Source organism: Neomonachus schauinslandi, chromosome 10 (genome assembly GCF_002201575.2).
Source record: "Neomonachus schauinslandi chromosome 10, ASM220157v2, whole genome shotgun sequence".
NCBI classification, from domain to species: domain Eukaryota; kingdom Metazoa; phylum Chordata; class Mammalia; order Carnivora; family Phocidae; genus Neomonachus; species Neomonachus schauinslandi.
The window spans coordinates 100,488,116-100,632,294 of record NC_058412.1 but is presented as its reverse complement, the minus strand read 5'-3'; the positions used below and the strand labels follow the sequence as shown (position 1 = coordinate 100,632,294).

Below are 144,179 nucleotides of genomic sequence, written 5' to 3'. Positions count from 1 at the left end.
ATGAATAGATCTAGAGGGTATAATGCTAAGTGAAATAAGTCAGAGAAAGAGAAATGCATGATTTCACTCATATGTGGAATTTAAGAAATGATTGAGCAAAGAGAAAAAGAGACAAACAAAAAACAGACTCTTAAATATAGAGAACAAACTGGTGTTTGCCAGAGGGGAGGTGGGTGGGGGGATGGGTGCCGTAGGTGAAGGGGAATTAGAGTACACTTATCATGATCAGCGCTGAGTAACTTACAGAATTGGTGAATCACTGACACCTGGAACTTATATAAGACTATGTTAATTATACTAGAATTAAAAAGAAAAAAGACTGTGGCTTCTGTCTTGGGTGCTTACTCTCTCTTTCATTATTTGCCCTGGGAGGAAGCCAGGTGCCATGTTATAAGGAGGTCCTGTGGAGACGCACAGGTGGTGGAGGCGTCCTCTTAGATTAGATGCAGCCCCAACTGATGGTATGACTGCACCGTCACAAGAGACTTTGAACTGCAGTCACTTAGCTAAGATACACCCAGATTCCTGACCCACAGAAAAGGTGAGATAATATTCGTTGTTTTAAGCTGCTAGGTTTTGAGCTAATTGCTACTCTGTATTAGATAATTAATATGCACCAGTAATTAGTGGGCTGAAATAGAGGTACCTTACAAAAATGTTTTCCTAGGATAAAGGGTAAGGGAATGGGGATAGAGAGAGGACAATTTCTCCAATGTTATTTAGAAACGTAGTGCTTTTTCCTGAATGACTCACCACCTCTTTCATGGTGAAGGACATTTCTGTAGTTAGAGGGCATTGGTCCTCACTGACATTGTGAAGGACAAGTATGCTGTGGTCATATTTTGTGCCCCATCTAGGTAAAACCCCTATAACTGACTGACTGTAAAAATCTCAGAAGTCCTGAGGCTTCTTGTCCAGTCAAGGCATATCAGCAGGCTCTGCTGCTGGTGGGGACTGCTTCCAGCCTGGTGGGGACTGCTTCCAGCCTGGTGGGGACCACTTCCAGCCTGGTGGGCCTCCTAGCCAGAGTGTTGTTTCCAGATAACCATTTTCCCAACTCATTCGTGACTGTAAAGTAGAGCTCTTTTGGAAATTACACATTGGGATTAAGAGGGAAGGTGCATTTAAAGTCAGTTTATGACTCACCTCTTGTAGGAATGGTCTTCAGTGGGGCTGAAACCCACAAGTGTGTGGACTTTTACTCTCTGGGATTCTCAAAATCTATAAAGTGTGCATTGCATAAACCATATAAACATGCAGGAAATTGTAGGGAAGGCAAAGTTTTACCTTTAATCTCTTCAGTCTGTTTCCAGCTGGGCCTGGATATTAAACTGAACTAGATAGATTAATAGGAGAAAAGCATACACTTTAATTTAATATGAGTTTTACATAACAGGAAGGCTTTTCTAAGGAATGGAGAACCAAAGAAATGGAGAGAACTTTAGGCTTTTGTCTTAAGCTCATCAGAGACAGAATAATGGAAAATTAACTCAACTATGTGGGGAAACTAAAGGAAGATAAGAATGATTTTAACAAGGTCTGTTTGAACTTGATCTCAACTTCTCATTCTTGATAAGAATGTACTTTCCTTTTGGTATGGGGAAGGTATCTTTCACATGGGAATGTCAACTTCCACCCTTAAGAAAAAGAAGGAAGGGCAAGAGGATTTTTCTAGTGTAAGCTGTTCTTCAAGTGCCTTTAATTCAAGATAGTCAATATGGCAGAGTGGCATATTTTGGGTGGCATGTTCTGAACTCCTTTGAAATGTTGCATATAGAGAGGCACCTGGGTGGCTCAGTCAGTTAAGTATCTGCCTGGCCCAGGTCATGATCCCAGTGTTCTAGGATCAAGCCCCATGTCAGGCTCCTTGCTCAGGGGGGAGTCTGCTTCTCCCTCTCCTTCTCCCTCTCCCCTGTTCTTGTTCTCCTATTCTCTCTCTATCTCTTTCTCCCTCTCAAATAAATAAATAAAATCTTTTTTTTTTAAAGATTTTATTTATTTATTTAAGACAGAGAATGAGAGAGAGCACATGAGAGGGGTTAGGGTCAGAGGGAGAAGCAGACTCCCTGCCGAGCAGGGAGCCTGATGCGGGACTCCAGGATCATGACCTGAGCCGAAGGCAGTCGCTTAACCAACTGAGCCACCCAGGCGCCCTAAATAAATAAAATCTTAAAAAAATGTTGCATATATTGATAAATAATACATGTGTTGTAGGGTTTGATTTACTACTGTCCTGGCCTGGGGTACATATCTATACTGACAGTCATACAAAAGCCATAACCCTCTCCCATCTCCACACCTGGGCTTACCTTTCATTTAGGGTCTTGTAGGTGTCTTGGAATTCTGAAAAGGGCATTTCCCACAACAAGTAAGTTGAATATTGACTTAGCAAAGTTTCAGGAGACCATTTGCAAATCTAGCTGCTATTGAGGACAGGTCTTCAGTGGATGATAGCTAGAAGAACAACAAACATATTTTCCCATCAGAGGAAACACACAGTACTTACTGCAATGTATTGGGCTGTTTGGGGAATTTGACTTGTATCCCACACAGACCCCAGGGAGGCCACTCAAGAGAGGCTGGGCCATCACTGGATTCTATCTCGATCCTTGACCATGTGGGTTCACCATGCTCTGTCTGAACTTCACTCTCCCTAACTTTCCTTAAGCTCGGAGAAATCCCTACTATTTATGGAAGAGGAAAGACTTTCTCCTAAAGCTCTGACCTCTGCTCTAGGTTTATGAAAATAAATTGGATCTTTAAAATTTTTTTTACCATTTTTTAATTCAAGTATAATTAACATTATATAGTGTTATATAGTGTTATATTAGTGTACAAGTGTACAATATAATGATTCAGCAATTCTATACATTACTCAGTGCTCATCATAAGTGTACTCTTAATCCCCTTCACCTGTTTCACCCCTCCCCCACCCACCTCTACTCTGACAACCACCAGTTTGTTCTCCATATTTAAGAGTTTGTTTTTTGTTTGTCTCTTTTTTTCTTTGTTCATTTGTTTTGTTTCTTAAATTCCACATATGGGTGAAATCATATGGTATCTGTCTTTCTCTGAATGACTTATTTAAATCTTTTTTTTTTTTTTAACTTCTACATTTCTGTTGTATCATCCCTTCCCTGGGGCCACAAATGCACCGTGATTAGCTGACAGGGCCGAGGAGACAACAAGCCATAGAAAGAATCAGAAGAAAAAAAAGCAACAACATGGCTTAATTCTTCAAATGTATTATCTCCCCCCATGTGCATAAATAAGTTTATGGAATCCAGAAGCTGTTTATGATGTAACCATTTCTATAAACAGTAATTTATAAATAATTCATGTAGTTTTGGGTCCTTCAACTGATAAAGTCCTGCAGCTTAGCAGTCCCTGGATAGTCATAGAAGTCACAATATCACCATTTCTGCACCCCTAATTTCCAGGGTGCCCCTCGGTTTTGCTCAGGCTATAATAATAATTGCTGCTATTTGTTGAACATAGATGCTGTGATAGACCCTGTGCTAAGAACTGCATGTTTTATTTTTTTATCCATAATCAATATACCCAGCTGTGCAAGGTATTATTTTTCCTGTCTTACAAATCAAGAAATTAAAGCTCACAGAAGTTAAGCGACTTGTTCAAGCTCTCCCAGCCAGAAAGTGGAGGAGATGATATATAGACTCAAGTCTGTTTGGTTCCAGAGACCTTGGTCTTTCTACTCTCTACCACTGGATTACCTTGTAGAACCTGAGGCAAGAACTTGTGTACAGGTAGTTTGTGAGGTGATCTCAGAGACAAGGACAGAGGGACAAGGGGGAGTTAAAAAAAAAGGAGGAAAAAGCCAGGGGAAGTGATTTTGTTGAGGTCACTGCTATGGGCCCCTTGGATTTGTTCCTTTTCAGGGCTTTCTCAACTACTTTTAGATGTCTCTCAGAATTTTCCACCAAAGAACAAACCTCAGAACATACTTATCCATCAGCCCTCATGCCCCTGTGTTTGAGGGTCATCCCTGGGGCACTATGAGCCCTGTACTTCTCAGAATGCATTCATGCCTGAGGAGTAGACTGTTACTTGATTTTGGAACATCAGAGAAACCTCAGAATAGAAAGGGAAAGACTCAGAAGGCAACTGAGATGAGACTCGGTGGGTATGAGGTAAGTCAAAGCTTGTAAGAATCTGCCTGCTGCAGCCACAGCTGAGATCAGAGGTGAGGCTGAGAGGGTGTGAGCTGGGTCACTTAGCACGTCTCATAGAACCATACTCTTAGATTTAACCATACATCTCCAGATTTAGCCCTTCCAGACCACATGGACATGTGATCCTTCTGACATACTGGCTTTGGAAAGGTGGCAAAACTTGAACATGCCCAGTCACACCCAAGTGACAAATCATTCCACCAAATTACGTTTAAGGAGGAGGGGGAAGCATTGTGAAGTGCACGGACAAAAAGGGTTTTCTTCCTCATTGAAACAGCAGATGGATCAGGGATACCTGAGTTCGTTGTTGTTGCGGTAGTTGTCATTTTCCAACTGACAATAGGAGGCTGGAAGAATTTGGCTAAAACATTCTCCTTTTCAAGATATATAATATAAAAAGCAACTGTTGATGACCAGTAGGGCACTGTTATGAGACAGGATGAAAAAGGGCACAGCTTTGAGGTAAGAACTGTGAAGGGGCTGAGATTTTAGCCACTTGCAAGCTAATGAGCCTGCTGCACTTTTATGGATGCTGGCAGAATACAGAATACAGGACTTTATTACTGAGGACATAGCAAGCAGCATGAGCACTAGCACATTTTTTTCAGTTCTCTTGACCCTCAAGTCCAACAGGGGCTACACAGATGCCGAAATAGATGTCTGTACACGCAGTAGGTTTGCATTACAAGAGAAAAACCTTAAGCGTAAAGAACCTGAATTGCATATTGGACAAATATGCCCTCCCTGTGCTCACTGGAGGCATTATCTTATTTACCCTTGATAGTAAGGATGCCTGCCCTTTCCTCCAGAAGGAGATACTACTGCTATCTTCCAAGGGTGTAAGCAAACTGGTCCTCCACTTCAGAGGAAGACACTATCTTTGTCTTCCAAGGCTGCTCAGTGTACAAACATCTTGGAAAATATTATCTGAAACAAAGAGCATTTGGTGCCTCACTCATGTGGAAATGCAAGAGACCCATGCATAATTTTCTTTCAGTACTTTGTCTTTCATCAAGTAGCAACAGGGATGACCTTTGGTTGAGCCATACATAAATGTTTTACTGTCTTAGCGAGGCATATAACTTTGACACATGGGACGTATTTCTTGACCTTAGACAGGACAGAGGAAAAGATCATGCCTAAAGTACCTGGATAAGGAGCAACTTTGAATGGAGAGAAAGAGGTGGGAGAATAGAGAGAAAGAGGAAGAGAGAGAGACAAGAGACAGGGAGAGAAACTTAGAAAAATAGAAAGTATATAACAGATTCAGAAAAGCATATGGAGATATGGAAAGCATTGAGTGGGTAGATGGATGAATGGAGAAATAAAGACAAATACAGGGATGGATGTATAAATGGGTGATAGGTAAATAATTATATGAATAGAGAGATTGAAAGAGTGAAGGAAAGAAAAGAAATGAAATACAGAGAAACAAGGAGTAAGTGAAGGGCAGATAGAAACTCATGGGACTGAGACCAAGTCAGAGAAAGACACAGAGCTAGAAAGAAAACAGAGAGACTAAGACAGAGGGGTACATGAACATACAGAGAATGACAGAGAAAAAACATGGTTGGATGGACAGAATGAGAGAGGGAAGAGGAGTGAGAGAAATGGGTAGATGGATGGATAGATACATGAATGGAAGATAAATAAAAAGAAGAGGTAATATGACTTTGGGCTCTGTATTCAGATCTACTGTTTTGGTTCTGCCATTATTTAACTGCATGGCTTTGGGCAAGTTACTTCTTCACCTGTCAAGTGGGAATAATATTAATAATAGTACTGACCTCATAGGGTTGTTTTTAGGTCTGAATTGAAATAATCCTCATAAATGCTTAGTAAGCTGGCAGTCCCGTGGTAACGCTGTTACACAGAAAGATGATGTGTTACATCAGTTGAGATGCCCATCCCTATGAATCTAATAGGGTTCAACATTTTCAGCACTCATCTTACATTTTTTTTTTTCCCATTGGAGCCATAACTGAGTCTGGCAGATGTGTCAAACCCTGATAAAGCCAGCACTGGCATCCAACATTAAAATAGCAATTTTATGCAAACGGGATCTTCTCATTATGTTATCCTTCTGCAATCCATAATTATTGCTTCTGAATGAATCTGAGGTTGTCTTCATCTCCATGAAATGAGGTCACACTACTTATACAGTAAATTAAAGGCAAATTGAGCAGATGATATGTATAAAATAAGAAACATGCAGTTTTTAGAGCCATTGACACAGTGCTAACTGAGTTGATTTTCCATACAAACCAAGTATTTATATAATTTGGTTCAGCATCCCAACATTCAGATGGAAGCCCACACTCTTTACAGACTTGTTACTCTTTTACTCTTTACAGAGTTAGCATTTATGGTGAGGAATTACTTCTTGAGTCCTTTGATTTCAGTTTTATATCCAAGCACATAATGTTTTACAGTACATTCTTGCTAAAGAGAAAAAAAGAAATATTCTTGCCTAAGTTATTTTGGTATGTCACATTATGGTGAAGCATTTCCAAATAAAGTGGCATAAAAAGCACAACTTAAAATGTTTGGCTACATCAGAATGCATTACAGACTCTTTATCTGGCCTGTTTCTTTAATTGTTCTTCATGTGCCCAGGCATTTACATTTCAAAGGGTAGTTATTATAATTTCTAGCACACACTTAATTCAGTTAGTTCCTTACTTTTAATGAGGGTAGGATGAATAAAAATTATCCAGATGTAGGAAAAACTGTGTATTTTTTTCCAAATGCTTTTTTGCCTCTTTATTCTCTTACTCTTGGTCAATCTTATGAGTAAACAATTACACAGATTGTGTAATTTGAAGAACAGCATGATAATACATGTGAAAAATGCTTCAAAATACTTTCTTGTTGCTTTTCTCTTAAATATCCCTCTAGTCAGAAATTCCACCATTAGATAGTCTTTCATTTGGCTTAAATATCCTTCCCTTAAAGGTTCTCTTTTCTTTCTTTCAAGTTTTATTGAGAAGTAATTGACATACATCATTGTAAAGTTTAAGGCACATGAAATGATGGTTTGATTTACATATATTGTGAAATGATTATCACAGTAGGTTCAGCTAACATTCATCATCTCGTATACATACAATATAAAGAAAAGAAAAAAAATTCTCCCTGTGATAACTCTTAGGATTTATTCTCCTACATAGCAGTGCTTACTATAGTTATCATGTTGTACATTACATTTCTAGTACTTATTTATCTTAAACTTGAAATTGGTATGTGGGATCTCTTTTAAAATGTAAAAGTTTCTGAATAGGAAAGTTTAGGTTATATTTTAGGTAAGTTCATTTTATTTGGATATTTTCCCTTTTAAGCATTCAGATTCATCAAACACTTTTGAACTTAACTTTAGTGGTGATTTGGATGGAGTGACACGATAGAGATGGGAGACCTGACACTCATTTATGCATTCATTCACCAATTGTTTATTGGGCTTTTACTATATATCAGACACTGTACACTGTACTATGCACTGGGTATATCAAATAGACTTTGTCTTCATGAAACATACAACTTATTGAGTGAGGTGATTGGTGTTTAAATGATCACAAAATTTATAACTGAAGATTGCAATGGCCTCAGTGAAGGAGAGAGAGTTGCAAGGAATTCCAATGGCCTGAAATGATTCCATAGGAAGTGAAGTTTACCAGAAATCAACTTTTCTAGGGCCATGATGTTATCCAGGACAGCAAACTCATGTTTAAAATATTAGATACTGGGGCGCCTGAGTGGCTCAGTCAGTTAAGTGTCTGCCTTTGGCTCAGATCATGATCCCAGGGTCCTGGGATCGAGCCCTGCATCGGGCTCCCTGTCAGTGAGGAGTCTGCTTCTCTCTCTCCCTGACCCCTCCCCCCACTCATGCTCTGTCTCTCAAATAAATAAAATCTTTTTTTTTTAAGATTTTATTTATTTATTTGAGAGAGAGAGAATGAGAGACAGAGAGCATGAGAGGGAGGAGGGTCAGAGGGAGAAGCAGACTCCCCGCCGAGCAGGGAGCCTGATGCGGGACTGGATCCCGGGACTCCAGGATCATGACTTGAGCTGAAGGCAGTCGCTTAACCAACTGAGCCACCCAGGCGCCCCATAAATAAAATCTTTTAAAAAATAGAAAAATAAAATGTTAGGTACTCTTGAATGAGAAGCAGGCACTTTTGCAAAGAAGTGATAGAGAGCAGCTTAATGGGCCAGAGAGGTAAACATGGAGAATGATGTTTGTTTAGAAACTAGGCTTCAAGTTATGCTTTTCTCTGGCCCAGATAATTGCTTCTGAGTCATGCATGGTGTCTTCCTGCTTCCCCTGCCAGATGTCATACCCATGCAGTGCTTGCTAATATAGCGATATGGGCCTATGGCTTGCCCCTTCCTGGACATTAAGCTCTTTGAGCTCAAAATCTGAGCTCAATACATCCTCAATAAATGCCAGGTATATGAATGAATGACAACAATAACCTCTGAGAGGGGTATTATTAGTCCTACTTGTCAAAAAAGAAACACGGTCAGAGAGCTTAAATGATTTATCTAATGTCACACATCCAATATGTGGCTATTTCCAGATCTCAACCCAAGTTCCTTTAGAGCAAAAACTTAATGTTAGAAAACTTACTACCTCATAAAACCAGGATATAAGGATAGTACCCCCATGCCACTTGAAATTATTTGAAATGACTCTCATTTGTATACAGTCTTGCAGAGATAAGGCATAAGTTAGGTTATGCTATAGGATATAGCTGCTAAGGAGAAGAAAGTCAAGCAAGGAAAGGGGTTCAGAAGAATAGTGGTGGTGATAGTGGTTGACATTTCTAGAAAAAAGGCCAGGAAGGAAGACCTTACAAAGCAAGATGGCAACTGAGTACATTTCCTAAAGGAAGTAAGAGAGACATCTATGAAGATAGCTGAAGAAAACCAGAGGAAGAAAGCAACTACAAAAGCTAATGGTACCTGGGAATGGACTGGTGTGTGTATGTGTGAGGGGACACAAGATAAGAAGCCATCACAATATTATAGGTGATAGACAATAGTGGCTAGCCAAGGGTCTTGTAGTGGATGTAATGATAAGTCACTGAATTGGTTAGATTTTTAAAATATTTTGATGCCTAGTCAATTAAGTTTGCTGGTAGTTCAGATGTGCAGTATGACAGAGTGGTGGTAAGGATGATGGCAAGGATTTTTGCCCATCGGCTGGAGAAAAGGAATTTCCATTTTCTGAGATGGGAAGGGCAGTGAAGGTCCTGTAAGAAAAGAAGACTGAGGTTTAGTCTGGGCCTGTTATGTTTAAGGTATCTGTTAGTCATTCAGGTAAAGAGGCCATCAGATAGTGAGATGATTAGAGGAGAGGTCCAGGCTGTAGAGATGAATTTTGGAGCCTCTTTTACGTGCTTGTGTGTATATCTGAAGCTATTCAAGGCCATGAAACAGGTTGAGATCACCAAAGGAATGAGTTATGATAAAATAGTGACAAAAGCCAAGGCCTGAACCCTGGGGCACTTGCAATTTTCAGTGCCATGAAGATGGTGAGGAACCATCAATAGAGTCTTAGAATAAGTTGTTAGAGTACAGGAGAAAAACAATGGGAGTGTGATATCATGGACATTAAGAGAAGAAATGTTTTCAAGGAGGAGGGAGTTTTCAACTTTGTCCAAAACTACTGACATAACTAAGGTAAGGACAGATAACTGTTAGGTTGAGCAGCATGCAGACCACCGAAGATCTTGTGAGAACAGATTAATTGGAATGAGGGGGGCAAAAGCTTGGTTGACATGGGTTTAACAGAGAATAGGACAGGAGAAATTGGTGATGGTGAGTATAGATCATTCTTTTAAGGAGTTCTGTGAGCGGAGAAAGTAAAAGGTTTTGTTTGTTTGCTGGAAGCAGAAATGATTAAGGGAAAATCATTTTCTTTATAAATGGGAGAAATATCATCATGAGACTTATAAGAACAAGAAAAAATAACAATACAGAAAAGAGGGAAACACTGATGAATTGATTGCCTTGAGTATTGAAAAAGAAAGGGTTAGTGCAGAAAGGGGGAGTGTGCTTTGTCTAGGAGCATGGACCTTTTACACACCATCTAGAGGAAAGGCAGAGTAACTGGGGAAAGAGGGAGGTAGGAAGGAGATGTGCTTGTAGGAGCCGGGTGCTTTTATTCTCTCAGTGAGGAGGGAAGCATTTGTTCATTGTCCATAGTCAGTTCTGTATCTTCCAACCCAGGTAGCCCAAATCAAACACTGTCTTAAAGCCATACTGGTGCTGTAATGCCAAATACAAAACGTATTGGAAATACTCAACCCAGGGAACAGAGGATGGGCCCCCATAAATGTAACCAAAGACATTCATGATGTTTTTGCAACTTGGAACAGCTGGTATTGGGAAAATTAAATTCCTGGTCTTTCTGCAGAAGCTCTTTCACATCCGAGTTGCCTAGTGCATCTCATTCCTCTGCTGCTAGAATCTGTAGCTCTAAGAAGATTTATTTGCTTAAGGAAACTTGGCTGGACCTCTAAGAGATGAATATGGGTTGTTTTCTGAAACAAGATTGTTGACAGTCCCCTTCCTGACAGTTGCTAGAACCTAATCCGCTGTTGAAAGTCTTCTGAAGATGTCCATCAGCTGCTTTCTTTGCAGCTGTGTATGGCCTTCATATGTTCTAAATATGAACCTCGTGCCCCATCTCTGCAAGTAGTTCAGATGTTACCTTTTTGAGAAGGCCTTTTCCTTATGTCAATTAACTAAGACTCAATAATTATGTGATATTTTGGAGCACTTATCTTCCCTTCCATATGATCATATTACTGAGAGCAGAGACTGTCTTATTCTTTGAGGCATCCCATTGAAGGCCCACCTTATACAGAACAGGCACTTAATAAATTAATGAATAGATAACTTTTTTTTTTACTTCCCCTCAGGCATAATTAAAATTCAGTTAAGAAAGGACTGCATGAGCAACGTGTTAAAGGTTAACAGCAAGTCTGTTTAGAACAATAGCAAATGTTAACTAATTATTAAAAGACATCTTTTAATTTAAAAGTCTAGTTTTTAATTATTTTCATGACAGTTTATGTTTAATTTTACCTGCTTTACCCCTGGCTGTAGATGACAGATTTCTATTTTAATTATGCAGCCAGTGATTACTACAAATGTGTTGAGACCCATTATTATTTTTTTTCTTCTCTTAGCTCTCTTGGAATTGGAAGTGAGCAGCCGTTGGGTATTATCAAGTTCTCCTGGAAATGGCAGTGATACATGGTCAAATAATTAATGCCTGCCAAATGACTGAGACTCACATGCCTCTCCACAGTCTTGGTGTATAGGGAATACTAAATATAAGATAAAGTCTCAGGGCAGATAGACGTGAGTGTGATCACCCAGGCTTTGAATATCTTTATACGCTGCCTGTGCCCATCTGGCAAAAGCTAATTCACACTCTGTAGTAGCTGGTTTTTGTGGCTCAACAAAGTACCCCTTTGCTTAGTGGCTTAAACAACCATTTTGTTAGCGCATGATTCTGCAGGTTGGCAATTTGGGCTGGGCTCTGCTCAGTGGTTCTTCTGGCCTTGGCTAGGATTACTTATTTGTCTGTGATCAGCATCCAGGTTGGTTAGGGTTGGGTATTTCAAAATGACCTCCACTGGGATAGCCCATTTTTACTCCACATGTATCTTATCCTAACCAGGGCAGGGCTCCAGGAAAGAGTGGAAGCATACATACCCTTTCAAGGCCAAGACTCAAAACTGACATGCTGTCACTTCTGTCATTCTGTTGACCAAAATAAGTCTCAAAACCGCTGATATTCAGAGAGTGGGGAAATGGATTCCACATCTGGATGGGGAGAGATGGAAAATCATATCTGGGCAAAGGGCCCGGATACAGGGAGGTCATTTTTGAAATCTACCATACCAGCTAAAATATAATTTATTTTAAAATATATGTGAGCAAAATAAGCCCATTAGTTGAGTCTCCTGGTGTTGAGAACCCAAAAGTGGTGGGGATTCTGTACTGGAGTCAGAAGTGGGGCCCAGTTGTGCTATGTAGTCAATGTACTGCTTCTTGAAGATGGGTGATGGGCTCTGGTTTTGGAAATGAGAGCTCTTTCTGCTGAAGTTTGTTACCAGTTTGAAAACAAAAGCAAGGCTCTAGCAGGGAAAACCAACGTGGTCAATGAATGCCTCAAAAAACTCTGAGTGGATCTAGGTATGTCTTCATACACCAGCACTTCTTTTTCCACCTGAACATGTGATACCCCAAATCATTATTGCCTTGTCTTTAGCTAACTTGAACCTGGTCCTAACTATAGTGCTGGCTGATAGCTAAGGTGTTAAGAAAAATGTTAGAGGTATTTTCATTTTTGGAGGGATCTCTTGATGTTCCAAAGACTTAAAAGGCCAAATGCATAAAGCTCTGATGGTGGAAGGACAGGCAGAAGTGCTCATGCTTTTCAACAGAGTACTCCAGCAAGTTCCTGGATGGCTCTTCTGCTCCTTTTAACCTGAGCATTAAGCTTGTCAACCGTAAATTTGTATGCAAAGAGCACTGTCTAAGGCACTCCCCAGTTATATTAAATAGAGGGTAAAATAGGAGATGATGGCAGTGTGGTGTCCAGCACTGATGGTGCCTCAGTAGCATCCTGTTTAGATGTGGTGAACTTGGCTATGTTTCTTTCTGCCTGACCTTCCTTGATTCCTGCCATTTTTACAAGCTACATTCTCCCTACTTCCCACCAATTTCTGGAGCTACTTGCTAATAAAAATCCCTCCTGGTAATAATCCCCTTTGCTAATAAATCCCTCTTCTGCTAAATAAACCAGAGTCATTTTTAAAATTGTCATATAGTTAACACACACTGTCACATTATTTCAGGTGTGCAACATAGTGATTTGTTGACTCTATATGTTATGCTGTGCTCACCACAAGTGTACCTACTGTAGAACACTATTACAATACCATTGACTATATTCCCTATGCTGGACCTTTTAGCTCCATGACTTATTCATTCCATAACTGGAAGCCTGTATCTCCCACTCCCCTTCACCCATTTTTGCCTATGTCCTGCCCCCCCCAACCAGAATCATTTTGAATACATTTTTAATGGCTTGCAACTATGGATTGATTTTAAAATGTTTTCCTTTAATTCTCCTTAGGTTTTCTTAATTCCCAGTCAAAATATTTATTTTAGGGGGGGCCAAATTGGTAATTAAAGCCACACTGACATGGGTTCATAATGTTTTTTTTAATTCAGGTAAATGCCAAGCAGTGGTGCCCTACCCAGATCACCTTTAGGAGGCTGATGCACCTATCCCCAGATGCTGTGTGTATGGATTGCTACAAACTCACAGCTTCCTTCTTCAACCCTTATGCTCCAACTGAAAAATCACCCTCAGCACTCAGGGCCACTAATGCCTTTCTCTTCTCCCAACCCCCAGGGGACACCTTAAAGCCAATGATGAACTGATATGGAGGTAGAAAGACCAACTCCCATGTCTCCAGGAGGCACAGCTCAATAGTGTTTCAGAAGCCCCCGTGGATCAGGCCATATCCTTGCTCAGCAACATCCCCTGCCCTCTTAGAATTCCCTGATTCCTGTCCTCCCAGGAGCCCTTCCTCCATGAACCACATGCATCTGAATCCCTGGCTCAGGCTCTGCATCTAGGAAGGCCAGGGCAAGGCTGCAGATTGGGGTCTGGGAGACAAGTATATTAGTCAAGGAGTCTAATTGCGGTAGCAATTAACTTCAAATGTTAGTGGTTTAAAATGTTAGCAAATTATTTCTCTCTCACTTTAGTCTGATGTGGTTTGTTTGGTTTGCTTTGTTCATCAGGCGTTCAGAGAGCCGGGCTCCTTCCTTCTTGTGACTTCTCCCTTCTCTAAGTCCTTACCATCTGCTGTACTGGAGGTTGTTGGGGGCAGACAGTGAGGCTTGCACCAAGGCCAGTTTCTGGAAGTGGTAACCTCACTTCCACCCATATTCCATAAGCAAACATGTGTGTAAGGGAGACTGACAAATATGGTGTAGCTCTGTGCCCAGGCAAGAGAGGAGAACATGGAGAAGGCCTCCGGACCTAAAAATAGGAGAGATGGTGTGGGAAAGCTGAGCTAGGAAGCTATAATACTTGAAAACACCGCTTGGCTATAGCTCAGGTAACCATATTGACCAAACAAGGCCCCTCTGTGGGGGTAGGGGGGTGGTAAAAGGATGTAGTTTTAATAATTACACCAGGATCCCAGGGGTAAAATGGGGCTACTTCAAGCAGACACGGATGTAGAGACATCTCAGCTGTAGATGACTCACAAGCAATCAAGAAATGGTTGATTCACACCATGTGGGTAATAAAAATGTTTTAAATTTTTCCTTCCTGGGCCCCAAGCCACAAAGCTGGGGAAAAGGGAAAGAGAATCATTTGTAACCTTCACAGGTAGTAACTGAGCTGCATCCCTCCCCAGCACCTCAGAATATTCAGGCTCTCAAGTGTCCAAGTTCTCACCCCCATCCAAGGCTCTTTCCTGCTTTCTCTTCTCTAGTCATTCCCCCACAGTAATGGGAAGCCGACATTAATTCTTCTATGTGGCCTTTACCAGTTCCCTCTAGCTGAAAGAACTAGTAGCTGAAAGAACTAGGAATGTACAGTAGGTCTCAGGCTCTCTGGTATAAACATTCTCTGATGCTGAAAGACTAAGATGCTCAGTTAGAACAAGAGAGAATCCGGTCATGCCTTTAGGAATTGGTGTGGTATTTTGATTTATAATAAAAAAATGCATATTTGGGCTTTGTCCCCTTTTCGGACACAGAGCTCCTAAAACCCTTGTTTTTCCTGTAAGAAGAGCAAGATGTCTCTTATTATGCTAAGGAAGTGATTTTTAGACCCCACCTAAGGATGGCCGCTGGTTGCCAGTGGAACCAACATTGTGATTAGAAGGTTGGAACTTTCAGTCCTAGCCCCTCAACCTCCAGGGAGGGAAGAGGTGCTGGAGGTTGGATCAATTGCCAATGGTTAATGATTTACTCAAACATGCCTATATAATAAAGCCTCCATAAAAACTCAAAAGGACTGAGTTCAGAGAGCTTCTGAGGTTGATGAACAGATGGAAATTTGGGAAGAGTGTCTGCTTGGAGAGGGTAGGGAAGCTCTGTGCCCTTGCCCTAAAACTTGCCCTATGCATCTCTTCCATCTGGCTGTTCCTGGGTTGTATCCTTTTATAATAAACCAATAATAATCTATAGTAATCTATAATAATCTAGTAGGTAAAACATTTCTCTGAGTTGAGTTTTGTTAACCACTCTAACAAATTAATCAAACCGAAAGAGGGATTTGGAACCTTCCATCTGTAGCTGGTTGGTCAAAATCTCAGGTAACGATCTGGACTTGCCACTGTCATCTGAAATGGGGTGTGTGGGGGGGAAGTCTTATAGGACTGAGCCTGTGGAATTCGATGCTATCTGTAAGTAGATAGTATCACAATTTAGTTGAATTGTAGGACACCCATCTGGTGTCCAAGAATTGCTTGTTGGTGGGAAAATCCCTCCCCACACATTGGAGATTGGTGATCACAACCCATTTAGCTGGGGATATGGGAGTGGGAAGGAGCTCAGGGTCAACCAGGCACTGACTGCTTCTAGCCTGGCTCTCATGAGGACCCTGCCTAACAATATGAGGAGGAGGAAGGTGGGGAGAAGGGCCTTGAGGCCTCCATAATTTCCATTAGCATGCTCCTATTTATTGATCTGTATGGTGGATATTATGATGTGCCACCCAGGTCCCCTCTTGAGGGCAATACCCCGACCCCCAGCTGTCAGAAATTTCATCTGTTGGCTGCTCACAACGGGGGCACTCCCTAGAAATTGCCTGTGGTCTCAGGGGCCTGCCATGCTTAAGGATAGGCAGCAGAGGCAGTGACTGACTAATGACACAAAGGCCTGGCTCCTTTGCCTCTATAAGGACGACCGAGGTCATCCCAGCTCCAGAGCTTCCCATAGGGTCATCAAGGCTTCCGTTGTAATGGCATTGAGGGCCAGATTTTCTCCCTGTCGTCTCACCTTTCCCACATCCATAGAGGTATCTCCTGAGAAAGCATGCCCTGGAAAACCCTTTGAATACAGCTCTGAGTCAGAGGCTGTTTCCAGAGGATGCTGGTGAAGACAGTCTAAGACATAAAACCTAAATAAACTGTTTGTGCTGGGAAAATGGTTTTTCAAGGCAAATGCTAAAGCCCCCATCGCTGGCTCCCAACTGCTGCTCCCCAGTCTCTTCCTATATAGACCTCCCCCCACATAAAAATGAAGAGAGATCTAGAAGGAGAACCAGCAGGGGCTGTGAGCAGCCCCCCATGGCTCTTATCTGCTGCTACTCTGCTCTTATATTCCCTCCCCCTCTGCCTTCTGTTAATGCTAACTCAAGGTCTTAAAATAGATTTTTTTTTCTTCTTTGCTAAGGCCTATAACACACTTCATCATTTTCTTCTCTTACAAGTTTTGATTTTCTCTGCCTAATGGGTTTTCTTATGTTTAAAGAAAAAGTCAGAATTGTGTGTGTGTGTGTGTGTGTGTGTGTGTGTGTGTGTGTTATATCTCATGTCTTTTTGGCATTTGGAACTCAGAGTACCAGGTAGACAGAATCTGTAATATGGTCAGGTCAGGTCATAAGGCTCTCCACCTTATGAATTATCTAGGTACTTGTGAGGCCCAGGTATCCCTGGTTATGACCTTGAATCTCTGAATCCATAAGCATCTTCTCTCAAATACTGCATTATTCTTTAAGGTTCTAGAGACCTGGGGCCCTGGCCATAGACGGATGGCCTATATTCTACCCACAGATTGCTAGGTGCACAAAATCCACAGGCACTTTTTCCTTGGGGATATTCTTCCAACCACACCATTTCATTGGGGTAGAACTTGAGAGAGTGATTCCCGTTACTAGAAAAGAAAGTGCTGACTCGCAGCACATGATAAGCCAAAGCCCGACAGTGTGGAGGTACAAGACCCACACTCACACACCATTTTAAGTCCTTCACAGTCTGTTGCACAGCTGCCAATTTTATGGTTTCAATCCTTTTGTTAAGAGTCTATTTCTGGAATCATACACTTAACATCTTCATTCAAGGTGCAGTTCATGTTACACCTGAGTGGTGTTCCTGAACAAATGCACATGCATTGACTTCTCATGTGACCCTGGATCCCTGAAGCTTGGTTGCCCACCCCCCCCCCCCAGAACACCCAGGAAATTAGGTTCCGAACCTCCATGCCCATGGATTCTGTGCATTTGTCACACTGGCATGACCCCTGTATCTCTCATCTTGTGGCTGGTTATAAGTAGGTTGGTTTGGCCCTTCCTTGTTTGGGTGGAGCATACTATTCTTTCTCCAGCTCTGAGGAGAAATCCAGTCACAATAAGTGCATTGAAGGTGTAGACTCACAGTTCCATGGGGAAAGAAGGCTGACTCACTATCTTCTTGGTTTCATTCTTGTTCCACTCTTTCTCTTAGAGTTCCTTATGGTTCTGTGTCCCTTCCAAAACCTCTGCCCCCAAAGATGACCCTAGGGGCATGGTCTCAGCTCTTTGCTATCACTGCTGCCTTAAGAAAATAACCTTGCTTTCTTCCTACTCTCTCAGAATCCTACGAGGCTTTATCTTTATGTCTGGTCACTGTCTTCAATTAACCATGGCTTCTAAAGCTCTGTCTTCAAGTTCTCCTGCCCCCTGAACACAGTGTCTCTATCAAGCATAAAGAGTTTTAAAACAATAATGAGCACAGGTGAACTTCAATTTCAAGGAATTTCCACCAAAGAGTGAGCCCCAATAGGACAAGTTATCTTTCTTATTTATGCTTATACCTTCACCACCTAGCAGAGTTCCTAGCACAAGGTGGCCATTCACTAAGTTGATTGAATTAAAAATACTATAGGGAATTATTTCATAAAGCAAAGTATCCTCCTTAATGGGAATAATAAGCTCTACTCCAAATGTGATTATAAATATGTTTTTGTATTTGGGGATTTTCTTAACTATGAGCAAATGAAATGGACCTCATTCTTTTTTATATGGAGGTTGGTTGTGAATATCTCTCTCAAAAAAAGGGGATTTTCTTGGGAAGCAACAGTAGGTCAGGGGCAAAAAAATCTTCTCTCGTGTCATAGACAAAATTGTAGGAGGTACACTCTGAGCTCTAGGCAGCAAGCCAACATTCTCGCGCCTCCTGATGCTTGAAAACTATGGTCTGATTTTTATTTTTATTTTGTTTCCAGTGCCAATGCTCCTGGGTCAGTATGTTAATTTTAAAACTAGTTGCATATATTTGCATGTTGTACATATTCTTGACTCCATAGAGGCAGAATTAAAATTAAATAGGGTTTTCTACCCTTCTACTAGTCTAGTATGGATTTAAAATTCTACAAAAAAAATCCATTTTCCTTCATTTTTCTCACTCTTTGAAACTGCAGAAAAGATAATGGGGTTTAGCAATTATCAGCTTAATCTAGTAAAAGAAGCTTTGACTTTCTTGACATGAATTATTTAATCTACAGTGACAAGGTAATTTTCACTGGTTCTTGACCTGTAGTCTACAGACTCAAATTGGGTAGTTAGGAGGAGGGTTCATGAACTTGTAAAGAAAAAAAAAAAGTAAAACATTTTTATTTCACCGAAATGTAGCATTCTCTTCAATTATGTATATAGGCAGCCAATTGCAATAGTATCAACAGTATCTGGTTCTTTGCTTCAATAAAAATCACAATTAGGGGACATTGGTTATTTGCTGAACATTCCCTTTCTCCAATATACTTGTCAGCACACTATTTCTGAAGAGGAGAGAGCTCGTTCAGGCATGTCTTGATGCTCTGAAAAAAGTCATTATGTTTTGGGATGAGGGTGATATTTTAAAAATATATATAACCTAACTCTGATCACTCTGTTGTCTTTTTAAAAAGGCAGCTCTCCAATTAGGCCCCTATCAATCCCAAATCTTTAGGACAGATTCTAAATATAGAATCACCTTTTCACTTCCATTAGAAAGATGGAAGCCACTTCAAATAATATGTCATCTACTGATAGAACATAAATTGGAATCATTCTGAATTTACTGTGTTTACTCCATGCTGGGGCCAAGCTGAGGCCAGGGCACACTGCAGTTTGTAGGGAGCCTTGTCTTGCTTGGAGTGGGTATCTAACAAATAGGAGGATTCCATACGCTGGCTTGGCTCCTTAGTGGAGGTTAATGGGATTGTACTCTTAATTTTTCAGTCTGAAGTCCATTGCATTACTGCAGCGATGACAGTCAGATTTTAGTTTGCATAGGATTTGTTGAGAGGGAAAACACGGAAACACTTCTCAGACATGCCCAGTTTGGTGTGATGGGTGGTTTCCCTTGCCGTGAAAATAGAGATGCTGTCACCTGGCTCAAGCACACCAGCTGTCAGCTCGATTTCTGGTTCTCCTGCAGCTTTGCCTGTGTCATCTGAAACTGACTGCCTGGGTGGCTGAGTCATCACAGTGCGGAAGAGCCAAATCCAGTAAAAATCAGCCTCTGGCCCTCCAGTATTTGCCCAGCATATTTTGGGAGGCAGTCCAGAGCCAAATGTGGGCCTTAGGCACAACCATTAAGTAAGCAACATCTGGGACTATAAACCCAACTTCTACTTTTTAAAGTTTCCCGAACCCTTTAGCTTCCCCCTTCTTCAAGGGTTCTGTGCCTCCAGGCTGCGGTTGCCCTCCCTAGTAGGCGATATACTTGTTCATGGGATAATGGTAGCAATGGGCCCTTCTTCAGGGGATGGCTGTCAACTGGAAGAAGCAAGTATTTAAAGGGATGCAATTCTTAAAGCGGACTGCCAATGGAAAATGGCTGAAACCTGGAAGCCCTCCTTGCTTGTCTTTCCTTCAGTTGACTTTGAGTTAATCAGAAGGAAGATTATTTTTGGTGGGCCTGGCCTAATCAGTTGAGTTCTCAAAAGAGGGTTTAAGAAATAGAAGAGGTACCTAGAAGGAAGCAAACTTCTATGTTGTGGAGAGAACCACACATGGTGGGGGTGGGGGGTGGGCAGTGTGCAGCCTCGAGGAACTGAAAGTTCCAGACTTATAAGTGGCAAGGAGCTAAATTGTGCCAATAATCTGAATGAGTTTAGAAGAGAGGCTGAACTCCAGATCAGAAACCCAGCTCAGCCAACAGTTTGATTTCAGTCTTGTGAGACCCTGAGAAGGGGATCTAGCTAAACTGTGCCTTGACTCCTGACCCACAGAAACGGGGCAACAATAAATTGTAGTGTTTGAGGCTCTAAGTTGGCAGTAATTTTTTTTTTTTGCACAGAAATAGAAAACTAATACATCAGGACTCCAGAGATTCCTAACTTTTGTGTGTCACTGATCCCATGGGAGGTCTGGTGAAGCCTATAGACTTCTGCTTGAAATTAATTTTTAAGTGCTTACAATAAAATACATAGACTTATAAAAGAAACCGCTTTTATTGAAATAGGGTAATAAAAATGTTAAAAACATATCTAGGTTAGAATAACATATGCATTTATTTGTTAACACATTACATAATAAGACCTAGTGGTAGATCTAAGAACTACTGTAATATTAAAGAACAATTAGTGCAAGCCATATTTTAAGATATGTGCAGAAACAGTAATTATCTGCCATTTCTATGGGTGTCAGGGGGTCAATGCTAGTTGGTTGGTTACTTTCATTCACAGTTTAAGAAAATACTAAATTTCAGATAGAGGTTAGTTAAGGATTTTTTTCCTCCAATCCCAGTGTATGGACCACTGCATTCTATCTGGGTTAAGATCCCTAGATGAGGGGGCACCTGGGTGGCTCAGTTGGTTGAGCGGCTGCCTTCCGCTTGGGTCATGATCCCAGGGTCCTGGGATCGAGCCCCGCATCGGGGTCCCTGCTCGGCGGGGAGCCTCCTTCTCCCTGTCCCTCTGCCTGCCTCTCTGCCTACTTGTGCTCTCTCTCTATCTCTCTGTCAAATAAATAAATAAAATCTTTAAAAAAAAAAAAATCCCTAGATGAGAAAGTTCTTGGGCGTCTTCCGACTTCCATATTCTCTGAGCTGGCTTCACTTTCCTGCACGTTCCTCAGAACTCCCCAGAGGGTTCTATCACCCACTTTGGACCCTTTGATCACTCCCTCAGAAGTGCTACTCTCTTGTTTATTCCTAGCTCATGTTTTTTTTTTTTTTCTTTAATTACATGGATCACTTGATTTGTGTGATTCTTGTCTTCTTGATGATGCAGAATTAACTTTAACAGAACACAGACGCAGCAAGATAAACTCTGGGTGTGTCTGTCTGGGTTTCTGAAGGTTGGTGTTACAAATGCCCTCCTGGGTCAGGGTGCAGGGGAGGCAAACTCATAAGTCAAATGGCAAAGCCAGGGTTCCAGGCTGGGCCCCTCCTTTAGTTTACAGCTGCCCATCCCAGCTCCATTCTCTGTTCTGTAGACCTGGCGTGGGCCAGAATGTCTCCTTATGAAAACTCGCTTTCCACCCACTGTTCTCTGCACTGTCAGAGTTATAAATGGATGTTCTCTCCTCTTGGCTGTGCTGTAAATCAATGTAATGTGTCCTTCCCAATTATTTCTTTACTTCTTTCTTTACTCTTTACTTTTCCAAAAAACTACAAGCGTATATGGCTTTTAAAATTTAAAGATACTTAAGAGATTATGATACATTCCTTCCCTCCCTTGTCCCAACTCCTGTTTTTGTTTTCTTTTCTTCTGTTGGTTACTTCCTTAGCTTTACATAACATATCTATTATTTCTTGATTTATTAACTTTACATGAAGTCTGTTGACTCACTGTCATGAAAGATGAGGGTTTAATTCACTTTCCTCCCCATTTCCCATGGATGGTAGTTTTATTGTTTGAGCTCTATTGCTTGCCTTTATCATACCTCTGTTTATATCAACTTTAGCACCACATTTGCCTACTCTTCCTTCTTTTCTATGTTTTATTTTCTTTCATATATATATTTGCCTTCAGATTGTCAAGCTTAGCATTATTTACTTTCTCTTAAGCCAAAGTTGTCTTCTATAACTTTCTCTATAGGTTAATTTTAAAAGCAGGAAATTAGCTAAGAGCTATAATCTAATTTGACTATCAAAATATTGTTGTTTGCAAGGCCAAGTGGTGGCTAGGACCATGGGTCTAATAAAATGATCTCTTAGACCACTTGAAGAAGGAAGTGTCAATTGTGAAGGTCAAACAATTCATATTGTTTATACCATCAAGTGATTAAACTCATGTCTAATTTTTCTTGATTTTTGATTTTTTGATTTTTTATTTTATTATGTTATGTTAATCACCATACATCATTAGTTTTTGATGTAACGTTCCATGATTCATTGTTTACATATATGCAAACAAACTCATGTCTAATTTTTTTTTTTAAAGATTTTATTTATTTATTTGAGAGAGTGAGAATGAGAGAGAGTACATGAGAGAGGGGAGGGTCAGAGGGAGAAGCAGGCTCCCTGCCGAGCAGGGAGAAACTCATGTCTAATTTTTAACACTTTGATGAACATGATATGCAGAGGATTTTTTGTTTGTTTTATGTCTCTTTTTCAGTTACTTCTATTTTTGTTTTTTTGTTTTATTTATTTATTTATTTGACAGAGAGAGAGAGAAAGAGCACAAGCAGGCAGAATAGTAGGTAGAGGCAGAGGGAGAAGCAGTCTCTCCGCTGAGCAGGGAGCCTGACCCAGGGCTCTATCCCAGGACCCTGGGGTCATGACCTGAGCCGAAGGCAGCCGCTTAACCAACTGAGCCACCCAGGCACCCTGATGTTTTTTTGATCTTCCTGACAAAAGAATAACATGACTTCAGTCCCTAATTTAGTGGACCCTCTCTGTGGATGGAACTCTAGCATAAGCTTATTTCAAATCAGTGTACTCTAAATAAAGACAGAATTGAACCAGATTGATTTGAGAGAGGAAGGACAACATTGCAGGTATAAATCCTACCTAAGATATATTATTTACAAGCTCTAGAAATAAGGAGTCTGATGGGCTGATTCCTTCAGAAGCACATCTAAGCTTTTCCATCCAGGTATTTTGGGTGGAGATCTATCTCTAGTAATAGAGGTAGAGCACGGGACTCTGACCTAGCCTATCAGCATAATGCCACTTTCCTGCAGGAAGCAGGTATAGGTGGTGGTTCTTGGCCCCACTGCAAATGTTTCATAATATTTTAAAATAAATTATTTAGTCATCAAATATCAATAATGTTTAGTCTATAGAATCTAATAACTCAGGGTCCTCCATTTAACTCAGTGCTACAGTGCTTCATGCTTCAGATGATTCCCAAGTTTCTTCAGAATTCCTTTTGGTAAGAAAACTTCTAGAAACTGAATCCACATCCTCAGTTCATAAGTAAGTTAATGGGTTTATTTCCTAAACCCAATTCGTTTCTGTTGCTGAGGTAAAGACTTGCTCTTTAGATCTGAACACCACTGTCTATTTTGTAAATGGTCCCCACGCTGAAGTGAAACAGAACTGTTAATGTATTTTTGATGAATATTAAAAATTCATGAAAAAAATAAAAAGTATGATAAATATTCAAAGGAGCCTGGTTTTGGTTTCCTTGCCTTAAAGTTATTCTCTATCTCATATCCTCTCCCCCTTACTCTACAAAGAGTATAACTTCTGCATCTTTCTACATTATGGAAAGTCAGTTTGATAAGAATGTTGTGATGTCTGTAACCTGTCAGGGGTAAATTGAGTAGAAAATTATGCAGTACCCTGGTAAAACCAAATGTTAATATGGAAATTCTCATTAAAAGCCCTAAGAAGCTACAGATGTTTGAGTAAATTCTACTGATTGTTTTGACCTGACCTTTTTAAACTGCTCCCTTACCCAGTGTGCTGAAACCCTTCAATTGATCTCACCCCCATATTATCAGTTTCAGACCAGGAGGCTTTTTCAGAATCAATGGCTATGGCATTAACTCATTTTCTCCCCACCTCCCCTGCTCCGTCCCCCACCTGCCAACAACACTTCTCTGTAGGGGCTGTGAGCAGGAAAATGCAGCAAGTTTCTCCTTCAATAAATAGGACATCCCATTCAGGTCACTCATGCAGCTCATTTTAAATAAATTGAATCAACTTATGCCTATTAGCTGTTTGTCCTTGAACTAAGATAACCTGGGATGTCCAGGTATCACTCAAAGAAGGAATCATGAAGGTGACAAAATTTGCTGAGAGCTCCAAGGCCAATTTTTGTGGAACTTTACTTGAATAGGGCTGGGGAAGGGACCTGCTATTGCTCTGAATGAAATAGCATGTTAGCTAATCATATAGTATGCTCTGCCCTTGGAGAAAAGCCTCAGAAAATTAGAAAATTTGAGAATGTTTTTCAACCAAGTTTTATTTTTCTGAAATGAATGAGGCACCAAGAATGAGGTTAAGAGATGGTGCTCATCCCAGGAGACTGGGAATGCCCAGTCCCTTCCCAGGGAAGCTCTTGTCATAGGAGTTTGTCCTCAGCAGCATCAGCAAATCAATGAATCGGCAAGCCTAATTCATATACAGGAGTTACACAAGGAGTAGCATAAAGATTGTTTTTCTAAAGAAGGGCTTAAATTTGATTGAAGTAAATTATCTCTGAACTTCCCTTCTTCGATGATGAATTAGTTCTTATAATTTCCCACACTGTGGCTTTAAATGTGGTCAGAGTCTCCATTTATTTAATTCAGATTTTGCCTTTGTCGTTATTGTGGTTCAGCAATATATTAAGTTCCTCTCCCTCTCTGGGCACATGAGATGATCTCATTTTCTTTTCTTTTCTTTTTTCTTTTTTTTAAGATTTTACTTATTTATTTGACAAAGAGTGAAAGAGCACAAGCAGGGGGAGTGACAGGCAGAGGGAGAGGGAGAGCTGGGAACCTGACACGGGGCTTGATCCCAGGACCCTGGGATCATGACCTGAGCCGAAGACAGACGCTTAACAAACTGAGCACCCAGGCATCCCGAGATGAACTCATTTTCCTGCCCCTTCAAGTGAGGCATGACCATGAGACTTGTTTGGCTAATGAAATGTGAGTGAAATGCTGTGTGTGATTTCTAGGCTGTCAGACCTAATTGTTGATGCTTGATTCTTTTGTTCTTTCTTTCCCCCACACCTGTGATCATGGAGGGAGAGGTTGGCATGGAGGGGCCACAGGATTGATGATACCTTAAAGGACAGTGGTCCTGACTCATGGCTGAGTTAGAATGAGTGGGAAATAACTTTGTATTGGGCTAAGCCAGTAAAAGTTGGGGTACTTTTACTGCAGCATAATGTAGCCTATCTTTTTGAAACAGGATCCATGTTCAAACTCTCCTGAATGGAGGCCCTTTAGAGCCACTATTCCTTTATTTCTGGGGCATTTGTCTTGATTATTCTTGATGGAAACTCTTAGCTGTTTTGTGCAATAGACTGCCATTTGGGAAGTTGTGAGCTGGGGGCGGGGGATGGGATTGTTGACCAGCAGACAAGTGTATGCTTCATGACATCCTCTAATTAATGGAGAGGAACCTTATGGTATAATCAAAATCAGGCTTAGTAAAAGGCTCTCTTGGGATCTCTGCCTGTGATTATAGAAAGAAAAGAATCCCTGGTTTAACTGACATTTATTAATTGCTCTTGACTACTCATATTAACTCACCTCCACACTGATAATGGCTTAAAGAGATAACCTTGATAGGACTAGTTGATTCAAAAAGGCCTGGGTGTGATATCAGTTTCAGAAATACAGATCTCCTCTTAGAAATATTGAGGTTCCAAAGGGCAAATGCCAAGTCCAGTTTTCTCTAAGTCCAAATGGACACCATCCACCTGAATGGAGTTACATAACTCACTTCTGTTATGGCTTAGGCTTGATTCTTAACTAAGTTCACCAAAGAGGAAAATTATTTTCATAATTCCTACACTTTTTTAAAATTTAAATTTTAAATTTCAATTCAATTTAATTAACATATAGTGTATTTTTAGTTTCAGAGGTAGAATTTAATGATTCATCAGTTGCATATAATATCCAGTGCTCATTCTGTCAAGTGCCCTTTCCATCAAGTGCCCTTCTTAACCACCCAATTACCCCATCCTCCCACCCACCTCCCCTCCAGCAACCCTCAGTTTGTTTCCTATAGTTAGGAGTCTCTTATGGTTTGTCTCCCTGTTTTCATCTTATTTTTCCTTCCCTTCCCCTGTGTTCATCTGTTTTGTCTCTTAAATTCCACATATGAGTGAAATCATATATTTGTCTTTCTCTGACTGATTTATTTTGCTTAGCATAATACCCTCTAGTTTGAATTTCTTGAAAAGTGGCAATACATTGAATAAAGCATCCTTGTTTTAGGAGCTTCAACATTTAATATTTAAAAGGCCATATTTTCAGGGCGCCTGGGTGGCTCAGTTGGTTAAGCGACTGCCTTCAGCTCAGGTCATGATCCTGGAGTCCCTGGATCGAGTCCCGCATCGGGCTCCCTGCTCCGCAGGGAGTCTGCTTCTCCCTCTGACCCTCCCCCCTCTCATGTGCTCTCTCTCATTCTCTCTCTCAAATAAATAAATAAAATCTTAAAAAAAAAAAAAAAGGCCATATTTTCAGAAACCCTTTCCAAATTGGCAGGTTTGGGGAGGGAGTTGTGTTTTCTGTGGTGTTTCATAAATTACTTGGTAGAATAAAGAACTTTTAAAATGTAGTTACCGTATTTCATGTGATCCTCCACTATGGAAGATCCATTAATAATAAACATAATACCGAGTTTATGTTTTTCTCTGATAGCAAGGAACTCTTTCCTTTCCTTTGAAGTGGGTTCACTCCCCTGAAACATGATGTTTCTGAATTAAGTTGCTATTGGGTTGAGGAGTGGGAAGGAGAACAAAATTGAAATATTTTTCTAATTTATCATGGAGGTTGGGCAAGTGATGAAGCTTCCATCAGCACTCTTTATTGTTGATAAACAGGAAAATGTCTGAGCTGGACAGGGGCTCTAGTCTCACTAATTTTATGAAGTCCTTACAGAGGGAGTGTGCACACTTTCATTCACTCCTTCTTTATTTATCTTCTCCTTCTTGGCTTCAACTCCTTTGGAAAAAATGACAGACTCAAAAAAGGTGCAATCCCCTTAATATGTACCTCGTTTAAAACAACTATTTAACTGACTCAGCCTACTCTGTTAGCACTATTTTGTACGTGTTACTTCTAACATGCAGGTCTTTCAAAACTTCTCTTGTTCCTTGTATTCTACGAAAGTATTTTCCTGGAGATCATTTGATTTGTACTTTTCCTAATGAGCATGGGAAACTTTCTTAAGGTTGCTGATCTCTCCTTAACCTATTAAAGCTGCTTACACCCAAAGATTATTAGGTTAAAAAATGGTTGACTATCAAAAATGTCACATGGTTCAAGCTTTATTTGCTGTGGCTAGAGATTGATGAAGAATTTTATTTTATTTTATTTGTAGAAAGCATCTTTATTTTTTTTCTGTCAAGATTTTATTTAAATTCAAGGGAGTTAACATATAGTGTAGTATTAGTTTCAGGGCTAGAATTTAGTGATTCATCACTTGCATATAACACCCAGTGCTCATTACAACAAGTGCCCTCCTTAATGCCCATCACCCATGTAGCTCATCCCCCACCCACTTCCCCTCCAGCAACCTTCAGTTTGTTCCCCTAGGTAAGAGTCTCCCGTGGTTTGCTTCCCTTGCTGTTTTTATCTTATTTTATTTTTCCTTTCCCTCACCTATGTTCATCTGTTTTGTTTCTTAAATTCCACATATGAGTAGAATCATATTGTATTTGTCTTTCTCTGACTATTTCACTTAGCATTATACACTCTAGTTCCATGTCATTGCAAATGGCAAGATTTCATTCTTTTTTTTAAAGATTTATTTATTAATTTTAGATAGAGAGAGAAAGTTTGAGGTGTGAGTGGGGGGGGGGAGGGCCAGAGGGACAAAATCTTTCAAGCAGACTCCCCACTGAGCGTGGAGCCTAACACAGAGCTCAGTCCCATGACCCATGAGATCATGACCTGTGCCAAAACCAGGAGTCAGTTGCTCAACCAATTGAGCCACCCAGGAACCCCAAGATTTAATTCTTTTTGATGGCTGAGTAATATTCCAATACCACATCTTCTTTATCCATTCATCAGTCGATAGACATTTGGGCTCTTTTCACATTTTGGTTATGGGGGTAGTGCTGTTATAAATATTGGGGTGCAATGTGCCTTTTCAAATCACCATTTTTGTATCTTTTAGGAAATACTTAGTACTTCAATTGCTGGGTCATAGGGTAGCTCTATTTTTAACTTTTGAGCAACCTTCATACAATTTTCTAGAGTGGCTGCACCAGTTTGCATTCCCACCAACAGCATAAGAGAATTCCCCTTTCTCTGTATTGTCACCAACATCTGTTGTTTCCTAAGTTGTTAATTTTAGCCATTGTGACCAGAGTGAGGTGGTATCTCATTGTGGCTTTGATTTGTATTTCCCTGATGATGAGTGATGTTGAACATTTTTCCACCTGTCTGTTGGCCCTTTGTATGTCTCCTTTTGAGAAATGTCTCTTCATGTCTCCTGCCCATTTCTTAAGTGAATTTTTTATTTTTTGGATGTTGAGTTTGATATGTTATTTGTAGATTTTGGTTACAAGCACTTCATCTGATATGTCATTTGCAAATATCTTCTCACATTCCATTGGTTGCCTTTTAGGTTTGTTGACTGTTTCCTTTGCTGTGAAGAAGCTTTTTATCTCCATGAAGTCCCAGTAGTTCATTTTTGCTTTTGTTTCCCTTGTCTCTGGAGATGTGTCTAGTAAGAAGTTGCTGTAGGGTGCTTGAGTGACTCAGTTGGTTGAGCACCGAACTCTTGGTTTTGACTTAGGTTATGATGTCAGGGTTGTGAGTTGGAGCCCTGCATTGGGCTCCATGCTCAGCAGGGAGTCTGCTTGAGATTCTCTCTCTCCTTCTCCTTCTTCCCCTTCCCCTACTCATACACACACACTCTCTCTCTAAAATAAATAAATAAATCTTAAAAAAATAGCAAATAAATAAAAATTAATAGATAAGTTACTGCAGCTGAAGTCAAAGAGGTTGCTACCTGTGTTCTGCTCTAGGATTTTGATGGATTCCTGTCTCACATTTAGGTCTTCTATCCATTTTGAATTTATTTTTGTGTATGGTGTAAGAAAGTGGTTCAGTTTCATTCTTCTGCATGTTCCTGTCTGATTTTCCCTGCACCATTTTTTGAAGAGACTGTCTTTTTTTCCCATTGGATATTCTTTCCTGCTTTGTTGAAGATCAGTTGACCATATAGTTCTGGGTCTATTTCTGGGTTCTCTATTCTGTTCCATTGATCTATGTGTCTGTTTTTGTGCCAGTACCATACTGTCTTAATGATTACAATTTTGTAAAATAGCTTGAGGTCTGGAGTTGTGATGCCTCCAGCTTTTTTCTTCTTTTTTTCTTTTTCAACATTACTTTGGCTTTTCAGGGTCTTTTCTGGTTCCATACAAATTTTAGAATTGTTTGTTCTAGCTTTGTGAAAAATGCTAGTGTTATATTTGTAGGGATTGCACTTAATGCGTGGATTGCTTTGGGTGGTATAGACATTTTAACAATATTTCTTCTTTCAATCCATGAGCATGGAATGTTTTTCCATTTCTTCATGTCCTCTTCAATTTCTTTCATAAGTTTTTTAGTTTTTAGAGTACAGATCTTTTACTTCATTGGTTAGGTTTATTCCTAGGTATCTTACCATTTTTAGTGCAATTGTAAATGGGATCGATTCCTTCATTTCTCTTTCTGCTGTTTCATTATTGGTGAATAGAAATGCAACAGACTTCTGTGCATTGATTTTATATCCTGTGACTGCTGAATTCCTGTATCAGTCCTGGTAATTTTTTGGTGGAGTCTTTGGGTCTCCTACACAGAGTATCATGTCATCTGCAAATAGTGAAAATTTGACTTCTTCTTTGCTGATTTGAATACCTTTTCTTTTTTTGTTGTCTGATTGCTGAGGCTAGGACTTCCCATACTATGTTGAACAACAGTGGTGAGAGAGGACATTCCTGTCATGTTCCTGACCTTAGAGGAAAAGCTCTCAGTTTTTCCCCATTAAAGATAATATTAACTGTGGGTCTTTTGTATATGGCCTTGTGATGTTGAGGTATGTTTCTTCTACCCCTACTTTCTTGAGGGTTTTTATCAAGAAAGGATGCTGTATTTTGTCAAATGCTTTTTCTGTGCCTATTGAGAGTATATATGGTTCTTATCCTTTCTTTTATTAATGTAGTGTATCATGTTGATTGATTTGTAGATATTGAACCATCCCTGCAGCCAAGGAATAAATCCCACTGGGTCATGGTAAATAATCCTTTTGATGTACTTTTGGATTCAATTAGCTAGTATCTTGTTGAGAATTTTTGCATCCCTATTCATCAGGGATATTAGTCTGTAATTCTCCTTTTTAGTTGGGTCTTTGTCTGGTTTTGGAATCAAGGTAACTCACAGAATGAGTTTGAAAGTTTTCCCTCCATTTCTAGTTTTTGGGATAGTTTCAGAAGAGTAGGTATTAATTCTTCTTTAAGTGTTTGGTAGAATTCCCTTGGGAAGCCATCTGGCCCTGGACACTTGTATGTTGGGAGATTTTTGATTACTGATTCAATTTCTTATTTTTTAAAAAATTTTATTTATTTATTTGACAGAGAGCGAGAGCACAAGCAAGGGGAGCAGCATGCTGAGGGAGAGGGAGAAGCAGACTCCCAAGATCCTCGGATCATGACCTGAGCCAAAGACAGACACTTAACCGACTGAGACACCCAGGCACCCCTGATTCAATTTCTTTCTTTTTTTAAAAATTAAATTAAATTAAATTTTATTATGTTATATTTGTCACCGTACAATACAGCATTAGTTTTTGATGTAGTGATCCATGATTCACTGTTTTCATATATCACTCAGGATTCAATGAAGTATGTGCCCTCCTTAATACTCATCACCAGGCTAACCCATCCCCTCACCCCCCTACCCTCTAAAACCCTCAGTTTGTTTCTCAGAGTCCATAGTCTCTCATGGTTTGTCTCCCCCTCTGGTTTCCCCCTCTTCATGTTTCCCTTCCTTCTCCTAATGTCCTCCATGCTATTCCTTATGTTCCACAGATAAGTGAAACCATATGATAATTGACTTTCTCTGCTTGACTTATTTCACTTAGCATAATCTCCTCCAGTCCCATCCATGTTGATGTAAAAGTTTGGGTATTCATCCTTTCTGATGGCTGAGTAGTATTCCATTGTATACATGGACTACATCTTCTTTATCCATTCATCTGTTGAAGGGCATCTTGGCTCTTTCCAGAGTTTGGCTATTGCGGACATTGCTGCTATGAACACTGGGGTGCATATGGCCCTTCTTTTCACTACATCTGTGTCTATGGGGGTAAATACCCAGTAGTGCAATTGCTGGGTCATAGGGTAGCTCTATTTTTAAATTTTTGAGGAACCTCCACACTGTTTTCCAAAGCGGCTGTATCAACTTACATTCCCACCAACAGTGTAAGAGGGATCCCCTTTCTCCACAACCTCTCCAACATTTGTTGTTTCTTGGCTTGTCAATTTTTGCCATTCTAACTGGTGTAAGGTGGTATCTCAATGTGGTTTTGATTTGAATTTCCTTGATGGTAATGATGATGAACATTTTTTCATGTCTCTGTTAGCCATTTGTATGTCTTCTTTGGAGAAGTGTCCGTTCATGTCTTCTGCCCATTTTTTGACTTGATTATTTGTTTTTTGGGGGTTGAGTTTGAGAAGTTCTTTATAGATCTTAGAAATTAGTGCTTTGTCTGTAGTGTCATTTGTAAGTATCTTCTCCTATTCTGTGGGTTGCCTCTTTGTTTTGTTGACTGTTTCCTTTGCTGTGCAGAAGCTTTTTATCTTGATAAAGTCCCAAAAGTTCATTTTCACTCTTGCTTCACTAGCTTTTGGAGACTTATCTTGAAAGAAGTTGCTGTGGCCAATGTCGAAGAGGTTACTGCCTATGTTCTCCTCTAGGATTTTGATGGATTCCTGTCTCACATTGAGGTCTTTCATCCATTTTGAGTTTATTGTTGTGTATGGTGTTAGAGAATGGTCAAGTTTCATTCTTCTGTATATAGCTGTGCAATTTTCCCATCACCATTAATTGAAGAGACTGTCTTTTTTTCCATTGCATATTTTTTCCTGCTTTATCAAAGATTAATTGACCATAGAGTTGAGGGTCCATATCTGGGCTCTCTATTCTGTTCCATTGGTCTATATGTCTGTTTTCGTGCCAGTACCATGCTGTCCTGGTGATCACTGCTTTGTAATATAGCTTGAAATCAGGCAACGTGATGCCCCCAGCTTTGTTTTTCTTTTTCAACATTCAGGGTCTTTTCTGATTCCATACAAATTTTAGGATTGTTTGTTCCAGCACTTTGAAAAATGTCATTGGAATTTTGATCAGGATGGCATTGAAGGTATAGATTGCTCTGGGTAGCATAGACATTTTAAAAATGTTTATTCTTCTGATTCATGAGCATGGAATGTTTTTCCATCTTTTGTGTCTTCTTCAATTTCTTTCATGAGTGTTCTGTAGTTCCTAGAGTATAGATCCTTTACCTCTATGGGTAGGTATATTCCGAGGTATCTTATGGTTTTTGGTGCTGTTGTAAATGGAATCATTTCTCTAATTTTTCTACAGTTGCATTGTTAGTGTATAAGAAAGCAACTGATTTCTGTGTATTGATTTTATATCCTGCCACATTACTGAATTGCTGTATGAGTTCTAGTAATTTGAGGTTGGAGTCTTTTGGGTTTTCCACATAAAGTATCATGTCATCTGCGAAAAGAGAGAGTTTGACTTCTTCTTTGCCAATTTGAATACCTTTTATTTCTTTTTGTTGTCTGATTGCTGTTGCTAGGACTTCTAGTACTATGTTGAACAACAGTGGTGAGAGTGGACATCCTTGATTCGTTCCTGATCTTAAGGGAAAGGCTCTCATCTTTTCCCCATGGAGGACGATATTCTCTGTGGGTTTTTCATAGATGGATTTTATGAACTTGAGAAATGTTCCCTTTATCCCTATACTCTGAAGAGTTTTAATCAGAAAAGGATGTTGTATTTTGTCAAATGCTTTTTCTGCATCAATTGAGAGGACCATATGGTTCTTCTCCCTCCTCTTATTAATGTGTTCTATCACATTGATTGATTTGCGAATGTTGAACCACCCTTGCATCCCGGGGATAAATCCCACTTGATTATGGTGGATGATCCTTTTAATGTATTATTGGATCCTATCAGCTAGGATTTTTTGAGGATTTTGGAATCCATATTCATCAGGGATATTGGTCCGAAATTCTCTTTTTGAGGGGGTCTTTGCCTGGTTTGGGGATTAAGGTAATGCTGGCCTCATAGAATGAGTCTGGAAGCTTTCCTTCTGTTTCTGTTTTTTGAAACAGCTTCAGAAGAATAGGTATTATTTCTTCTTTGAATGTTTGGTAGAGTTCCCCGGGGAATCCATCAGGTCCTGGACTCTTGTTTTTTGGGAGGTTTTTGATCACTGCTTCAATCTCGTTACTGGTTATTGGCCTATTCAGGTTGTCAATTTCTTCTTGTTTCATTCTTGGGAGTTTATAGGTTTCCAGGAAGGCCTCCATTTCATCCAGGTTGCTCAGCTTATTGGCATATAATTGTTGATAATAATTTCTAATAATTGTTTCTATTTCCTGGGTGCTAGTTGTAGTCTCTCCCCTTTTCCTGGGTGCTAGTTGTAGTCTCTCCCCTTTCATTCATAATTTTATTAATTTGGATCCTTTCTCTTTTCTTTTGGATAAGTCTGGCCAGCGGTTTATTGATCTTATTCTTTCAAAGAACCAGCTTCTAGTTTTGTTTGATCTGATCTACTGTGTTTCTGGTTTCTAATTCATTGATCTCTAATCTTAATTATTTCTCTTCTAATGTGTGGCTTAGGCATTGTTTGTTGCGTTTTCTCTAGTTCTTTAAGGTGTAAAGTTAGTTGGTGAATTCGGGATTTTTCTGTTTTCTTGAGTGAGGCTTGGATGGCTATGTATTTCCCCCTTAGGACCGCCTTTGCAGTATCCCATAGGTTTTGGACTGATGTGTTTTCATTCTCATTGGTTTCCATGAAATGTTAAAGTTCTTCTGTAATTTCCGTGTTGACCCAAACATTCTTGAGCAGGGTGGTCTTTAGCTTCCAAGTGTTTGAATTTCTTCCAAATTTTTTCTTGTGATTGAGTTCCAGTTTTAAAGCATTATGGTCTGAGAATATGCAAGGAAAAATCTCAATCTTTTGGTATCAGTTGAGACCGGATTTGTAACACAGTATGTGGTCTATTCCGGAGAAAGTTCTATATGCACTCGAGAAGAATGTGTATTCTGTTGTTTTAGGGTGGAGTATTCTATATATATCTATGAGGTCCATCTGGTCCAGTGTTTCGTTCAAAGCTCTTGTTTCTTTGTTGATTTTCTGCTTAGATGATCTATCTATTGCTGAGAGTGGAGTATTGAGGTCTTCTACAATTAATGTATTATTATCAATATGACTTTATTTTGGTTAGATGGCTGCTCTCATGTTGGGGGTGTAGATATTTACAATTATTAGATATTCTTGTTGGATAGACCATTTAAGAATGATATAGTGTCCTTCTTTGTCTCTAACTACAGTCTTTAGCTTAAAATCTAGTTTGTCTGTTATAAGAATTGCTACCCCAGCTTTCTTTTGAGTTCTGTTGGCATGAAAGATGGATCTCCATCCCTTCACTTTCAGTCTGGATGTATCTTTAGGTTCAAAATGAGTCTCTTGTAGACAGCATATGGATGGGTCCTGTCTTTTTATCCAATCTGCCACCCTGTGCCATTTTATGGGAGCATTTAGGCCATTCACGTTGAGAGTGATTATTGAAAGATATGAATTTAGTGTCATCAATTTGCCTGTGAAGTCCTTGTTTCTATAGATTGTCTCTGTAAATTTCTGTTCTATATCACTCTTGGGGTCTTTCTCCTTTTATAGAACCCCCCTTAATATTTCTTGCTGGGCTGGCTTACTGGTCACATATTCTATCAGTTTCTGCTGGTCTTGGAAGCTCTGCATCTCTCCATCCATTCTAAATGATAGCCTTGCCGGATAAAGTATTCTTGGCTGCATGTTCTTCTCATTTAGTACCCTGAATATGTCTTGCCAGCTCTTTCTGGCTTGCCAGGTCTCTGTGGATAGGTCTGACGTTATTCTGATGTTCTTCCCTCTGTATGTAAGGAATCTCTTCCCCTATCTGCCCTTAAGATGGTTTCCTTGTTTCTAAGATTTTTGAGTTTTACTATTACATGCCAGGGCATTGGCCTGTTTTCCTTGATCTTGGGAGGAGTCTCCTCTGCCTCTAAGACACAGATGTTTGTTTCATTCCCCAGATTAGGGAAGTTCTCAGTTACAGTTTGCTCAAATTTATCTTCTCTTCCTCTCTCTCTCTCCACCCCCTCTGCAATTCCAATAATTCTGACACTGGAACGTTTCATGGTGTCACTTATTTCTCTGATTCTGTTTTCATGGATTTTGAGTTGTTTCTCCCTGGCTTCCTCTTTATCCTTCTTTTCTATCACTTGTTCTTTTAGATCACTAATTCATTCTTCTGCCTTGCTTACCCTAGCTGTTAGATTGTCTAGATTAGATTGGATCTCACTGATAGCATTTTTAATTTCTGCCAGTTCAGCTTTCATTTCTGCCCTTAGAGACTCTATGTTGCCATTAATCTATTTCTCCATTCTAGCTATTTTCTTCACAACTGCTACCCTGAATTCCATTTCCGACATCTTGGTTATATCTGTATCCATTTATAAATCTGTGGCAGAAGTCACAGGCTCTGAGTCTTTCCTATTTTGGGGGTTCCTCTTCCTAGTCATTCTGTTGAGTGGTGGTTGAGTGAATGTACAGAGTCCAAATTATTGACCACAACCCAAGCAAGATGCACCTGTTTCCTAGGGACCTTAGGGTTGTCGGCCTCTTGTTCTCCCAGCCTGTCTTCTGGGGGAGGGGCCTGCCGCATTGTTATGCAGGCAACCCTGTTTGGGCAGAGCTGCCCTGTCCCCTGTGGGGGAGGGATGGGCTCAGTGAACACTGTTTTTTGGGGGGTTTTTGTTCTCTGACAGCTTTTCCTGGTGGCTTTCCTCGACTCTTCTGGGAGTCAGATCTGAAGAGATCATTTCCAACCCTCTGCGTCAGAACAGAGAGATTGCAGTCTGTTCTTCAGTGAGCTCTCTAAGCCACACTATCTCCATTTCTGTCTATGCTGCTAAAAACTGCAGCATCCTGGGTTGTGCATTCCTGAGCAGTACTCCCAGTCCTCGCCTCCAGGTCAGGGCACATCTTTGCCCTTTATGCTTCTAAAACCACCAGATACCCCGAGTTCACACGGGCAGCCCTGCCACTCCAGGTTTCAGTCTGGGGGGCCTGCCTTAAAGTCTTTTCCCCACCGCTACCAGTCTGCGAGTCTGTGCCCCTCCCCAGCAAGGGAGGCTATCGCTCACCAGCCGTGCAGGATCCTGAGGGCTCGACTCCCTCCCCCTTCCTTTTATCTTCAGATATGTGTCCCCAGAATCTCGGCTCCCCGCTTCATACCTCGCAACCAACTGACTGCAATATTCTGTTTGTAGAGATCCAGATATATCTTCTTACATCTCAGGCTGGTTTCGTGGGTGTTCAGAGTGGTCTGGTAGATATCCGTCTCAATTCTAGGGACTGGTTGGAATAGGGTCCCCTGCTCCTCTGCCATCTTTTCCTCCCCTGATTCAATTTCTTTACTGGTTATGGGTCTGTTCAGATTTCCTATTTCTTCCTGATTCAGTTTTGGTAGTTTATATGTTGCTAGGAATTTATCCATTTCTTCTAGATTGCCTAATTTGTTGGCATATAACTGCTCATAATAATCTCTTATATTTATTTGTATTTCTGTGGAGTTGGTTGTACTCTCTCCTCTTTCATTCATGATTTTATTTAGGTCCTTTTTTTATTTTTGATAAGTCTGGCTAGGAGTTTATCAATTTTATTTATTCTTTCAAAGAATAAGTTCCTGGTTTTGTTGATCTGTTCTACTGTTTTTTTTTTTTTATTTCTGTATCATTTATTTCTGCTTTAATCTTTATTATTTCCCTTCTTCTGCTGGCTTTAGGCTTTATTTGCTATTCTTTTTCCAGCTCCTTTAGGTATAAGTTTAGGTTGTTTGTTTGAGACTTTTGCTTCTTGAGGGAGGTCTGTATTATTATATATTTAGACATCCCAAAGGTTTTGGACTGTCATGTTTTCATTTTCATTTGCTTCCACATATTTTTTTAAATTCTTTAATTTACTGGTTTGCCCATTCATTCTTTAGTAGAATGTTCTTTAACCTCCATGTATGTGTGGTCTTTCCATTTTTTATCTTGTGGTTGACTTCAAGTTTCATAGCATTGTGGTCTAAAAATATGCATGATATGATCTCAGTCTTTTTGTAGTGGTGGAGGCCTGATTTGTGACCCAGTACTTGATCTATTCTGGAGAATGTTCCATGTGCACTCGAAAAGAATGTGTATTGTGCTGCTTTAGAATGAAATGCTCTGTATGTATCTCTTAAGCCCATCTGGTCCATTGTGTCATTCAAAACCATTGTTTCCTTGCTGATCTTCTGCTTAGATGATTTGTCCATTGCTGGGAATGGGGTGTTAAAGTCCCCTACTATTTCTCTACTATTACCAATGAGTTTCTTTAAATTTGTTATTAATTGATTTGTATATTTGGCTTCTCCCAAGTTAGGTGCATAAATATTTACAATTGTTAGATTTTCTTGTTGGCTAGACCCTTTTATTATGATATAGTTCCAGTCTTCATCAGTCTTTGGTTTAAAATTTAGTTTCTCTGATATAAATATGGCTATTCCAGCTTTCTTTTGAGGTCTATTAGCATGGTAAGTAGTTCTTCACCCCCTCACTTTCAATCTGGAGGTGTGTTTGGGTCTAAAATGAGTCTCTTATAAGCAGCATATCAATGGGTCTCATTTTTTTTTTATCCATTCCATGCCTTTTGATTGGAGCAATGAGTCCATTTATATTCAGAGTAATTATTGATAGATACGAATTTAGTGCCATTGTATTACCTGTAAAGTCACTTTCCTATAGATTGTCTCTATTCCTTTCTATTCTTTGTTGCTTTTGGTCTCTCTTTCCTGCTCAAAGCGTCCTCTTTAATATTTCTTGCAGAGCTGGTTTAGTGTTCACAAGCTCCTTTAGTTTTTGCTTGTCTTGGAAACATTTTATCTCTCCTATTCTGAATGACAGCCTTGCTGAATATAGTATTTCATTCTTGGCTGTGTATTTTTTTCATTTAGGATGTTCAATATTTCCTGCCACTTGCTTTTGGCTCCCAAGTTTCAGTGGACAGGTCTGCTGCTAACCTTTCATGTTTACCCTTGTAGGTTAAGGACCTTTTGTTCCTAGCTGTTTTCAGAATTCTCTTTATTTTTGTGTTTTGCAAGTTTCTCTATGATATGTTGTGGTATTGACCTGTTTTTGTTGATTTTGAGGAGAGTTCTCTATGACTCTTGGACTTGAATGCCTCTTTCCTTCCCCAGATTAAGGAAGTCTTAACTATAATTTGTTCAACTAAACCTTCTGCCCCTATTTTCCGCCCTTCTTCTTCTGGGACTCCTATGATATGGATATTATTTTGCTTTATGGAATTGCTGAGTTCCCTAAGTCTACCTTCATCATCGAATAATTTTGTTTCCCTCTTCTTTTCAGCTTCATTATTTTCCATAATTTTATCTTCTATCTCAATATTCTCTCCTTTGCTTCTGTAATCTTTGTTGTGATTATATCTAGTCAGTTTTGCATCTCAGTTATAGCATTTTTTTTTAATTGAAACCTGATGAGTTTTTAGGTCTTTTATATCTGTAGCAATGGCTTCTCTGGTGTCTTCTATCTTTTTTTTATGCTGAGGTAGTAGTCTTATGATCGTTGTTCTAAATTGTTGTTCTGATATATTGCTTATATCTGTTTTGAGCAAGTCCCTGGCTGTGATTTCTTCCTGACCTTTCTTTTGGGGAGAATTCCTCCATCTTGAAATTTTGGTTAGGTTTCTGTCTTTTTTTGTGTGTGTGTTTTGAAATATTGTTATGCTTCCTACATCTGAGAGTAATGCTATATTAAAAAGGGGTCATATACTGTTCAGAGCCTGGTGCTTCAGGAAGTGTTTCTGTTGTATGCTGTATGCACTCTGCTGTTGGGTTTTGGCTGCTCTTTCTCACTGGTCAGTCCTCTGCACAATTCCTCCTTGCATGCAGTGGGGAGTCTTTGGACCTTTAAGTAGGTGTGCTTTGATTTGTTAAAATTTTCTGGAAAAAAAAGAAAAGAGAAAAAAAAGCCTGATCCCAAAAAAGAAAAGGAATGAAAAAAAAAACCAAACAGACAGTCAAAAAACTATAAGCCTGATTCCAAAAAAAAAGAAAGAAAAAGAGAAGATAAAAAGAAACTTGATTCCTCCCTCCCCCCCCAAAAAAAAGAGAGAAAAGGAAATGAAAAGACAAAGAAACAAAAAATTCTATAAGCCTGATTCCAAAGAATAAGAACAAGAAAAAGAAAAAGAAAATAAGGTAAAGTCTTGTCCTATTTCCACCAGAACTGCAGGTGATGCTTTGAAGCGCTCTATGATTAGTAGACTTCGTGCATGTGGGGTGCTGCCTGTGCTGGTCTTCTGGGGGAGAGGCCCACTGTACCAGTTCAGAGTCAGACCTGCCCCAGTAAATATGCACCTACTAGGCACAGGGTGAGGGGGTGGTTAGTGTAAGTGGCTCCAGCCTCCACGGGGAGCTGCTGTGTTGCTCTCTGAAATCCTACCGTGTTGGTGGAGAGGGGAAAATGGTGCCACTTCACCTTCTCATCCCTCGCATGGGGATCTCATACCCTGCACTGTACAAGAAGCCCTTACAGAATAGGGAGGGATTCAGTGGGCCTGGCACCACAGCTCTTCTGGGTTTTATCTTTGGTGTGTTGCTGGGATTCAAAATTCCAAATCTTAAAGGACCCTGCCTCATGTGGACCTGCTCCCTTCCTCTGGAGTAGAGCCTCACAGTGCTGTGTCTGGTGTCCTTTGTTCCAGAAAAATAGTCCTTTGCCTACACAGTGCACAGAATCTATAGTATGTCACAGCGAAAAGCATGACTAAGATATCCACTCTCTGTACCTGCCTCTGTCCCCATAAAAGGCCACTTGTTGGCACCTGTAGGGTCTTTTGTCCTTAGAGAGGCAATATGCCCTCTTCTAAATGTACTCCAGGAAGGGGAGTGCAACCCAGGTGATCCATATACCACGTGCTCCTGGGCCAACGTCCTTCTTCTCCCCAGGAATGCATGCCACAACTCCGCTCCTTTGAAAGTTGTGCACTTCTAAAACCTCAGAGTTTGAGCTCCACACACTGTTTGCACAAAACCTGTGACACTCAGTACCCCTCACTCCCCTAGTCTGTGGTCCAGAGATGTTTTCTTCTTGTGTGAACCCGACACTCACTCTCTTATCCCCTCACTCTTTTTCTCCATTTTCTCTCTGTGGAAAGGGCTACCTCCCCTCCAAGGCACCACCAGTTTTCTCTCCCCCAATTCACTTCCATGTACCTCGCACCTGCCACACTGTCTCCCTCCAAATCTGGGGATCCTTCTCCCAGTCCTCAGATCGATTTCCTGGGTATTCCAAGTGATCTGACCTCAATACAGCTGTGTTTTAGGGATGAGGAAAGCCCAGGATCCTCCTACTTCTCTGCCATCTTAACTCCTCCCCCACATTCATGAAGAATTTAAAGAGCTACCTAACAGGTGTAAACAACCTGCTCTTTGTCATCTTATTTTCTGTTCTCCTACAAAGGAAACAGATGAGAGATAGAAAGAAATAGCATCAGAACAGTCTATAGAAGGGGCATGAGGCTTCTGTACATTGTGCATCATTCACCCCACCCTGGTCTTGCTCCAGGCTGAGGGGCAAGAGAATGAAGAACAAAGGAAAAGAAGAGATGCTAGTTTACACTTGATGTCCAGCAGCCTCAGGCATTATCTTTATTCTGGTGGGCCTCTGCCTCCCAATAATGAAATGAGGATAAGTTCTTCCTACTTTAAAGAGTTGTCTTGAAGAAAATAGAATAACATAGAAGTATTTTATACTTTGCACATCAAAGAAGCAGAGCACATCTTAGACATCTGTAAAGACATTTATGAAGTAACTGTAAACTTCCCCCACAACTCTCCCTCCAGAATCTAAATAGAAAATTCAAAATACAGGGTTCTCTAGGTCTCCTTTGACCATATATCCACAGAGAAGAGAGAAGAGCATTTAGGAGGGAACAAATCTAGGGGAAGGAGAAGTGAGGATGCCTACCTGTCCTCCTTGCCTACTCTACTGCAAGCACTTTAATTGTGTTAGTTTATTAAATTATCCCACCCCTTGTATCATGTGGATATCATCACCCCATTTTACAGAGAAAGGAGACTAAGGCCAACAGAGGAAATATAGCTTGCCCTAAATGGAAGAACTTGTTAAGTGGCAGAGGAATAATTTTAAAGGCAAGGTGATTGATTCTGAAGTTGTACTCCTTCCAAAATGATACACAACTGCCCACATGGATCCAGGCAGGCAGTGGATTTTCTGGGAACCAGGAAAGCAAAGGGTTTGGGGGGTTGTGTGGGGCAGGAACTCACCTGTCCACAGCTTCTGTGACAATACATCCTGCTCCTTTCTGTGAGCCTTTCTCTAGCACATTAGTGAAGCCATCTCCCTGATGTCCTCCAGAAAAGATTGAGTAGCAATGGGAGCATATGAGGTGGGAATATTATCTGTCCATGCCCTATCATTATCCTGTCCCATTTGAATAAGCAGGTTCTGGGGGGGGAGAGAACCTAAATGGCATATATACCTTTTTGAGAGAAACACCATTTGTAAATGCCCCCAAAATGAAGACACAGAAGAGAGCAAAGCTTGGGGGCGGGGGTGGTCAACTAGCTCTGCCACTTAACATTTGTGAGATATTGGACATCTGAAAATGGGGATGATCATAGGATTTTTCTGAATCAGCAAGTTTTTTGTTTGTTTTTGTCTCATGGCCTCTTTACACTTAAAAATTTGTTGGGAACCCAAAAAAGCTTTTTCTTTGTGATAGATGGGTGCTACCTATTGATATTAATCGTACTGGAAATTAAAACCAAAACATCCAAAAATACTTACTAATTTATTTTAAAATTATAATATGCCTGTTCTGTATTAACATAAATAACATATATTTCTTAAGAACAATAACTGTAATTACAAAAAAAAAACCCTTAGAGGACTAGCATTGTTTTGTAATTTTATAGGTCTCTTTAATGTCTGGATTAATATAAAACAACCAGATTCTCTTATCTGTTTTGGCATTCCATCTGCTGTGATACATTGTTTTGGTTGAAATGTTTAAAGAAAACCCAGCCTCGAACAGATTTGTAATTGGAAAAGGGTGGACCTTGTGGATTCCCTGAAAGGTGAACTCCACAGGTTCTGGCACTATGTTTTGAGAAGAACTGCTTTAAAGATTTAAATAGTGAATAAATACAAAGGATTTACTACAGTGCCAGGACACAGAGCAGATAGATACTCACTAAATTGTATGAGAAAATGTTATCCTTGAACTTCAATGTGCCTACATATTTATGTCTAAGATAAATGTCCCAAAATAATATGTTTACCACAGTGAATTTCTCCCTATCTATCTAGCTAGCTAGATATAGATATGATGAATAGGGAGGGAGGGAGAGAGAGAAAGAGAGATCACAACTAAGCATGTTGGATAGATGGATGGATGGATGAATAGATAGGTGATAGATAGATAGATAGATATCACAGCCACACAAGTTGATGGGGGCATGCATACATGACAAAGTACATACACACAAATGAAGCTTGGAATTCTCTTAACCTCCCTTAAATAAAAATATTGATATAATTTTACAAATTATTTTAACAACATTCTTTTCCCTCCTTCACCTCTTACCTTCCACCTTTTTTTTTTAATTAGGAAAAATGCATTTTATTGGTGTGACCAATGTGGTGCCAGTGATGGGCAATGCCCAGCACTTATCTCTGTGATCAATTCCCTTCCTCTCTTTTCTGGGAGTTCATGACAAGCAGAATTTCAAACATGTTCACCAGGGCCACATAGAAGTTATTACCCTAAGGCCCTTTATCAGGAATGGGGAGTCTATAAGAAGGGCTTCCCCTAGAGAGGGTTTTTAATCTCAACCCCAAAACACAGAATTATTTTAGTGGTAACTTTTTCAATTGCCAGAATATGGTCCATATAAAATACCACTCTAGATTTATAAGAGGGAAGTTAATAGATATATGCTATACTAACATTAAGCACTAAATCTTAACTCTCTCTCAGAACGATATGGAAAATGGCTGCAGGACCTTTACTGGGCACCTGTGCCATCAACATCTCCCTGGCATTATCCATAAGGTCCTCAGAGTTTGAAGTTTGAAAGTGTGTCCCATGAGATATTTTATAAAAGATGTGATTCCTGATTCACTGTTATTTGATTTTGAGTTCTTTCTTGACTTGGGCATCATTTTTAAGAAATAACGAATATTTCGTTGAAACTCCTTGTTTCCATTAAAAAAAAAATCTAGGTACACTTTACATACAGGAAAAGCCACTATTTTCATTGTAGAGTTCTGTGTTTTGTATGACCACTGCCATAATCAAGATACAGAACAGCCCCAACATCCCCCAAAGGTTCCTTATGCTTTTTTTTTTTTTTTAAAGATTTTATTCATTCATTTGACAGAGAGAGACACAGCGAGAGAGGGAACACAAGCAGGGGGAGTGGGAGAGGGAGAAGCAGGCTTCCCGAGGAGCAGGGAGCCTGATGTGGGGCTTGATCCCAGGACCCCGGGATCATGACCCGAGCTGAAGGCAGACGCTTAACGACTGAGCCACCCAGGCGCCCCTCCTCATGTTTTTATGGTTAATTCTTACCCTCATCCACAGCCCCTAGAAAACACTGACTTTTTTTTTATCTGTTTCTATAGATTTGTCTTTTTTTTTTTTTTTAATTTTAGCTTTGTCTTTTTTAAGATGTAATGTTCATGGAATTATGGTCTTTTGAGTTGGCTTCCTTCATGTAGCATAACGGACTTTAGATTCATCCTCATTTTGGAGTATATCAGTGGTTGGCTCCTTTTTCTTTTGGGGCATTATGCCACTGAATGGATGTCCACATTGTCTTTAATCATTCCCCAATGCAGGGACATTTCTGGTGGTTTCCAGTTTGGGGCAATTACCAATAAAGGTCCTATAAACATTTGCATACATTTTGTGTGCTTGCATGTAAACTTAGATGTTCATTTCACTTTGATTGCTGGGTCACATGGCAAATGTATATTTAACATTATAAAAAACTGCCAAACTGTTGTCTAAAGTGGGTCTACTATTTTGATTCCAACTATCAACAGATGAAAATTTTAGTTGCTGTAATCCCTCACCAGCACTTTGGCAGCGTTATGCCCAACCTATCTTGATAGGTAAGTGCATACTCATGCATTCACATTTTTTAGGCCTCCATTTCTCCACTTTTAAAAAACATCACAAAAGAAGGAATATTAAAATAACTTAGATGGACAACTTAGATTGATAGGATAACTGGGCTAATGAAAAAATAACAAAGATCTAAAACTCTCAATGTGTAAGCATAGGACATTAAATGAAGTGTATATACTTTGAATCTAGGGATAACATTTAGCTAAATATTATCTTTTGAAATCCTCTAATCCTCACAAAAAATTTTTAAATGATCAAAATTGTAGGGTTTATAACTCAAACACTAGAGGTCATATTAAAATTAACAAGCAACTATAAAGTTGATCCCCTCTCTAAGTGTCCTTCTGATGCTACATAGACTTCTATTAAGTTACTATTAGTTTTTAAAAAATGTTGAATGACCAGTAATTCAAAACAACTGAATTTTTAATAATGACTGTATGTCCTGTAGTTGTTTAATGACATTATCAAGTTTTAAATTGGGATTTCTATTTCCTCTTTTTAAAAACAGCTTTATTGATATATAATTTATATACCATAAAATTCACCTATTTAAAGTGTACAAGTCACTGGTTTTAGTAGAGTTGCAGAATCGTGATTATAACACAATCTAATTTTTCCATTTGCTTTTCAAAACAGCAAAGACATTATATTGGTGTGTATGATTCTTGATCTTTATTTTTGAGTATGTGTATCATTACACACATTTTAAGAATGTCTAATGATGAAAAATTCAGAGCAGCAAGGGTTTAATTTTCTCCAGAAGTAAACCTTTCAATGATTAATGCTAAGATTCTTTTGCAGCTATAAATTGATGGATGATATCAAGCTAAATATATTGATAATATTTTATTTAGGGCTTGAAAGCTATGAAGCTTATTTTTAATAACACAGTAATTGAGTTGAAATTAAGTTAATTAAAAACTCTTCCTTGAAGTAAGCAAATTTAAAAACAATGAGTGGAGAAGCAAAACTTCATTAGGTTTAAGAAAAGCTTCATTTATTTTTCTCCTCACTATTTTTCATCCTGTATGTCATGTTTTTTCAAATAACATTGTTACCTTAAAATTTTTAGGTCACGTTTTCTTTGTTTGTATGTTTGTATCCAGGTCAGTTTCCATCAAGCATACTGACATATGTTTCTGTGTGCAAAGTGGGAGGGGAAGTATTTTAAAATGTTAATTAAATGGATTTAATAAGTAATCTGAAGATCACCTAACATTGGGTACCTAGCGGGTCATATTAATATAAACAGCCACATTTTGTGAGCTGGTGTTTCTCTGCTTAAATTATGGCAGAATGTTATCCCCCTTTCTATAAGTATTGGGTTCATAGAAGTGAGTCTTAGCTCCCGATCTTTATATACCTGAGCTGTTCCTCACATTCCCCATTCCCCTTAGTGCTCTGAAATGAAGTGCTGACTTCTGATCAATATCCTCCAATAACATGACTCCACCCCAACCTGCGTATAGCCCCATTTCTTCTGTGAACTGGTTCAGTAAATCATCCTCTCCTCTTGGGTTCAGTTTTCCTCTTTGGGCTTCAATATTTCACAAAGTTTATTATCTATACTTCTATCCCCAGCCTCTTCCTCCCCTGGGTTCTCACACAAACCATGGTCACTCCGTGGGCCCTTCAGTACCTCTGTTGGGTCCAGCTAGCCGCTTTCTCACCATCCTTAGCAAGAGTTCCCTTAGGGCCTTGACAACTCTGTCTTCAAGATTCTGCTGTGCATCTTTCCATTCCTCTACCCGACCTTCCAGACCACTGCCCCACCTCAACACAATAGCCCACTGGTCACAGACATTGCTGTAAGTGGCTAAAAGGACAGAGCTTCCCACTTGTCCAGACACTTTGACAGGAGCTAGAAAAGAGTTTGGGTAACAGATACACAAACACCAGCTGGGTGTAACCAAGATTTGGTGGAATGTCAGCTGCAGAGACCGAGATCTGTATATCTTTGCCCTGCTCTAACACTTTAATATTGAATGGTATTTGGCATAATCCCTGAGTTGGCAAATGAGTTATCTGCTTGCACTAGGGAGACCTGGCTATGCAGAGGCACTTGGGCTTTTGCCATCCCATTAGATATTTTTGAGATACCTAAAAGTATTTCAATATGGAATGTGTCATAGGATATGGGATCCTGCCAATTTGATAATTGAATGGGGGGAGCTGATGTTTATTTTAACAAAACCAAATCCTTTCTTGACAAGTCTATTTTTTTGCATTATGAGAGAAGAATTGCATTATGAGACACCCTTCAGAAGCAGGCTATCACCCACTCATTTCACAATCATGCCTCCAGCTGGTGTTCCACCCTCTCATACATCCCTGGCACTGTCACTACCTAGTGGGGAAAGATAGAACTGCCACCACAACTTCCCATCTGAGTTCTCTCTGCTGGTTCTTTACAACTGGTAGGTTTGCACAACACTTTTATTATTTGGTATTGGTATTCAAAAGTAGTAGCAACAATAAGAAGAAAGATCCATGGTGAAAGTAGTAGAAGGAAGACATTTTTCTACATCTCTTCCTCTCTTTTATGTAGAGGATATTTGTAGGCTAAGAGAATTCCAAAGAGGATATATATTCAAACTATTTTTTAAAGTAACATTTACAAATTCATTTCAACTTAATTTATTCCTCTTACTTTGGGTTCTAAGCAATGGCATCAGTAGAATATCAGTAGACAGCCTCATAGATTACTGCCCTAGACACTTGGGATCATCATTCACTTATCAAATGCATATTTGAGTGTCAAACTCTGTCCTGGGTGCTGGGAAATTCACTTGTGAACAATACAGGTGAGGTTCCCTCTTCATGTGATCAAACAAATGATAAATGCATAATCTAATAAATCCAACAAAAAAATATCAGATAGGTCCAAATGCTATGAAGAGTCCAGACTTTAAAAGCAGCTTCCCAGAGAGTGTCCCAAGTTGAATCCAAGTGTTCAGTGGGCAGTATATGCAGAATATAACTTTATAATCCGTTAGCAAAGGCCTGGAAGAAACATCGGGGGCTATAACACGAGGCATGGTCTGATTCCCTAAGGAAAAGAGTTTCCATCACTTTCTTGGCATCTCATCCTCTCTTTCCACATCTTCCCCCTCACCTGGCAACTGAGCAGATACTACAGGAATGGTACTCAATTGCAGGCAGAGGGGTGGGTGGGGGTAACCATAGAAGCTGAGAGACCAAATACATAAAGGCTCACCACATTTTACAACTATGTTTTAACTAGCTTAAAAATGATTCAAAAAAACTTTCCTTCAGAAAGTGTGAAAATTGTAAGAGGGTTGTCTGTAATCATCAAAGGCTTTCAACTCCAGGGTGAAGAAAAGTCCTTTTTGATGCATTTATAAATGGAATGATCCAATCTTGAAACAGCTACTCTTTTATCTCCCCCCTCTGCTAATATTTCTCTGCTGTAATAGACTCTTCCCCTCCCATGGACAACTGAGGGGAAGTAATTACCTAAGATTTCCCTTACTCTTCGTATTTTATATTTTTCTTGCCTATAAAATGTTCTGCAGGTGTGTCCTCAAGCCAGTTCATCCCTGGACTTAGCACCTTGTGTGTGACCTCCATTATTGAGGGTCATTCCAACTTTGATATGCTCTTCCATTCTCACGCAAAGCAATTAGCAGAAAAGTTGTTAATCAGGGGAAACCTGCAGTCACATTTCACTTGATCTTGTTGGCATTAGTCACTATGTCATTGTGGTGAGCTGAATACTGTCTCCAGAAGACATATCCAGGTCCTAATCCTCAGAACTGTGACTGTGATCTTATCGCTAAAAAAAGTCTTTGCAGAGAAATTAAGCTCAGTATCTCAAGATGTAATCTTGAGCCCTAAACCCAATGAAAAATATCCTTATGAGACATACAGAGAAGAAGAAGAGGCTATAGATGTTATGTGGCAACAGAAGCAGAGGCTGGAGTGATGTGGCCACAAGCCCAGGAATGCCAACAACTTCCAGAAGCTGGAAGAGGCAAGGAATGGAATCTCCCCCAGAGCCTTTGCGGACATCTTGATTTTGAACTTCTCCAGAACTGTGAGAGAATACATTTCTGTTGTTTTAAGCCACCAGGTTTGTGGTAATTTGTTACGGCAGCCCTAGGAAACTAATATAGTCAATCTAGGTTGTAAATTCCATAAAAGCAGAGCCTAAGCGAAATCCTGGATTGTGTGCCCATACACAGAGAAGGGCAAATTGATGTGATTTGATCAGGTGAGTTTGAGAATGGGGCTAAATTATAAAAGCGTCTATTGTAAAAATATCCCTATTTCTAGCATTCATGTGGCATCTCAAGCAAAGCAGGGACAACCATATTTCTCTGTTAGAAGAAAAGAACTGAAGTTTTTTGGGGTGCCGTTTAGTTAGATGACAACAATCATACTTGTGAGGGCCTGACAGCAAGCCAAGAAATTAAATAAGGCAGTTTACACCTACGTTTTTCCTACAGATGTTCCTTCTCTCATAGAGATGTCCTTATATATACAAAACTCAATTTCTCACCCCAGTGCTTAGTTCACCTCGGACTGTTTAACCAGCACAGGGATGCTGTGTGGATTCACTATTCCTTTCATGCTGAAAAGAAAGTGACCTTGGAACTTTCTGGCACTTGAGCCACCATAAATTTCTTGCATTGCCAGAGAACAGCACAGGGCAACTGCAGGGAGCAGTTGTTTTATTTCTTCAAATACTGATGAAAGGCTGTTGTCTTGTGGTAATTCAGCTTCAGATTTGCCAGAAAAAAAAAGATTCCCTCTCACTTCTCAGTAATAAAACCAGGTGGCTGGGAAAATTCAGACACCAAAGGAACATTCATCAAGGTGTAGATGTTATTTCATGAAAACAAAATATGCCAAACCAGTGACACTGAGTCATAAGGAGCTGTTTGATCTTGCTCTCTTGTTTTGAGCACCGTGTCCAGAATGGGCAATGTTCTTACTGTAAGGCTGCATCCTGCTAACTGCTATAAACAGTCATATGCCATAAAATGAGAGTTTCTACTTCCTCTGCCATTCTCTCAAGAGCACAGTTCAGTCCCACGTCAGGCTCTTACAGAACCCCAAGGCTTCTCTGGTATTTAGAAAGGCAGCACCCATGAGATCAGGCAGATGACATAACTTGAGAATTACCTTTGGAGTCACAGAACCCAACCTTGTCCAGTAAGCCAGCCAGGCTCTAGCTTCCAGGTGGAAGGCAGCTGTAAAGTAGGTTTCAAATAAGCTCCAGGAAAGCCTCCATTAGTATGAGTTATTTCAAATGCTTATTATAATCCATACCCTTAGAATACATTGATGAGGAAAATAGCACAGATGAATAATTCTACCACATTCTGATACTTAGATCTTATTGGAAAGAAATCCTCCTTAAAGCTAGTGGAACTAGACTATAGTCAGCGAATAACTCGGAGATAGTTCAGGATTGAATGCAAATTTTATACTTTCTGAGCGAAACCAGCCATGGAAGTCTAGCAATTTTGGAGAGGAAGTCTCACACTCAATAACATTTTTAAAAATTCATTCATTCTATAACTGAATAGTGCACCCACCATTTGACCAGAAGTACATGTGTGCTATGAAAGATAAAAGTATAATACAAATTTCATCTTCCACACTGTATATCTACTAGAGAATAACAGGTATGCTTTCCTGAAAAGTTAAAAAAATATATATAAGAGTAATCACAAAGCAGCACCTAGTTAATTGACTAATGAATCAAACATACAATAAGTTATGTGTTTATAGATGAGAAAGATATAACCAGATAATCTGGTAGAGCAGAAAGAACCTGGGTCTTTCTTCAGGCAACCTGGGTTCAAACTCCCTTTTTTTTTTTTTTTTCCTCTCCCTAGCTATGGGTTTTGGGCCAGTAAGTTAATACTCAGTGAGCCTCAACTTCATCAGGATGTCTTTGTTGGATTGTTAAGGTGTTTGGAAAATGAGACCTAGTGTATATGCAGCACCTCTCATATAATGGGTGTTCAAATGCATTGTTGCTTCCTTATTACTGCTTCTCTCCTCTAGCCCACACTCTCCTAAGAAGGGATTCTGGATCAGATTTTCATGAAGTGTTTCACAGTCCCTGGGATAGAATTTGTGACACTATGAGATGTTGTGGGTAGGGGGTGCTGATTAAAAAACAAAAAGTGCTGAACAGAGGGTTCCCATCATCCAGGTGATCCAAAAAGTTGGTCAAGTTTTTGCCTTATCATAGAGTTAGTGGTATTCATAACCAGACCACAAATTGAGGCCTCAGAAAGGGTCTTATGTGGAAAATTCCCTTCCCTAAATTCAGATCTCATCTCCTTAGTTATGTTAATTATGTTTGAGCATTAGGTTAGCTCTAAACTTCCCAGTCCCCAGGGGAACAATGGAAACACAGCAGATTATATAATTTTCATTGACTGATAAAAAAGGACATGTAGAGTCTTTTTGGAGATTAAATTCTAAGACTTAAAAGTCATTAAAAAAATGAGAATGCATTTACAAGTTGCATTCAAAAATGTGCTTTATCTCTTTGATTCCCACATGTGGCTTCCAGCACTTCTAACAATGTTTGGGGGTGAAGTAGAAAAATACACACCTGGTGGATATGACCTTTAGGGTATTATGACTCAGGAGGAAACCTGGTAAGATCCAGATGTGTGTATCTAAGAATGGAAATAAATGTGAACAACATTAGCATTTGTGAGATAAATGGAGAATGGAGTGAAAACAGGGTAAAGGAATTTGTTTAGAGTAGCTTTCATTAAGAGAATCTTCATAAACTCATAAGATATGAGCTGCAGTGGAAATTTAGAGATTGGGATAAAGCCAAAGACATTAACCCAGACCAGATGCCTAAATTTTGGTTGGTTTTTGTGACAGAATAGATTGAGGTGAGCCACTGGTTGAATTCCAGGTGAATGTAAGGAAATTTTGACCCATTATTACAGCCAGCCAATGGTATAGCTGAATTCATCCACAAAGGAATTTTCTTCAATAACCAAAGAAAGTGAGCATAATCATTCTTGTGTTAGATAGGAAATAGAGAGGGTCCAAGAGGGGACTGGCTGATGCTAGAATCACTTTCTATCATATAAATTATTTTGCAGTTTAAGGAGTAGAAGTAGTGTTTTAGAGAAGTCACAAGGTGGTCAGATTTACAAGAAACAAAAATATATGAAAAAGGCCTCAAAGGTAAAATCATTGAGTGATAATGCTTCCTCATTGTTCCATTGAGTAGAAATGATGAAAAATCACCGAGTGTAGAAAAGTGGTAAAGCCTTCCACTCTGGCAGGTTTTTTTTTGTCAATTTTCCCATGGATACATTCACTGCCAGTTAACTGTGAGGAAAAATAAAACAAAACCAATAAGTTGTCTATTTTTTCTTTGGTTCTGATTTGTGAGAGGCTGAAATATTCAAAATGAGCTGGTCCTCCTTTAAGGCAGTTCTTTACCTTGACTGTCTTTCAGAATGACCTAGACAGCTTTTAAAAATCCACATGCCTGGGTCAATCTCATTCTCTGGTATCAGTGTTTGAAAACCTGCCCAGGTGATTACAGTAGGTAAACAAGGCTGGAAATAGTATGACTATTCATATTCCATATGACTGGAAATTGTAACATCAGGAATGAAGAATGTGGCTGACTGAAAAATCATGGTCATTTTAAGAAGTGGAGTCTATTTCCCTATTCTTGAATCTGGGCTGCTTCTGTTATTTATTTTAGTCAATAGGATGTTGTAGAAGTGACATGATGTGAGTCTCAGAGCTTCAGTACAGTTTCTTCCTTCATCCTTTTGGAATATTCTCTTTGCCCTGTAAGGAACCTTGAGCTAGACTATTAGATCATGAGTGATTACATAGAGAGATGCCCAATTACTAGGCAACACCAACCTCCAGGCATGAGTGGAGTTATTTTGGTTCATCCAACACTAGTAGCCCATTCCACTGAGCCTGATCAAATTGTTTATCAGCTTTGCCCTCTTGCTCCCTTTTGCATAAGGAAACTAGTTACCATGTCATGAGAATGCTCAAGCAGTCAATGGGAAGTCCTATATGGTAAGAATCTGAGTTATCTTGCCAATAGCCATGTATGTGTGCCATGTTAGGAGCAGATCCTCCAGCTTCAGTCAAGCTTTCAGATGAATGTAGCCCCTACCAAGATTCTGATGGCAACTTCATGAGAGATCCAAGCAAAAACCACCCAGTTAAGCTGCTCCCAAATTCTTGACCCACAGAAACTATACGATAGTCAGTGGTTTTCATTTTAAGTCATTGTCTTTTTTTTAAATTTTATTTTATTATGTTCTGTTAGTCACCATACAGTACATCATTAGTTTTTGATATAGTGATCCATGATTCATTGTTTTCATATAACACCCAGTGCTCCATGCAGATAAAGCCATTTGTTATGCAGCAATAAATAACTAATGCAAGGACTTTTATTTCTGGATGGATTGCACCTGAGAAAATAGGCCTAATGTGTCAAGTTAAAGCACATAAGGGGAAGGAGAATAATTCAGCATCTAGAATTAAAGGTCATGGTCTAAGGTCAATGGCATGATGGTGAACTAGATTAACAGTGCTTTGTAGCCTGGGGAAATGGAAAATGGTATACCTATTAGGAGTGCCAGGTGGTTATCCTAGCAAATGTTAATCCTGTCTAGGAACAGAATTTAGTCCTGCCAGAGGTGAAAATCTGCCACTAGATAGGGATTTAGGAACTTCAGTTATATAGATCGGAAAACTGCAGGTTGATAGACTGACCATTATACATATCTCCAGGGAACTAAGAAACCACTTAGTTTAAAGGAAATAACATAGAAACTCATGTTAAGAGGTGATAAAAAGAAATATATCATTTTGGGGCCAAATACAAGCTAAGTCCCAAACTAAGAAAAGAAAGGGAGTTGAGAGAATGAGGAGAAAAGCTATGCAACAGACTCAGGATGGAGAAAAAGAAAAAAGTCATAAATGAGGAGAACAACATTTGAAAATAACTAGTACATTTTTTAAAGCAAATAAGTTAGGAGGTTTTGTCCTTCTCTCTCTTAATGGCTGTTAACTATAACCAAGCATGTCATAATCTACAATAACACCAGAAAAAAATAGGGATAAAATGTGCAGGTACAAAGAAAGTAATAATTTCAAGAAAGGATGCTAATTTTATGTAAATTTTAAACAGAATGTCAAGTTCTCTGAAAACTGTGAGGAGAACCCACATACAAGTTAGAGTGGAAAACTACAAACAGCTCAGCAGCTAAGTAGAGGCAGAAGAACAAAAATTTATAAATATTAAGAAATAGAGGCCTATGGGCTATGGAATTTTATTTTGACATAGGAGTATTTGTGATTTTCTTAGCCAGAAGGAGTAATTAGTTATTTAATGCTGAGGGACAGCAGAGACAAGGGGAGATTGCTGGATTCTCCACCTCAGGTTCCAGACACTCAAAATTGCATTGGTCAGGGGTACAAAGTTTCGGTTATGTAAGAGAGTAAGTTCTGGAGATCCAATGTACAGCAATGTGACTATAGTTAACAGCACCATATTCTGTACTTGAAATTTACTGAGAGGATAGATTTTGTGTTCTTCCCACCCACACACAAAAGAAAAGGAAAACAAAAGAAGGTGGTATCTATGCAAGGTGATGGTTGTTAATTAGCCTGATGTTGTGATTATTTCACAAAACATATGCATATAAAAACATCAAGTTGTACACCTTACATATGTACAATTTTTATTTGTCAACTCTATCTCAAGAAAGCTGGAAAAAAAATTGTAACAAACGGCATCCCCATGAAGCAGTCTTCAGTAGAAATATTCCAAGAGGGCATCTTTAAATAAATGGAAACACAATTAAAATAAATGAAAAAATAAATTGGAAATGAAGGGAAGAAAAATAAAAACAAAAAGCTGTTACAGGAATATGCATCAAAGGAGGAATTAATCTGGTTAGCAGAAGAATATTTATTTATATTTATACTTTTAAGAAAGCAACAAGATTACTAGTGGAAAAATCAATATGAGACTCCAGGACGTCTGACTTCAAATTCTATGCTTTTAACCATCATGTGATGCTACCAAATAAAACTGAAAAATAAGGAAGAAACAAATACAGAACTTAATGGCTTAAGAAATAAAAATTTTCTGTATTTGCTGTATATGTCTGTCTATCTATTCAAGAATTATTTCTTTGAATAAATCAGGTAGATATATAAAGCTAACTAACTCACACGTATCAGGGGGAAAAAAGGAAAATGTAAGCATACTGGACATTAGAAGAACAAGGAATTAGCCAAAAATCAGAAGACAATATTAGAAAATCGTAGAGGAAGAGCTTGTTCAACTATACAAATAAATCTGAAAGCCTGGCAGAAATTGAAAATATGAATTATTAGAAACGGACTCAAGGTAGATAAAACAACCTTAAATAAACCAGTGGCCATAGGCTAAAGTGAAACAGTTGTGAAAGCATTGTATAACAGCCCCTGGAAACAAATGCCAGGCCCAGATGGTTTCATGGGCTCAATTCTATGAATATTTCAAAGACTATAAATCCAACCTTATTAAAACTGTTTCATAGAATATAGAAAGAAAAAAAAAAGCCTTCCAAATATTTTTCCTTTAGTCAGGATAACTTTTATGTCATCCTTTCCCAAAAGGTAAAATAACACATAGAATCAAGAATGACAGAGGAAAATCCAGCCTACTGTCAGTATAAAGCCAAGGAGATCCCTTCAAAATGTAGATGGTTCTTGGGAACTACTATATTTATATATTGAATCTCCTGGATTGATCCTCTAATTTTTTTTGTCTTTTAAAAAACATTTTTGATCTTTTTCTTTGGGTTCTACTTTCTGGAATTATTCTTGAACGTGCTCCTCTAGCCTTTGAATGAGCTCGTTAATTTCTGCTATTTATTTATTTTTAATTTTCAAGGACTCTATATAACTTTCTGATTTTTCTTTTTTATATAGCATTCTATTCCTATCTCCTGGTTGTCATGTCTACTCTTATCTATGTGAATATATTAAGTGTAGGATTTTTTGAGCTCCCCCCACCCATTTTATAATTATAGAAACAGGAAACTGATAGTGTTGAAATCCTACTGGAAATAAGAGCTAGGGAGAAGAAAGTCTTTAATTTTTTATTTTATATCCTTTGGTACTATTTGAATCTCTTACAGTATGTATGTATTACTTTTATAATGATAATAATAATAATAATAATGGGGAGGAAGAGGAGAAGGAGGAAAAGAAGTCATTAGATAAGCATCTTGACCTTTGACTGATACATTGATAATGCTTATGCAACAGCAAGAAAAGGAATATCCTTAATACCAGCAGAGGCCTGGACAGAGAATTCAGGTTTCATCAGGCAACTTAATGTCCATCTGCATTCTATAGTAGGTCTTCTATGCATAATTTAGAGTCCTCATAATGAGTTCTACTAACCTTATGTTATCTACTGCAGAGTGGGACTTTGATGAAGGTTTTTAATGTGATCTGGACTTCCATTCATCTGTAGTTATGTTTACTTGTGCCTTACATTGCAATCTTGAGTCCTTTTAGCCTCCCAGACAGGAATCTAAGGTATAAACTTCCAATTATCCTCATTTGGTAGTTTCCACTTTGACTACTGTGCCTCAGAAATGACCTGTTTCCTTGCATAAAATTAAGAGTTTTCTTGGCAAACACAAGGTGAGAGTCTGAGCCATCACTCCCAAAGGAGTGTATGGCAAAGCAAGGGTACTTGAGCTTATGTATCCAAGTTGGACAGTTTTGGCCAAGCTCACATGTATCATGGTTGAGGCAATTTGGGGCAGACCACTCCTGGTCTTGGCCAATCTTCCATAGGTCAGTTTGCTTAGGCAGATACTATCAAAAGCACAGATCATGTACTGAAGATAGTGGGTAGTCAGGCCCTGAAATTCTGAATCCAGCTGAGAGAACACCAAAGAGGAGGGTCATGGGTGCTGCCAAGATCTCATTTTTTCACCAAGGTTCTGCCAGGAATTTCAGACTCATTACTGTCTACACACCCTTGGCTTCTACCTGCCCTGCCAGTTCCCATAGCCCAGGGCTCTATAGGTCCTGATGCTAATTCTAAAGTGTCCTTCCATCCTGCTGCTTTCTGTTTTGTTCTGTTTTCTGCTGTAAAATCTTTAGGAAGTTTCACCTCCTCATTACTGTAGGGCTTACTTATATTTACCATTGGCAACATTGAGAAGTAGAAAGCAATTTGCTATGGTACCCTTTCCCATCACTACACTCAACCAAAGTTGATGCTAGCCTTTGAGATCTTCATCTCTGTTCACTGTTCGTGCATTCAACAAACACTAGTTATCTAATTACTATACACCAGGTACCCTTCTAAGCACCAGGGATATTATGGTGAACAAAAGAGACAAAATCTCTGCTATCATGGAGGATCTATTTTACTAAATGTGCCCTCAGAATTGAAGCTTTTATTTTTTTTAAAGATTTATTTATTTATTAGAGGGAGAGAGAAGGGGAGCACAAGCAGGAGGGGCAGAGAGAGGGAGAGAGAATCTCAAGCAGACTCCATGTTGAGCCCAGAGCCCGATGTGGGTCTCGATCAGGACCCTGAGATCATGAGGTGAGGCAAAACCAAGGGTCAGAAGCTCAACCAATTGTGCCACCCAGGTACTCCCAGAATCAAAGCTTTTAATAACATATAGTATTTCTTGTTCCCAAAGGAATGACCCCAAAATAGGATCATTTTGATCCCAAAATGATCTTTACACAGGTGATCTTTAAACAGGTGCTCAAAGGGTATCCAAGATCTTAAGGAATTAAGTAAAATGATAACAGATTGGGGCAGCCTAACTATAATCTATTATAGGAAATATGGCAGTGATGGAACATGTCTTTAAAAATAATAAATGTTTCTTGTTAGGCTATTTTATTGTCCTAAAGCAACCTGTTACAGCAAAAAGAGCCCTGGATTTGGCATCTATGGTGTGGTTTGGCAAGTTATTTCACTACTTTCAGCATTGGTTCCCCCTAGCCAATACCCCGTAAAAAGGGAATTCTAATATCCATTGAGAAGAAGTAGTGAGATAATGTATGTTTAGAAGCCTGGGCTGGCCTGGTGCAAAATAAGGGCTCAGTATATGGGTGTCCTCTCTGTGGAGAGGGCAAGGGGTGGGCAGAGCCCTTGATTCCAGCAGGGAGGGGCACTGTCATCCAGATCTTGCAGGTCTTGGTGGGCTGTGCCTATGCCTTGTGGGAAGAGCAGCTTGGGGCAGGCAGGGGAGCCCACCCAGATGCATGGCCTCAGGCTGGGGGCTGGCCACTTCACAGCTAGTTCTCCTGATTCATGAAGCCCTTCACTGGAGCCATTTTCTTATGAAGCTGCCTTTATTTGCCCATTGCACTGTGTTTAGAATGCAAGTCTGTGCTAACTTAATGCAGGTCCTTTTAATGACACACTCCAGTGTCCTCAGGATAAAGATGGAGAAAAGCCACTTTTCCTCACTTTGGAGGAACAAGAGGAGAGGCTCATGCTGAATGATGCCGAGGTTGACTGAGGACACACACATGCGTTTTATAGCAGCTTAATTTATTTTCCGCTATTGTAAAAGTGAATTATATCCTCTTATTTCTCTGATTCAGTGGAAGAAGTTCTGTTAGACATAAAGCAAAAGGTCCATTAAAATGACTGTGCTGGGGGAACTCCCTGCAACAGCCCTAATGGAGGTTTATGTGGGATGATGTAAGAAGGAAAAGACCTGAGGCATAAATTTGGAGCCTCCTGAAAGGGACTTGAAACTGGGTTCACAGAGGCCAGGATGAGGTTCAATTCCCACAAGCTTCAGTGGGAAATTCATGCTGGTCAATAATAATAATAATAATACAAGTTAGTAGATAGCAAAACGTACCTTTCATGAAAAAGAGATGAGTGATCTATGGGACTCAGTATCTCAAGGCAGGGTAACCATATGATTCAGGTTGGTCATTTCTACTCTGTCAGGAAAGAAGGGAAAGAAAGGAAAAAGAAAGCAAAGTTCTAATATGATATTCATTTTGTACTAAGATTTGGGGAAATATATTTAAAGTTATCTATTCATCTCAATGATGGATAAATTTTTGTATTTAGACATGTTGACAACAAAAATGTATGTGTATGTTGGAACATCAGGGCTTTGTGATGACACAGTAGGTCTTAAAAACACTAGAAGTTACTTTTTAATTTTATATGTTATCAGAATGATACCTAATTTCTTGAGAGGGAAGAACATATTCCCTGGAAAAAAAAATCTTAATTTTCATATAACATTAGGAAACCTCAACATTTCTTAATAAAAGACAGTAAAATTACTGGGTCCTGTTTGGATTGGCTTATGGAGACCTCAGTGGCTGTTCTTGCTTGAAAGGCATCCTCATAATGGATTTAAGTAGAATTTCTTGGTTGCAGAGTTCACTAGTTAGCTCTTTTCAACTGGGAAAAGACTTTAGATCAAACCATCGGCATTTAGGATAAAGACAAAGAAACAAAGCTTCTCACTGCTAGACATGATACAAACATGTTTTGAAATATTTGAGTAGTTATGAAAAGCAAATTTGTAGTGTTGCTTGTCTGTAATTTATTAAAGCAATGGTAGCAATTGAAAATTAAGACCTCACTTTGATATTTTATGCATATATATGTATATGCATAAAATATGTATAAAAATATACATAAAATATGTATATTTTATGCATATATGTATATGCATAAAATGTACATATATTTATATATAGGTATATCATATATATATCCATATCTCCGTATGCATCCATATATATATATATATATATACCTCCATATATATATATATATGTGTGTGTTTCCTTGCTTCTATCCTGTGGTGTGAGGGGGTAGGGGTGTTTAATGATTCCTACTGATGTGAAATTTAATTGCTGTCCTGCTTTCTTCCACTTACTGGGATTTGTGGGAGAAAGGAAGGAAACCTCGAAATCTCCAGTGTTTAGATTGTTCTCAGCTACTAAAGGATAAGTACCTGAGTTGGGTGAATGTTTTCCAGACCAGTACCTAAGTAAGGTTGGGCTGTGTGAGTTGAGGCTTCTTTGATATAGGTTGTCTCAAGGCTCTGGTCATAGGATGCCAGGTGGGACCCAGGGATCTATCATATTGTCAATAGGAAGTTTGGCAAGTTCATAAGAATAAGTAATATGATTATTTGGTTCATACACAGTTCACAAGTTTGAAATGTTAGATTAGTTTAAATTTTCACAGAAATACTTTAGGCACTAAATATTTTTCTCAAAAGTTTTGCATGTGCTTAAAGAATTGGGTTGTTCAGTTCATCTTGACTAATATTATATTCACAGAAGTGATTGGTTTTGGCAATGGTATTTTCAGTAGTCTAACATTAAAATCAGTCGCTTGTGTTTTGTTTCTTGTTAAATTGTCTTTTATTCTTAGTGGTATATACTGTTATATCCCAATTGATGAAAATGGATGAATGACTTAGAAATACATCATTAAAGATAAAAATTCTATTAAAAACATGAGATTATATTCAGATAAAATTATGACATAAATAGTAAACAGGTCTTCAGTATGAATACAGAATGTGAATTTATGTGGACTGGAAATTTCACATGTGTAGCTAAAAATGAACAGTGTAAATGGGGAATACAATTGTTAATATCAAAAATCAAACTTTATTGGACTAGTGAGGTTTCCATCTCCAAAAATGAAACGTTTGAAAATATGTTATGAAGCCATCTATGTTTTCATGTCATTTTAAAATAAAGAAACTTGAACTTATTTTTCAAATCAAATGCAAACTAATGGATCAGGACAAAGTGGAAAATTTTATCCCTTAAGTCAAAGAAGAGCTAAGAATGAGAGATGCATAATTCAGTTTTTCTCTTTATAGCAAAAACTAATATCAATCTTATTATTGCCCAAATCCTTGTAAAACCAGCCATAAAATTAACGATAAGTATAATGCACAGAAAGGAGGCTGCACAAGCCATTACCAAAACAAACCATGACCAAAATTCCTTTATCCATTGATATTGTCGAATATTTCTAACAGTACTAGGCTGTTATGATTAATGCAATACTAATTTGACTCAAAAGCATCTTGTCAAAGGAGTCCCTTTAGCCCCACCTTCCGGATGATCTGTTTCTCTCCCCTGAATATTTTCAGATACCTGGCATACTTCCATGTGCACATATTGCTTGATGATATACCTCTGAGTATCACAAAATCATCATATTACAGGGACCATTTGGGTATCCTAGGCAAATTTGAATCAGCTCAGTTCTTCCTGAGAGGTAACCATTATGCTAGTTGGTTTTCTTCCAAGTGAGTACAAATCATATTATACCTTTGTGATCAGAACTATGTAAAAAATCACATGCTTCTCTTTTTTTTTTTTGGAGTAAATGCTTTTTTATTTTAAAAGAGGATAGATGGTGTGTCTAGAATTCTTTTTTTAATTTAATTTTATTATGTTATGTTAATCACCATACATTACATCATTAGCTTTTGATGTAGTGTTCCATGATTCATTGTTTGCGTATAACACCCAGGGCTCCATTCAATACGTGCCCTCTTTAATACCCATCACCAGGCTAACCCCTCCCCAACCCCCTCCCCCCTAGAACCCTCAGTTTGTTTCTCAGCGTCCATAGTCTCTCATGGTTTGTCTCCCCCTCCGATTTCCCACCCCCCTTGATTTTTCCCTTCATACTATCTTCTTTTTTTTAAACATATAATGTATTATTTGTTTCAGAGGTACAGGTCTGTGAATCAGGTTGATTTTATAGACACCAGTTAGGATTAAGTTGATCTGTGTTTTCCCCGTCCTTGTATATTTGATTCAAGGCAAAAGCCAATTTTCTTCATTTAACTATGTCTATTTATTTTAGGATATTATTTGAACTTGAACATTCTGGTGTATTTTATTGTTCCTTGTGCTCTGCATCACTGTATTTTCTAACTATTGTGACTGTGATAGCCAATGACCCAATTTACAATTGGATGAAACCAGAAATGTATAGCACTTTTACAACACCTGGCTCCTTAATCCCTGCCCTTCTTTCTCCTTACTCCTTTCTCTCCTGTACAGCAGATGGGTTTGGTGTGTTTTCTTTTTTCTACTTGTTCTCAAAGGATCTCATTTGTCCTAAGTTTTGGTGCCAAGCTATTGTCCTATGATCTCTGTTTGCAATCTGTCTTCACCTTGTACCCAACTCACAAGCCCTTGGCACCTCCTCACTTTCTTCAAAAAGGAAAAAAAAAATCCCAGCCATGCCAAATATATTAGAGAGAAACAGAATATTTCCTGAATCTTCCAAAAAGAAAATGCAGAAGGGTTCGCATTTTCTTCTCCCCACCCACCAGCAATTTGCTCCAGACTTCTGCCCCCCAGGGGATCTTAAGTCCCCTCTGGTATAGCCAACAGTTCTCCTCCCTGTGCCCCCACAGAGTCTACAGCTGGCCTTTATTATGCTCCTTTTTGTGGGGTTTTTGCTAACACTCGAAACACTTATTAAAGTGAGTCTTTCCAACAAATGCAATTCTCTAGTGAGAGGAGGTCTAATTAGGAAAAAAAAAATATGTTATTATATCTGGAAAGCAGGCAAGTAGATGGTGTATTTAATACAAAACAGCTTCCTTGTGCTTAGTAGGAAAAGTATTTCTACCAGTAATATGTGGATCTGGAGCTCTTCTAGCTTTTAGGGTCTAACTAATTGTGTAAATTTCATTTGTTTCATTTGAAACCTGGCTGTCATTTCTTGTCAGGAGAAAAACAAGAGATCCTCTGACTACACATTCATCCCCTGATCACCTGTCATCCTCACAGGAACAAGCATCTTGCAATTTGTCCCTGCCCAGGCACTTCATCTTCAAACAGAAACTGTATCTTAATTATAGCCTTTAATGGGCTGTTTCACTCCAGGATCAATATGTCTGACAAAAACCAAGCTCTGCTAAAAGCTCATTAATTCACATCTGACTAATTCAGGATTTGTGATGATTTTGGCAGGGACCAACCTAAAGTTTACCTCTTGTACTGCTGCTTGCAAAGGTCTAGCTTGGCCAATTAATTGGGAAGAACAGAGTTGCCAGGGAAGTATTTACAGCGTATCTATGTGCATGGAGATAACAGGCTGATTGTAGCTTCTCCACTGCTCAGTTACTACTAGGCAACCCCAGTTAACCACTGTTTTGTATTAGCATCATGGACTTGCAAACTGCAAAGTGCACCGCCTTAAAAAGTGTCTCCAGATCCACTAATTTTATTGCTTTGGTGTTGAGGCCTTTGATATATCACATCACGTCACTCACCCCACCTCTGATTTCAGCCACAACTCCAGTGGACATTTCCACATGAGGTCAAATTCAGCTCTGCAGGCAGAGTCTGGTCTCCGGCATGGGGTGTGCAGGTCTCCTTGCCATTCTGCTCAGGGCTTCCTCTGAATCTACAGGAAGAACAGGCTAGAAGCGTAGGTGGCTAATGCCTGCAGAGACTAATGCTCCACCAGTGGGAAGTGGTGGATACACTGATGGACACTTTAGGAGGCATTCCCTCGGCTTCTCAGAAGTCCTGGCAGAAGTGAGCCCCTGTGGCTCGCAGCTGTGACCTTGATCATGTACACTTGTATTGGCTTTTCCTGCTTTCCTGTCTTACTCTCCCTGCTCTATGGCTCATTTTTCCAGATAAACTACCTGCCCCCCAGTCTGCTTTTGGGGAAACCCAAACTAAGACACCCACTCCTACAAAATTATGTATGAAAGTATGCATGTATTTGAAATGTTTGCTCATTCCTTAATCCACTCATTCCTTGGTAAGTATATTTCTTCCTTGTGCTTCCTGGGTTTGGGATAGTCCTTTGGCAATAACGTTGAGCAGGCAATGAGTATCTTCTTTTTTCTTATTTGCACTTACAAAACTCTTTTTCTTCTCCCTGATGTCCTTTTCTTGGGTTATCATAGTCCCTTCTGCAGCCATCTATCCAGTTCTGATCTATCCCTGGTGCCATTCCTCTGCCTCATCTTTTTCCTCAAAATCAGTGTAACTTATCCCCCTCCTACTTTGTCTTCTGCTCAGTGTTCTGTTTCTTAGTAACATAACCCCTACTAATTACTATGGTAGATAAATCTGGTCAGAAGAGCTCATGTGTTTTTATATTACTCTGAGAAGGTAATAAGTATGTGGTTTACCAGGACCTTCTAAGCAATTGGGGCCTTTCCATTATCACTCAAGCCATGCAGATGTGCCAAATGCTGTTGTCTTCTTGAACTTCAGTTGTTGTCCTCTGAATTCTGTGGATCTTCCTTCTTCATCTTTTTGGTCTTCATCTCTTCTTCTTCCCATTATCTAACTCCTTGTTACTCACTGTGATCCAGTGACCAGTAACATCTGTTATACCTGGAAGTCTTCTATTAATGTAGAATTGCAGGGGCCACACCACATCTACTGAATCACACAATCTGCATTTTTAAAAGACCCCCCCCAGGGGATTCAGAGGCACATTAAAGTTTGATAAATATGGTGACTGATGGTGGTTTCCTAGGCTTCTAGACCTGTTCTTTTCCTCATCTTCCATACTCTCCCAGGCAATGTCTCTGCCTTCCTGGCACCAATAACAGTCAAGAAACTGATAACTACAACAACTGATTTCCAACTCAGATCTCCATTCCAAGCTCCTGCTCGAACAGTTGTTCAGTTGACCACTGGATGTCTGCATCTGGGTATCTCACAGGGGACCCCATCTCAAGATATGGAAGGGTGGTTGCTCCAGTGAAGCTGCTGTTGATGGGCTAGCCTGGATATCTATATCAATTGGGACCAATTTAAAATTAGTCCAGGTGGTTAATTGTTGCTGTAGTAAAAGCAAGCAAGCAAGCAAACAAATAAAAAACAAAACAAAACCAATCAGTTTTGTCCTCTCTTGAATTTGTCCTTTGTCCTTTCTTGAAGGAGTCTAGGAACATTTTATTCTCAAAAATTAATGACTTTTCAAACTCTTAGTTCCATCCCCCCCCCCACAAAAAAATAAACAGCCTTGTGGGGGATACTGTTGGTACTCCTCCAGATTCGCTCTTCAGAGTCAGTATGGCTGTCCTTCTGCTACTGGAGATATCTGTGGATGTATCCATTCCAGACAATTGTCTTAAGTGGTAGGAAACTCATTTTCTCAAAGGTATACCCTTCTGGGAGGGCGGTCTGTGGCCAATGATGGGTCAGTATAGGGATATGGAGGTCTAGTCCCCTTATCTCAATTTGGAAAAACTCAGAAGGGCTTATTCTAGCTTCAGAGCTCTTGTAGGATCAGTTGAGGCCTCAGCTGTAACCACATCATGGGTTGGACTCTACTTTTACCTAGTACTCCTGTCCTCACTTTCCCACAGGTACTGCTAGAGAGGACTTCCCGATACAGCTTCGGCATGGAATACTCCATCCCAGAGCCTATTTGCAGGGAAAACAACCTAAGATACTACTGCTCCTTCATTATTTCCTATCTTACTAATGCACCAATATTTATCCTGCTGCCTGAACCAGACAATTAGGGATGTTTTTTACTTCTCTCCCGCACAAAGAGGTCAATGTTGCATTGATCTCTCCTTTCTATCCTTCTGACCATTGCCCCCGTTGATCTGTCTCTTTCTTGGAAAATTACAACAGCCTCATAACTTGCTTCCTCACAGCAACCATCATAATATTTCTAGAATTAAACAAATAATATCATTTATAATCCTTCCTCTTATATAAAAACCTCTCAGCGTAAAATCCAGATTTCTTAAGACACCATATAACACCTATTTGGTTCATTCAGCACCAGGCTTACCTCTCTCAGAGGAGTTATTTCATTGTGTTGCCACAGGCTGGCAGGTTTTCTCCATATGAAAAGTGGCCTCTTTGACGCTGAGAATGTGTTTTTGTATCTCAGCATTCCTAGAGCCTTGTCCAAAGGGTAGCATCTAGTAGGAATGTGAATGGAAGTTTCCTGCAGACATCTACTCTGTCCCTCTGTGTGGGCTCTTCCTCCCATCCAACCCATTCTAAATTCAGGAAATGAAGTGTTTTCACTGTTTGCTTATGTGTTTAACCTGTCATTTACCTTTACTTCTTAAGAACAACCATTTAAACTTGAGGGCGTGATGATCCATTAGGAATTTGCTGGGGTGACTGGGCAGCCAGGATTTACAGCACTCTGTCGATGTGATTCTTTTTATGCATCCTGTAAATTTTAGTTATAGCTACACTTGTCTGTGGCCAGTGTGGACAAGGCTGGCTCCTTTTTGTAATTTCATAATCACAATAAGATCATAAATCTCAAGCTGCCTTTTCTGTCTCTCCTTTTTTTTTTTTTTTTTTGGTAGCCTATTGCCTGAAGCAAGACAATGGACTTTCAAAGGAAAATGTCATCATTAACAGATAGCCACTCTCAATGAGTCAGGCAGTGCTGTTTCAAGGATATGTGAAGTTCATCCCCATCTCTTGACTAAAGGCTCAGTATTAAAAACTTGTGAGGATTTTCTCTGTGACCAAGTGATCACATCTTTGCAGAGCTGAAGGACAGGTGTGCAGATATGAGTATCCAGATGTTGGTGTCATCCTTATGCCTCACCCAGATGGTCACTAGTCTTTAGGAGAACAATACAAGTAGTTTGACAATGTGGAAATTTGTTCAGCCTTCCTGGATGTAGTAACTACCTTTTATGTCACTATTATGTTAAGTCTGTCCAAATGGCTCCGTCTGTGTTGTCCAAAAAAAATTATTCTTGAAGATTGGGATTTTGTAAACACAGTATCTTAGAACAGATATGTTTACTGAAAAACAGTGGAACAAAAATGCAGAGTTTCCATATCCTCTATACTCAGTTTTCCTCATTAACACGTTAGTATGATATATTTGTTACAAATAAATAACCAATATCGATACATAATTACTAACATCCAATAATTTATTTATCTTTTCTTAGTTCTTTTTAACCTAATATCATTTTGTGTTCTAGGATCCCATTTGGGATACCAATTTATATTTGATCGTCATGTCTCCTGAGGCTCCTCTTGGTGGTGACAGTGTCCTAGACTTTCCTTGATTTTGATGACCTGGACAGTTTTGAGGAGTACTGGTAAGTTATTTTGTGGAATTTCCTCATTTGGGATTTGTCTGATGTTTTTCTCATGATGTGACTGGGATTATGGATGTTTGGGAACAAGACCATGCGGGTAAAGTGACATTATCATCACATAATATCAAAAGTATGCGTACTTAACATGGTGTCGCTATTGATGTCAACATTCATCACCAGGCCAAGACAGTGTTTATAGGATTTTTTCATAGTAAAGTTATCCTTTTCTCTTTCTTTTCATGCTATACATTTTGCAAGAGAGTCACTATGCACAGTCCACACATAAGGAAAGGAAAATTAATCTCTACCTCCTTGAGGGACAAGTATCTACATAAATTATTTGGAACTCTTCTGCAGAGAGATTTGTCTTTTGTCCTCCATTTATTTATTTAGTCAACCCTTTACTTATATCAATATGGACTAGTAGATACTATATTTGGGGTTATAATATAATATTACTTTATTTTGTTGCTTAAATTGTCTCAGACCTGGCCACTGGGAGCTTTTTCAGTTGACTACTTTGTCTCTTTAACATACCCCCACCATTGTGGGGCGTTTTGTTTGTTTGTTGGAGTATTTCCTTACTTGCTAGTCTTCAAGATATATATGTATATGTGTATATTATATATATATATATATATATATAATTACAAGATATATAGAGTATAATATATGTAGTATAATGAAATATATAATAGAATAGAACATATATAATATATTCTTACATATATAATCTTATATATTATATATAAAATATATAATATAGCATGCATATGTGTGTGTGTGTGTATATATATATACATATATATATATAGCATTTAACATGCCTTTTAAGTTTTTGCTGAAAGCATTATACATCAGGTAATGGGAACTGAAGTAAATAGGCCTTTTGTGTAAGGTTTTATGTTAATCTGGCTAGGAATTGTATTGTGTTTAATATTTGCTGTAGCTATATCGTTTTGATCTCCCCTGTTGACTTTGGGCTTTCATAAGTGCTCCTCCTCAGAGTCCACATCTTGCAGCTCTTTCTGCTGAAACCCACTGTTATTACACTGGAGTGCTGTTGGTGTTGTGGTAAGATGTGGTGGAATGGAAGTGTCCTATAACCTTATGATTAAATCTCAATCTTTCAGTGAATTCAGTCTTCCTGTGTCCCTGGACTATGACCTTCATAATGTTTCTTAGCTTTTCTTTTTCCCTTTAGATGGTACCGGAAGGCTTGTAGGGACTGGAGTGGGAGGAACATTCCTCGCCTAGCTGGGATGAGGCTCTGGCAGTCTTTTTTTCTGCAGAGGCTGTCTTCTTATGGAGAATGGTCTAGGCATATTTCACAGATTACCCTACTTCCACCTCCTGCACCAGAACCTTGAGGGGATCTTTCTTGAATCTTTACCCTGAGAGCTTTGTGCAGTTCTTGAGGTAAAACACACCAAAGTGTAGGGTCTACCCTAAGATTGCAGCCCTAGAAACTTTTCATTCCCAAATCCAGCACATACTCAGTTTCCAGCAGTTTTTCCAAATGCCCATTTAAGTGTTTCCACCAGTCTAAGGCTCCAGCAACTTCTGCTCCAAGTAAATAGATCTTGGCTGAGGTTCTCTGGATGTGTCCTGTCTCTCCTGATTTTGGTGTGGTAGAGTGCCCTATGAATGACCTGAATTCTCAATGGCTCTGAGAAAAGTCTTTGCTTTAGTTTATTCACCTTTTCCTTATAAGGACTGGATTGATGACTTCTAAGCTCTTTACATCAGAGGTGAAACTAGAAGTCAAAATTGGGATTTTAAGCAGAATATAAGGAGAGTCAGCATGACCCTAAACAACATGATGTCACCTCCATGATTCTTAATTATACAGTCAGCCTCATATTAAGCACCTGTGCATTGTCGTTCGCACATCCCCCCCCTACACACACACACACACACACACACACACACACAACATCACTCAACTCTATGAAAGACATTTGTTAAGTGAGTACTAGAGACTTTAGAATCTTTCAGTGGGTATATTTTCCTTTATTCATCTTGGACACAAATTTACTCTTGGTTATTTTTTAACGGTTAAACAGATGTAAAATGTGCTTTCAAAATGTGTTTATTAAATGAACAAAAGTCTTTAGTAATTACATAATGATAAAATGAACTACAATGTGAGGGAAAAAACTTTGATTTTATATATAAATTGTAACCAATAGGGGATTTTGAAAGTCAAAATTAAGATTGATCATTATTACCACTTCCCTGAAAATGTTGCCATACCAAAGAAAAATACAGAATTGCAGGGTTGGAAATAACTGAAATCACCATAATTTCCTGTCTCTGTGTTAAACAATATTGAGACTGGGATATTTTTCTCTCTATATATTAAATAGTACTGAAAACAAGCAAAAAAGCTTAGCTACTTGCTCCAGAAAAATACTTCTTCCAGGAGAATAAGACTGTAAGCAACCAAAGTTACCTAAATGTCATGACTAATAGCATGCTTATCAACTCTCTCAAGACCCTCACAGGCTTTGCTCAGGAATTCACAGCTATGCCATAAATTCTGCCCAGTCTCAATCATCCCCCTACCTTCCAAAAACCACCTTAAAATTGACCCACCCAGCCTAGAATCTTATATGTATCTTTTCTTTATTTCTCCCTACTTAGATGGTATTAAGACCTGTGAGGGTACGTGTTCTACTTTCCTCAAATAAGTCCAGTAATCTTACCTTTGCTCTATCAACAGATTTTTCTAATCATCTTTTAGGGAACTAATAGGTGATAAAAGGAGCTGGAAAGGATAATTGAATGCACTACTTTGGGAAGCCTTTAATATGGTTTATATTGTAGAGTCTAATATAGCTCTTGCATTTCAAAAAATTATTCCTACACCCTCTCCAGTAATGAGAAACTTATTAAAATTATTTTTCTTTATTTTTTCCTTAGATCTATCAGAAAGTTCCCCCTTATTTTGGTGAAATTCCATCTCCTTTTTACATTTACTACTGGAAAGCTCATGACAGGCTTGTGAATGCACTGTGATTTGTGATTTTTGTATGCACCTTCCAGAAACACAATTGCAATAACTCTTCACTTGAGAAACTTAAAGAGGAAGGGAACTTATGACTGTTGTAATATACTTTTAAATAGATTATAGCTCCTTAAAGACCTCAATTTGACAACAAAATTCTTTTAACAAAATCTAAGGAAATACTTAGTGATGGGATTTATTGTTAAAGATCTAAATTCTAGTGACAGCCATTCTAAAAAATCATTTGAGATCATTGTAAATTAAATAAGCAAACCATAGTCAAGGACTGGTAAAAGCTGCCCCAATTCTCCACTTACTTTTTCCTTTGTCACTTCTTCCCAAATACACATGATACAGAGAGCTTGGGAAATGATTTTCATGTCAGTGAATAATTGTATAGTCTTATGGGATGGTGAATAAATCATTTTCTTAAGCTGGCTAAATTGTGCTATGCTGTTGATCAATAGTGTCTGCATGTCTTCCTTCCTTCCTTCCTTCCTTTCTCTTTCTTTCTTTCTTTCTTTCTTTCTTTCTTTCTTTCTTTCTTTCTCTTTCTTTCTTCTTTCTTCTTTCTTTCTTATTGCATTACTGCAGGGGAGCAAAACTTGCCACCTTAAAATGTGTCTCTTTGACATGTGGATTACTTAAGGCTGATTGTTGTTAAGAAACAGAAGGCTCAGGAAGAGCTTCTGACCTCCCTAACTACCTTACAGAATTTAGATGAAGGACCTGCTCCAGGAAGGGAGCTCTCACCATAGATAACTATAGCATAATATGAACATCATATGAGTAGACAGGGAGAAACTTACCAAAGACTGTTTAAATTCCCCTCTATGTCCCATTGGTTCTGTATGGCCCAGCAAATATTACCAGATATTTACTCCTTTTCATCTTCTTATGAATTGTCTTTCTTCTCTTTTGAGTCCAGGACACCCACCCCCTTTTCCTTAGCTCTGATGGTTTATAAGCCTTAATTGCCTGCCTGCCTGTGGGCCTCATAGTCTTATGGATTCCGTGTACATACATAATTAAAATTGATTTTCTCCTGTTTATCTGTCTTATATCAATTTAATTCTTAAGAGCAGCCAAAAGAATTTTAAGGGGTAGAGGAAAAATTCCCCCCAACAATAAAATATACAGAGTTTTGTGTATGCATTTCTAAATTTTTAAAAAGGGCTTATTAGTTCAAGATATTTTGAGGTATTCTGGACTTGGCCAATGTCTAGCTGCTTGGGACATTGTCAAGTAGCTGGCCAAAGTGAGCATGATCAGAGGAAATTCTGGGAAGAATCGCTGTTTACTTCTCCACACACACCAGGTAGTATACCAGTTTGCATGGTGTGCCCACCTCTTTAATGTGCATTGCCCCATCTGCCATAGTCAAAATCTCATGGTATTTCTACTTACAGGCTTGTGGGGTAGGGCAACATTCATTCCAGAGGAATGAGAGAAGTACTGATCAAACTGTGCCCTGGGCTTTCAGTGAAGAAAGAACTGGGCTTTCAAGAGCAGACCAGGAGTGGGAACCTCAGAGACCATGACACTTCCTTCAGCCAAAGAAATTCAGCACTTTTTATTTTATTTATTTATTTATTTATTTATTTATTTATTTATTTATAATAACAGTTATGCAGAAAATTTCATTTGAAAAAAAAGGAGGGCGCCTGGGTGGCTCAGTTGGTTAAGTGACTGCCTTCGGCTCAGGTCATGATCCTGGAGTCCCGGGATCGAGTCCCACATCGGGTTCCCTGCTCGGCGGGGGGTCTGCTTCTCCCTCTGACCCTCTTCCCTCTCGTGCTCTCTGTCTCTCAATCTCTCTCTCAAATAAATAAATAAATAAATAAATGAAAAAAAGGAAAAATGCTTCTGAAGAAATGTTTAGAAACTACTGGTCTATTTCCATACTATAGTAAATTATATCCAATTCAATTTAAGTCTTTCCCCATCCAAATTCATGGAACCTCTGGGATCTACCTGCAGGCTCAGGTGCTGCACAGATCCCAGGCTGAGTACCTTGTCTTAGGACCACAGCTTCTTCTCTTATCTACCAAGAATTTTCCTCAATACACATCACTTGCCTCTATCTCCGTATGTTGCCATGTTGCATGCTTTTGGGCTTCTGCTGGGCTTCATCTACCTGTTGAGTCACTCTCACAGCCTGGCTCCCATAGTCCTCTCTTTGCTTCTCTACCGCTTTATTTGTCTTTGCAACTGCATAGAATTATCTAAAATGTATGTTAAATAATGCATTTGTTTGTTGAAGCTCCCTTGCACAGAATATAAACTCCATGAATACAAGGAATTTACCTGTTTAGGTTTCTGCAGTATCACCAGTGCCAAGGAACTCTATTAGTTGTATATAAAAAGACCTGTGATTCTACTCTATAACTTCCTAGGTACCTATGCATTTCTTCTCTCATTAGCTGCAGTTAGAGCTGTTCAGATTCCGTGTTATGCCAGATTCTTCTTGTATAGGTCTTACTACAAAGCAATAGGAAGATCAGCCACCTTCTCTCTGAGAAATGATATTCTGACTTATACTCCTGCCTTGTTTTTTGTCCATGGATGGCAGAACTTTGTCAAATAAGTAGACTCCCATTCATCTTATGCACATGGAGTGATAGGAATAATAGCAAATACGATTACATTGTTTTTTTTTAAAAAAAAAAAAACAACCCAGCTTTATTGAGATAGCGTTCACATAACACACAATTCACTCGTTTAGATTGTACAATTCAATGGTTTTTTGATATTACTAATTTTTAAAATTCTGGTAAAATATATATAACATAAAATTTGCCATTTTAACCATTTTAACTGTATAATTCAGTAGAATTAATTGCATTTACAATGTTGTACCACTATTTATTTTTAAAACTTTTTCATTACGCCAAACATAAAGTCTGTACTCATTAAGAAATAACTCCCCATTCTCCTTCTCCCCAGGCTCTAGTAACCTATAATCTACTTTCTGTCTCTCTGAACTTGCCTATTCTAAGTACTTCATTTAAGTGGATTCATACAATATTAGCTCTTCTGCATCTAATTTATTTCATTTAGCATAGTGCTTTCAAGGTTCATCCATGTTGTAGCATGTGTCAGAACTTCATTCCTCACTTTTCTCTCAATTTTTAAAAAATATTTATTTATTTGAGAGAGAGCATGAGCATGAGCAGGGGGAGGGGTAGAGGGAGAGGGAGAAACAGACGCCCCGCTGAGCAGGGAGCCAGACACAGGGCTCCATCCCAGGACCCTGGGATCTTGACCTGAGCGTAAGGCAGATGCTTAACCAAATGAGCTACCCAGGAACCCTCCTCACTTCTCTTTTAATCACTACAATTACATTGTTTAAAGAATGTCTGGTTCTGCCCACAGCCTCAGCACCCTATAACTAACTACCCATTAAGGAAAAAAAGCTCCCATAAAACCCTAATAAATCTTGGCACTCTACATGCCCCAAAGTACTCAAATTACCAGAAGTAATTTAAAAATATTTCTATTCCTCACTCAGGTGTCAAGTGAAAAGTTACATCTTTAAGCCCTTATTTAAAAAAGAAAAAATTCCTGCCTATCTTTCCTAGTTCTCAAATATTATATTGCTGTACCATAATAGCTCTAATCTCTTCACCCACAAATCTATCACAAAACTGCCATAGATACTCATGCTACATAGACCTTCTCTTTTTTCCATTCCCTGTATCATACTGTCTCACCTCCCCAAAAGAAGTCCCCACTTGACTTATACTTTGTATCAGTTATCTATCTATCATCTATCTATCATCTATATCTATCTATCATCATCTTTCTATCTTAATTATTTATGTATCTATGTATCATCTATCTATTTCTATATCCATCTGTTTGTCTGTTACAAACCACTCCAGGACTTAGTAGCTTAAAATGATTATTTTTATATTCTAAAATATCTCTCCCAAGATATTTATTAACTATAAAGTTAAATAGTAACTCTAAAATGGAAAATTAGAAAGAAACCACCTTAACCTACTGATCAAGGTGAACAGCACTAAAAGCCAACTTAACATCATATACTCCCTGATAGGATGGACTGAGATGGATGTCACTTCATTCCTAAGATGCAAAATCTCAACCAAACCCAAACTGAGGAATATTTTGCAAAATAACTGACCAGTACTCTTCAAAAGTGTCAAAGTCATGAAAGATGAGGAAAGACTGAGAAACTGTTATAGAAAAAAGCATTAGCGGGCGCCTGGGTGGCTCAGTTGGTTAAGCGACTGCCTTCGGCTCAGGTCATGATCCTGGAGTCCTGGGATCGAGTCCCGCATCGGGCTCCCTGTTCAGCAGGGAGTCTGCTTCTCCCTCTGACCCTCCCCCCTCTCATGCTCTCTCTATCTCATTCTCTCTCTCAAATAAATAAATAAAATCTTAAAAAAAAAAAAAGAAAAAAGCATTAGTGGCAAAAAATGGTGGAATTTGGGTAAGACCCCTACTTACTAGTGTTAATTTCCTGGTTCTGATCATTGGATTGTATGGGGTAATAATATTAAGGGAAGTTCAGTAAGAGGTATATGGAAACTTTCTATACTATTTTAGCAACTTTTGGATAAGTCTACAATTGGTTCAAATTAAAAGTTAAAGAGAGATACACAATGATATATTGCTTCATACATTTCTGTGGGTTCCCAAGTGATTCTTCTGTCTTACCTGGGCTCACACATGCAGTGGCATTTATTGGGTGAGATGGCAAGGTGCTGGCTTACCCAGGACATGGAGCAATTGGGCATCTCTTTTCATGTGATCTTTCATCGTGGGCTTCTTCTCACCATGGTGGTCTCAGAGTGGTTTTAAGAGGGTGAAACATAAACCATAAGCCATAAGCTTCCAAATGCCTGCCCTTGGCAATCGTGCATCACTTCTGCCTCATTCTGTTGGTCCCTGGGTAGCTCAGTCAGTTAAGTGTCTGCCTTCAGCTCAGGTCATGATCTCAGGGTCCTGGGATCGAGCCGAGTCCCACATCAGGCTCCCTGCTCAGCGGGAGCCTGCCTCTCCCTCTCCCTCTGCCCCTCCCCCCCCACTCATGTTCCCTCTTGCAAGCTCTGCTCTCCCTCTCTCTCTTTCAAATAAATAAATAAACAAAAAACAAATAATAACAACAACAAAAAAAACAAGTCCTGAGGCCAGGCCAGATTCAAGACTTTGTGTTGAGAGGAGCAGTGACAGAGTCACATTCCAAAGGGTTGTGGACATGGGAAGGCATAATTCATTGAAGACATTATTATAAAAATCTACCATGAGCCACATTGGGCAGTGCCAGAATACCACAAGGGACTGATGACCACAGGCTGGACACCTCCATCCCCACTGCAGTCACATCTGTCCTGCTGCAATCCCTGGGGAGTGTGGGCCCTCTCTCACCCTGAATCGTTTTTTTCTCATGCAAAAATTTTCATGGAATAAAAAACAATCCCACTTTTATACATCTCTCTGGGGAATATATTGCATATGTGTGCGTATGCAAGTCTGTGTGGAGGTTGCTTTGTAAATTTAGGTTTGTTTTATTTTATAGCAGCGACCTTGATTTTCTCATCATTTGTTAAATTCTATTTCCCAGACCTAAATTCTGTAATGATTGCAACGCAGATGGTTTCTGTATGTGTGTAACAAAAAGGGCTGGACATCAGGGAGCAGCAAGGGAGAAGTTCACCATTTCTTTATAGTATTCACTATAGATAATTCAAAGAGGGGCTCACTGAGTTTTCACCAAAACATTTATAAATTTAAGTGGCCCTGATTCTCTTTTTTTCTCCAGGATTTTGCTGTGTTCCAATCAGAAAAAGTTTCACTTTAAGTCAAATCAAATGAAAGATAAAATCAACTAGTAACTGAACAAGAAAACAGAAATCAATAGTTTCCTATAGAGCAAGGAAGAAATCAATAAAAATTGGAAGGAGAACTCATTATCTATGTTCAGGGTAATCAGAGTTGAGAAAAATTCTGCCATTGGTTAATGGACAGGGGCAAATAATATGTCTCACAGATAGGATTGTTATTTGTGATTTGATACCTAAAATGGTATTACATTCAGAGCTTCCAATTATAGGACCAGATAGAAAGTGGCATCAATACACACTTCATTTTAATTGAATTTGGTGTTCAAATAGAAAATAAAAGTGAATTCTATCAAAAGACCTGAATTCTTGTTCTATTTGAGCCCAAAAATGAGGCTTCTGCATTTTCTCTATTTACCATATGTGTTGATGTTACTTAAAAACAAGCTGTATTTGTTCTTACTTCCATGTAAACAGAACAGCGGTTTCTACTTTGGTCTGTCTCCCCAAAAGTTAATCTATCAGGAATTTCATACGCCTGTGCCCTGCCTCATCCATCTTTTAGACAGTGATAAAAAGTAGAGTCACGGACAGCCAGTGGAGCCCCAAGCAGGCTTGTGCTCTTAATTACTTTTGAAACTTTGAAATCAAGATACCCTTTCCAAGAAGGATCTCTCATTTTAAATGAAGTGAATATTTTTCCTAGATACTACACTTCATTTATGTTCTTAGACTAAAAAAAACTGGAACTCTTTGGTACAGAAAATGAAAAAAGCCTTTTGCTTTCATTCTGGGAGTTGGAGGATGGGGATAGTGTCATTTCTGCTAATCTAATGCAGTGAAAGTTTACAAAGCCATTTTGATTAAAATAGAACTCTGGACACCTAGGTGTATAGATTCCCATATTACATTAGACTATATATGTTATATAAATATTAAATAATAATTATATATAATATTAAATATATTAAATAATCATTATATATGGTATTAAATATATATTTATTTTTAAAATTTTTTAAGGTGTCATTTATTTTTTATTTTTTTTATTGTGTTTTGTTAGTCACCACACAGTACATCATTAGTTTTTGATGTAGTGTTCCATGATTCATTGGTGGTCAGTAAAAGTTTTAATTGGCTTGAATAAATAAAAGTGTCATTGCACATTTCTATCCTACAGAGATATTTGGGTTTAAATATGCTTTTACATGATTTTATCTATTGTATACAATTATGCATTTATTTTCCACAAGATGGCTTTACTAAACATAGATTTTGAAATTTTGACTCTTTTCTGTAAATTTAAACTTTTAAGACTTGCAATATCCTCTTCTATAGGTCATTACCTGAAATGAGACTTTTTGGGCCAAGACTTCATGGAACATCTTTTCCCTTGTGTTGAAATAAGGTTGCATACAGTCAATCTGTGGATAGTAGTTATTCTAGGTGCAGGATAATGACCTGATTCCTGGAGAGAGAGTCAAAATAGAATACAGGATTCCTGATCTCCAAAATGTTACATGTTAAAGGGAACAGCCAGTACTAACAACATAGAGGAAAAAAAATTGCACAAATCAAATATTAACAAGTTCATATTAATAAAACTGTGGGAAATCAAAACATATAAATTCTGAATTGAAATGCAGGCATACACACACATATACACATTAAGGGAAGCTAACTGCTATAAAAGAAACAGGAAGGAAGGAAGGAAGGAAGGAAAGGAGGAAGGGAGGGAGGGAGGAAGGGAAGAAGGGAGGGAGGGAGGGAGGAAGGGGAAATGAAGGAAAGAATTTCAGTGGTGTTACATACTGATGGTTTCTTTCTCCCTTATGTCATAGAGGGTTTGCTCTGTGTGGTCAGTCATGGATGTAGGCTCTTATGATCTTTTGGTTCCATTTCCCTCTGAATCCTAAAAGACATCACTATTCACCTGGATAATTAGGAAATAGACATGGAGGATGTGGAGGGTGTTTTCCACATGCTGATTTGGGAATAGCATACATTATTTCCGCACATATTCTGTTGGCCAGAACTCAGTCACAGTGCCAAGATAGCCTCCAGTGATCCTTGCCCCCTGGTAGTCACACCTTGTGAAGTCCCCTCACACATTGCTATAGCAGAAATGATGGTATGAGTTCCAAAATTATATTGTAAAGGATTTCTGCTTCCATCTTGAGCTTGCTCTCTCTTGGATCACTGATTTTGTGGAAAGCAAACTGCCATGTTATGAGCAGTCTAATGGGGAGAACTCCATGTTGGGAAACTTCTAGCTAACACCCAATAAGAAAACAACAACCACCATGTGAGTGAGCTTGGAAGCAGATGGTCTAAAGCCAGTTGAGCCTTGAGATAATTGCAGACCCAGCTGACAGCTTGACTATAACCTCTTGAGAGAGGCTGAGCAAGAACCACCCAGCTAAGCCATTCTTGGATTCCTGACCCTCAGAAACTGTGTAGGATAACAACTATATGATGATTTCAGCTTCTAACATTTTGGAGTAATTTGTTACATAGCAATAGATACTTATGTGCATGATCTCACCTACCTGGGAAATGATCTCTAGCTATGTGATAAGGAAAGGATACGGCATTAGTGTATACACAGCTGTCTCTACCATACTCAGTATCCACCCTGTGCAGGAATCAAGATCAGTGAGACATAATACCTTCCCCTGAGGAACTCTAAGAACAAAACAACCACATACGCATTGCCCCAAATTCTCCACGGGCTCCTCACTTTTTCTCTGCAGACCATGAAAATGGCCTTCACAGAGAATGCCAGAAGAGATGGTGCCTTGAGATCTGGGCTACTCCCAGATTTCAGTCTTTCTTCTACATGGGCCAAGAGAGGAGACTCTGATCTTTTCCAAGGTATTCTAGGAGGCCCAGACACCAGACTGGGAAAAACAAAAAAACAAACAAAAAACCCCCCAAAAACAGACCCTTGTACTGAAGTACTTAACTCTTGTACTGAAAGGTTTCCAACAGGTCCTTCCAAGCCAATGATAATTCAAAAGTAAGTCTAGGGACCCAGAACACATTATCATCAGGCCTGAAATTCCCCTAGTGGATTACTCAAAGGAAGAATGGATTACATTGCCCACAAGCTTTCCATTGGATATTGCATAGCTGTCTAATAAAATATATTCAGATGGGCAAACTCTGGTGTGAATACTTTTAAGTTACTTATTTCCAAGCATGCTATCTATAGTCCTCCCTGTAGCTTAAAACATGCTATAGCGGGCGCCTGGATGGCACAGTCAGTTAATTGTCTGACTCTTGATTTCGGCTCAGGTTATGATCTCACGGTCTTAAGATCAAGCACTGTGTCAGGCTCCACATTCAGTGGGGAGTCTGCTTGTCCCTCTCTTTCTCCCTCTGCCACCTTCCCCCACCGCTCATGCATACATGCTCTCTCTCTCTCAAATAAATAAATAAAATCTTTAAAAATATATTATTGAAAAGAAAAGCTGAGAAAAATAGAGAGAAAAAGGCTTTTCTGGCCTCTGGAAATCATAAAAAAAAAACAAAACAGATTCCTACTGTGTCTAACCATTAAATAGGCTCTGAATATTAAGGTAATTGTCATCATTTGCCCATAAGAAAAATCAGCAAAACACAAAATTGTTACCAACAAACACTATGGGTGTCCCTTTCCAATGGCGGGACTAGTCCTTGACTGAATAGAAATAAGATGATTGTCAAGTGTAAATAACAGGGAATTTAAAGTAAGAAGTACTATGCCCACCACTCTGTTTGTATGACCTGGGGACTTTTACCTCATTGAACCTGTTTCCATTTCTATAAAAATGGGGATAAAGATGCTGTGACCGGGCGCCTGGGTGGCTCAGTTGGTTAAGCGACTGCCTTCGGCTCAGGTCATGATCCTGGAGTCCCGGGATCGAGTCCGGCGTCGGGCTCCCTGCTCAGCAGGGGGTCTGCTTCTCCCTCTGCCCTCTTCCCTCTCGTGCTCTCTGTCTCTCATTCTCTCTCTCTCAAATAAATAAATAAAATCTTTAAAAAAAAAAAAGATGCTGTTACCTATATTTTACTAGTGAGGCAAAAAATATATATTATATAGGTGAGTTGTCACATGTCTATTTCTATTTTTACACCAAAAGTTGAATAATAATAATAGCCTTTGCCTTTGCCTTTTGCCATTAGGGACTTTTAATTTTCCTGGTGGCATTTCTAGAGCTTCACATTTTATTCATTTTGTTGTGGAGGTTTCCTTCGGTGTGAGGAATTAAAACTGTCTTGAATTACAGGAAAGGTTTTATAGACAAAGCATGACTAAAATTTAAAGTGACTTAAAAAAATTATACCAGAAAAAAAATTATACCAGAATTTTACCATACAAATGAATATTTCTCTCTTGGAAAACTATACACATATTTTAGCGAGCTGCCAACCTTTAGTATCTTTGAAAATTTCAACTTTCAGAACAGAATTTTCAGCCATAGCCTGGTCTTTCAACAAACATTTATTAAGGCCCTATTATGTGCCTGGAGCTGTACTAGGAGCGAGGCACAAAATAAAACATCAAATATCTTTATTTTTTTTATGAATGCTCATTCATTGGAGTGAATTTGATCTTTTTGTGAAATCAGTCACCAGAGAACCAAGCCTCACCAGAGAATCTTCAATCAAGTTGAAGAAGGTTGGAACTAGATGGGTGTAATTATACTTTGTATCAAAAATAAGTGTGATTGGAATACAATGAAACTGATTTTTTCAATGGGGCTGGTAAATTTAATCCAAAATCAATTCTAGACTAAGGAAAAACTAACATTTATTGAATACCTAGTATGCTCTAATCATAATACTTCCAAACATCATTCTGGGAAATTCTTTCAAAGGTCCATTATCTATACTTAGTCATGAAACTCAATGATTTTGCAAGACCATATTGCTAGGATGTGGCAGAAACAAATCCAGTCTCAAATCCCTCTGACATCAAAGTCAAAGACCATGTCCTTCCAGTTATAACAATTGCATATCCTTACAAGTTTCAAATAGTTTATGGACAATGGCAATGAAATAGAGTATTTACATGACTTCCCAAGGGAACCACTTAGAAATAAGAAAGCATATGGGACCAGTAAGTTCAGAATTATTTTCCAAAGATTATTAGTCTTCTTGATAATTGTGTCTTGTGTGTCTGTGCAGTAAGACTAATTTCCATTCCAACAAAAAGCAAATTCCAACAAAAGGATAAAGAGATGAGATTCACAATGGATTACCCTGTGAAAATCATTAACCAGTACCTCCATGGCTATGGGATCACAAACCCTAAAGTGCTGCAAATTTATGATTGTTTTCCCCTTTAGTGATTTGACTTTTAGTAATTGACAGTTGCCAAAGCCCTACCCCAAAGTGACACTCTCCTATAAATCTTCTTTGTTAAAATTCAGAATTTTCTAGCAAAAGCACAAAAATCTCCAAGCAGGCAATGTGTTCCTTTGCTCTTTCAAAGCATTGTCATCCCTAAAATCCAGTCAGCCTGCACCTGTCCCATGGCTTCTCTTACTATAATATTTAGGCTCAGGAATCATGCTGTGTGGGTTGATAGATCACACTGCTGGAGAAATATGCAGATGACTTGGCTGAAACACCTTTAATTGACAGAACCTTTACAGACACAAAGAATTCAGTCAGCTAAATAATATTAAGATTAGGCTTTGCCTTTCACTGAAGCATCTTCCTATAGAAAATGAGTTTCATCCATCATTTTTGTCAAAGTCAGGGACAGCCATTTTGTCAACCAGACATGTTTATTTAATAAGCAGCATGGTGTTGCTTTGTAATCCCAGGAACACATATAAGCACTGTCTCTAAGCCCCCTCTCCCACTGCCCTAACCTCTGTATTGTTATACCATACTTGTAGTCAACTCTCTGAGTTAGGGGGCGCTGAGGACAGGATTGGTGTACATCTTGGCATTGGGCCCAGAGCAATCAATCAGCAAACATCCATTGAGTGGATTCTATAAGCAAACACTTCCTCAGCTCTGAGGGGGATATGAAAAAGAATGCCATATGTCTACACAGACAAGGATTTTAGAATCTAACTGGAGAGGGCGCCTGGGTGGCTCAGTGGTTAAGCGTCTGCCTTCGGCTCAGGTCATGATCCCAGGGTCCTGGGATCGAGTCCCGCATCAGGCTTTCTGCTCCTTGGGAGCCTGCTTCTCTCTCTGCCTCTCTCTCTCTGTCTCTCATGAATAAATAAATAAAATCTTAAAAAAAAAAAAGAAACAATATTTAAAAAAAAAAAAAGAATCTAACTGGAGAGGAAATAGCAATAGCCACTATTTATTATGAGTTCACTACTGGGATTCTTACATTTAATCCTCCCAATAAAGCTGTGGAGCTGTATGACTCTGTACCTTTTAGATAGGAGGTTTACAGAAGGTAAGGAATTTGCACACATCATCCAGTTCATAAGCAAATGAACTCTGCTTTGCCACAAACCTTAATTTTAAAATCTTAATAGCCATTATACTATAACTTTACTGTCAATGCAAAAAAATTTTTTAAAAATGTAAATGTAGAAAAAGAAATCACATCAGTAAAGGCAATAAATATCAATATAGCACTACAGCAGAAAAAATGGACTTGACTGGTGCTGAATATGTGGGACAGGGAAAATGTGGGAGCTTGGGAAAATATCTGAGCTCATGTTGGAGGAGGTCATGGAGTGGACGTGACTGCTGGTTGATCCCCAACCTGGACGTGGGCAATTGGAGACTCCTTGCTCCCTCCCCGTCCTTGGAATGTATAGTCTGTCCACAGTGGGAGCTGTTTTCAAGGACACAACCTTGAGAGAACAATGCATTGTTGAGGCTATCTGGACAGTATACGTGACCGACCCCAGTTAAAGCCTCTATATAAGATTCTCTTTAGTTTCATTTTAATCTCAGTTCTTTATTTGATAAAGGGATGGCTTAGAAAATGGAACTCCCAACTCTAAAAGGCTTAGCTGCCACTTATTCAGCTCTCCTGGGTGCCAAGCATTGTGCCAAATCCCCTGCAGACACCATCCTAGTGCATTCTGTCAGTAGCCTATTATCTTTATTTTCCAAATAAGGAATGTAAAGAATGGAACACCTAGTTAGCCTTCAGAAGGTAAAGAAAGGTTTGCTTCCAGAGTTTCCTTCCCTGATATATCATGAACCTTGTCTCAGAAATGAGCTGGAAATACCTTGTGCATAGTGCCAGAGACAGAGAACACGCTCACTTCTCAGATTCATCTAGAAGGGAGTTCTCATCTTGCTCCACACACTTCATTTTCTATAGAAAGACTTGATCATGCTCTTCTCCCAGTTAAATAGTGGCCAGCCACATGTTGGTTTGGAGAAACAGAGCAATGAGATATCTTGCTATATTTTGTTTCTCTCCCGTTCCAATTCCCCTTGTGCTATTATGGTTCTAGTTGACAAAATTTACTGCTCTTATGCTTTCATGAGCTCCTGTAGAGCCTCCCAACACCCATGAGTTTCTTGGGGTCAGAGACTATGTCTTATTAAACTATATTCCCCCTATCTTCTAGTTTTATATATGGTACATTGTATGCCATAGATATCTGGTAAAGTGAGCTTGATTCTATAAAGCTTCCCCTACCTGATTTGAGTGCTTAAAATGACTTAACATGGGACACGGACTTTTATTTTATGGTAAAAGATAAAGCTTTGAAGAAGTGGTTTATCATAAAAGTCAAGGTATTTTTTACCTTCAAGGGGAGGGAGCGAGCTCCCACTGGCAGGGGGCACACAGGAGGCTTTTGAGGTGCCAGTCACATTTTATTTCTTGATTTGTGTAGTAGGTACATAAATGTTCAATTGCTAACTATTCCTGAAATTTTTGTAAACATTTTCTGTATGCTTTATAGACTTTATGATATATAATACATATGTATAAAAGTGCATGCAACAAACAGAAAAGCACTTGTGCAATTTAAGGTCAAATATACTAAACACTTGTGTAACCACCAAACCATTTGTGTTTTACCAAGCTAAAAAAAAAAAAAAAAGACTTAAAATGCCCCCAGGTGAATTGATAATCTGACTTGAATTTCCATGTCAATGCACATGATGCTTTCTTGTGAGTGCAAGGCAGAGAGGAACACTGCAGAGATGGAGAAAGCATCCATGGTGAGATTGAAGGATGAGACAAAGCAGTTCTTGGTAGGTAAGTTTGGGGAGCAGATATTCTGTTCATATGAGACACAGAGAGACATGTTCCCCTCTCAGAAGGACAGCTGCAGTATTGTCACGGTAGAAAAAAGAGAAATCGAAGTCAAATTTGGGGGAAAGAGGAGATGATGTTGGGTGAGAGTATTGTTGGTAGGCCTGATTATAGCGCAAATTCATAGATTTCCTGGGTTAAGATTGTGATCCTGGAATAAGGCTCTAGTACTACTTAAATAAAGGAAGAGACAGGACGCTAAATCTTGGCAAGTGTCCCACAAGAATCATGGATATACTGATCATCTTGAAAGGTTACTCCATTTATAAATCAAACATGATATGTCACCATGGATTGGAGGACTGTTGATTGGTATTACGCAATGACATCGATTAACTATGGTAGCTTGACATTTGTCTCTTTGTTCTTCTTATGAATTATTTTATATAACAGGCTATGATTGTGAAGGTCTGAGCTTTAGAGTGAACCAAGGTAACTACTGTTCTGCAGTCCACTCCCATTTGCCCAGTGAATCTTTCCTAGGAGGTGACGCACCTAAATAGAATGGCACTCCATTTGGAAAGCTAATAGTTAAGCACTTTTCCCCCAGTGGATCAAGAACCATGATTGGGGATATTATTATCCCCTCTATAGAATTTGTTCCATGTTCCCATGTTTAAATTCAGAAGACCAATGGGATGGAAACATAGAATTAACCTGATTGCAGCAGAAAACATTCCTGAGTGAAAACCTCTCATTCTCTTGGTCTGTCTTAATAGGGAATCAAATGTGATTTGTGTGTGTGGAGATGATTACTGATGGGTAATTATTCTAAAATATCTCTTTTCAAATCCTTTGCATGGCAATCAAGGAAGAATGTGAGAGGTTAGACATTACATTACCAGAGTTATCAGCAGCATATAATTTCTTAATTATGCATAAAAACAAATAGCAAATACCTGCTGAAGGAGTTCCTGAATTTTCTTTGTGAAATGAAGTCTGGAGTACACATGGGCCTGTGAGCCTTAGTAGAGGCTGTGGTTTAAAAGACATGAGCAAAGATTCTTCCATCTAATAGCTGTGTGACGAACCTCAGTCTTGTTATCTCTATAGTGGGAATATTGGGAATAATAAATAAGAAACCAGTTCTTCTCTGGGTTGAAGTGTGAGTTACATTAAGTAGTATCACAAAATGCTTATGGTGATGTCTGGCACATAATACAAGACACTCAACAAATGACACCTTTATATTATGACTGTTATTTTTTACTATCAGGATTAATAGTACTACAATTCCTTATACTACTAGCTTTGATCAAAGCCATACCTGATTCAGGCAGAAATAAATTTAAATGAGATGAATGTCACTTGGATATTTCCTTTTGGAATTAAATTATGTACAGTAGGGTGAAAATTAACCTGGGTCATTAAAATAAGCCTTTTGAAGATTGCTGTAGGAGAGAAGGGTCTGTCACAACATTTTCCTAAGAGGGCCTCTTATTTGGCTTGGGCTAAATTGTTTCTTGGGTTTTCCTTAGGGTGGCAAGTGCTATTTGAAGGTGCCAGCCACCTTAAAGTCAATTAACATATTTACTTACACTTCCATCCTCTAATTTTGGGGGAAAATATGTACATTTTTGATCTATTATGAAGGCTTGTCAAGAACAGATGAAGTGTGAATTGTTACTATTTGTGTTCATTTCTTGTCAAAGTAAAATGAGTACTTTACCACTCAGCATCCTTCCTTAATTGTTCCCACAGAACCAGGCAGTTTTTGGAGACCTATGCTCTCAGTGGTATGGATCTTTAGCTTTTTGGAGTCACATATATGATCAGTGATTAGACAGAGCAATTTATCTACATGGTCTTATTGCTGTGTTTGATTGGTGGGGGGGGAATCTAATAATAAAAAAAAGACATGTACAATGACACAGGCTAGAACACATTTTTAGCCAGTAATAGAATCTCTACTCACTTCCACCGCAGAAAGCTGCGTGGAAACTACTGGGGACAAATTGGCACCTATCAGCCTTTCCTGCCTTGAAGGTATAAGGGTCTATAGTCTCCCATAGCAAACACCCAGTGTTTGATGGCTACCAAGTCGTTGTAAAAGTGCCACCATTTATGATTTGCAAAAGCAGCCACACCGTCTCTCCTCCACTGAGGTAATACCTTCATATCTTCCGAGTGGCTTGTCATGAACTATGGCTATAAGAAAGAACAAAGGGAACAAATCTGAGAATGGGATGAGAGAGTTGTCAACCGTTAAACTGGTGATTAATTAATGATTTCTTATGGAAAAATAGTTGAGCCCTGAAGGATTATCTGCATCATGATTCTTGACAACCAGAAAGTCATTCTTCGTAAGTAACATATTTGCAGATTGTATGATTCTGAAAACATATTAACAATTAATTAATTTAATTAATGTTAGAAAAAAGAATTGAGCATTTAGCAACATATAAGAGAAAACCATGCTTAGAAAATTGGATGTCAACCAGTTCAATTAAATGCATTATGGGATAGATGTGTTATATAAATATAAATAAACAGGAGTATTGTTTAGAAACATTCCACTCCAATACCAATTATCAGGAAAATTAACGTGTGAGAGATGACAACTTATTGGTACATTTATGCCTTCAGGGGGAAGAGAGAATTTACATTTTACCTTGTACTCTATCTGTACATTGCAATTATGACTTGCATCAGAAAGTGGTGCTTTGGTGATTTCAAACATACATATACTGGATGAAAAAGACTTTCAGAAACAAACGACTGCTGTACATTTATTGCATCCTAAATTTCTGCAGTCCTCCTATGCCTGGAAGGAACAAGTGGGTTTGGATTTAGATGCCAAATACAACTTCAACTCAAAAAGGAAGTTCAAATCCTTTGAGAAAATTTGATAACATTTTTAGTAGTGTTAGGAAAGCCATCTGTTTTTTAGTCCAGATGTAGGAATCTGAGTCATTTTTTTCTCTCAATTTTCTCCTGTTTCAACATCATCTTGTGTAGGTCAAGGTCAAAGTAAAGGGCAAAGTAATCCTCTGTGTCTATTGCAACTCTGCAAATCGAAGGTAGTTGGAAATGTTTTTGAATGTTACAAAAGAACTGCATTATGGACACCCATTTTTGTATCCACTGAGAAAGAAAGTTGAATATGTGAGTCTTTGGTTCAAAATGAGTGGGCACAATAACCCCAGTTCCCCTAGTTTAATGTCTCTCTTTCATATCTATGTCAAATCAAACAGGATTGCAAAAGTTCATTATTTCAACTTTCTGCAAGGTCCCTGGGGCTGTGAGTAGTTAGCAAGTACCAGCCACTTTTGGAGATGTCTTGTTAAGTTGGCTTTGTCCAATAGATTTTGTCAGGAACAGTTTCTTTCTTTGTGAGACATTCGTGACATTCATAATACAATCATTCAACAAAGATTGATTCACAATATTAAGTGCAGGTTGCTGTTCCACTTAAAACAGCTCGCATGCATGGCCATGATTCCTCAAAACTCTTAGAAGAGTATTCATGGCTTTGAGTGTGATTTTGCAGTAGGGCACATGTGTGATGAATGATACTTTATGTTTCCCTTCATTTAGCAAAGAGTTTATGCTCTTGCCTTTACAGCAGTGATGTGATTATATTTTCCTGTTCTCTGACATGTACAATGCATACAGATTGGCCTAGGTGAATGTCCATAGAAACTTCATTTCCCACTTGCAGTCTACCACTTGTGTCCTCCATGACCTTTCCCCCTTTCCTTTTGCTCTTTCTCTTTCTCTTCAGCTACAACGGATCCACTTTCCATCTTTCCACAACTCCTAAACTTGATTTGAGTTCTTGTTTCTCAGGTAGCCCCATTAATAATCTAGGGTGGCAGTTCTGATGAGGGCAGCCAAGGAGAGGAGGGGGGGAAGAATTTCTGGGGAAAAGCACGCAGCCCTTGGTACACACAGACGTGGGTCAGGTTGTAACTCTAGTGCTTATGACTTGCACAACCTTGGACAGCTGGATGGATTGACAGGTGTCTCCATTGCCTTCTACTGCCCTCAGTATTAGGAGGATAATAATTCCTCATGGTACACTCCAAAGAATATAAGAACTATGAAAACTCAAAGCGGTCAGTGTTTGACTTAGTGCACTTCATTTCCACTGTGTTCCATTTTCTTCTTTACCCTGCCATGGTGTCACCCTGTTGGCAGCCTCAGGATTGGGTCCAAGAAACAACACCACATTTCCTGCTCTGCTCAGAAAATGGTTCACCCTTTCATTAGTTTAAGCATAACCCTTTACACCCCTCTGATGATCAGTTTTCTCTGTGGACTTTAGGGGTGAAGCAAGAGAAAAGTAGTTGGGAAATGGGGCGGGGGGGGACTCATGGCTCCTGGTTTATTTTTCCAATGTGAAAAGCTAATGGTTGACACATTAGAAATTGCCATTTGTTTCAGTTACCACACAAATAATAATACCTTTAACAACATTGTTATAATTGCCTACATTAAGTGCCACTACTCTTTTTAGAATTTTTTTGTAGTTTTTAATTTTATTATGTTATGTCACCATACAATACATCATTAGTTTTTGATGTAGTGATCCACGATCCATTGTTTTCGTATAACACCCAGTGCTCCATGCAGTACGTGCCCTCCTTAATACCCATCACCAGGCTAACCAATCCCCGCTCCCCCCTCCCCTCTAAAACCCTGTTTGTTTCTCAGGTCCGTAGTCTCTCATGGTTCATCTCTCCCTCCAATTCCCCCCGCCCATTTTTCCCTTCCTTCTCCCAATGTCCTCCATGCTATTCCTTATGTTCCACAAATAAGTGAAACCATATGATAATTGACTTTCTCTGCTTGACTTATTTCACTTAGCATAATCTCCTCCAGTCCCATCCATGTTGATGTAAAAGTTGGGTATTCATCTTTTCTGATGGCTGAGTAATATTCCATTGTATATATGGACCACATCTTCTTTATTCATTCATCTGTTGAAGGGCATCTCGGCTCTTTCCACAGTTTGGCTATTGTGGACATTGCTGCTCTGAACATTGGGGTGCATATGGCCCTTCTTTTCACTACATCTGTGTCTTTGGGGTAAATACCCAGTAGTGCAATTGCTGGGTCACAGGATAGCTCTATTTTTAATTTTCTGAAGAACCTCCACACTGTTTTCCAAAGTGGCTGTACCAACTTGCATTCCCACCAACAGTGTAAGAGGGATCCACGTTCTCCACAACCTCTCCAACATTTGTTGTTTCTTTCCCTGTCCATTTTGGCCATTCTAACTGGTGTAAGGTGGTATTTCAATGTGGTTTTGATTTGGATTTCCCTGATGGCTAATGATGATGAACATTTTTTCATGTCTCTGTTAGCCATTTGTATGTCTTCTTCAGAGAAGTGTCCGTTCATATCTTCTGCCCACTTTTTGACTTATTTGTTTTTTGGGTATTGAGTTTGAGAATTTCTTTATAGATTTTGGATACCAGCCCTTTATCTGTAGTGTCATTTGCAAATATCTTCTCCCATTCTGTGGGTTGCCTCTTTGTTTTGTTGACTGTTTCCTTTGCTGTGCAGAAGCTTTTTATCTTGATGAAGTCCCAGTAGTTCATTTTTGCTTTTGTTTCACTAGCTTTTGGAGATGTATCTTGAAAGAAGTTGCTGTGGCCAATGTCAAAGAGGTTACTACCTATGTTCTCCTCAAGGATTTTGATGGATTCCTGTCTCACATTGAGGTCTTTCATCCACTTTGAGTTTATCTTTGTGAATGGTGTTAGAGAATGGTCGAGTTTCATTCTTCTGCATGTGGCTGTCCAATTTTCCCAGCACCATTTATTGAAGAGACTGTCTTTTTTCCATTGCATGTTTTTTCCTGCTTTGTCAAAGATTATTTGACCATAGAGTTGAGGGTCCATATCTGGGTTCTCTATTCTATTCCATTGGTCTGTATGTCTGTTTTTGTGGCAGTACCATGCTGTCTTGGTGATCACTGATTTGTAATATAGCTTGATCGGGCAATGTGATGCCCCCAGCTTTGTTTTTCTTTTTCAACATCTCCTTGGCGATTCGGGGTCTTTTCTGATTCCATACAAATTTTAGGATTGTTTGTTCCAGCACTTTGAAAAATGTCATTGGAATTTTGATCGGGATGGCATTGAAGGTATAGATTGCTCTGGGTAGCATAGACATTTTAACAATGTTTATTCTTCCGATCCATGAGCATGGAATATTTTTCCATCTTTTTGTGTCTCCTTCAATTTCTTTCATGAGTGTTTTGTAGTTCCTAGATAATAGATCATTTACCTCTTTGGTTAGGTTTATTCCGAGGTATCTTATGGTTTTGGGTGCTATTGTAAATGGAATCGTTTCTCTAATTTCTCTTTCTACAGTTGCATTGTTTGCGTATAAGAAAGCAACTGATTTCTGTGCATTGATTTTATATCCTGCCACATTACTGAATTGCTGTATGAGTTCTAGTAATTTGGGGGTGGAGTCTTTTGGGTTTTCCACATAAAGTATCATGTCATCTGCGAAAAGAGAGAGTTTGACTTCTTCTTTGCCAATTTGAATACCTTTTATTTCTTTTTGTTGTCTGATTGCTGTTGCTAAGACTTCTAGTACTATGTTGAACAACAGTGGTGAGAGTGCGCACCCTTGATTTGTTCCTGATCTTAAGGGAAAGGCTCTCAGCTTTTCCCCATTGAGGATGATATTCACTGTGGGTTTTTCATAGATGGATTTTATGAACTTGAGGAATGTTCCCTCTATCCCTATACTCTGGAGAGTTTTAATCAGAAAAGGATGTTGTATTTTGTCAAATGCTTTTTCTGCATCAATTGAGAGGACCATATGGTTCTTCTCCCTCCTCTTATTAATGTGTTCTATCACATTGATTGATTTGCGAATGTTGAACCACCCTTGCATCCTGGGGATAAATCCCACTTGGTCGTGGTGGATGATCCTTTTAATGTATTGTTGGATCCTATCAGCTAGGATTTTGTTGAGGATTTTGGAATCCATATTCATCAGGGATATAGGTCTGAAATTCTCCTTTTTGATGGGGTCTTTGCCTGGTTTGGGGATTAAGGTAATGCTGGCCTCATAGAATGAGTTTGGAAGTTTTCCTTCTGTTTCTATTTTTTGAAACAGCTTCAGTAGAATAGGCATTATTTCTTCTTTGAATGTTTGGTAGAATTCCCCAGGGAATCCATCAGGCCCTGGACTCTTGTTTTTTGGGAGGTTTTTGATCACTGCTTCAATCTCGTTACTGGTTATTGGCCTCTTCAGGTTGTCAATTTCTTCCTATTTCAGTCTTGGCAGCTTATAGGTTTCCAGGAAGGCCTCCATTTCATCCAGATTGCTCAGTGTATTGGCATATAGTTGTTGATAATAATTTCTAATAATTGTTTCTATTTCCTTGGTGTTAGTCATGATCTCTCCCCTTTCATTCATAATTTTATTAATTTGGATCCTTTCTCTTTTCTTTTGGATAAGTCTGGCCAGTGGTTTATCAATCTTATTAATTCTTTCAAAGAACCAGCTTCTAGTTTTGTTGATCTGATCTACTGTGTTTCTGGTTTCTAATTCATTGATTTCTGCTCTAATTTTAATTATTTCTCTTCTAATGTATGGCTTAGGCGTCATTTGTTGCTTTTTCTCTAGTTCTTTAAGGTGTAGAGTTAGTTGGTGAATTCAGGATTTTTCTATTTTTCTGAGTGAGGCTTGGATTGCTATGTATTTCCCCCTTAGGACCGCCTTTGCAGTATCCCATAGGCTTTGGACCGATGTATTTTCGTTCTCATTGATTTCCATGAATTGTTTAAGTTCTTCTTTGATTTCTTGGTTGACCCAAACATTCTTGAGCAGAGTGGTCTTTAGCTTCCAAGTGTTTGAATTTCTGCCAAATTTTTTCTTGTGATTGAGTTCCAGTTTTAGAGCATTGTGGTCTGAGAATATGCAGGGAATAATCTCAATCTTTTGGTATCAGTTGAGACCTGATTTGTGACCCAGTATATGGTCTATTCTGGAGAAAGTTCCATGTGCGCTCGAGAAGAATGAGTATTCTGTTGTTTTAGGGTGGAATGTTTTGTAAATATCTATGAGGTCCATCTGGTCCAATGTATCATCCAAAGCTCTTGTTTCCTTGTTAATTTTCTGCTTAGATGATCTGTCCATTGCCGAGAGTGGAGTATTGAGGTCTCCTACAATTAACGTATTGTTATCAATATGACTCTTTATTTTGGTTAACAGTTGGCTTATGTATATGGCTGCTCCCATGTTGGGGGCATAGATATTTACAATTGTTAGATCTTCTTGTTGGATAGACCCTTTAAGAATGATATAGTGTCTTCTGTGTCTCTTATTACAGACTTTAGTTTAAAATCTAATTTGTCTGATATAAGAATTGCTACCCCAGCTTTCTTTTGAGGTCTGCTGGCATGGAAGATAGATCTCCATCCCTTCACTTTCAGTCTGGATGTATCTTTAGGTTCAAAATGAGTCTCTTGTAGACAGCATATGGATGGGTCCTGTCTTTTTATCCAATCTGCCACCCTGTGCCATTTTATGGGAGCATTTAGGCCATTCACGTTGAGAGTGATTATTGAAAGATATGAATTAATTGTCATCATGTTGCCTGTGAAGATGTTGTTTTTATAGATTGTCCCTGTAAATTTCTGTTGTAGATCACTCTTGGGGTCTTTCTCCTTTTATAGAACCCCCCTTAATATTTCTTGCAGGGCTGGCTTAGTGGTCACATATTCTTTCAGCTTCTGCTGGTCTTGGAAGCTCTGCATCTCTCCATCCATTCTAAATGAAAGCCTTGCTGGATAAAGTATTCTTGGCTGCATGTTCTTCTCATTTAGTACCCTGAATATGTCTTGCCAGGCCGTTCTGGCTTGCCAGGTCTCTGTGGATAGGTCTGACGTTATTCTGATGTTCCTCCCTCTGCACGTAAGGAATCTCTTCCCCCTAACTGCCCTTAAGATGGTTTCCTTGGTTCTAAGATTTGCAAGTTTTACTATTACATGCCGGGGTGTTGGCTTGTTTTCCTTGATCTTAGGAGGGGTCTTCTCTGCCTCTAGGACTTGAATGTTTGTTTCGTTCCCCAGATTAGGGAAGTTCTCAGCTACAGTTTGCTCAAATACATCTTCTAGCCCTCTCTCTCTCTCTCTCCACTCCCTCTGGGATTCCAATTATTCTGACATTGGAACGCCTCATGGTGTCACTCATTTCTCTGATTCTATTTTCATGGATTCTGAGTTGTTTTTCCCTGGCCTCCTCTTTTCCCTTTTTATCTATTATACTGTCTTCCAGATCACTTATTCTCTCTTCTGTCTCAGTTACCCTTTCTTTAGATTATCTAGATTGGATTGGATCTCATTGATAGCATTTTTAAGTTCTGCCAATTCACCTTTTATTTCTGCCCTTAGAGACTCTATGTTGCCATTAATTGATTTCTCCATTCTAGCCATTGTCTTCACAATTGCTAGCCTGAATTCCATCTCCGACATCTTGGTTATATCTGCATCCATTTGTAAATCGCAGCATAAGTCATAATCTCTGAGTCTTTTCTCTTTTGGGGGCTCCTCCTCCTAGTCATTCTGTTGATGGGTGTTTGAGGGAATGTATAGAGTCGAAATTATTGACCAGAACCCAAGCAAGATGCACCTGTTTTCTTGGGATCTTAGGGTTGCTGGCCTCTTGTTTTCCCAGCCTGTCTTCTGCGGGAGGGGCCTGCCGCACTGTTACTCAGGCAACCCTATTTGGGCGGAGTTGCCCTGCCCCCCTGTGGCGGGGGATGGGCTCAGTGGGAATCAGTCTTTGGGGCTTTTGTTCTTTGGTGCCTTTCCCTGGAGGCTTTCCGCATCTCTTCTCCAGGTCGGGGCACGTCTCTGCCCTTTGTGCTTCTAAAACCGCCAGCTGCTCCCAATTCACGCACACACGACTCCACCACTTGGGGTTTCCACCCCCGGGGGTTGCAATTCACTGGCGGGATCCCGGAGCACCAGGTTTCTGTCTCAGAAGCTGCAGTTCACGTGCCCGCGACCGTCGCTCTGGTTTCTGTCCGGGGGGGCTGCGGTTCACGTGCACACGACCCCGCTGGTCTGGTTTTCCACCCCGGGGGCTGCCCTAAAGTTCTTTCCTGACGCTACCAGTCTGCGAGTCTGTGCCCATCTGCAGTGTGCGAGGCGGTCACTCACCGGCGGTGTAGGATCCCCACGTCCAGGCACCCTCCCGCCGCCGTTTATCCTCCGATATCTGCCCGCAGGATCACGGCTCTCCAGTTCGTACCTCAAAACCAACTGCCTACAATATTCTGTTTGTAGAGATCCAGATCTTCTTACATCTCAGGCTGGTTTCGTGGGTGCTCAGAGTAGTCTGGTAGTTATCCAGCTCAATTCCGGGGACCAGTTGAAATAGGGTCCCCTACTCCTCCGCCATCTTTCCCCCCTCCCCCCAATTTTTTTTATTTTTAAAATTTTGTGAGCAATTATCTTGTTCCAGACACTCTACCCAGCACTTCAGAGAGAAATAAAGCTGAATCGTGGGTCCAACTCTCCCTGTGAGAGAGTATGCTAAAAGCCTTCCTCTCTGGTGGGTCTTGTTTCTCCTTCACCATTATCCCCTCCACTGTTGATGTGTGAAAATTGAAGCTGAGGTCAGGAAGAGAGGAATCTGGAGGAAAGCCGGTAACGTTTTAATGCTCCACAAGGAAGCATAACCCTGGTCAGAGCCATACGTGTTGACCCTGATGGGGAAGTAGGTGAGCTGTGGTCCTCAGAAGGAAAGAGCCAGCTCTAGGAGCCAATCAGCCAGAACAGAGTCCCAGACACTGCTCCCAGCCTGAGGTTCCCACTCACTCACAGGTACCCCTTCTGTGATCTTCTAAGCCAGGGTCACCATCAGTGGCCTGGAACATGCAGCATTCTTGGGTCTGGCAATGTGGCTGAGGACAATGTGAAGCTAGAACCCTAGATAATTCTATCCCAAAGGTCCAGGATGGGTAATGAGTAGTGCAGTTCACTGATGTGGTTGGTACCCTGGGGGTACTAGAACTCTGGGGTCTAGTGAATATTGTCTATGAAAAAAAAAGTATAGATTTGCAAACAGGAAACTTTCAAAGCCTTTTGAAAATCCTTTCTAGATGTTTATTTTGGAAAGTACAAAATCTATTATTTTTACTTGTGTAATTTGATGCTGTAAAAGGAGAAACGGACATTGAAATCTCTAATTTTTCTGCGAGTCTGGAGGCCCTGTAGGAGCAGGTATTATGTCTTTTCAGTATCAAGGGTAGAAACTAGGGTTACACTTTCATTGGTTGTTACTTTAGAGCAGGATTTTCAAACTTTAGTGTGGATTAGAATCTCCTAGGGGACTTGTTGAAACAGATTCCTGGGTTTTGCTCCTAGAGAAGATGATATGTGGGTCTAGGCTGAAATCTACGATTCTCCATTTTTAACAACCCACAGGTGACACTGATGTTGCTGGTCTTTGGACTACACTCTCAAGTAACATGGTCATAAAGTGCTACTGCAGCCTTCAGTTTTCATTTTCACTTTGTTCTGGGAGATTCTAGTCTCAGTTACACCATATTGTCTGGGCAGAGAGACCCACAAGGTTGTACTTTGTACCCACCACCCAAACCCTCCAGAACTCAGTCATACTTTCTGGCAGTTCTTAGATATATGTTATTCTTAGAGCCCTAAGCCATTATGACCTGAGATGCAGGTGCCCTGGGGACCTCTGAACAGACTCACTCTACAACATAGAGAGTAAGAGAGAAAGGAGGTGTGTCTGGAATACCAAATCACGAAAGTGGTTAGGTGTGTGGGGGCACAAAGGTATCAAATTATAGGCCTACTTGGTCTCACCCAACATAATTTCTTTCTGGTTTATATGGTTCGTCATGCATGCTCTTGGAAGGGAGATAAGACATGATTAAATTAAAACAGTGTATGACGTGGAAATCTTTCAGATCAGGCTTGAAATTCAGTCATATCCTGATTCACAACCCCATTCTGGGCCTGGCTCTGGCAGATTGCTAAACCTATTGAAGCATTTGTGGAAAAAGGGTGGGGAAAGGTAAAGGAGGATGGGTATGGAGTTCAGATGAGCTTTGAGAGAATACTTTAGGTTCTCTGAACCTCTGTTCTCATCTAAAAAATAGCATGTCAATGATATTTCCCTAACAGAGTTTTTGTAAGGATTACGTGTAAGCATATATAAAAGCTGTCAGCATGAAATCTAGAACACAGTAATACTCATTAATATTAGTGTTCTTTTCTTTTTTTCTTCTTAGTGTCTCCTGCCCATTAATCAGGAGAACATGAAGGCTGAAGAAAGAAAAGAAATATTAGGTTCTCAGAAATTGCAAATATTTGGTCTCCTGGCATTTTACTGAATTAGATTTATTCTTTTTTTTTTTTTTTAAGTTTAGTGGAACTCCAAGGACTGGCCTAGAGACCTAACAACCATTGGTGACAAAAAAAATCTATAAAATGGCATCATGTTTTAAAAGTAGAAGACACATCTTGGGTATTAAAGATAGCAGGTGGAACATGGATGGTAAATATTCATATAAAGCCTTGACTGTTTGACAATGGACCATAGTAGTTCCTAAAGCTTCATATTAAGGTGCAAATTATATATAACTGAATGATAAGGGCTATGACATAATGCAGGATATGGAAAGAAAATGGAACAGGGACTGGGTTTTTTTTTTTTTCACGTTAACATTCTTAGTTTATTGATCCTCTCATGAAAAATCTGCACAACCAGATAAAGCCACTGTAGCATCTTTACTCCTTCTGTTGTCCAATCTCCAGCTCACTTTTTGCCAGCACCAACATTGGCTTTTGCAGTCCCCCTGACTTTCTTCATTCTGTTCTTGCGTTCCTTTCGCTGTTTTCTTGATGTCTTTTTCTTCTCATACAGGCCATGTCTTGCAAGTCTGTGTTTGGGTTCATTTTTCTTTGCATAATCCAAGGAATCATATATCATGCCAAAGCCGGTTGTCTTGCCACCACCAAAATGGGTTCTGAATCCAAACACAAATATGACATCTGGTGTGGTCTTGTACATTTTGGCTAGTTTTTCCCGAATTTCTGTCTTAGGTACTGTTGCCTTTCTGGGGTGAAGAACATCAATGACCATCTGTTTCCGCTGAAGTAGTCGGTTAGTCATGAGCTTCCTGGTCCGGATAGTTACTGTGTCGTTCATGATGGCAGCCTAGCTTCAAGCAGCCGGGGAGGAAAAGAGTCAGGGACTGGGTTTTAATTCCATCTCTGCCCCAACCAGCTTTGTGACCTCACAAAAAACACTAAACCTCCTGGTAACATGCACATGTATGTTATACTTACTCTGCACAACACCTTCTCCAAAACCAGCTGGAGTGCCTTTTAACTCATAAATATGCTTTGTTTAACATCATCAAGGCAATACTTTGGATGCTAAATATTCTCATGCAGAGAAACATTTCAAAGACAAAAATCTGGGAGAACTAAATCTGGGGTGCTGATCTTTATGACTATGGGCAGCAGTTCTGAAAACAGAATTTTCCCCCAAATCTCCACTTCTTGCCTGATTCCTAGGGTGCCCGGCTCACAGCAGGACATGAGGAGGAGGGTGGGCCTCTAGATTCTCCCTGAAGGTAGACCCCCAACATATATCAGTGCCATGAGACTGGGGCTATATCTGTCTGGTCACTGTCTTGTTTCAACTGTTGGCACAGTGCCTGCCATGTAGTAAGAATTCAATCAATATTTGTAGACTGTATAAGAAAATGGATGAATAGCAAATCAGATGATCCAGTCTCAAGAGCCTATACAAATCAAACTGTGAAATTTTCTACTCTTCCTGATTCTGTATAGACACAGCCCCAATTTCTGCCAGTGCCTGAAGGATAATTACAATAATAATTCATGTCTCCATGTGGAAATAAGGTATAACATTCATACTTTCCCAAGTTGCATTATCACTCATACTTCATTTTGGAAAGATTGATATGGAAAATTAGCAGCTCTACCACAAGGCTAATGAGAAAAATAGGCAAAGCATCTGAAGCAATGGAAAATACGAGTTTTTTCATCATGATCAGTTAAAGGTATATAGTAGAAGGCTCTGTGTGGAGCCACACTCCACATCAAGTAGCACCTATCACCACACTTTATTCAAAATGTTTTTTCTCCTTTATTAATTAAATTACTTTGCCTTTAAAAAATAGAATTTGAGTCCAAATCATGTGCATGATATTATGATAAATGATATAGTGATAGGTAATTTATAAGGCATTTTCTACCTACAATAACTGCAGTATGAGTTGAGGACATAGACATGTGCATACAAAGTTATACATGGAGGGTCTGCTGGTGCCCATTCTAAGTATAGGAAGATGGCTAATAACTAAGATGTCTGAAGTGTACAAGTAAAGAGCAAAATGCTAGGATGGTGGGTAATGGAAGACTGGGGAGGTGGAAAAGCCTACTGTAACGAAGAGATCAAAGCTGAGGTAGGACATATATAGATATTGTAGGGTCAAGTCAGTCCAAGAATCATGATGTGGGGAGGATCGCAAATCATCTGCAGAGATGTGACATTCACAGTGAATGACAGAAATTGTAGCTGTTAGGTACAATAAATGCATTAGTTTTGGAGTCTAAAGATATACATTGGAAATCCAGCTCTGCCATTTACCAGACAAGTAACCTTGAGCCAAATCTGTGGGCCTCAGTTTTCCAATCTATAAAAATAGGCTTCCAGGTATCTACGTCAGATCTTCAGAGGAACCAACGTGGTAACATACAAAGCAAGAAGCACTTTGTCAGCACACAGGGTGTAGAGCAAAACTTATCTTGCCAATGCATGATTGAAGCTCACAAATGGAAAAGCTAAAATGAAGGGAGCAATGGGAAGTCTGCAGGTTTGGCTGAGGTGTTTGGTTGAATCAATTTTGACAGTGTTGCATCGATAAGGTTACCCATATCCCAGGCTTCTATAAGATAATCAAGAAGCCAAATTATCCTAACATCCATTCTTGCCCTGTTTCAATGCATGCATTTAGCTTCCATTTGAATAGTTAACCTGCTCAGTGCAGAGAACTGAATCAGATAATGCAGCCAGTGTTATTTTTATGTTTGGACCGAGTCATTTTGCCTGGCAATACTGAGGAAAATAAGCAAATAACTGCCAAATTTCCACTTAGCTTGGTGGAAACAAGTGAATGAGGGTAAATCTTGTGATTACCCTCAAGTGAATGAGAGTAAATCTTGGAAGAGGGATATTGTTAAAGGATGAGAAAATTTCTAGGAGAAGAGGCAGTGTGTCTCTTGAGTTGTCCTATTCTTGGAGAATTTCCACCACACACAATTGGAAAAATGTGTATATCTGTTTATGCTTCCTATTGAAGTCACTATACTATTATCTGCAATCTCCCTGGATTCAGTCCCCCTTTGGCCTTCTAAATGACTTTTGCACCTGGCTCATACTTTTCTTTACCAGTGAATAATAATGGTAACAACATCTACTGACCAAGGCATTGTAATTTATAGTTTATAAAGTATTTACTTTATTCATTTGAGTCCCCTAAGAACCATGAAAAAGGTTGGCATTGTTGTTTTCACTTTATAAGTGGGAAAAGAGATTTAGTAGGGAAGGGGGGGAATGGGGGAAGGAAAAGAACATAAATCAAGGCTGGAGAGAGGAGGGCAGACTCTTGGAAATGAAGGAGACCTTGGCAAGTCAGATAGTCTAATACAGGGCTGTGTCTCAGTGACAGTGAACTAACTGTGTGGTAGGTTCTGAGCTTGGAGTTTGCTCCTTCTATCTTGACAGCCACACTCAAAGCTCAGAAAGTTCATACAGGTTTCTCTTAGCTGGAAAATGGCTGAGTCTTGTGTCCTACAACATGTCATCTCCCTGTCCCACTATGCCAGAACCTTACCCTGCTAGTCTAGGCCAGACCTGTCTTCTCCAAAATATGCTCTTGGGTATAAGAGAAGTTCAGAGAAAATCTTGATTACAGAAACACATCTACACAAAGAAGAACAACAACAGCAAGGAGAGGTGAGGGGAGGGGAAAAAAAAAAAGCCAGGTACTGTTCAGATGATAATCCATTGCTGCTCAAATGCACATCCTAAAACAAATATGTTGTGACATATACTCTAGTCCTTAACAACTCTCTGTCCATCCACATGGACTCATTTCTTTCTTTTAATATCTTTAAAATGTTTAGAAACTAATTATCCTTCTATAAACACCAAGGACAGATGGATTCCAGGAAAGTGCTGACTGAGCATCATATAAAGCATGTCAATAGTAAGCAAATGCTACCACTCTTTCATTATTTGTAGTAATCTTCACAGCATATATTTATCTTTAAGCTCATGTTTCTTGTTCAGTATTTTTAATGACAATGAGCATCTTGTCCCTCTGAATCCTCACTTCACTTCCATCCTCTTTTGTCCTCTTGTTTATAAGATAAAACTTTGGACAAATAGGAGAACCAGCCTGTAGATCTTTATGGCATAACTAGTTTAGGTATTCACATCTGTCTTTGTCTCTTCAGGCTGCCATAACAAAATACCAGAGCCTGAGTGGCTTTGGCTTAAATAACAGAAACTTATTTTCTTACAGTTCTAGAGGCTCAGGGTCTAAGATCAAGGAGCCAGCAGGGTTGGTTTCTGGTGAGACTTCTCTTCCTAGCTTGCTGAGGACCTCCTGCTGTGTCCTCTCATGGCCTTTCCTCTGAGGAGAGAGAGCTCTCTGGTGTCTTTTCCTCTTCCTATAAGGACACCTGTTCTATAGTATTAGGGCCCCACAGTTATACCTCATTTAACCTTAATTGCCTCCTGAAAGACCCTATCTCCACATAGTCACATTGAGGGCTAGGGCTTCAACATGTGAATTGGGGGGAGGGGCACAATTCAGTCTATAACAATATCTGAAGACAAAAACATGACCCACGGGCAATCTTTCTTGAATATTCCATCTCAAAGCATCCCGACACAGGTGGCCCTTTACCTTTCTCCCATCCCGCCATCCTTCCCTTTTCATTCTCAGCTTTTCACTGAATTCCATTTCCTCCTCTGAGGTCCCTACCATGCTTTTTTATTTATTTATTTATTTATTTATTTATTTATTTATTTATTTATTTATTTATAAAATTTTATTATGTTATGTTAATCACCATACATTACATCATTAGTTTTTGATGTAGTGTTCCATGATTCATTGTTTGCGTATAACACCCAGTGCTCCATTCAGTACATCATTCCCTCTTTAATTAAAGAGGGCATCTACCATGCTTTTTAAATCTGAAATAGCCCAGAGGTGGTTTTTACCCAGTGGTGACCTAAGAAGCCATCTTAGAGTGAAGGGAGGAAGACTTGGTCACATGAGAAGAAAACATAAGCGCTTCAGAGCTCTCTGGGTTGGGAGCCTTGATATTTATCTTCCTCCTTATCCATTATGAAAAAAATGAGAGAGGCAAGATGAGGTTGTTGGGTATTTAGTGAGATTTGGTAGGAAATGGAAGGAAAGGTTGGATGGTAATAGGGTTACGTGAGGGTGTGAGGAGGGCTTTGTTTTAGCCTGTGGTCCAGAGGCGAGAATCTAGCTGGGCATCAGATTGGACAATAGCACTCTTCCACCAAAAGGGTAGAGAGCCAGATGAGCAGAAACAGCTTCTCTGGGGAAGAGAGGAGGGAAGTCAGAGTGCTGAGTGTAACTAGCAGCTCAGCCAAGAGCAGCAGTGTCCCAATAAATAATGACAAATATTGGCTGCTGCTGCACTTTGCTTTTATTAACCCTTGTACCATCCCAAGTCCACACTTGATCTTTGAGGACTCACACAGTTTTGGATGTGTGACTCTGGTTTCTAGCTCACACTACCATTCGACAAAGAATATTAGAGAAATTACATGACAGAACATTTTATGTCTCTCTACGGTGAAATGGATTACTGACCCCCAGGTCTTCCTTTTTTTCATTTAACTTTGGAATGATAAACAAAAATGTTGACTTTAAAAAATGAATGAAGAAAATTGGGAGATCAGAATTCCAGAAAGATCTAATCTTCATTCATGCCTGTGTTCCTGTCCCAATTCTACCACATTACAGTCTTTAGGATGCTTTGGAACCCTTCTTAAAATGTCAACATTTATTATGTAATGCCTTTTCTAAAATGCATGACTCTATTTTAGGCAATAATGAAATCTCTGATCATTTATGTACATAGAGGCCCAGAATCAATCCTTCTGAATGTCCATTCTTGTATAATACTGTGACAATGAATAGAAGAAATGAAGGATTTAGGTTGCAAGCACATGCTCAGTCAGCACAGAAATCTGTTACGTTTTGTTTTTCTGCAGAATCCTTTATGTAGCTTTATTCTGTTACTCATTTAGGAGTTTTCTTAAAATGGAGGACAATAAATTTTGGTGAAGAGTCCTGGATTTTCACCTAAGGAAGTGTTGATCACAACTTGTCACTCTAGCAACACTTTTCCATCAACTTCTGGTTATCACTTATGGGTACCACTCTTGGTTAGGTCTCCTACCCCTCTGGATGCTTCTTGTCAGTCTCCTTCACTCTATTGCCTCATCATCCTGACCTGTAAATGCAGGAGTCTCTCCAGCTTCACACCTAGGGCAGCTTTGCTGTTAATACTCCTTATTTGAACTCATCCAGTACCCTGCTCTTTGATGGTTTCCCAAATGACATCCCCAGTCCCAACATCCCCCACCCCCAACTTAGGCTCATTTCTAACTGCCTGTTCAGTGTCTCTGCTTTGATAGCTAAAAAGGCATCTCAAACCAATCATAGCCAAAGTTAAATATTGGTTTCCGTTCCCAGCAAATCTGTTTCTCCTGAAGTCTTTTTGAATCTGTAAATGGAGGTCCGTTCTTACAGTTGCATAGATCACACTCTCAACTTAGCCTTGACTTTCTCTGACTCCTCACATTTAATCCATCAGAAAGACATGTTGCAGGGCACCCAGGTGGCTCAGTCACTAAGCGTCTGCCTTCGGCTCAGGTCATGATCCCACATGGGGCTCCCTGCCCATTGGGAAGCCTGCTTCTCCCTCTTCCACCCCTCCTGCTTATGTTCCCTCTCTCAGTGTCTCTCTCTCTGTGTCAAATAAATAAATAAAATATTAAAAAAAAAAAAGAAAGACATGTTGCCTTAGCTGCAGGACTTATCTAGGCTCCCAACACTCCTGCCCTTCCCTGCTGTGTCCAGTTTGTACCATCAATAGCAATGGGTCTTCACTCTGCCTCCTTTGCTCAGCTCTATCCCCTTATAGTCTATACACAAAAGCAAGAGTGGTTCTTTTAAGATGTAAGTCATATCATGTCTTACACTGACTCAAACCCTCCACTGACTTCTCAAAACACTTGAAATAAAATCTTATAGACAAAGGGAATTAAGACCACACTTAGCATTATGAGCACTCAATAATATATAGAATTATTGAATCATTGTATTGTACACCTGAAACTAATATAACACTCTTATTATACTTCAACAAAAAAATTAAAAAAAAATCTTATTGTCCTGCAAATTCAGCCACTTGTTTCCTTTCTGAGTTCAACCCTTACCACTTTCTTCAACACCTACTCTAGTCCAGCCTAGCTGTTCCTTTAACATGTTCTTGCCTCAGGACCTTTACACACACTGTTTGCACTCCCTGAAATTTCTTCCTTGAAGAACATGCCTTTTTCCTTTAGGTCACTTAAGCCTCTGCTCAAATGTCACCTTATCAGAGACACCTTCCCTGACCAATCTCTCTAAAGTGGAACTTCTGCCCCTTCCCTTCTTATTTTACCATATAAGCCTTATTTCCATTGATAGGTGCTTCCTACATACCTGTTTACTGTCTACCTCCCTCATGAGAGTGTCTAGTCCCTGAGAACAGGCACTGTGAGTGTTTATTCACTGATTGGTCTGCAGGGCCTACAGCATTGCTGGTTCATAGTGGTTAATCAATCAATCAATTGCCCCATATTACTTTTTATATGTATCAGCACAGGATTCTCACTTGAAAATAAAGAAAGGTCAATGGGAAAGAGAACCAGAGGGAAATCAGAAACCCAGCCTTGGAAAAAGAGATTTTTTTTTTTAAGCTTTGCTTCTCAAATGTGGCATTACCTGGGAGATTAGCTTATTAGAAATGTAGATTTGGGGGCTCATCTCAAACCTAAAGAATAGACTCTTTAGTTAAATGAGTTAATTTGAAGCAGAAGTTGATTTTAATTTTTTCAGACCTCACTGGTCTTATTTGATCCATTTCTGTGGGCATCTGGATGGCTGAGCTGTAACTGTGTGGACCTCCTTAGCACCCTGGACCTGGTGTGTACTTCAATGTTGGGTGGGGCCCAGAAATCTGAATTCTAACAAGGTTCCCGAGTAATTTGTATGAGAATGGAATGAGAAGCTTTGCCCTAGAGTCCTGCAAATGCACCTCTATCTTTCCTCAATGAGACACCCTGTCCTATCTGAACAAGAATTGCAGCTTGCCTTATATCTGACACTGAATGTCCTTCTGTATTGTCTGCTTTCCAGACCTTGTGATTTATAAATGGTTGATAAATGAGAAAAGTGACTTGCATCGGGGAAACTAATAAGACCAGGCACCCTGCTGCCATTCAGTTTTTGACATGGGAATGACCCTGCCCAAGAGAGTCTGGGGAGGCAGAATTGTCACTCACAACATCAGTCCACTGTCAAGAAGCAGGCTGCCAATTTGAGCCAAAACAAGAATCCATTGAGAATCACCACAGGCAAAACCTTCCCACTGGGTGATCTGAGAAGACAGGTACTTTGTGAAACGAGCTTAATATTCAGGTCGGCAGAAGGGAGGCAGTATAGCTGCATTCATGTTGTACCTTGTTGCTCCCTTGGGTTGTCTTACAAAGAGCACCTCCTCTCCTGGTAGCTGCTGTAATTTGTATATTTTTATCTTTCATTGTTCAAATTTGGTTTGCTAAATCATTCTGAGCTTCCCTGACAGGCTGGTGGTGCAAGGTCAGAAAATAACATTTCACACTTACCTGAGATGAGGATTTGAGTGCCTGTGATTAATTGAGGAGTGCTCTTAGGAGAAGGGGAGTAAGAAAAGTAGGATGGGATAGGGGAAGAAGCCATGCATAGATGTGGGTTCAGCTCAAGTTTTGACCTAATCCTAATCCCACAGGGAGCTCTGGAGCATGCAAGGCACCAGAGCACTACATCCCACCTTGAGTCAAAGAGGTTGGTCATTTGTACCCTCTTGTGAGTCAGCTGCAAGCTGTCTCCAGAAATTGTGTGATAAACTCCCAGAAATTTCCCCATGAGGCAACTCTCCTAGGCCAGGGGCAAGTCTCAGAATAAGGAGGGTAGTAGTGAGCTGTAAGCAACCAATATTCACAGCAGCTGGGGGATGTGTCCACGATAGATATTAACAGCTATCCATCCATACACCCTGTATGAGGAGTAGTTCCTTCATCTAGATTGCAAATCTGCCTAGTGATTCCATGCAAAGAAAAACATTCTTCCAATTTTAAATATTAACATCTTTAATTTGATTACCATTTGCTGTTTTGAATGCAGTGTTAATTATTAACTCATTTAATCCTAATAACAACTGAGTCATGTAAATGCTATTGCTATTCTTCTTCACTGATGAAAAATTGTTGCACTAAAAGCTTGAGAAGTTTGCCCAAAGTACACAACAGAGATTCACTAAAGTTAGGTAGTCTAGCTCCAGACTCCTTATCAGTAGCCACTAGACTGTGAGACACCAGCTGGATGACCACTGCTTTGAGAGGAGGCATGGCACCCTAAAGCCTCACTTAGTGCTAACACAATGTAGGTGCCCATTTTATGTTGGCTAAATGAACCAAAATGAACCAAATGAACCAAAAGAAACAATATTGGATAAAAATATGGATCCCTTTGATCTTGCATACATTAGTTTTTGCTGCCCACAAAAGATCCCCAAATTTAATGGCTTAAACCAGGAAACATTAATTTAGCTCTTAGTTCTGTGGGTGAGCAATTTGGGCTGGGAACAGCCTTGCAGTTCTGTTCTTGATGGGCATTCTGTGGTCAGCTGCCAGTGATCTAGCAGTTCCATCTCTGGGACTGGTTGTCTAAAACCTGGAGTGATGGGCACAAGTGAACCATGTGTCTCTCAGCATCTAACTGGCTACCTGGGCTTGCTTACCTAGCATCTTGGGAGTGTTTCAACAAGGAGAATAAAAATAAAAGGTAAGGCATCTTGAAGCCTGAGCTAACAATTGGCACACTATCACTTCTTGGGCATTCTTTTGGCCAAAACAAGTCACAAGGCCACCTCAGATTCAAAGGTTGAAATTGACTTCATATTTTGATCAGAGAAGCTTCAGCATCACATTGCAAAGGGGCAAGGAGATCGAGAAAGGAATTATTTGTAACCCTTTTTGCTTTTACCAGAAATCTCACTGTGTACCTGTTGTTTGTATGTGAATATGCAATAGAAACCCTTCCATCACATCTAGGGCTTTTTTAAAAATAAAGATGTTGATAATATTAGCTTAGGAAACTTAGAAACCAAATCAGTACTGTTAATCAGTTAATAAAAATCAGTTAATAAAAATCAATGTACACATCTGAAACAAGAAGTCTGCCCCTTGATGCTATTTTTTTCTTTTTCTTCTGAAAATATTAGAAAAATATCTCATCAGTGGCTCTATAGTCCTAAAATAAATCTTTATTTTAAGCAAGGTTAAAGTAGATTTAAATGTTATACAATGAAATTTGAGTCTCCCATCCACTCCATTCTACTACCTCGTCTTACTCCGAAGAGTGACCAATATCAAAAGACATTTGTGTTTCCAGACATTACCTCCCTGAATGGGAGTATACTATACATACTGTCCTCCACTTTGCTTTTTCACTTAGCACTGTGTCTTGAAGACATTTCTCTATAGCACAAATAGTTTTAACTCATTTTTAAAAAATAGTATAGTAGTCCCTCTGAAGTCCAGGAATATGCCATAGATAAATTACTTATTCCCTTGTAGATAGTTTTTTTTCCTACTTCCAGATTTTCTGGTCTTACAATGATGGGGAGTGAATTCTTTTGCATATTCCTTTGGATTCATTTATGAGAGAATATTTAGGAAAAATTCAAGAAGTGGAATTTATAGGTTAAACATGGTCTTTTAAAATTCAAAAGATATTGACTAAATTAACTACAGTGAGGGTATGCCAAGTTTACCAATTTTAGATACCTATAAAATAGTGCACGCATGTAGGGTTTTTTTTACATGCTCATAGACCATACGGACAGTCCCTAACTTACAATATTTCAATTTATGATTTTTCAACTTTACAATGGTGCAAAAGCAGTATGTGTTCAGTAGTAACTATACTTCCAATTTTAAATTTTGATCTTTTCCTGGGCTAGCGATATGTGGTAAGATACACTCTTGTAATGCTGGACAGCAACAGCCTCAGCTCGCAGTCAGCCACGTGATCATGAGGGTAAACAACTGATACACTTACAACCATTCTGTTTTTGACTTTCAGTACAATAGTCAATAACTCACATGAGATATTCAACACGTCATTTTTTTTTTTTTTTGAGTTAGAGAGAGTGTGTGCAAGTGGTGGGGGAGGGACAGAGGGAAAGGGAAAGAGAATCTTAAGCAGGCTTCCCACCCAGTATGGAGCCAATGTGGGGTTCGATTTCACCACCCTGAGATCAAGACCTGAGCTGAAATCTAGAGTCAGATGCTTAATCGACTGAGCCACCCAGGCGCCTCTCAACACTTTATTGTTAAATAGGCTTTGTCTTAGATGACTTTGCCCAACTGTAGGGTAATGTAAGTGTTCTGAGCACATTTAAGGTAGGCTAGGTTAAGCTATGATGTTTGATAGGTTAGGTGTATTAAATGCATTTTCCACTTAAGATACTTTCACCTTATGATGGGTTTATCTGGATATAATCCCATCATAAGTTGAAGAAAATCTGTATATATTAGCAAATATTAACATTTTTGTCACTGTTCAACTATTCTAATTTTAGAGGTCTGGTCACATGATTGCTTAATTTGCATTTCTTTAAAAATAAGTGAGGTTGTGTATCTTTCCAGAATTTATAGACAGTTTATATTTAATTTTGTGAACTGCTTGTTCATATTCTTAACTCATTTTATTTATTTTTTAAAGATTTTATTTATTTGACAGAGAGACACAGTGAGAGAGGGAACACAAGCAGGGGGAGTGGGAGAGGGAGAAGCAGGCTTCCTGTGGAGCAGGGAGCCCAATGTGGGGCTCGTGGGATCATGACCTGAGCCGAAGGCAGACGCTTAACGACTGAGCCACCCAGGCGCCCCTCTTAAATCATTTTAATATTATGTTATTGATCTTTCAAGAAAAAGCTTGTATAAAACTTTTTAAATTTTTTATTTTGGTAAGAGCACTTAATATAAGATCTACCCTTTTAACAAAGTTTTAAGTGTACATTATTGTTGACTATAGGTGCAATGTTATATAGCAGGTCTCCAGGGTTTATTCATGTTGCTTAACTGAAATTCATATCCATTTATTAGTAATTCTCCTTTTCCCCCTCCCCTTGGTCCCTGGATTCTATGAATCCACTCTGATTCTGTAAATTTGACTGTGTTAGAGACAGTAAGTAGAATTTGAACATTTGTCTTTCTGTGACTGGCTTATTTCCCTTAGCATAGTGTCCTCAAGGTTCATCAGATTGTCACATATTGCAGAACTTCCTTCTTTTTAAAGGCTAAATAGTATTTTATATATATATGTAAATTAGGCCATATTTATATAGCCTATATATAAGTATATATGCCACATTTTCTTTATCTGTTAATGAACATTCAGTTTGTTTCCACATCTCAGCTATTGTGAATAGTGCTGCAATGAACATAAGAATGCTAATATCTCCTCAAGATCCTGATTTTAATTCTTTTGATAAATACCCAGAAGTGGGATTTCTGGATCATAGGGTAGTTCTCCTTTTAATTTTTTTGTGGAACCACCATACTGTTTTCCATCGCAGCTGTGCCATTGTACATTCTCACCAACAGTGTCCAAGAGCAACAATTTCTCCACATCCTTGACAACACTTGTCTTCTATTTTTTTATTTTAAATAACCATCGTGGCAGGTATGAGGCCAAAAACACAACATATAAAACTTTTTATCATAAATAAAATGAACCTTTTTGTCTATGACAAATATTACTACTGTTTTTAAAAATGCACTTCATTGAGAGGTATGACATACATGGAAAATGAACTGATCTTAAGTATACAATTCAATCAATTTTGAACAAATACATGCACCTATGAGACCATCAAACAAATCAAGATATATAATATTTCTAGCGGTTCAGAAATTCCTTTATGCTCCTTTCTAGTCAGTCGTCTTACACTTCCACAGAGGCAACCATTAATCTGACTTCTAAGAAGATAAATTAGTTTTCCCTCTTCTTGAATGATATACAATATACACTCTTTTCTATGTGGCTTCTCTGCTTAATGTGTTTTTCTTTTTTTTTTTAACAGTGACATTTCATTTATCAGTAGTTTGTTGCTTCTTATCTTGGAGTAGTATTTCATTGTATTTTCCTACTGAAATTTGTTTATCTGTTCACCTGTTGATGGACACATGGGATATTTTGAATTTTGTTCTATTGTGAGGTAGGCTGCTATGAACATTCTTGTACAAGTCATTTTTGTGCACGCTTTTATTTATCCTTGATATCTACTTAAGAGTAGAATATCTAAGTCATAGGGTAAATATATTTTTAACTTTATTAAGAAATACTAATTTCCAAAGTGATTGTGCCATTTCCTATTTCCATTAGCAATGCATGAGATTTCCAGATGCCCCACATGTCAACACTTAATATTTTTAAACTTTATAGTTTTAGATATTTTTACATGTGTGTAAGTAACGTATCTCCTTGTGACTTTGTTTTGTATTTAGTTGACAGTTAATGAAGGTGATCATTTTTTTTTCATGTGTTTGTTGGCCTATCATTTATCTTTTGTGAAATGTTTTGTGAAACTCATTGTCTATTTTAAAGGGAGTCACTTTATTTTAGTATTGATTTGTAGAAATTATTTATTCAGGATATGAAATTTCTGTTATATATGTGTTGCACATATTTTCTCCCAGTCTATGGCTTATCTTTTTATTTTCATAATGATGTTGTTTTTGATTAGCAGAAGATTTTAGTTTTTATAATATCTTACTTGTGAATTTGTTTCTCTTGTGGTTAGTATTTTTATGTCCTTTCTAAAAAATCTGTTTCCTCTTCTTCTATGATTTATTTCAAGTTAATTTTTGAGTATGGTGTGGGTCACAGATACTTTTTTCTATATAGACATTCAGTTCCAGCACCATTTGTTGAAAGGCTTTCCCATTAAGTTGACTAGCTTTCCATTTTATTCCATATTATACTGGTCTATCCTTACAAAAGAGTCACACTGCATAAATTACTGTCACCTCTTAGTAAATCTTGAAATCATGTAGTTTAATTCCTTTTTTAAAAAATTTATTTGAGAGGGGCACCTGGGTGGCTCAGTCGTTAAGCGTCTGCCTTCGGCTCAGGTCATGATCCCAGGGTCCTGAGATCGAGACCCGCATTGGTCTCCCTGCTCTGCCAGAAACCTGCTTCTCCCTCTCCCACTCCCCCTGCTTGTGTTCCCTCTCTCACTGTGTCTCTCTGTCAAATAAATAAATAAAATCTTTAAAACAAAATTTATTTGAGAGAGAGAGAGAGTGCATTGGGGGAGAGAGAGGGGGAGGGGCAGAGAGAATCTCAAGCAGACTCCCTGCTGAGCATGGAGCCCTATTTGGGGCTCTATCTCAGGATCCTGAGATCGTGACCTGAGCTGCAATCAAGAGTCAGACACTTAACCGACTGGGCCACCCAGGCACCCCTAATTCCTTTGATTTTATCCTTCTTCCAAATTGTTTTGCTATTCTAGATATTTTACAGCTTATCAATTTCTACATGAACAATTCCTAAAATTTTAATTGTGATTGCATTGAATCTATAAGTCAATTTGGGGAGAATTGATAGCTCAAAAATTTTGAATCTTTTTTTAAATTTTATTTTATTATGTTATGTTAATCACCATATAATACATCATTAGTTTTTAATTTTGAGTCTTTTAAGCCATGAACATAGTATTTCTCTCCACTATTTAGGTCTTTAATTTCTCACAGCCATATTTTGGTGAAGTTTTGCATGTCATTAACTTAAATTTATTCCTAGAATTTGATTTTTGATGCTACATAAGTGGAATCGTTTTAGATTATATTATCAGTTGAAGTTCTATTCATAATTTGCTAAGAGATTTAATTATACATGGGTGTCAAATTTTATCAAATGATGTTCTTTATATCTTTAGATGGTCATATTTTTATTAAATTAATATAGTGCATTATTTTCATTACTTTTCAAATTCTAATTCAACTTTGTCTTCCTTAGATAATCTCCACTTGGTCACAGTTTATATATTTTGAAATCAATTTACTAAACTTTGTAAAGAATATTTTTGTTTGGGTTGGGCACCTGGGTGGCTCAGTTGGTTAAGCGGCTGCCTTCAGCTCAGGTCGTGATCCCAGGGTCCTGGGATTGAGCCCCACATCAGGCTCCTTGCTCAGCGGAGAGCCTGCTTCTCTCTCTCCCTCTGCCCACCACTCTGCCTACTTGTGCTCTCTCTCTATCTCTCTGTCAAATAAATAAACAAAGTCTTTAAAAAAAAAAAGAATATTTTGTTTTGGTTAGTGATGGATATTAGTTTGTAATTTTTTTCATGTTTTCATATCAAGGTTATGCTGGCTTCATAAAATTAGAATATTACCAATTATACATATAATTAATTAATTATATAATATTAATATTATATGTATATATCAATTACATGTTATATATCAATTACATATAATATACATAACACATAATATAGTCACACAGCATATAATAGTAATATATAACATTATTAATATATGATATATTAATTATATATATATATTTGAAAAGACAAATTGGAACAGGAAAAATTTAATCCTGTAAGATTACATGTAAGATGATATTGACTATAAATTAATACTTTAACTACTTCACTACCCTTTGTCTATGTTAGTATTTATGTTTACATTTAAACATATAGTAAGTTAATATATAAGGCATAAAGTTTTACATAATGGTTAAACAATTTTATATTTGCAATTTGAATTCCCCCACAGAAAAGTATAAATTAGACATGGTAAAACAGTTATTTATTATCACCTCTTAACATTATTACAGTTGAATGCCTTTAAATATTATGAAGCAAACTTTCTTAGTACTGCAACGTCTTGAGCAAGATGGGAGGCAATCATAAATGCTCCCTGGCAGTTGCCATCATAGTGTTCTCTGGAGCCAAATACAGAAGTCCTGCATTCTAGGCATCATCTGTCTAAAAGGCTTGTCCAAATATCCATTGGCTATTGTGATGTGATTCAGGACCACAGAGAGTTCAAAAAAGAGACAAAGAATCTCCTTTGGAGTTGAAGTTCAAACACAGATTATAAGGGTAGATAAGGAATCACATGAGCACAGAAGGCAATTGAAGACTAGCCTCAGATTTTTCCCATCACAGCATTCAGTATTGAAATACAGGGAACAAAGTTCTAAGGGATAACAATACAGCCTCAAGAATTTGTACCCAGCTGTATTTTTCTCAACTATAATGGCAATACAGAGACATGTTTGAGCATGCAATATTGGAGATCAGAATAATAAGCCCAGCTTATGAAAAAATATCAGGTCTATCTAGAATAAATCCAAGTTTAAAATCAGGAATGAGGAGAGGAAAAAAAAGAAATCATGGTAAAAGGAAGAGGGATAAGCATTGAATCCCCTAAACTTTAAAATTAAGATCAAATAATAACCATTATATTGGTCATAAAACTTTTGACAAAGTAAACATATAAATGCTAAATATATATTTATAATATGTAAATACCAAAGATTAGGAGGGTAGTATGAAGAGGGTATACTAGTTTCCTTATTTTTCAGAACAGGAAGTCAATAGAGCTTGTCTAAGTTTGAAACATAAGGTTAAAAAAATACTCTAACATCATAAAGTATCTCTAATCTAATATATTGATTTCAGATTGTTCTTTTGGCAATTAAAGTCAGGTGGTGAAGCAACATTTATCTGAAGCTCAATATTCCTTAATTTCAATGCAGGTTTTGCCACCTATCTTTGGTTAAATGTAATTAAATTTTAATTAAAAGTCTAAGTAAGTGTAGCATTGTAGTGTGATATCCATCTTTCTAAAATAATTTACATTTATTTGTTTATCATTTATTATTTAGATGGATGTATTTACATAGACATCCCTAAAATATTAGTCCTTAAGTGTTGACAATGATTATTTTTGAGTGGTAAGATATGGAGTAATTTTGAAAATATTTTCTTGTATATTTTTGAATTGTCTGATTTTTTTAATATATTTGCATTACTTATATATAAAATCATCCTTCTAAAAATTAATTATGAAAATTAAAGTAAATGATATTTAACTTAAAAATACAAACTGGAACCACAATGGTCAAAGACTTTAAAAATATATATATGTACAAAATAATACTCATAGAAAAAGGACAAAGAACAGCAACAAAAGGTGAAATGTCGTTGACCAATACATGAAGAATAAATAGTGCAGATTCTCTAGTAACCAAAGAAATTCAAATTCAAATCAACTTTTTTTTCTCTTTTTAATCTGCTTCTAATGGAGTATTGAGCTGGTCTTCTCACAATCTGGTGTTAGAAGTATAAATTGATATAACTTATCTAAAATGCAATTTGGCAACATTTGTCTGAGTTTTAAAAATACTCATAATCTTCCACAACTTCAGGAACTTCAGCCTGTAAAAATACTCAAAATGTAAACAAGCACTTATGAAAATAGATGATAGATATGTATTTCACTGTTATTGCTAGAAAAGAAAAAAATAATCTAAAAGTTCAACAATAGAAGAAATATTAGAGTTTATGAGAAATAATAGTTTCCATTTATTGAGCTTTCACAACATGCCCAATTTTGTCAAGGGCTTTCCATATGTGATCTCATTTTATCTTTATAATGACACAGGGAATAAGGGCTATTGACATTTTGCACTTGAGAAATTGCCCATCTGAGAGATTAGGAAACATAGTGGAGATTATCAAAATCATACGTGGTAAGGTTTGGATGCAGTGTCTAAAAATGAATGTTCTTCAATTTTATGTACTTACTTCCTTTATATTAATATTGTGCATCCATTTTAAATGAGGGTTTCATTTTGTTGAGTCATCATTGAATTGACCTATCAACAATGCTGGTCAAGTGTAAATGTCATTTTACTAACGTTAGGTTATAGAGATTTAAAGACTTGAAAAAATAAATGCCAAATTTTGGTTCTCAGTTCCTCATGTTGGGAGCTTGGAAGTTGCCACTCTAGCCTAAGAGTGAGTAAAAAGTTGAACAGACTGAGTAATCAACAACTCTTCTTGGATCCATAAGAGGATCTAAGAGGGGAGGACACAGGGCAAACTGCTGCCCGCAAGATTAGAGAGACAGACAGGTTGCTACAAGGAGTCACAATTTATCAGAGTGAAGACTCAAGAGTAGGAACCTCCATGGGAACCAGTGCCTGGGTAAGAAAACCTGAACAGTAATTGAGTAATTGCTGGAGGCTCAGTGTAGACAACTCTGAGAGTTAAACATTCCAGAGAGACCCAGTCTTGGTGTGGGGGAACCACCACAGTTCTGTGAGATTTACCTCTGGGAGATTGATCAGGTTCTTAAAATAAATATTGGAGAAAAATGTCCTCATACTTTTGGCAGAGGGAGAGGAAAAGGAGTCATTGTATAACTAGAACACTCTGAAATTCTTAACAAGGCCTGCTCTCCTGAGAAACTAATTTAACACAGCCTAATCAGCTGGGATTTTATCAGAGCCTAACTGAATGGGGGGCAAGGAAATAATCCAACTCTAGTCCACTTGAGCCATCCTGTCCCACCTAAGGGAGGGGGGGAGAAAAATATCTGAGAAACACTTGTAATGTTCACAGTCCAGGGGCACAGTCTTACTAAAAGACTGAGACTTAGTCACAGGACTGCAGAATGGTTCACCTCCCCACACAGCTCACCACCACATCACTAAAGGCCTGTTTACAGCAGTTTCCTTTACCAGGTACAACATGTCCAGCTGTCAGGAAAAAGTTATAAAACATTCCAAAAAGCAAAAGCAGAAAAACAATTTGAAGAGACTGAGCAAGCATGAAAACCAGACATGGCCGGGATATTGTAATGATCACATCAGGAATTAAAAACAACTATGATTAATATGCTAAAGACTCTCATGTATAAAGTAGACAGCACACAAGAACAGATGGGCAGTGTAAGCAGAGAGATGAAAATCCTAAAAAAAGAACCAAAAACACTATAACAAAAATGAAGAATGTCTTTGGTGGGCTCATTAGTAGACTGGAAATGGCTGAGGAGAGAACTTCTGAGCTTGAGGATATCTCAATAGAATCCTTTAAAACTGAAAAGCAGGGAACAGAGACTGAGAAAAATAGAACAGAATATGTAAGGACTGTAGGACAGTTATAAAAGGTGTAACATCTGCATAATGGGAACACCAGAAGCAGAAGAGAGAAAGGAGCAGAAGAAATATTTGAAACAATAATGACTGAAATTTGGGCGCCTGGGTGGCTCAGTTGGTTGGGCGACTGCCTTCGGCTCGGGTCATGATCCTGGAGTCCCGGGATCGAGTCCCGCATCGGGCTCCCTGTTCGGCAGGGAGTCTGTTTCTCCTTCTGACCCTCCTCCCTCTCATGCTCTCTGTCTCTCATTCTCTCTCTCGCAAATAAATAAAATCTTAAAAAAAAAAATGACTGAAATTTCCCCCAAATTAAAAATTTAGGTGTGTAGATGTTTCTCACAATGTTATTTGTTTTTTCAAAAATATTGTTTTTTATTATTAGGACTTTTTATTTATTTATTTTTAAAGATTTTATTTATTTATTTGACAGAGAGAGACACAGCGAGAGAGGGAATACAAGCAGTGGGAGTGGGAGAGGGAGAAGCAGGCTTCCCACCAAGCAGGGAGCCTGATGTGGGACTCGATCCCAGGACCTGGAATCATGATCTGAGCCGAAAGCAGACGCTTAACGACTGAGCCACCCAGGCGCCCCATATTATTAGGATTTTTTAAAAGATTTATTTATTTATTTTAAGGAGAGAGGAGAGAGTGTGTGAGCCAGGGGAGGGGCAGAGGGAGAAGGAGAGAAGCAGACTTCCTGTTGAGCATGGAGCCCAAAGTGGGCTCGATCTCATGACCCTGAGATCATTACCTGAGCTGAAATCAAGAGTTGGATGATTAACCCATTGAGTCACCCAGGCACCCCTTATTACTAAGTTTTTAATTTTAATTCCAGTACAGTTAACATACAGTGTTTTATTAGTTTCAGGTGTACAATATAGTGATTCAACAATTCTATATATTACTTCAGTGCTCATCATAATTGTACTCTTAATTCCCTTCACCTTTTTCACCCATCCCCTACCGACCTCCCCTCTAGTGACCATCAGATTATTTTCTATAATTAAGATATAATTTGTTCCTTGGTTTGTCTCTTTCTCTTTTTTTTTCTTTGCTTGTTCGTTTCTTAAATTCCACATATGAATGAATCATATAGTATTTGTCTTTCTCTGATTTATTTTGCTTAGCATTATACTCTCTAGCTTCAACCATGTTGTTGCAAATGGCAAGATGTCATTCTTTTTTATAGCTGAGTAATATTCCATTACGTATATATTCCACATTTTCTTTATCCATTCATCTATTGATGGGTATTTTGGCTGCTTCCAAAATTTGGCTGTTGTAAGTAATGCTGCAGTAAACATAGGGGCGCAGGTATCACTTTAAACCAGTGTTTTTGCATTTTGGGGGTAAATACCTAGTCGTGCAATTACTGAATCATAGGGTAGTTCTATTTTTAGCTTTTTGAGGAAACTCCATACTGTTTTCCAGAGTGCCTGCACCAATTTGCCTTCCCACCAACAGTGCATGAGGGTTCCTTTTTCTCCACATCCTCACCTACCCTGTGGTTTCTTGTGTTTTTGATTTTAGCCATTCTGACAAGTGTGAGGTGATCCCTCATTGTAGTTTTGATTTGTATTGCCCTGATGATGAATGATGTTGAGCATCTTTTCATGTGTCTGTTGGCCACCTGTATGTCTTCTTTGGAGAAATATCTGTTCATGTCTTCTGCCCATTTTTAAATTGGATTATTTCTTTTTTGGGTGTTGAGTTGTATCAGTTCTTTATATATTTTGGATACTAACCCTTTATCAGAATTGTCATTTGCAAATATCTTTTCCCATTCAGTTGGTTGCCTTTTAGTTTTGTTCATTGTTTTCTTTGCTGTGCAGAAGGCTTTTATTCTGATGCAGTCCCAATAGTTTATTTTTGCTTTTATTCCCCTTGCCAGGGGAGACATATAGAAAAATGTTGCTAGGTCCAATGTCAGAGAAGTTACTGCCTGTGTTCTCGTCAAGGATTTTTATGGTTTTAGGTCTCACATTTAGATCTCTAACCCATTTCAAGTTTATCTTTGTGTATGATGTAAGAAAGTGGTCCAGTTTCATTCCTTTGCATGTAGCTGTCCAGTTTTCCCAACACCATCTGCTTAGGAGACTGTCCTTTTTTCCATTGCATATTCTTTCCTCCTTTGTTGAAGATTAATTGGCCATATAATTGTGGGTTTATTTCTGGAATTTCCATTCTGTTCCACTGACCTATGTGTCTATTCTTGTGCCAGTATCATACTGTTTTGATTACTACAGCTTTGTAATATAACTTGAAGTCTGGAATTGTGAGTCCTCCAGTTTTGTTTTTCTTTTTCAAGATAGCTTTAGCTATCCAGGGTCTTTTGTGGTTCATACAAATTTAGGATTGTTTGTTCTAGTTCTGTGAAAAATACAGTTAATATTTTGATAGGAATTGAATTAAATCTGTAGATTGCTTTGGGTAGTATAGACATTTTAACAATATTTGTTCTTTCAATCCATGAGCATGGAATGTCTTTCCATTTTTGTGTCCTTTTCATTTCTTTCATTAATGTTTTATAGTTTTCAGAGTACAGGTCTTTCACCTCTTTGGTTAAGTTTATTCCTAGGTATTTAAAAAACATTATTCTAGATTTTCATAGTAAGAAAATAGATTAGCATATATTTTTATATGAAGCTACACTCATTAAGAGTTTTCAAAGAATATATAATGATTTAGGAAAACACATAAAATATTAAATTAAGTGGGAAAAGAACATAAAACATTTTATGTTACATCTCAGTTCTATCTATCAATACAGGGAAATATCAGATAAAAGGCAGAAATAAATAAAACATCTTAATATGATTTCTGAATGGATTTCTATATGATTTTACTTTTCTTCATATCTCCCTTTTTAAAATTTTGTAATACATACACACACTATTTTCTTCATTGAAAAAATAAGACACTTTTTAAAAAGAGTATATTGTGTGGGGCGCCTGGGTGGCTCAGTTGTTAAGCATCTGCCTTCGGCTTAGGTCATGATCCCAGGGTCCTGGGATCGAGCCCTGCATCGGGCTCCCTGCTTGGCGGGAAGCCCGCTTCTCCTTCTCCCACTCCCCCTACTTGTGTTCCCTCTCTCGCTATGTCTCTCTCTGTCAAATAAATAAATAAAATCTTTAAAAAAAAATAAAAAGAGTATATTGTGTGAGAGTATTTTGAAACAGATGCACAAGAGCCAAAAACTATCATCTTTCAATAAATGTGCCTTTGCAGTGAGGTAGGAAAATGGCTATCTGTTCTATAGTGGTTCTGTGTCTATTCATAATCCATATGAAAAACAATTAGTGTGATTCTTAACTCCATACACACACACACACACACACACACAAAATCAATTCTAGGTGAGACAGGTAAAAAGTAAAATAAAAAACAATTTTGCCCAATAGAAATATAAAGGACGCCAATTTTTACTGAGGTGTAATCCATATACCATACAATCTACTACTTAAATTACATTATTCAGTGCTTTTTAATTTTATTCACACAGTTGTCCAACAGTCACCACAATTAACCATTTTGGAAAATTAATTGGCAGTATCAATTAACATTAAACATTTGTTTTTCTCTGTACCACTCCTAAGTATATACCTAATAGAAATAAGTACATATGTCCACCAAGATATATGTAGAAGAATGCTCATTTCAATATAATTTATTGTTGCCAACAATTAAAAAGAACCTAATACTCATCAATACCATGGATAAATCATATAATGATATATTCACCAATGGAATATTAAATAGCAATGGAAAAGAACAGACAGCACATCTAGGCAGAAGTATGTATTGCACTCACAGACATAACATTCAGGAAAATAAGCCATCTGTGGAAGTGTATCGATGGTATTAGCCCATTTATATGAATCAGGAAGGGAAGCAAATGAATCTGTGGTAATAGCTGACAGACCAATGGGTATTTTGTGGAGGGTATTGAGTGGGAGAGGACAAGAGAGAGCATTTCAGGCTGCTGAGAATTTTCTATGTCTTTAACTGTGTGATGATTGCCCAAGAGTAGGCATATGGAACATTTCATCAGGTGGTGCACCTAAGGTTTGTGCATTTTACTGCATGCGCGTTACACCTCAATACAATTTTTAAAAATTTAAAAAGTGTAATATGAGGCAATGAAAGATTCCCCCTAGGTCAAACAACCCAGGAGTGATGGCAATAAAAATTTAATGATGTAGAAGATCAGTCTTTTCAAGGAAATAAAGATTGCTAGGACTAGAGCATGATACAGACTTTTCTAAGCAGTTTTATCCATCATTTTTTAGTTGATTTGGTTTGGATTTAAATTATTTTTATATTATGGCAGTTTTGATAGCTAAATTGCTTTCATGATTTGAAATCTCCAGATATATTTAAGGACAGGAAGAAAATAATCGCTGTAATGAGTAAAAAAGAACTCTTTCTGCCTCAAGCTTACAAAGATAAGAGGACATTTAATGGAGCTTTTCATTTAACTTTAAAAGCACTCTGCATGGGGGAACCCTCTTTCCATGTAATTTAATGATCCAGGAAGAGTTTTCATGAATGGCAAACTAATATGCTGAAGGAAGGGTAGAAAGGAAGCAGAAGGAGTAAGTGAGTTGGCTTACACCATAAAAGAGGCAGTAGTGTTTATCCTATCAGAACTGGGCTAGAAAAAGACAAAAGGTAAGGAAAGGAAGGTAAGGAAATACACATTAGGTATGACACAAAAAGATTAGCTAGTACTGCACTGTGGACAGTAGCTCTTTGAAGGATCCACTGGCTCTTATACATGACCAGACAGGGAAAGAATAAAAATGAAGTAAGTCAGATTATTTACAAAACCCCAGGAAGATATCTGGCCAGTTTCCTCTGTTCCATGAGGCCAGTCCCATTCACATCATTTTGGTATATATATGACATATATATCATTATTATCAAATCATCTGATCAGTATTTTTCTTTACATTAACTATTTTTTAATTTTTAAAAAATTTTATTTATTTTTTTGACAGAGAGAGACAGTGAGAGAGGGAACACAAGCAGCAGGCAGAGGGAGAGAGAGAAGCAGGCTCCCCACTGAGCAGGGAGCCCGATGTGGGGCTCGATCCCAGAGTCCTGGGATCATGCCCTGAGCTGAAGGCAGACGCTTAATGACTGAGCCACCTGGATGCCCCACATTAATTATTTTTTATAAATCAATTATACTTTTATTAAGCAATACTGTATGAAACTATTTTGGGGTTGCTACATTCTTAATACCTAGTCAAATACATATATAATTATTAATATTTAAAAACAATATATAGGTATAATCTGAAATCCTCTCTCATGTCACCAGTGGTATAAGTACCATCATTTGAGGAACATTGGCTTAAGGGACGCCAAATGGCACACTTAATCTCAAAGTGTGGCCTTTATTATAGGAAACCTATTATGGTATCTGAAGTTACCATCAAGAAAGCAAAATCTTTGCATTAAGACGGTACCTTTTAAAGGTCCTAGATTGGAAAATATGTGTCAACAGAGAGGGAAAAGTCATTATCAGACATAATTACAGTTAATCTTACCCCTTGTATAAATGGACTACTAGAAACTCACATTTTGATATTTGAGGCAGGGAGATCATAGACCCTGGTATAAGGTTGGACAGAGTTAGAGAAGATAGTGAAAATATCAGGATATATATATATATAGCCAAGGAGAAGCAATCATGATGTCAAGGGAAGTTTCAAAATCCAGCCTGGCTATATTCCAAACATCAGTGAATAAGACACATTGGTATTAGTGAAAATGTGGAATGGAATGGAACAGAATATAAATCACATCTATATGGTCAATTGGTTTATGACAAAATAACCAACACAATTAAATGGGCAAAGGAAAGTCATTTCAACAAATGATGCTGAATTAACTAGATATTCGTAGGAAAAAATGAAACTTGGCCATTGTTGATGCTATATACAAAAAGTAACTCAAAATAGATCATTGTCATAGGGTAAACTTAAATTATAAAACTTTGAGAATAAAACAGGAAATGATCTTTGTGATTTTTGGCTGAGCAAAGATTGCTTACAACATAAGCATGAACCATTAGAGAAAAACTGGATAAATTGGACTGCATCATTTTTTTTTTTCCTAAAAAGCTCTTTAAAAGGTGTTTAAGAAAAACTAGGCAAGCCACAGAGTGAAGAAATACTTCCAACACATATTATCAGACAAAGGACTTGTATCCGGAATACATAAAAACCCCTTGCAACTCAATAAGAAGACGCACAACCTAATAAAATATGGGCAAAAATTTAAATAGAGATTTCACTAAAGAAGATATGCAAATGACCAACAAGCACATGAAAAGATACTCAATATCATTAGTCATTAGGGAAATGCAAACTAAAACCACAAAGAGATACCAGTATATACTGCTGGGCAAGGGGGAACCAGAGTGTCCTGATTTAACTTTTGGAGGGTTTCTTCTTGTATTTTAACAGCAAGTCTTTTCAATTTTCAAGCAAATGTCAGCAGGAATCATTAAGAAGCCAACCCGAAGTTGGGAGAGGATACATGATTTCATAAGGCCATTTAAAAAAAATGGTAATTCTAAAGATGCTGTTTTTCATCTTCTCAATAATGAACTTGGGAGGCATGGGATGCTCAGTTTTGTGTGCCATTTCAGGCTGGGATAATGGGCTCCCCAGGGTCCTACCTCAGTGATGCTGCCTTGCTCTGTCAGGCAGGGAAACAAAGACACCAACTCACATCCCTGGCTTTGTCATATCCATGCCTGAAGATGATTTTATGATGTGGTTCTGGAAATATAGGGATTTAAGTTCCACTACTCCAATAATTGTCTCAGAGAATTGGGATTTTGTGAGGTTGAGAGGAGAGAGAAGATGAAGGCTATTACTGAATAAATGTCCTGCTTCTGCTGTTAGGATAGATACATCATTGTCCCAGCTGTCACCAGTCACCACTAAATGAGCATGCATTTGTCACGCTTCATTTAGCAGGCTTTTGGGACTGGCTGAGCTTGAGCCTGGCCAAGATTATAGACTATTTAAAGTCTCTAAACCAGAGTTCATAATAAATCCCCCCACAAAGCCAGAGCCAGTGATGAAGGGAGCCAGGTTATTGCAAGGCTTTGTGAAAAGGATAAAGGTAGGATCGATACTGCAGAAAAGGACTAGAGAAAGGAAAGAAGTAAGGCAGACCTCTTGGAGGTCTTTAATTTGCATGGATTTTTCTATGCCCCACTAGCTACAGGCAAATCATTATCATCAATTCCATAATCATCATAAACAACAACCAATAAAGGTAATGGAAACTGTAAGTCTCCAAAGAACTGGGAGGTGTTTTTGCAAGGGGAGCTGGGGCAGGAAGCAAAAAAGTCACTGTTCAGCCTTGGCATTGTTACAACTCCACTGGTATATAAGCATATGTATGCAGTTGATGGAAAGAAGCTGTGGCATGGGAAAGGTTTGGTCCTTTCCTTGCAATCACTTAGAACGTGTAGGGACCTATTGTAAAAGCTAGGAAAATATGTGAACCAAGCAGCTGATCTCATCCTGAATGGCCTTCTTAGCAGTGTGAGTTAGGAGAAACACTCATCTCAAACCTGTTCTCTCTCATCTGCCCTGTGATGTGGATGTCAACACCAAAAAAGATATAGAGAATCCAAAAGCAGAAGGAAATCCTAGAGTGCCTGCTAGAGAATGTGGGTGGATACCAGATTCTCTCTGTGAAGCAGGAGCGAAGGCAGGTAAAAATTATGTGTCAGGAACTGGGACTGTTCGGGGACTGTTCAAACCAAGTCAGTAGGGAGGATGAGTCAGAGTAGAGAAAGGGATGTGTGAGGAAAGGATGAGGCATAACATGCCAGGAGAAGAGAATGTGAGGTATGGCTGGGGAAGTCAGATGATGAAAGAGCTTCAAATCCGTCCTATGGAGTTTCAACTTTATGCTGAAGATAATGGAGAGACATGGGAGAGTCTTAAGATACTGGAGGATTGTAAGAGTGTTGTAAGGAGGTCATTGTAATTACAGTATGGAAAATGGGTTGAAAGGGAGTAAAACTAAAGGCAGAGAGGTTGGTGGAGATGGCTATACTGGTCCAGATCAATTATGATGAACTGACCTCCTGAAGAAACAGAGGTGGAGAAATGGGAAAAAATGTGGATGAATTCCTCGAGTCAGTGTTGGCATGGATTTGTGATTAGTTTACTGGTTACTGTGTTTCCTTGCTTTGCTGCTTGAAGTATGACTCACAGTGCAATATCTCAGCCCCAACTCACTCTCATTCATGGAAAGTCTAACACTTGTTGCTAAGGTCTCCCTTCAATGATATGTCCAAGAATCTTTAGGGAGCATCCTCATGCTTGAATTTGAATTTGAATTTGAAAGATTATGGTACCATTACGAGAAGTTGGATCATCTGGTTTAGGAGGATCTGTGATGCCACTGGTGTTATCTTCAGTACCAGAGGCCTTGCAGATGAAACCTAGTCAAGAAAGATTATCCTGCCTCTGTGGTGCAGCTACTGTCACATTTGTGTGATCCCCTGTTGTGTCCAAAGCAATGTGAGTACTTGCTCTATCACAACCATTGGTGCAAACCCCTGCTGAAGCTAAAATGATTTCTTTTCTTAGTCTCACAAACCCCAGTGGTAATTTGCTCAGCAAAGAACATACCAACAGAATTGTCATGAACTTCCAACATTAAATTTATGTAGATCCCATCACATTGTTTCTTCCTTAGGATGTCAGAATGCCTGCGTAAAGTCGTATGGAAGAGTCTCTATTCTCTGCCATCTTAGGAGGCCAGAGTTACCATTTTTGTACAACACCAAAATCCTAGGTCAAGTTCCCAGAAGCTGACCCTGAGTTGATGATTCCTGGAAAAATGATTTATTTAAAAATTGCATTTAGGGGAAAAGTGTAAGGGAGAAGAGCAGGGAAGAAGGAAGAAGCCAAGCAAGGGTGCAGCTTCAGGCAAAGCCTCAGTTTTAGCCTAATCCTACAGGAACTATGGTGTTTAAGTTATATCCCAGAATTTTCCTTGACTCAAGGCAAAGGGAGTTCGGCTTTCCTACTTGTTAGCCAAGGTCCATTCCAGGTGATGTAAACTACCAGGCACTTCCTGATCTCTGCTGGTGATGTGGGCAAAGAAGCTTCAGTAGCCAAAGGACAGTCCTGCAGGCATCTGCAGGTGTGAGCCTTAGGCAACAGCCCATAGAGCTGAGGGATGGGAACACAGAGAGGGTGAGAGGCACCTGAGGGGAACTGGGATGAACACCAGCTGTCCTCAAACTACACCTGGTTTTGTAATCTCCTGATGCTTTTATCATGGGTGACTCATTGCATTCATTGAATCTGGGTTTTTTGTCATGACCGTTTTTTTTCTATCCAATCACATTCTAAAGGTTTTGAACTTAAAGGAAGAGGGTGAGGGACTCTTGATTCCTCCCCTTCCAGAAAGCCCTGAATTCTTTATGCAAATTTCCTTATCACCTTCAATCTCTACATTTCAATGTTGTCTATCTCCTATACGTCCAACATTTATGTTTCCACCTCATCAGAGATTCTGTTATTAAATCTGGGAATGAGGAAAGATCCAGAATGACATCCAGGATTTTTACTTCATCTACTGGGTTTCAGAGTACAGACTTCTCTGGGCATGAGTCTGAGCTCCTTCTGGCACTTTCTCTGGTTCATAAAACTTGCAGGGCAAGGGATTGACATTTGGGAAATACTATTGGGTTTCCTGAAGAGCATGAAAAAGCTGTAAGTGAACTTCAGAGAGAACCTTCAGCCCAGATTCTTTTCTGAAACTAAAGATATAAAAGAAACTCAGGTGTATTTATTGTTCTAAGGGACACAGTTCCTACAATCATAGAGTGATAGAACTCTATCAGACCTATGGGATAGTTTAGTTATCCCCTTTATGGTACAAAGCAAGAAACTAAAGCCCAGGGGCTGAGTGACCCATGCACTAGTCACTCAGTTAATTGGTTGCAAGACCAATGCTGGAGAAATAGAAACCAAAAGAACAGTAGAACAGATCAATGAAACTAGGAGCTGGTTCTTTGAAAGAATTAACAAGATTGATAAACCCCTGGCCAGACTTATCAAAGAGAAAAGAGAAATGACCCAAATAAATAAAATCATGAATGAAAGAGATCAAAACCAACACCAGGGCGCCTGGGTGGCTCAGTCGGTTAAGCGACTGCCTTCGGCTCAGGTCATGCTCCTGGAGTCCCGGGATCGAGTCCCGCATCGGGCTCCCTGCACGGCGGGGAGCCTGCTTCTCCCTCTGACCCTCTCCTCTCTCATGCTGTTTCTCTCTCGCTCGCTCTCCAATAAATAAATAAATAAACTCTTAAAAAAAAAAAAGAAAACCAACACCAAAGAAATACAAACAATTATAAAAACATATTATGAGCAACTCTATGCCAGCAAATTAGATAATCTGGAAGAAATGGATGCATTCTTAGACACGTATCAACTACCAAAACTGAACCAGGAAGAAATAGAAAACATAAGCAGAACTATAACCACTAAGGAAATTGAAGCAGTCATCAAAAATCTCCCAAAAAACAAAAGCCCAGGGCCAGATGGCTTCCCAGGGGAATTCTACCAAACATTTCAAGAAGAATTAATACCTATTCTTCTGAAACTGTTCCAAAAAATAGAAATGGAAGGAAAACTTCCAAACTTGTTTTATGAGGCCACCATTACCTTGATCCCAAAACCAGACAAAGACCCCCCAAAAAGAATTACAGACCAATATCCTTGATGAACATGGATGCAACAATTCTCACCAGAATACTAGCCAATAGGATCCAACAGTACATTAAAAGGATTATTCACCATGACCAAGTGGGATTTATCCCTGGGCTGCAAGGTTGGTTCAACATCCGCAAATCAATCAATGTGATACAATACATTAATCAAAGAAAGAACAAGAACCATATGATCCTCTCAATAGATGCAGAAAAAGCATTTGACAAAGTACAACATCCTTTCTTGATCAAAACTCTTCAGAGTATAGGGATCGAGGGTACATACCTCAATATCATAAAAGCCATCTATGAAAAACCCACAGCGAATATCATTCTCAATGGGGAAAAACTGAGAGCTTTCCTGCTAAGGTCAGGAACATGGCAGGGATGTCCACTATCACCACTGCTATTCAACATAGTATTAGAAGTCCTAGCCACAGCAATCAAACAACAAAAAGAAATAAAAGGCATCCGAATTGGCAAGGAAGAAGTCAAACTCTCACTCTTTGCAGATGATATGATACTTTATATGGAAAACCCAAAAGACTCCACCCCAAAACTGCTAGAACTCATGCAGGAATTCAGTCAAGTGGCAGGATAGAAAATCAATGCACAGAAATCAGTGGCATTCCCATACACCACCACCAAGACAGAAGAAAGAGAAATTAAGGAGTCAATCCCATTTACAATTGCACCCAAAAGTATAAGATACTTAAGAATAAATCTAACCAAAGAGGCAAAGAATCTGTACTCAGAAAACTATAAAATACTCATGAAAGAAATTGAGGAAGACACAAAGAAATGGAAAAATGTTCCATGCTCATGGATTGGAAGAACAAATATTTTGAAGTTGTCAATACTACCTAGAGCAATCTACACATTCAACTCAATCCCTATCAAAATACCATCCACTTTTTTCAAAGAAATGGAACAAATAATCCTAAAAGTTGTATGGAACAAGAAAAGACCCCAAATAGCCAGAGGAATGTTGAAAAAGAAAAGCAAAGCTGGTGGCATCACAATTCTGGACTTCAAGCTCTATTACAAAGCTGTCATCATCAAGACAGTATAGTACTGGCACCAAAACAGACACACAGATCAATGAAACAGAATAGAGAGCCCAGAAATGGACCCTCAACTGTATGGTCAACTCATCTTTGACAAAGCAGGAAAGAATGTCCAATGGAAAAAAGACAGTCTCTTCAACAAATGGTGTTGGGAAAATTGGATAGCCACATGCAGAAGAATGAAACTGGACCATTTCCTTAACACCACACACAAAAATAGACTCCAAATGGTTGGAAGACCTCAATGTGAGACAGGAGTCCATCAACATCCTAAAGGAGAACACAGGCAGCAACCTCTTCGACCTCAGCGGCAGTAACTTCTTCCTAGAAACATCACCAAAGGCAAGGGAAGCAAGGGCAAAAATGAGCTATTGGGACCTCATCAAGATAAAAAGCTTTTGCAAAGCAAAGGAAACAGTCAACAAAACCAAAAGACAACCAACAGAATGGGAGAAGATCTTTGCAAATGACATATCAGATAAAGGGCTAGTATCCAAAATCTATAAAGAATTTATTACACTCAGCACCCAAAGAACAAAGAATCCAATCAAGAAATGGGCAGAAGACATGAACAGACATTTTTCCAAAGAAGACATCCAAATGGCCAACAGACACATGAAAAAGTGCTCAATATCGCTTGGCATCAGGGAAATCCAAATCAAAACCTCAATGAGATACCACCTCACACCAGGCAGAATGGCTAAAATTAACAAGTCAGGAAACAACAGATGTTGGCTGGGATGCAGAGAAAGGGGAACCCTCCTACACTGTTGGTGGGAATGCAAGCTGGTGCAGCCACTCTGGAAAACAGTATGGAGGTTCCTCAGAAAGATGAAAATAGAGATACCCTATGACCCAGCAATTGCACTACTGGGTATTTACCCCAAAGATACAAATGTAGGGATCTGAAGGGGTACGTGCATCCCAATGTTTATAGCAGCAATGTCCACAAGAGCTGACTATGGAAAGAGCCAAGATGTCCATCGACAGATGAATGGATAATGATGTGGTATATATATGTATGTGTGTGTATATATATATATATATATATATATATGTACACAATGGAATATTATGAAGCCATCAAAACAATGAAATCTAGCCATTTGCAATGACATGGATAGAACTGGAGGGTATTATGCTGAGCGAAATAAGTCAATCAGAGGAAGACATGTATCATATGACCTCACTGATATGAGGAATTCTTAATCTCAGGAAACAAACTGAGGGTTGCTGGAATGGTGGTGGGGGTTGGGAGGGATGGAGTGGCTGGGTGATAGACACTGGGGAGGGTATGTGCTATGGTGAGCGCTGTGAATTGTGTAAGACTGTTGAATCACAGATCTGTACCTCTGAAACAAATAATACATTATATGGGGAAAAAAAAGAAGAAGAAGATAGCAGGAAGGGAAGAATGAAGGGAGGGAAATTGGAGGGGGAGACGAACCATGAGAGACTATGGACTCTGAGAAACAAACTGGGGGTTATAGAGGAGATGGTAGTGGGGGGATGGGTTAGCCTGGTGATGGGTTGGGGGAGGGCACGTGCTGCATGGAGTGCTACGTGTTATGGGCAAACAATGAATCGTGGAACACTGCATCAAAGGCTAATGATGTAATGTATGGTGATTAGCATAACATAATAATAATAAAAAAAGACCAGTGCTGGAATCAGAGTCTTATAGTTTTTATCAAAGTAAATGCATTCCTGAATATAAAAATGAAAATGGCTATTACAATTGTCTAGATATTATTTCCCCAAATTCACCATTTTATTCCATTCCTCCAATCTTCCATGAAAATCTTTGAAACTTTTTGAATTAATTTGTTTGCCTCAAGAACTATGGTCTAAATATACTGAGTTATTTTATGCTGTTTGTATTTGTCAATCACTCTATAAATATTTACTATCCTCATGAGCCCAAAAAAGTTCAAAGAATTATTTTTCCAGGAAAGTTGAGGCAAAATGCAAGCACATATCCCAATAAATATGAGGACAACAAAAATATATCTTTCTGGCTGTGGTATTCCAGCACATGCAGTCACCCCAGCTCAGGAGCCAGATGTGCTGCTTAGGTTCTATTCCCAGTATCCCCAGTACCACCAGTGCTTAGCTCTGTGGCCTTGGACAAGTTATGTAATCATTCTAACTACTAATTTCTACAAAATGTGTGCAATAATAGTCTTCCTTATAGAGTTGTATAGCAGTAATAATTAATGTTGTGTATAAAGCTCTTAGCATGATACCTAGAATAAAAGCATCCTAATAACAGTTCTTACTATTATTGACTTTATTTTACATTTTTCATTATTGAGATGTAATTGATACCTCATAAAATTCATTATTTTGAAGTGTATAATTTAGTATTGTTTAGAATATTTCACAAAGTCTTGCAATCATCATCACTCTCTAATTCCAGAACATTTCATCATCCATAAAAAAGCTACCATACCCTTTAATAGTGGATCCTATTCTTCCGTTCCCCTAGCCTCTGGCACCTACTAATTTACCTTCTGTATTTATGGATTTACATATTCTAGACATTTCATATGAATGGAATTATACAATATGTAACTTTTTGTGTCTGGCTTCTTTCACTTAATATTGTATGTTCAAGTGTCATCCATGTTGTACTATGTATCAGTACTTCTTTCCTTTCTATGGCCAAATAATATTCCATCCTATGGATATACCACATTTTGTTTATCCACTCATCAATTGATGAACATTTCAGTTGTTTGAATTTTTGGCATTATGAATAATGCTGCTGTGAACATTCATGTACAAATTTTTGTGTGGATACATATTTTTAGTTCTCTTGAGTATATGCCTAGGAGTGGAAATACTAGGTCATATGCTAATTCTATGATTAAAGTTTTAAAGAACTGAAGAACTGTTTTTCAAAATGGATGCACTGTCTTACATTTTCACCAATAATGTAGAGGATTATAATTTATTCAAATCCTGTTCAACACTTGTTATTATCTGTTCTTTTAATTATAACCGTTCTGGTGTATGCGAAGTGGTATCATATAATGGTTTTGATTTGCATTCCTTTAATGATTAATGATCTTGAACATCTCTTCATGTCCTTATTGTCCATTTGTATATCTTCTTTGGAAAGTTGTCTATTCAAATCTTTTGCCCATTTTAAATTGAGTTTATTTTTCTTTTTATGGTTGAGTTGTAAAAATTCCCACACATTTTATTGGGTATTACGTTGCAAACACAAAGTTGCAAACACAAAGAAGAAAATATACACAAATTCCTGCTTTTGTGAATTTATATTCTAATGCAGATATAGATAACAAAATAAAAAAAGGCAAACAAGTAAATGAGGAATAAAAATGTCTGAGAACAGTAAGTGTTTTAAAGGAAAGAAAATGGGGGATATAACAGTGACAGGCAGAGTGGGGACAACATAAGATGTGGTGGAAAGAGAAAGATACACTTCCAGCTTTCAGTTGAAACCTATAGCAATAGAACTAACCTATCATAGAAAGATAAGCTACTACTGAAAAGATGTACCAAGATTTCAGTAACATAAGCAAAAAAGGAAAACTGTACTCCAAAATATAGTGTTACCCATAGTTGAAAATGGCCCTTTTAGCTTAGTCACATTGATGGCAGAAATTTTGATCAACTTGGCCCTAAATCTGCAATTATATGACAATGTGTAATTTTTGCCCAAGATTCCTTTCACATGTCATCATGTAGGCAAAATTTGCCTTGATATATTTTGAACAAAAATGTTGTACCTCTTGAATTCAGGGCCCATACAGAGCTTTTTCCAGTTTATCAGTAAGTACATATTTATTAAGTATATAAAATTCAAATCTAGTCCCCACCAGTTTACAGTAATGAGGCCAAAGGGTAAGGAATAACTTTAACTTATCCTCTTTATTAAGAAAATAGATGGCATGGGAAAAAAATCAGGCATTCAAAAATGCTAGAGCTAAGTTCTATGCTCCTAATGTTGAAGTTTCTTTGAAATCATTTTCCAAAGCAAATCCATAAAATATGAGGTAACCGTATTTCCTATTTGCAAACAATGCATAAAACATAAAGTAACAAGCACAGTATTCACATTTTAAAAATGCAATTTGGAATGTAGTGCTCCTTTGCTTGTTTTGGAGCCAGCTGCCAGAGGATATGAATAACAAGATCAGAAAAATCCAATAAAGGCTAAGTGTGCTTGTGGGTAATTTCCCCATCATTTTGGTGTAGTTCCACTAAGATGAGGCACAGATACCTGAAACCAGTGCACACATTTCACTAGAATCTAAGCACACACACAAAAAAGACCCTCTGTTCAAAACTTCAATGTAATGCAGCTTGAACTATTCAACCAAGCATCCAGCAACACCTTATTATGAAGGTTGGTGCTTTTACTAAATTATTAAGAGCAGAAATTCAAAACTAGAAGTTAGCAAAAATGCCTCCAGAATAACTTATATATGGAAAGTAATACCTACTATTGGTAGCTATTAGACATCAACTTAATAAACAGCCATTTATTGGCTACCTACCATGTACCAGATGCCATTTTTAGATGCTGGAACACAAAGATAACAAAAACGGTAAGACCTCATCTTAGTAAGGCTGCTACACTCTAGTGAAAGACAAAGATAATAAATAAATAAGCAAGAGAACTTTGGGATATAACAAATGCTAACAAAGAAGAGAGAATGGGGTTATGTATAATGATAAAAAGGGTTAAATGGGGACAGGATTAAATAGGGTGATTAGCAAAGATCTCTGTAAGATTATAAAATGGGACTTGAGACTTGAAAAGCTAGGCTTGAATAAAATGTTTCATGTTATATTTTTTGTGTATCCTATGTGTGTGCTGTTTAAACTTCTTTGTTACAATTAAAGAAGGATTTCTAGTTTGTGTTGTTTTCACTACTTTTCTAACCTCATTTTTATTACTTTGCATATTTATAAAGGTTTGTATCAATTACTATTTGGGGGAGAATATTAGCATGTTAAAATAATTTCTGCATTTGGAGGTCTAATATTTTACAAAAAGTAACTGTATTATAACCAATATTGTCCTGCTCCAATATTAAAGGATTTGCTTACTTACTTTCTGTATCAGTTAGCTATCACCATAATAATACCATGTAACAAAATCCCCAAGGTCAATGTTTTAAAAGAGTTAGTTTTCTAGTTATGTATCTGTGGGGGCTGATCAAGGATTGACTTTGGGTTTGGCTGAAAGCTGCAGAGTGGAGTTTCCCATTTTCCTTAAACCAGTAGTTACCTGAGGGAGGATTCTTTTCATGTAGAAATGTAGAATTGCGAGAGACCAACCCCAACCATGAAGCACATGTTAAGCACACGTACTAACATCCCACTGAGCAAAGAAAGTCACATAGCCAAGCCCAAATCAAGTGGTGGGAGCTACACCCTCCCCATGATGTGGCCTGAGGAAGTCTCATTGCCAAGCCCCACAGCAACACAGCACAGAAGTAACCCCTCCCTTGCAGTTAAAAGGGAGGAAGTAATTTGCCACACAACAGCCTAGTCTACTACACATTTCATCCAGCAACTGAATATTTGAGCATCTGGTATATTCAAAATATTGTGTCATGTGCAGTGGGATATACAAAAATTAAATAGAAGCACAGGTTATGTACAAAGAAACTCATTTAGGTATGCTTATTTGAGTCAGTAACACAAGGTAGCAATTCTCAAGTGTATTTTCAAAGAATCAGGTAAAAGGCCTTGGACATTCAGAGAAGGATGATATTACATGTGTTCCTCATCTTACATTGTCTTTTCAATATAGATCTTAGGTTGAAAAAAATGTACACCTACTCACTATTTCTACACATAAACACGGAGACAGGCTCATGTATATATGAAACATTGTGTTGAATGTTGAACATATACATAATCTTCCATCTTTATAGAAGATGCTGTCAGGATCCTTCCATTTCTCCTTGCCGCTTACCTTCCTGTAATAACCAATGGCTTTGCACTGCAAGAACCTGCAGCCCTCTGTATAAAGGCTTTGTCTTCTCTGAGGTGCATGTGTGTCCTATGCATGGGATTGGCTAGATGAGCCATGGAATTAAAGCCCTGGTAGCTGCCCTCAACTAGGGATGGACCAGACTTGATGGGAAAACCTCAGCTCCTTGCCCCCTGTCTCATTAAGTGTTCTCCAGCAGGATGGAGCCCCCGGCACCCACAGTAGTACCTGGTTTAACACACCATCTGTTGGCTCCATTCCCTTCCCTGCCTCACTTCCTCAGTCCTTATCAGTGTGCTTCATTTGATCACCTCCTTAATAAATTAATTATCACTGTACTTGGATCCTTGTTTCACGGTCTGCTTCTGGGGAATCCAAACTAAGATCATGACATAAACTGAAATAACTCGATTTGAGGCAGAAACGTTAGACCAAAACCAAAAAGCCTTGAGGCCATCAGTATTAGACTTGGTATCTGGCTTGGAGCTTTTAATCTGTGCTGTTTCTGTATAAAAAGCAGCAGTTTCCATCTCTACAGAACACATTATATGCTTTATCAAGCAACACAACTCAAATTAAATTTGCATCACCAAGAAAGATTATACACATCCAGCTGAAGGAATTGGGGATTAGTTCTTATGTAAATAATTCATTCTTCATGAGGACCTGATAAAAACCAGAACCGTGCATCCAGAAGCTGGTCATTTCTTCCTAACCACTATTTAATTCTACCAACACTTAGTGATAATATACTACATGAACGTTTCTATTCTACTTTTTGAGATTAAATATTAGATTTAGGCCTGGTGCCTCCTGCCCTCCAAGTATTTATAATCCAGTTAAGTGTCAGGCATGGAAGATAATGAAAATTAAACTATAATATAAATTATGGCAAATGCCATAATCAAGGAATAAGTAAACTATTCTCTGTATGCACCCAAACCCGATCTGAAGTGGGACTTGCTAACAAGATAATCTCAGATAAACATTAAAATATAGGTTGGAATAGGTTTTTTAAAAGAAATACAAGCCATTGCTGAAAATATAACACATAGTTTAAGATAAACAAATGTATAGTTTAATATGTATTTTTGTTTGTATTTTAGCAAAGACTTTTTTTTTTTTTTTTACGAATGATGTGGCATTGGACCCAACTTCGTGAAATCTGGATCAGGCAACATTTTGTCAGGAAAACAGAATTGTTTTTATAATATTTTATAATATTTTACTCAGGGTCAGGGAATTGGTTGCACAGGTACTGGAGGACAAAGGGGCCAAAGAGGAAAGTGGTGTCCTACCTGGGAGCAGGAGACCTGCAGCATGCCTTGGCTGCAGAGACTTAGGGGATGCTGGCCTTTAGGCTTGTTGCTAGCAGGAGCCAGAAAGAAGAGACGCCCTCCTTTCCTCCTTCCCTTGTTCCAAACTCTCACCAAGTCTCCCATTGGCTGAACCCCGTAGTAAAGTGCTGCAGTGGGAGCCTGAGAAACACAGCAGGTGAGGGACAGCCCCATTGTCATGGGAACTGAATCAGGGCACAGGTAAGGAGGGGACTGGAGGGCAGCCCAGCCTAAGACTGGCCCGGGAACTAAATTTCACATCTAGGCTGTCAGGGCCTTTCTCAGCAAATAGAAGATAATGCCCACTCCCCTCTTGAGAAAGAAATTATATATATATATATATGTGTGTGTGTGTGTGTGTGTGTGTGTGTGTGTGTGCATGCATATATATACATATGTGTATATGTGTGTATCCATACATATACATATTGTGTGTCTATATAGATACATATGTGTGTGCATATGTATGTATGTTATTATGTGTGCGCGCACACCCACACACACACACAGCCTGAAATCCTGAGATTGGCATCGTAACATCCATGAGCAAAAGTTGAGAAATAACTATTACTTGAAATTCACACTGTAGCTTATCAGCAAGTGAAAATAATGCTTCATCTTTCTCAAAGACATTTTAAAAATACATGTAAGCACTTCACATCTTTATGTCTTGGTGTTTAGATCCAGGTTATATTTTGAATAGAAGTTGTGCTACCCTTCCTGGAAGGTGTCTTGTTCCTATCTCAATCCATTCTCTTCTGCTTTTTCTTTCACTAGTTAATTACCTGTCAAACCGATGCAGGATTCAGCTGCTCCTCCCATTCCCCTGCACACTCTGAAATATTTGTTTTTCTTCACTTACAGTAGCAATGCAAGAAGGTTAGGAGTGGTAGAGATGTTCAAAAGAAACTCTTGTTTAAAGGAGGATCCAGAAACAGAAAGTCGGTCACCAGAAATTGCTGAGTACCTTTACATGCTCAGCACTAGCTTTGTGCTTATGTGGGCTCTAAGGTATTTTGTGTCATCAAAGTTGTTATAATCTCACCTCCTCCCCCTTCCTCTCTTCTTCCTTCCTTTCTCTCCCTTATTTTGGCCACCCTCCTCCCCTCCCTCTCTCCCTTCCTTCCTTTTTGTCACTCACATTACAGGTGAGTGAGTACTTCTAAAGTGATACAAATGGATGATTTCATACAGAATCAGGTTTTTACCTCCCTCACCCCAGGAAAAGCAGGGAAGTTCGTGAACAAGCACCAGCTCAATCAGAGACAATTACCTGGTCAAAAAGAAAAAAAAAAAGTTACATTTTTCATAATAATAGCCACAAAAAAAAGAAGGGAGAGAAATGTATTTTTAATGTGATATAGCTGTCTCTGAACTTTATTAAAATCAAGGTCCAATTTGACCTTAAAATGAGCCTGTCAACACTTCTTTTTCATCTTCTCAGCTTTCCTAGCTATTGCTGTTTGAGAACCTTTCTGGAACAAAGCTTTTATGTTTCATTCTAGGGCTGGAGCACCTGACTCTCTTTGTCATCAGTTTACAAAGAAGTGTACTATATAATCAGATTCTAATTGCTGAACATTCTACTTGCACAATGTGATTAAGAACCTTCAATGACATCTCAAAATAAACTGAATTTTTCATCTCAATTTCTCTCTTGATAAGTCAACAAACACCAAGCAAACATTTTAGGCCCCGGGCCTGGATATGTAACCTTATTTTAATTTTATCAAGATCAGCATGTATTTTATTTTACAGGTCATTTTTCAAAAAGAAATCATCCATTTTGTGTCACTTTATAAGTACACACTCACCTGTAGCATGAGTGACAATGGGTAAGAATGGAATGCCAATTCAGAGCCACGAAGGAGGATATTTGGTTAGGCTCACTAACTTGCTATGTAATCCCTTCCCATCTGCCAGTCTGAGAGTGACCATCATTCATATCTTCATCCTAGCAAAATTGCAAATGACTACTTGGAAGAGACCTTCAGGAAAGTTCTTGAATGAGCAATATTAAATATTAAATCTGTAAGTACAACCTACAAGTATACTTGATTTAATTTTGTCTCCTTCTTTTGCTCAGTGTGGTCATTAAGAGCACAGGCTCTGGGACCAGGTTGTTCCTATGTGAATCCACTACACCAGTTACCAATATGGCAGCTTGGGTAAGTTCTTTAACCTCTTTTTGCCTCAATTTTCCTCATTTAAAGCACTGGTAATAGTAATATTTACATTGTAGTATTGTTGTTTGGAATAAACATGATAATACATGTAAAGGACATAGAGGAGTATGTGGCTTTTAATAAGTACTCAATAAATGCTAGTTTATTTTTTTCTAGCCATTAATTACCCCCATTCTACCTCACCCTTGGGTTGAACATCATTTACATGATTTTCTAATGACTATTTCCAAAGCATGTTATCATGCAAAATAGATCAAATGAGCTCTATTTAATGATTTAATTAATTAATCATTTAGGCTGTATTTAAATTAAGTCCTAGACATTTTTATCTAGGATATATTAATTTGCTTGGCCTATTTCCTAGGCTCTTGTGAATAAAGGATGCTTGAATGAAATACACCCTTTATTCTTGTCCCAAATTATCCCAATAAGAGGCTCTTTGAAATGGCATCCCTGTCAGGAAATTCAAATAATTTTGAAAACAAACAAACAAGCAAAACCCAGACTGTGGCTGTATTCTACATGATAATTAAATGGAGCTTGAGTAACCTTATATTGAGTTAGGGTGCTTTAGCACCTTTTGACTTCTTTAATGTCCATCTGAGATTTCAGCAGCTCTTGTTCAGACTGAAATGTGGTTTTCAAACCCTGGGGAATCTAATCAAAATGAGTGAAAGTAGAAGAGAAACAATGGATTATTATGCTTTGTGGGTTGTAGGTGTGGATTTTCTTTTCCTTTCCATTTTTTTTTTCCTTTTTGGTAATGAATTCAAAAGATTTATGATTTGCCAAGATTATGGTTTTTTGGAACTGGAGAAATAACACAATGTAACAGAAATAACATTCTAATCCATTGACTGTCCTCCATGATGGCATTTTGGGAAGCAAAAAGAGGGACTTCTTTCTGATTCACTCCAATTTTTTTTAAGAATCAAAGGGAAATTTGAATACCTTTAATTTTCCGGGCTTTGTCTTTTGACTCTCATCTTATTGCATGCAACAGCTAAAAATTTAATAAGCCTTGTTGAAAGCATTTTTTTCCTTAAAGATTTATCTTAAGGCAGATATTGAGAGAGCTATTTCTATTTCTTTGTTTTGGAAATGAAAGATGTGAATGTAAGCTACCACAAGAGGAAGTCAGAATTGATTTTGACTATGCAACCTACATCTTTAGCATAACGGTCTGGGTGTTGAAAAAACAACAACAACAATAAATCACACCCGTTGTTCTCTTTTACCTCCTATGGAATTATCCTCTAAGAGATAAATGTTGCTTGTTTGTAATGAGGAATATACAGGAAAACTGGACAAGAAGAGCACATATAACTCTTGAGGAATTCCCAGAGGAGCTGAACACCATGGTTCCTCTTGTTTATTATCTAAGTTCCCCACAAAGAATGCCATGATGGTCACCTGATCTATGAAGTCTGTTGGGAGGATTCATAACTATTTTTAGCAAGTGTTGAGTGACTATATTTTAGGATTACTTTTCTTGATTTGGGATGTCACCTCGCATTTTAAAATGATGCTTTATTTTTCATTGAGATATTCCTTTCTGCAGGTCCAGGCCCCATTCGCACTGTGTGTAATATGCCAGAACAAACAGATAAATCATCCCCAGCCAGAGCAATGTAATGCTAGGTTACTGTAATTTTGCCCTTAGTGCTGAAATCCTGGCACTTTCAGGGTTGTTACCCTATAATGTTATTTCAGTGAAGAAATAATAGCACTTTCCTCTATCTCTTAAAAATATCTTCTGGCATTTTCCAGGGCATTAATCATAAAATCTGTGTTTAATAAAAGGAGAAATGGGAAATAATAAGAAATGAGTTAGATTTCAAACAGCACTGAAGGGAACTATGTGAATGCACAGTGTGTTGAGAGGTAAAGGTTTTGGATTTTTGACATGTTAAAACGAAGACTCTAAATAAGGTATTTTTCTACTCTTTGGGGATAGGAAATGTTGAATAAAGGTGAGTGAGATGTATTCCATTTCTTTTTATATTTTAGTGCTTTTTCATATAGTTATTTTCCCTAAATTATGCACCTAAAAATACAAACACAAATGTGTCTTCGATAGTTAAAATGGAACTCTGATGGTCTGAAAATAGCCTGAACGGTTATAAGTAGGGTTTAATTTACATTTACCAAAGGAAAATTATTCAAGTATCACAGTTTTCATGACCTGAATTGTTGATAATAGTTGATAATAATCTAAATCTAAATAAATAAATTGAAATCTGATAATCTAAAAAATCTAAATAGAAACATGATGAATTGAATTATATTTCCATAATGATACTATACAGCAGTTGAAATGAGTAAGTTAGATCAACATATAGCTATGCAGATAAATCTTAAAAACACAACTTTAAGTGCCAAGCAAAATTGCAATGTGATAGCAGGTACGTGAATTTTAAAAATACCATGTAATGTTATTTATGGATATTCACATATATATAATAAAATATGGAAACCTGGCTGAGAGAGACACACCACCTTCATCCTCGTGACAATCTTTGAAGAGGGGCTCCTGGGTGGCTCAGTCGTTAAGTGTCTGCCTTTGGCTCAGGTCATGATCCCAGTGTTCTGGGATCGAGCCCCACATGGGGCTCCCTGCTCAGCAGGAAGTCTGCTTCTCCCTCTCCCACTGTCTCTTCCCCCACTCCCCCTGCTTGTGTTCCCCCTCTCACTGTCTCTCTCTCTCTGTTAAATAAATAAATAAAATCTTAAAAAAGGAAGACATTAGTTAAAAAACAAAGAACAAACAAACAAAAACAATCTCTGAAGAGGGAGGGAGAGAGTAGGAAGCAGTTATGAGACTTTGATTATTTTGGTAACATTTTATTTCTTTACAAAAATAGGGAAGGGGCACCTGGGTGGCTCAGTCGTTAAGCGTCTGCCTTTGGCTCAGGTCATGATCCCAGGGTCTTGGGATTGAGCCCCACATAGGGTTCCCTGCTCTACGGGAAGCCTGCTTCTCCCTCTCCCACTCCCCCTGCTTGTGTTCCCTCTCTCACTGTGTCTCTCTCTGTCAAATAAATAAATAAAATCTTTAAAAAAAATAAAATAAAATAAAAAATAAGGAAAGATCAGTGAATGTGGTGAAACCTATTTTAGATGAAGCTAGAGGGAACATGGCTGTTGGCTTGTGTCATTCCCTTACTTTCATTGTATGTTTGAATTATACTATTTGAGGAGAAAGTCTTATCTCTGGCCTGAAGATCTTACAGCCTACTGTGAAGAAGGTAGGAGGTTTTGTGGACATGAATGGCGTATTCAGTATTAGATGTTCAGTAATATGTGTAAAGGCCCTCAAAGTGGTAGTCATAACCTGAGGGAGCCAGGGAAGTCTTTGCAGTCCATGAATTCTGTAGCTAGTTGCTAAACTGGAACATCCCCTATGAAATGGAATGGCTCTCAATCTGGGGCCACTGGGGTGAGGCATCATTCTGCTCATAAATGATTATAGTGCATACATTCAGGTGAGATGTCTGCTGTCATCACACAGAAGAGCAAGAGATGCCAAGAAAAGCCACCTACGAATACTATGGGGATGTCAGTCTTGAACCAACACAGAGAAGGTGGCAGAAGCAAGACAAAACATAATTGCCCTGCTAACTACAGTTTTCATTTCCTTTTTTTACATGGACTGGCTTCACTGAACTGATTTGATCTGTAACCCAGAAATCTGCCAGTCATTTGAAGGGACTCCCTGTCTGAGGAACACTACTTAAAAATGGCCATTTAAAGTTGAAAGTCATACACATGTGGATGGCTATTTAGAAATGAGAAATTGCATAGAACACCAGAATGTTAGTGTTAGAACTCATAGTTCAATTAAGTCACTCTTCTTCCGGGTAAGGAAATTGAGGCCCCAGAGTGATTTTGTGACTTACCAGAATCTACACAGGAAGAACAAAGTGTAGGACCCAGGTGATTTACTTACGAGCTGAGTGACCTGCACACTACCACAAGAAATCATTCCATTACAAAACTTCAAGGATGATTGTTTGGGATTCACTCTCTTTTATTCTAAGCTCAAAAAAAAAAAAAAAAACTGTTTAAAATCCCACAGGTGCTGAAATGGCTGAAGACAACTAGCTCTTTAATTATGATGTGCAGTGAACTGCTTTTACTTTTCGCTTATCTCTGAAGTTGGATTGCCCAGTACATCTGAATGTTCCCTGACAGGTCCCTGTGATTTATATCAGCTCACAAAATTAAAAAAATGCAGACTTGCAGCTCTAATTTGCCAGAATCCTTAAGATCTCTTTTATCATGCCCTGTGCCTGGATAGAAAGCAGCATTCTCTTTAGTGGCAATCTGCTCTAATCATTTTTTATTCAGGTGGCAGTCAGGGTTCAGGCAAAACATGAAAGAGAGTGATTGGAGCACAGTGTCTTCAGATGGCTTAAACCGCATCAGTCAGGCAATTTTGATCCTTTTTTATTTAGCCACATTTAAACAGGTTTCTTTTACAGCTCGGGAGACCAAACCACTGCACAGGATATAAATAAGATACATCAGAAAAGAGCATGGCATTTGGAGTCTGAAGTTCCTCCCTTCTAGATGTGTGTGACCTTGGGTTTCTAAATCTCTCTCAGTCCTCATTTCCTCATGTATGAAAAAGGGAATAAAAAAAATGCACTCATCATTGGATTATTCTGAAGGGGAAATAAGCTTTGAGAATTGTAAAAGTGCTTCATATATTTTAAAGTGTTACACAGATATGTCCTATACCCATTTTCTGTGTGAGTTTTTAAAATGTGCCATCTTGTCTAGAAATCAGTTAAAAACAAGACACACTAAAATTCTCCCAGTGAATGTCTAACTGCTCATATCCCCTCTGAGTTATTAAAAAAAAAATAAAATCAGGGGGTGCCTGAGTGGCTCAGTCAGTTAAGCATCTGACTCTTTATCTCAGCTCAGGTCTTGATCTCTCAGGGTTGTGAGTTTGAGCTCCGTGTTGGGTGTGGAGCCTACTTAAAAAAATTGAAAAAAAAATTCAGAATCTGGTTAGTTTTCTTTTCTTTTTTTCATTTTAAGATTTTATTTATTTGACAGAGAGAGACACAGCAAGAGAGGGAATACAAGCAGGGGGAGTGGGAGAGGGAGAAGCAGGCTTCCTGCAGAGCAGGGAGCCCAATTTGGGGCTCGATCCCAGGACCCTGTGATCATGACCTGAGCCGAAGGCAGATGCTTAACAACTGAGTCACCCAGGCACCCCTCTGGTTAGTTTTCTTAGCAGTATTCTGTGCTGTGCTATTCTGAAAGGTAAACATAGGACAGATTGTGTAAAAAGCAATGGTCTTATTTACAACCAGTTTCTGGAAAGGAGAGAGAAATTGTTCCTTTGCTGCAAAGCTACAGCAAATTATTTTACTTTATGAGAAAAAAAATCAATGAAAGAAGAAGACAGCTACTGGGGCCACCAGAAAGAAATTCAAAATGGTAGTTGGTTTGGGAGTATTTGCTGGTTTAGAGAAAGCCTCCATCTTTTTGATGATCCTGTGGGTGTGGGACCCCAGGACAAACTCCATGTGACAGCATAAATTCTTTCACTCATCCAGTTGCCTTTTCTTTGTATTTGGTTCGACTTGCAAATAGTAAGGTGGGCTTTTTTTTTTTTTTTTTTTTTTAAAGATTTTATTTATTTATTTGCGAGAGAGAACGAGAGACAGAGAGCACGAGAGGGAGGAGGGTCAGAGGGAGAAGCAGACCCCCCGCGGAGCAGGGAGCCCGATGCGGGACTCGATCCCGGGACTCCAGGATCATGACCTGAGCCGAAGGCAGTCGCTTAACCGACTGAGCCACCCAGGCGCCCAGTAAGGTGGGCTTTAATGAGTGAGTTACCTGTGTTGGAACTGTCACCTACAGTTGCCCCCTCTGGTGAACTCCAAGCTGCGTGGTCTGGCCTCCAGGAAAGTTCAATGTATTTTCATCCCACTGGAATACTTTTGTGTGCCCCTCACCAAGGGTAAGATCCTCATGATGGAAACCACAATAGCATATTGTCTCATCATCTTTAGGGAAGTACTGCCTGGATCAGAGATAATTATATAAACTACTACTGGATTAATGTTGCTTTGCCAGTTGGGACTTATGGGGCAACCAAGCATAAGTCCAACTTAACCCCCAAGCATCTTACTATTGCCATTTTTTCCCTAATGCCTAAAATTCCCATGGGTTCATGGAGAAAATGTTTATAAAAACTACAAACTTAGTACTAGATAGAGTGCTAATGCTAAGTATAGAAAGGTAGTATTCATTCCTGTGTGATATAAGGTCTTTCTCTTAAAAGTCTTCTTAATGGTACATGTACATGTTAATGGCTGAGGGCATTATAACCCGCAGAAATGATACATCATTTGGGTCACAAGGATTGGTTTGTTTGACGTGGCCATATTCTTGTCCTCCCTTTCTTCATTGGAGTGAAGGAGAGGGAATGGAAGAGAGGATATTAATCACTGAACCACTAATGTGGACACTGCGGGGGAGGGGGCGCATTTTGTAGCTGGAGAACATTATGAAGGCTCTGAGGCCACCAAAGTAGACTGAAGGGTGGGTTACAGAAGAGGTAAAGTTCATGCTTCCTTGTTTCAGGATCCTGTCCTGAGCTGACCACACAGCAGACTATAAATTGGAAGTGAATTCAAGCAGCATCAAAGTCCCCACCATGTAGACCCTTGACTGAGACATGGTGAGGTGGCTATAGCCTTGTTTCTGAAAGTGTAGGCCCTGGACCAGTAGCATTATCATCATCTGGAAGCTTGTTAGAAATGCAGAGTCTCAAACCCACCAGACTTCCTGAATCACAGCCTGTATTGCAGTAAGATTCTCATATCATTCTTTTGCTCTTCAAGTTTTTAAAAAGGATGAGCTAGTGAATTTAATAGCAGGAAAATAGCATAGAGAGTGTACTGTAATTCTTCTCAAGCTATCTTAAGGCTAGATCAAATTGGGCATTCTTTAATATCTCTCTTTAACAAGCTCTTAACAAAGGACAAGAGCCACTTCATCAAGTACAGTAGAGAAGAAAGAAACAAGGATGGAGTCCAAATGGTTTTCACTCTACCACATGGTCTTCCACATGGTCCTAAGATAGCATATTCTAGTGGTCTGGACATTGTCTACTCAGGATAAAGAGGGCCTGTGTTAGAGGTGACAGTGACAATGGATGATGACTTTGGTCTTCAGGGCTTTCTAAGGAGCTTCCTGATTGTGGGATGTTGGAGGAGCAGGTTTTGATTGCAAGGCGTCTTCTAAAGGGAGGGCAATGTAT

At 38.7% G+C, this 144,179-nt stretch overlaps 1 protein-coding gene across 1 annotated transcript; it reads right to left on the bottom strand.

Moving 5' to 3' along the window:
- Window positions 1-96,648: 96,648 nt before the first annotated feature.
- Window positions 96,649-97,158, bottom strand: LOC110590016 (40S ribosomal protein S24-like). Its single transcript, XM_044918756.1, has one exon. The coding sequence runs from the start codon at window positions 97,136-97,138 to the stop codon at window positions 96,746-96,748; it is 393 nt and encodes a 130-aa protein (XP_044774691.1). The 5' UTR covers window positions 97,139-97,158; the 3' UTR covers window positions 96,649-96,745.
- Between the last annotated feature and the right edge of the window lie 47,021 nt (window positions 97,159-144,179).

Bases quoted from the DNA above. Each gene is read 5' to 3' on its own strand.
- LOC110590016 (XM_044918756.1), bottom strand. From the start codon at position 97,138: ATGAACGACACAGTAACTATCCGGACCAGGAAGCTCATGACTAACCGA.